Source organism: Lepisma saccharinum, chromosome 7 (genome assembly GCF_977018435.1).
Source record: "Lepisma saccharinum chromosome 7, izLepSacc3.1, whole genome shotgun sequence".
Classification (NCBI taxonomy): domain Eukaryota; kingdom Metazoa; phylum Arthropoda; class Insecta; order Zygentoma; family Lepismatidae; genus Lepisma; species Lepisma saccharinum.
The window spans coordinates 10,882,229-11,026,407 of record NC_139235.1 but is presented as its reverse complement, the minus strand read 5'-3'; the positions used below and the strand labels follow the sequence as shown (position 1 = coordinate 11,026,407).

Here is a 144,179-nt window from a genome sequence, read left to right as displayed (position 1 = left end):
TTCTCTAGGAAATACCTCATTTCTGCCATTTTTAAGATATATGTTCTTGATGTTGCAGCTATCAAATTTACTTGAATTTTTTTCCTGATTGTTGTGTCTCCCAGTCTGAAACAATACCACTACAAAATCAGGCATGTCATATTGTATGCTGGAGAATGAATTTGTAGCATCAAACTCATAATATGTACCAGTTGCGGGCTTCTGTACGCATTGATATGTATAAAATTGCAGAGGAATGTGTGGATTTTTTATTATATCTGCTTTGTATTTAAGAGCATAACTGGCCTCGTATTCAACAACAGGGATTCTTAACTCCATAGTCTGAATAATGCATTTGCCCTCATCAGGTAGGGTATTGGGCAGAGCTTCCCCTGTAGAGTTTAATGCACTGTACCTCATCAAAGCATTGTTATCATTTGCAGCTCTTCTAAATGTGATTCTTAACCCACCCTTCCACATAATATCTTTGTAATCTGAGAAGAATCCTGGCAACAGGCACATGGGGAACAGCACTGTGTGGCTCTTGGATATAATTTTTTCACCAGCCTCAAATCCACCGATTTTGTAGTATGAAGCCTCGGTTTTGGATAATTTTAGTGTGGCCAAAGCTGTGGAGGTAATGCCGGGATAATCCACTCTGTTTATAACAACGCCATGCTTTCTGACCTCAATTTCAGAGAATAGATGTGGCACAAAATTATCTACCAATCTTATATTTGAATTTGCCGGATAATCGGTACCATCGAGCTTTACAACATCAAATTTGATGTATAGATCTGCTCTGTGGGGGTGTATAAATCCATCCCCTACATCAAGATCAACCTCAATCTCTGTGTTGGGTTGATTTAAATTTGCAAATGTCCTCCTGTTTGGGGGGAATGATTGTAGCTCATAACTCTCAATATTTTCCATTTTTTTCTTGTATGTATTTTTATTTAAATATTAATCTCTATGATTGCAGTTGTTGTGGCTCCAGCAAAATCAACTAATTCTTCTTTTTCATTAGTGACCATCAATTCAATATAATCTATTCTATTATGGCACACAGGAAAATATAATGTTGGGGATGGATTGTAGATGATGGGCTCCATGAATTCAGAATTAGGTTTGAATGTTGCAATAATGCCTGTTTGTTTGTGAGTGCCTATGCCATTTGATTTGGTGATCATACCCTCTGCTACATTACAGTGAATATTTAGAGTCTCTATGGCCAAGAATTTAGGTATATTCATAGCAGTGTGTTTGATGCCTGGTTCAAGTTTTGTGTTGTTCTCAAAGCCCAACAGCTCTCCTATAGTAGCCAGATCCACTGTTTCTGTAGCAGATACAATTTCTACTCTGTGAGTGACAGAATTTTGACTTAACACTATACCTCTGGGTAATTGAGCATTTAAAGTGGACAGATTATATTGCCCTGGAGTGATGACAATTTTTTCATCCCCTACTGCAATTTTGTTGTTGTGGTGTGTAATATTGGGGATCAGGTACATGCCGTAAAATGCCCTGAGAGCTATTGTTTTGGGATATACAATGTCATCATGTAATTTAAGTTTCAATATTGAATTTTGGCTGGTGAGATGAAATACCCCCATGATGTTTCAAATACCACAAGGCTTTTTGAAAATCTTCAATTGATGGTTTATTTATTTGAGACATATATCTAAGAACAGATAAACACAAATGTCCACAATTAACATCTTTGAAATTTTGAACACGGGCATTATTGTAATAAAGATTAGCTGAATTTAAATATTTTATTAAATTTTCAGGTGGAACACCTCCAAATGAATCAAACACAAATACCTCATTTTTTAAATATTTAAGATAACAGATCCAGTGAGTGCCCTGATTTTTGTACTTATCCAAATTAACAATGCCACACTCTTTGTTGAGTGGTTGTTCTGGCAAAGAATCAGACATGAACACACCTCTAAAATGTTTGATGCCAAGTGGCTTGATTAAAGCTTCAATATCTTGGTTTGTAAGCGGCTCTTGTTTTTTTTAAACTTATTCATGGCTCTTCTAACACCCTTGCCTTTTTTCTCCATTGCCAGGTTGTGGCGCCTCTGCTCATCTAATTCTGCCCTATTCTTCTTGGCATCTATTACTGTTTTTGCTATGGCAGCTGATCCCCCCGCCAAGCTCCCCACAGCCCCGAGAGCAGCTAAGATGGCAGGGATGGTAAATATAAATCCCCCCACATGTGATTTTTTTCTTGATTGCTGAAATTTTTTTAATTGGGGGGTACTAAGTAACAATTTCATACCATGCCCCTTGGCAATACAAGAATTTTTTTTCTTGCGCTGCTTTTTGGTCAAAAGACTGTCAATAGTTTTAAGAGATTTGAGACCTGCATAAGGTATTTGATACATAACACCCTTGGCCTTCATTGTAGGTTTATTACATACATATTCACAACCCCCACCCCAGTTTTTGTTTGGTGTTCATAGCTATGGTGGTTCCCAATGCTGCTATTTTTTCACTCAAAGATGCATCTTTGCTTACAAATCTGCCAAATGCAGCCTCTTCTAATTTCTTGTCTGCAACATGTCTCTTGTCAAGATCAGAATGTGTGTTGTATGCAATATCATGGTCTCTACAAGCAGCATCTAGGGGATTAACACCAGGATCACCTCTGTTTAATCTATGATCCAATTTTGTGCCTGGACCACAATACTGATAGCCTGGAATATGTAGTTCAAATGGCAACTTGTTTATAATATCATTAACAAGGCCCCGACCCTCAGAAATATTCCAAAATTTAGGTGGTAGAGTATTAATAATTTTTATAAGATATCCAATCCCCTTAGTGTCATTCACTATAAAATTAGACAATTTGGTGCTTATCATGTCCATAATTCCAACCTTTTCATTGTAAAAATTGTGGTTCCCAGCATTTTCCTCCCCAGCTATCACCAATAACCTATCTACAAGTTTCCTGACATCATCAACCCACACAAATTCTTTAGGCAGGGTGTTGTATTGTTTGATTCCACTTCCAGTCTTGATCTGTGACCATATGGGCTTGATTAAATTGTTGTATTTTGCCCCACTGCTCGACTTGACTCTTTTTTGTGTGGGATCATTGTTCTGGTACAGAGCATCTGATTTTATTAATATTTCTTTGTAATCCTCATAATCTTGATCTGTATAGCTGCCAGGCCTTTTCCTAGTCATCAGTTCCCACAATCCAGGTGTGCCGGGGTACTTAACAAAAGCACCTTTTTCTCCAAGTCGAGATTCTGAATATACAATTATATCATCTCCCATAAATGTTACTCTGAAATTGCCAATTCTATGTATGATGCTACCATCAAGCTCTGTGTCAGCATATAAGCCAAAAACCTCATCTTTATTGTCTTTAGGTGTGGTTAAATATTTTTGAGCAAGAAGACCCAATTCAATAGGATCCTGACTAGCTTCAATTCTTCTAGGAGCAATAGGACTAGGTGTATGAATACTTGAAAGTGGGGTGAATGGATAATCTAATATGTTCCTTGCAGCTACAGGTACAAGCTCTGTGATCAAATTTTGATTCTGCTCTGTAACAGTTTTGATATTTTTACCTAATTCACTAATAGCATCAATTATGGGCCGTTCTGTTTGTTTGTGTTTTTCATAAATTCCTCGGTTCTCTGATTTCCATCCCTTAAATCTTTTTACAAGATAATCTCTTAATTTAAGATCATCAATGATTGGCCTTTTCATGGTTATTTATTTATGTTTCAATGTCTAGAAAATTGTTGATTTTATTTCTGTATTTGCCACTATTGGGCTTTCTTGTCATATCAATTGTGACAAACCCATAACTGTCCTGGTTCCAGCACTTGCTGCAAATCTTGGAAAAATCATTGTAGCTCAGGTCCCCACCTACATATTCTTCATGTATGTGTTTGAGGTTGGTATGGTCTTGATGAAACACACATATAAAATTGCTGTTGTCTCGGATCAGTTGCTTGGGTATTTTTGAAAAAGTCTGTGCCAGGTAGAAGATATCAATGTTTTTGTGTCGGCCCTGTGTAAAGAAGTTTCTAACCTTGTTTTGATTATCCAATATAATGTCATCAAACACAACAACAGAATTATCGAGACATTCATGAAGTGGCTTAACATCTGGTTCAAAAGTGACAATATCCAATCCATCATAAAGCTTCATCAGCTGCTTATATTTTAATTGTTCCAAGCTCTTAGAGAAGATATACAAGTGCCTGTTTTTCCAGTCTAACCAGTTGGGTGCCAATAAAAAATTATCAACCATTAGTGTAGTTTTACCACATGCAGATGGCCCAACAATAAGACACCTATTATTATCAGGTAGCAACTTGCCATTTCTCTTATTCTGCTGTTCAGGTTCTGGCAGCCTTTTTATAACATCCCAGGTGTTCATATTATTATTTTGTTTGCATCGATCCAGCTGTTTTCCGGATGACCCAGCCATTTGACAAGTAACTTGTTGCCTTTTCTGCGGATAATTTTTTCTATGAGATATGTGTCAGGCTGTTTAGTTTTGCTGAGCTCTTGTTCATAGAACCGGCCTTTGAGAATTTCTCCTCGGTGATCCTTTATTATATAAGTGTTAAGGGTCCCGGGTTTAACTTGAACCACTGTAAATAATTCTGTGCTCCAGTTTCTTGTAAAGCCTCTCTTGAATAGGTGCTTATATTTGCTGATTCTTACTTGATCACCCACCCTGTATTTGGCCTTTCTTGTTGTTGGCTGATATTTAGGATAATAAACAGTGCTGATCAATTTTTGCTCATCAGATGAAGTTACTTCAGAGGGTTTCATGTTGATTGTGGAATGGACCGAGTTGTTATATTTTTGTAGAAGTTCTGGATTATAATATATAATATATGAATATTAATCCATTTATAATTACCCTGCAGTGTAAATTGTTTATACATAAGATTTTTTAAGGTTCTGTTGAATCTCTCTACAATTGAGGCTTTGAGGTCACTGTAACTCGAATAATGTTTTATTGCCTGGCTTTTAATAAATTGTTGAAACACTGAATTATAAAATTCTTTGCCATTATCTGTTTGCAAATAGCGCGGGGATCTTCCACTCTGATTGATAATTGTTCTAAAAGCTTCTGTAACACATTTTCCAGTCTTGGATTTGAGTGGCACAGCCCAGGCAAATTTTGAAAATGTGTCTATTACAGTGAGTAGATACTTGTAGCCCTTGTTGATTTTGTCTAAGTTTTTCAACTGTCCACTTGCCATTTCAATCAAGTCGCTCTGCCATAAATCATCTATGCTTTTTGTAACTACTGGGAGTCTCTTAAAATTATGTCTGGCCTGTCTGTGTAATTCATCAACAATAATTTGTCTAGACATAATATGTAAACAAGAATATTGCAACTATGGGGTGTTCAGCAGCTGATACTGCAGGATTTTCTAAATATAATTTGTCCCCTATATGTATTTTAAATTCCAAAGAGCCATCATCTTCAACATAGGCTGTTTCCAACGTATTGGGGTCTGTAAAATCCTGTAACTCTACACTGGTGATTTTCACTTTGTTATCAGCATTTGTTATTGATAAGGTGGGGTAGTGGTGTGCCTGTTGTTGAAGCCAATATTTGATCTTGATTGGTCTCAATGTGCCCCCAACAAAAAATTGGTAATAAAATTGTGCAGGGGACAGCATATATATTTTGCCACCTGGTGTAAATGGAGAATCATATTCTTTGTTGGGGATGCTGTACAATTCAAGAATTACTGAATGTTTTGGATTCTCAATTATGCCTGTTATTTCCTTTTCTGCTGTGAGCAATCTGCTTGTTACAGATTCAAGGTGCTCATTGATGGTCCTAACAACATCATCATGGCCCGGCTTGATTTTTATGTCCACAGCAAGTTTTTTGTATTGCTGCACAATCTCTTGAAGCTGGGTGGCAAAAACAGACAAAGCATTTGCTTGATTGGATTCCATGGTCCCTAGCTGTTACTTGATATTAGCTACAATTTGTTGCAAATTTTCAACAATTGCCAATTTTGAATTTTGAGCTGTAAGATCATGGACCTGTCTTCTGATATCCTCAAACAGGGCATGCAGTTCATTAATATGTTGATTGGTTGGAAGAGTGGCCACTGTCTGTGTGAGATGTTTGATCTCTGCTTGGATATTTTTGATATCTTCTGATTTCAATATGCGATTCACTGCTCTCTTAATATTTTTAAGTTCCTGTGATGTGGGCAAATTTGATACTGTATTTTGTAAAAATTCAAGTGCCAATTTCACATTGTTTAATTCAGAAGCATCAGCCACATTTTGCATAGCATTTTGGAGCAGGGCTATATCTGCCTGAGAGGGTGTGGATTGTTGTAAAATTTCAAGTTTTGTTTGGATATCATCTATCAAGTGATGAAAATGAGACAGTTCAGATTCAGTGTTGAGGTTTTCAAGCTTTGTGATTTGTTGCTGGACACTAACAAGGGTATCTACAATCCCAGGCAATCGGGATTCAAGTACATTTGCCAAATCACTTTGCACTGCTGCTATTGTACCTTCAAGATGGGTTATGGAACTTTGAATTTTTCCAAAATCTTCATATGTTTCAAGTTGCAGCTTAATATTTGCAACACTCCGAGTTATTGCATTCAAAGCATCAGAAGATGGCAAATTGTTCATAAAATTTTCAAGTGTCTCAATTTTTTCTTTAACCTCGGCTATGGCATTGTTCAGAGGGTCCAGATTAGGTATTTGGAGTGACTGAATCTGTTCCTTTAGAGTGGAAATCACTAGATCAAAATCTTCTTGTGATTTTATGCTTTTGACAATTGTTTGGAGCTGTGCCTGGACATTATTTATTTGCTCTTCCAATTGTTGTTTCAATTGCTCAGAGTTGGTGGCCTGGGTCTTAAATTTGGCTTGAAGAGCTGCTACAGCTTCTTCCAAACTTTGAAAATTATCCAATGTGGCCAGGTCAGTATATTTCTGAAGCAACAATTTGAGTTCAGAATCAATTTTAAGAAGAGGGTCCATGCATTGTGATTGCAAATTTGTAATTTCTAATTGAAGACTGGCATTGAGTGTGGTTTGTAAAGCTTGTAAATCACTTCTTAATTTCTTGACTCTGACATCAAGCATCAGAATCTCATCACTGTGATCTTCATGTCTTGTATGGCCAAAAATATCATTAGGCATTTTGTTTAGTGGTTATTTATTATTGAATATCTAATTCTTAATTCTATAAAAAAGGGTATAAGTTTGTCATAAGATCCAGGGACTTCAATATATAAGCAGTCACCAGCAGAAACAGTATAAACAGTGCCAGAAATCATGTTTGAGTGCTTAATTCTGTAAATATTTCTCCCTACTGAAATTTTAACATCACCCTCAGGAGTTGTAATAAATTGCAATTGCCCACCTACAGGTAATTGGTAATGATTTAAATTATTGTTAAATATGTACAATATTTTGCCTGTTTCATCATCAATATATGTAAATATGCTGTTCAGATGAATAATTTATAAATTTATAAATAAATAATGAATGAAGTTTAGATATTATATCAGAAGAGGCTTGTGGTGTTGCAGGTCCATAATAGCCTGTTTTTTGAACCCAAATAAGTTCATAGGCATGTTTATTTATTTCAAATCATGCTTTGTAATTGGGCATTGATTGCCATTTTTCAAATCACAATGACCCCATGGTAAAGTATGTATGCCACATGATAAAATGCATCTCTTATCATCATGTGGGTCCAGAGCCACTTTTCTTACAATATTTGAAGTCAATAAGTGATCCACACTCTGAATTCTGGATTCTGATGTTCTGGTGGTGCTACATGATTTGAGGCAATTTTTGTAATCCTCAAATTCAAGCTCTTTTTCAACAGTAACTCTGCCAATGCCCTTGGCTTTTTTGACAACAGCATTACATGTTTTAAAACTATACATCTTGGCACTTAACCCAGCAAATTCCACAATAACATCACCAAGTGTCTCATCTTTTAACTTGCCAGGCACTTTTTTGTTGTGGGGTTGAATCCTTGTATGTTCACTGGTATCAAAATATTCAAGCAATTCAGGCTGTGACATATCTTGATAAACATCTTCTGTTTTAATATCAAGAACAAAACTATCCGTGTCCATGTACATCAATTTTATATTATCACCATAAAAAGGTTTCAACACATCATAATACAATTTTAACATATGTAATTTGGACAATTCCAATATCACAGCCCCTACATAAATAGGTTTATCAAACTTAATCTTTGTTTTTTCAAGTTGAAAAGTGCCATATTTTCATCATAAATTCTTCTGTAATTGAAATTAGGCTTTGCAACCAATTTTTTGCTCAGGCTGGGGTCAGTAATTATTTTAACATCGGTATGTTTTCTGACATTTTCAATTGTTTTGCCATATACAGAATTTACCATCAATTTAAACAAGGCCTTATCAAATTGGCTTTTTGCAGATGTTCGAAGCTCTGTGTTTGTATCAATGTATGGTTTCAACCATCTTGAGTGCCTGAATCTCAAAACTTTTTTAATTTTGGTCACTTGGACACCATGTTTCATCAGGAACTGGAGGTTTTTGTAATATATGACATAGCCTTGTTTTGGATCCAGTGTCATCATCAATTTCCTCTGTTTAGAGCCAGGTGAGCACTGAACCTCAGGAATTGGGGGCAGATCAGAAAATTTCTTATGTAAATCATCTGGAATTGTCAGATCAACCTCTAAGAATAAGCCATAATTACTGTCATCAAAGTTCTGAAGATCCTCAATATTGAAATCTTCGACCCATTCAAGCCCTGCATATGGCAATTTATCCATCATAGCGTGACCATAGAGGCTGTTTGCATCCACATACAATATATAATTTGATGGCCGTGCTGGATCATGATCAGGCATATATTTGTTATTTGCTCTGGCATATCTCTGAGAGCATTGCACCATGCCTCCTCTTATACTTTCCTCCTTAAACAGATACATATCTTGATCTTGGATCAGATCCAATTGCTTTTTGGTGTTTAAAAACATTGCAGCCCATGCTAGGCCCGGGGCACTGTAAAAATACACTGGGTCCAGTCCATAATTTTGCATAGAAAATTTTCTGAATGCCTGCATTATATCTGCTAAGAGGGTCACATCAAGTTTTAAATATGCCATGTGATAATCACCAAATGTCTGGCATTTGAAATTGTTCCACACCAATTGGGCATGGTGATAATCCTCATCAGTGATTCCAGATCCTCTGATTTTGCTGTAAAACTCTTCTTGTGGTGGCAAAGAACATTCATCAAATTTAGAAAAATCTGTAACATAATCATATGGATATACACCCTTCCGCCTAATTAATTTCAGGTCCTGATTTGGGAACAATGCACATGTAATTTTGAATTGATCATCAGATAATTGAGTGGTCAGTGTAGCCAGGCTAGCAGATAAAATTCTGTAAGAATCAAGAAATCTTATGTGAATAGGAACTCCATTAACTTTAATTGTTTTGCTAATAGATATATATTTTTCATCATTTTCAGCTAAAATATTTAAATTCTGCTTCTCAAACCCCTCGTACCTGATTAGATGATGGAAATCATAATTGGATGCTCCATGACAAAATATAGGGATAAATTTTGGTCTCTTGATCTTAATATTACAGCTATTACACAGTGCCTGTTTATATCGACCATCTGTATGAGAATGGTGTTTCACCTTGATATTTGTATCTGAAAATTCAGAATCACATACCGGGCATTTTTCTGCATTGTTGAAATCTTCAATCTGTTTCTCTGTTAAAGGCAACATGGGTTTTGATTTTAATAAAACATTAGATGCTATGTCATGGCACTCATTTTCTATTCTATGTGCAAATATTTTGATGGCATCTGGTCCCATGTATGAATTTTCTTTACTAACAACACCATCCTGTACAACCACATAATAAAAACTGGAAGGTTCATGTAGCTGGTATGGTGTAATTGAAGATTCTTCAGGATCTGGGCTACAAAATGCAAGAGATTTGAGGTTTGATTCAAAATCACAGACAATATATGCTGGGTGTTCCAACAAGGCTTCAAACTTTTTGAATTTGGCATTTTCACTTGGATTGGGCATCACCATATGAACAGGTTTATGGTTGCCACAATATTTCAGATGCTCAATTAACTTGTTTTTGGCAATTTCTGCATTTTTTTCCGGAACCCTCTTCACCATTTTTTGACCATCAAGTACAGTTAAACATCTTCTGCACAACTTGAATATTCTATTAGATTTGTCTAGTTGTGTTCTGACTAAAGCTTCAAGATTATGTATCAGAGTGTAATGATATGTGCCATCCCCTTCAATTAAGAGCAAATCAATCGGAATAGCAGAATCATCATCAATTGTACTGATTCTGAGAGGTTCTATCAAGCAATTGCCACGGCCAGTAGAGCAAATAAATACATTAATAGATAATTGTTTGCCATTGATATTCCTGGCCCTTTTTTCAAATTTATCAATATTCTGAACAGACATTGGATATTCTAAGCCCTTCATTGCATCATCAAAATCATGTTCATGCTGTTTATAATAACTTATTCTCTGAGGATTCCTTAAAACTGGAAACAAAGCCGCTAAAATACACCACAAAAAGCATTTCTCATCATTATTTTCAATATTAACCACGGCTTTTTTGTTTTTAATATTGGCAGGTAATGGCAGATATGTGGATCCTTGTAATGGGCTGAATTCAGAAATATTAACATATAACTTGTGTGGAGAACCGCATAGGCTCCATCCAGACTCTTTTGCTGCAAATTCAGAGTGTTTAATGTTTAATTGTTCTATCAAACTGCTTATTATTGTGTCTGAATTTGCATTTGAATATACCGGTACAGTTTCTGTTATGTGGGGCTGTGTAAATTTTGTGCCATTTGGCTTCTTATATTGTGCAAACAATTTGAGGGAGAGCTTATAAGAGCCATTTTGTACATTTAGAATTGCCTGCACATCAGGATTTATATTGTTCAAAAAATTGTTAATACCACATCTTGGCTCTGATACAAACCGATAATCCCTAAGTTGGGCATTAAAACTGCTGTGGATGGGTTCATAGCGTGGCTGCTTTGCAGGTCCAGCATTAACAGGTGCTTCATGCTTTCTTTTCAGACCAGATGTGGATGGTTGTGGGGGCAATGTTGATGACTGTACATAAGAATTACACTTATGCCATTTGTAATATGCCTTGCTTAATATTTTATGGCATCTTGGACACATTTTAGTAGTTTTTCTGCATTTCTTAGAGTCACAAATACGGCAATGCCTAGCCCAATGAGAACTAGATATATTTTTATTACACTGATTGCAATATTTTTGTTTTGGCATTTTTTGTTGTTGTTTATTATATTAGATTTCCTGGGATTCAAATCAAAATTCTGTACAAAATATCAGTTGGGTTCAGCAGTTAGTGGCTGAGCTGGTGCTTTTATACCCAAACAACAGCAGTAACTAGGTTTTGGTGATAGTTTTTGCTCTATTATGCTGATATACAACACACTTCACCAGGTTTAAAACCTCATCTCTATATCAACTAAATACAATTCAAAATTGGATTTTGAATTGTGCAATAAATATTCTGTAAGTCTCACTTGTGTTTATATTAACAGAACAAGACAAAACCAGAATTGTATTCAGGATTGCATGTTTTCATACAAAAAAGCCATATTTTTGACAAGTTTATAAACAACAATCACACAGATATAGCTTTTACATACATGGCCGAATCTGTGTGAGGGGGGGGATTCAAAATTCCTGGGATTTTCACAGAAAAACACACTATAAACAATAAGATGATATGAGAACTTGGCATTGTCTTAAGTATAGGCAAATCTGTCTGAGGGGCTTCACCCTTTTCTACACTTGAATTCAAATTCTTAAAAATTCAGAGCATATCACACCTGAAGAATTGGGGTATAGGCCCCTCTTGCCATTATTTTAAGTGCAAGCAAATCTGTCTGAGGGGCTTCACCCTTTCTACACTTGAATTCAGAATTTCTTAAAATTCAGAGCATATCACACCTGAAGAATTGGGGTATAGGCCCCTCTTGGCATTGTTTCAAGTGTAAGCAAATCGGATTGTTCAATCAAATAGCCTCGCCCTTTCTACACTTGTAAGTTGTGCTTGTTATAGCATAAATACAACTACTCAATGGGGATAGGAGCGACGCGGGCAATTTTAGAGGTATCTCTTTGCTTCCAATATGGAGCAAAATATATACGCACATTTTAAATCGTAGAATACAAAAGTGGACAGAAATATTTCATAAAATTTCCCCTTTACAAGCAGAATTTAGGAAAGGGCATAGCACCCTAGATAATATATTCATACTGCACACATTAGTACTTGGGCGAATAAAAGAGAAACGAAAAAAGTTGTACGCGTGCTTCATCGATTACGAGAAGGCGTTTGACAAAGTTCACAGGGGTATTTTGTGGGGGAAATTGCAAGAAAAAGGAATGTCGGCGCGCATGATAAGGGCGCTACAAGCCATATATGAAAAGTTACAATTTTGTGTGAGATGCGATGGCCACAGAGTATCATCATTACAACCCTCGCATAGTGGGTTAAAACAAGGATGTATCCTGTCGCCAATCTTATTCTCCCTCTTCATATATTGGGTGGCGAACGAAATACCAAGGGAGGAGGGCGCAACCCCACCTATAGGGGAACTAGAGATACCTGTACTCTTGTATGCGAACGATATAGTAATCATGTCGGAGACAATAGAGGGGCTACAAAGGGGACTAAATAGTATATACGAGGGGTGCCACAAATACAAAATGACAGTTAACATAAAAAAAAAAAAAAACTAAAATCATGGCTTTCAAAAATGGGTATACTTTCAGCAAACAAGAAAAATGGAATTACGGGGGGGGGGGGAGTAATTGAACCTGTCAAGCGTTTCACATACCTAGGAGTAACACTCTTTATGACTGGAAGTTGGACGCATCATAGACAGACAAGAAAAGGCAAAGCAAAGCTCGCAATAGACCAAGTAATACGTACTGTACAATAAGTAAAGTACCTCAAATACTGTTCTCAGTGATTCAGAGTTTGTACAAGCCAATAGTAACAGGAACCATTAACTATGGGGTGGAATGGGGGGGGGAGCACAGTCGCAAGCATTCAAACAGAATTCTACAAAAAGTGATGTGTGTAAGTAGAAGCACTGCCAATGGGACGGTTCATTGCCAAACTATTCCGGTGGCGGCGCCACCCCTGTTATGTCCCTAAATAATTTCGTTCGTCAGTTGGTTGCCCTAAGCTTTACATTGGAGGGCGATGGGATGGCTATTCAAACGTTATTTTCAATGATGGTAAGAATTTCTGTGTAAATCGATAATAAAAATGGGTTTGCATAAGTTTAAGATTATGTAACCAGTCATAAGTTTTCGAAAATTACATTCTCCTGAACCTAAGAATTAATATATTAAAGCGCAACGGCAGGGTTGCGCAAATGTGCTAAATATAGTGTCTTTATGAACAAAGAGCACTAAACCTGATGTCATTTAGATCGTCCCTAGCTGCCATGGGTTGATAATACAAAAATTTAAATATTTATACTATGTTTTGTGTTTTCTTCTGGTTGCGAGTATGTGTAATTCAACAGCAGGAGGAGGAGTCGGAAAAACTCCCAAAATTGTAAAGAAAGAATGTATTAAGTACGTAAGCGCATGATATTTATTAATATACACTATGACACTATGCCCTATCCGATAACATAATATTAACGTATGTTTTCATTGTATTAAGCAGACATTTTCCCCTCGTATTTTCGCCCTTCGTTTTTTTGGCAACAGCAATTTTAAAATTATAATTCCTGTAAATAAGAATCCCCAGTGGTTGCGAGACATGAAGCAGACGATTATGTAATAACTATTATTCTTGATAAATATTTGTATATAAAAAAAATGACCATATTTACTAGCCATGTGGAAAAGTATGACAACACGTAAAAAAAAAGAGTCAGTTATTAATAACAACTACAAAAATAAAAGTACATTCGAGCGGAATTATTATGTATTATTCCTGACTGGATTCACAAGAAACTAGCAATCAAATTGTGAAAATTACAAGTGACGTAAACAAGTGCTGTACAAATTTGAAGGCTTTTTTGAGTTCCGATATCTTTTCTGTTGTTGACGATCGTCTTTTCAAAAATCTTATTTTTACAGCACTGATTATTCAACTATCATGTTCCGACACAATTTCTGAGGATAAGTTGAAATTAAACTTGAAATTTGATGTATAAGCAGCACCTTCAGCATCAAATTCCCCATGTATTTAAATGGGAGAACAATTGCCGATCAAGAGCGTGGGGACACAACAGGGGTGCTGCCACCTACAATAGTTTGCTTTGACCAGGCCCATTGCGGGGTACTTAAAGAATTAGGTCTAAACAGAGAGTAAACAGAGAGACAGTACAAGCTCGGATGAGAGCTTTAAAGTATTGGGCTTCAGCTAGCAAGGGAGGGTAACACGACACTGAAGGCTCATTGTCTGATAATGCAAGTAAGAGAAGAAAATACACGGAATTGGGGGAGGGATATAAAAAACATGTTGAACTCTATTGGGATGGGGTAGGTGTGGAAAGCGGGAGGGAGGGTAGATACATCAATTGAAAATCAAATTAGAGAGACTTCTGGACATAGACAGACAAGAAATACTAGACGAATGTCAGACGAAGACTTCACTAAGAGATCATTTGAAATCAAGGGAATGAGGGAAAGCAAGATACATAAATTTGGTCGTAAAAAAAGAAAGGGGAGGGATAGCATGGTTTAGACTAGGGGGTTGGAAACAAGTAAAAATGAAGAATGTAACAGGTGTCCCTAGCTTGTAATACGTGTACTGTGGAACCAGCATTGTGCAATATATATATATATATATACATATTCCATTTCATATTATTCATACATATGTCAAATGAATAACCAATGTGAATCATCATGTAGTGCGTACAGCCAACGGCTCGCACAAAGATATTAAAATAAATTCAAATTCAAATTCCTTCCAAATAAACATTTTTTTACATAGGAAATACCACATGTGCCTAGGTACTACATATGTATAGTTTTATGTATGTATTGGACTTGTTCAAAACTCTGAGCTGCTCACGTATAAATTCCCACTTCTCTGAAAATGTTTTTCTACCTCTCGCGTTATTCGTTATTCACCTTACATTACCTCAGTTCTGAATATAACAATGCCAAGTTATGTGAAAAACGTCGTTTAGTGGCCTTGTGTTGAATATGGAGAATTACACTAAGCAGCGAGTCTTGGCATCTACTCGTGCAAAAAATTCAAGTAAAATACATTCAAATAAATTAATTAACCAGATTGTGTTATCCTAGCTTCCCTGCAAATGAGGATTTGATTCAAACTATTGTCAATTGTTTGTGAAGCATATATGCGCAATTAGTACAGTGGGTAACAGAAATTCATTTCTCCGGAGAAATTTTAATTGGAATATCCTTTAAAATATTTTTTGTTAAAATGGTGCAAATCGTTTTTTTTTTCATTACTTGAGAACAATTATTCACGTAACAATCGTTAGCACAAGTTCTTCTTGCGAGAATTACTTTAACTGACGATTCCCTGCAATTTGTGAATGGTTAGCGCACTTCTATATGTAAACTGGAATTCTAATATAGTATGCGTGTGCCTTGGAAGTAGAAAATGCCTATTTTAATGTCTTTTTATTTTTGGTGCCTTTTTAAGTGTCTATTTTAGTGCCCTTTCTTATTTTATAGCGGCTTTTTAAGTGCATATTTGCATAATTTTTGGTGCTTATTTACCTGCCTATTTGAGAGGTTTTTAGTGCCTATGAATCTGCACCTTAATCATCACACATCCTCATCTTCGCGATCAGCCAAGAGTGGCAGAAAAGCTAAGTAAAATAAACAAAATCAATCAATGGAAATTCGTACATTAGGCTAAAACTTAATGAAGAAGATTTCAGGCTTAGTTCTGCTCCGTCCAGTGTGTCCGATATTGAGCTACATGTGCAAGTTATACTTCTTGTAAATAGATCTGCAAATGAGATTCGATTTCCTAGAGAATAACTTGGGTGGTTGAGTGATTATGATTCTGCCTTGGAACTGTAACTTATGCGTACAAATCTTTGATAATGTTAAATATGTTTTCTGATTTTCCTGGGACAAGTTGTTTGTTTGAAAGGGTGTTCTCATAGGCGCAAGTAATAACTAAATTTGGATCAACAATATGAGATACCCGTTTACATAATCATAAATTATCTGATGTTGCCTCATGTTGAGCAAAATCTTCCCGTCCAGGTATGGAGGTGTTTAAAACTTTTGTATCAACTGAAAGAAGGCATCAACACTGTAGTGTAGGATATTTCCGTTAGGCTGCAGTACTTCATTCTAATGTTGGACTAACAGTGTTTCATATGGTATCCAATATTTGTCTATATATATATGAAAACCCATGCTATGCTGCCCCCACCATCCCGAGTTTCATTACGTTTGCTTCAAATTATTTACAGAGGTTATACTTTATACTCGCGTACTTTCGACGTGGCCTATGGCCACGTCTTGTACGCTCGCATGCGTGACCTTCGGCCACGTTGTGGTCGCAATCATGTTATAGATGGAGTTCTTCATAGATCTTAATGACTTTGAAAATGTCTGCATGTTGTATTGGATGATGGGGAACATATGTATAAGTTTGAAAAGTTTAGAAATTAACTTTATATGTGTATGGGCTCTAATAAGGTACAAATATTCAAACTATTTTTGTCTATTTTCTTCATAATGAACTGAGTAAATAATAACAGTTTCAACATAAGTAGTTGGATGTTTTGCATCAACGAATTGAATAGCGACTAAATTTAAAATGCAATATTTACGTATTTGGTTATTTTCACATTTTTGAACGTAATTGGATAATAACTGTTTTCCGTCATTCCCCTCAAATCCCTACCTTGCCTCTGTAATAAATTCTGATGCTCGTATTTTGAAATTCGAAAAGTCTAGCATAATTCCCTTACAGTAGCTTCCGGGGTGAAAATAAACTTTCTTTAAGTTCCCTAGCAACGTCCGTTTCCATGGACAACAACAGGCACGGCAAGCTCTAAGGAATTGCATGTCATTATACCCCCTAAACATTTAGTTAAAACAAGCACGATGTAGATATTTACGCATTGAGTATAACGTAATTGTATCTGGGCTGAAACTCCTTATTATGTAGATGTCACCCTTGTTTCAGACACCTTTTCGAAACCATGAGTTCATTCATCTGTGTGCTATTGATCTGTGAGAAATGTAATGTATCTCGACAATTAAGAATTGAAGGAAACAATGTGTGCGAAAGAAATGCCCGTGGCAACGGTTGCTAAGGACGTGAAAAAAGGGCATTTTCACCCTTAAGGAAGGGCTAATTGAGCGATTTCTTAATTTTCTCGGCCTTTCGGGACGATTTCATGGGGGGTCGTAATCGGGCATTTTTCGCCTCCGGGGCTTCCTTCATGGAGAACATTTATGTCAGTGAGTGAGTGAGTGGTGGGATTGGGGCTATATATATATTGGACTCGCGTACTTTCGACGTGGCCAAGGCCACGTCTTGTACGCTCGCATGCGTGACTTTCGGCCACTTTGTGGGCGTAATCATATTATAGATGGGGTAAAATGTCTGCATGTTGTATTGGATGAAGGGGAACAAGTGTATAAGTTCACTAATTTTAAAAGTTTAGAAAGTAACTTTGTGTGTATGGGCTCTAATAAGGCACAAATATTCAAAGCATTATTGTATATTTTCTTAATAATAAACTGAGTAAGTAATAACCGTTTCAAGATTATTAGTTGGATGTCTTGCATAAACGAATTCAATAGCGACACTAAATTGGAAATGCAATATTTACGTCTTTTGTCATTTTCACATTTTTAAACGTAATTGGAAAATTATTGTCTTCCTTTATTTCCCTCAAATTTCTACCTTGCCTCTGTAATAAATTCTGACGCTTGAAATTTGAAATACGAAAAGTCTAGCAAAATTCACTTACAGTAGTTTTCAGGGTGAAAATAAACTTTCTTTAAGTTCCCTAGCAACATCCGTTTCCATGGTGAACAACAAGCACCGCAAACTCTCTAAGTAATTGTATGTTATTATACCTCTAAACATTTAATTAAAACAACCACGATGTAGATATTTTCGTATTGAGTTTACCAATATATACGTAAGTAATTGTGTCTGGGCTGAAACTCCCTATGTAGATGTCACCCTTGTTTGAGGCACCTTTTTGAACCAGGAGTTGATTCATCTGTGTGATCTGTGAGAAATATAATGTAGCTGGACAATTAAGAATTGAAGGAAACAATGTGTGCTGCAAAAAATGCCCGTGGCAACGGTTGCTAAGGACGTGAGAAAAGGGCATTTTCACCCTTAAGGAAGGGCCGATTGAGCGATTTTTGAATTTTCTCGACCTTTTGGGACAATTTCATGGGGGGTCGTAATCGTGCATTTTTCGCCTCCGGGGCTTCCTTCATGGAGAACATTTATGTCAGTGAGTGAGTGAGTGGTGGGATTGGGGCTTTATATATATTGGATTAACATGTGATTCTATAGCGGCAGTAACTCCTGCCAAAAGAAATAAATAAACGGCATAATAATTATTTTTGGAAACATTAAATAAAGTGTAGGCTAGGCCTATCCATCCAAAGACAAGTTATTGTTAAAATATGCCATTATATTAAATTTTAATTTCAATGTGTGAAATGCGAGAAATTTCTCTATTTTCAAGTAAAATCATAATTGTATTTGCCATTTTACCGTTGCCGTTTTTCCCCTTGCCATTTTCAATTTGCCACTTTTTCCGTTACCATTATTTTCTTTGCCATTTTTACCATTCCACCAGTTTCATGCCCAATTGTTTGTAAGTTATGAAAAAAAAACAATTTTCACCCTTAAAATAAATTGTGGATGTTCCCAATAAAATTTATCTGAAGAGATGAACTTGCGTTACACATTGTGCTGATTGCGCACATTACACCAATACGTGAGCTGTTAATCTGTGTATGGCATTAAATTCTAGAATAAATAGCATCGTTTGACTTATGCAACAGAAAGGCACTACACTAAGTTTTTCACATAGCTTAGCATTGTTCTATTCAGAGCTGAGGTAATGTTAGAGGGTTCGCCTCAGTCTGCATTGTTCACCATTTATTCTTGTTTCCTAATAACGCGATAGGTAGAAAAACATATTCAGAGGAGCCGGAAATCACGTACAGAGGATCTGAGAGTTTTGAATAAGGTCATTATGTAAAACTGTATATGTGTATAGCTATGGGATAGAATATTTATTTGTACGTAATTTAGCACAAGCTTGGCAGAAAATTACTTTTCTGTCAATGGCGCCGATCTCCGTGGGGAAGTGGTTAGCACAGCATGGCTACGATACCAGGGGTCCTATGTTCGAATCCTGGCCTGGGCATGGATGTTCTTCGTGAGTGTTCCTTCATAAATTTCATTATATCATCCCTCATCCGAATCCTCGCGATTAGCCAAAAGTGGAAGAAAAGCGACGCTCAATAACAAAAATCGAATTTTCAGTCGATGGTTAAACAAACTTTTGCAGAAATCCATTTTTAAATCAATACACATTTGGCAGTCTTGTACTTTTGGCATTTTTAAACACATGAACATGATATCTCCACTGATAACTGTCTACTTCCTTTCACACACACACAACAAAGCAAATGAGTACTGATTGACTGCTACAAGATTTCAGGTAGAAAAGAGAAAGGGTGGTTAGGCGGTAGGCGTCGTTATGTCCACGGTGATGGAGTCACCAACAGGTCCAGTTTGCTTACCCCGATTGAGGCTTTTGGTCAGTTCAGTTCAACGTCAATGTATGCTTACATTCTTCAACGTAGGCGAATAACAAAGCTGAAGTAAGCAAAAATTGCAGAATAGGCATTTTAGGCACGATTGAGCAAAATATGCACTAACCTACCAAATAGGCACTATAAAAATGCGTTTTTGGACTAGAAACACCTTGAAACGGAACTTAAAGCATTAAAGCCTATGTTTTACTACGATGGAATGAAAGAGGCAAATACCCAAAAATCAGCAAGCTATTGATAACATGTACACATCTAAGTTGTCGGACCACTTCATCATCTTCACAAAGATGTTGAACTTGATCTCATCTCACTACATCAAAATTACTGGAATTCCATAGAAAAGGAAGAGTTGCCCCGCAGGTGTTCAAAGCCAAAACCCCTACCCCCCTCCCCCCCATCCTGAGTTGTAAATGGGACAGTTTCGATATGCAGAAATACATTCATTTTTGGAAACCCTGATGGTAATCTCACAGTAGGAACAGGAGCATTTAGCATAGCTTGATGAATGAAGACAGCGTGGAAATGAAAATATGTGTACTGGGTGGAAGTTTTTGAAAAGAAAAAATAAATGGGACAGAACGACAATCAAAGTACAAGTATAATAGTACTGTGTTATAATTTTAAATATGTCAGTCAATTTCTACAATTATTTTCATGGATAAATGTATCATGGGGTTCCCTTTGGCAACTCCCCGATATTGTAGTGCCCATGCTGTCGCTTTTAAATCCAAGGATCTCCGGATTCCACTTCTAGCAGAGACACAATTTGCTTACCCCACTGGCGCAGGCGGAGGAGGGGGGAAAAGGGGCTATAACCCCTTCTCGAAACTTTTTGACAACAAAAAATTCTAAAGAAGTTGGGAAAACTTTCCTTTAAATCACCCTTCAATAACAATTTTTTTCTTTGAGTTACTTCTAAAACGAGAGTTTAAAATAATGATTGGAGCTGCTATGTCATGAAAAAGGAAATACAACATTGAGGTATCACCGAAATTGATTTACGGTGATATAGGCTATTCTATGATCCGAGCAAATTTAATCTCACTCTGATCACGGTTGGATTCATGGCACTGAACCGATGTATACATTCAGGTGTAAATGGTACAATTTCGATTGAAATCTCATAATCTTTGAGTGAGGTAGAAATGTGTTTTGGATTTTATTTCTAGATGCGAAAATATTTTACTGATGCACACACATGCTTTCGTTTACATTAAAAGATCACCTGACATCTCAACACACATTCACAATTATCTAATTGCCGTGTATGTGCATTTAATAAGACTACTTGCAAAAATAAATGTAAGTCTTCAAACCAGCTATTCATATTGTCCACCAAAAATTAAAAAAAAAATATTTTCGAACGTATGGTTTTCCTCTATATCCTGAACTACCGTCCTCCTACGGCGAATCAATCGTTTTCAACATTTCAAGCAGGAGTAACAATGTCAATTTCTTGTTGTGCTCTGAGACAGGCCCGTAGCTAGAATTGATCTCCAGGGGGAGCTCATGGGTTGTCAGGGAGGCTTTGTAATCTAAGTCCATTTTTCAAAAGTTTAACAGTGCTAAATGAGGGTAAATTATTTATGTGTGTTTGGTGGTAGGGGGGTCATTAAGTTTATATAAAATTTAGAAATATCACACAAATAGTACATTTTTCTACAGGTATCTTATAAAACATCTCTTGAAGTATTAATTGTTATTGACATCATCCCTTATTACATACTACACACTACTTTTGATGATCCAGATATCATACAAAAAAATGCACAATATTCAATCATAGTGCCTACATACATTCCACCACCAGCTGAAGGAATAAAACTTCCTTTCGTTACCAAAACTTAGGAACTGTTGAGTTTTGATGAAGATATGGAAGGAATGTGGATAATGACGTCAAAGTCACAGATTTCTGTCTAAACGGGAGACCGAAACAGGGGCAGCAAATGTACGGATAAAGAATATCATCTGTGAAAGAACATTCTATAGTCTAGAAAATCTTCTAAATACTTGCCGCTACTTCCACTTCAGCTCATAAATAAGATAAAGTTTATGTTCTGTTAATTTATCCTTCACCAAGTTGTGAGCAAAATAATATCTGCTGTCTACAATTTCACTACTCAATACAAACAAATTATACAATAGTTTTACCTAATGACCGGGTGCTAACGACAATGCAAAGGGGGCTGACGGCGATGCCGGGGGTGGGGTCAGTCCCCCTGGCCCCTGCCTGGCTACGGACCTGCTCTGAGAACTGAAGGATTTCGGTTTTACGTACACAATGATAGCACTTTCAGTGCTTCTACAGCGTCATAATGGATACCAAATTCCATTATAAATAACTACTTTGTCAAATAATTCACCAATCTTTCAAACTTGCACCTCTCACGAGTCGATCGGGGAACACATGTACTTAATTTTTTTAAGAGGCAACAAATCGCTACAAAACTCAACAAGCTCTCAAACACGATTAAACGAAGAGGCGACCCAGCATGCGTAAAAAACACAGCCACTTTTTACTATTCAATAGAACTTATATGGCATCTAAATGAGACACAGCTAGGGGCGGCAACTTTTCAAAAAGATCGAGTGGCCTCAAGCACTTGAATTACTCTGTATACGTTTACAAATATCATATAAATCCTTCCTTCTAAGTATTATGATTTTAATTAGTGTTGACCACGAGACGAGACTTTGGCCTGTCTCGTCTCGTGGAAATGCTGTGAAATGCTGTCTCGTCTCGAAAATATTCGTTTGTCAAAGGGACACATGATCAATCTCGTCTCGTCTCGAATTTTTAAAAACCTGCCCCGTCTCGTCCCGTGGGCAACACTAATTTTAATACCCACTAACAATGTTTCCAGTGCCGGATCTACAAGCCGCAAAACCCCGCAGTGCGGGGGACGCCTGAGACAAGCCTTTACGAGGCCCTCAGCCATTGGCATAGTAGAGGGTTCGTATATGTGTATGTAAAAAATAAAAGTAGTTAAGGGAGAGCGGGGTCAATTGTAACACGGGGCAAATGTAACAATCGCTACTGTGCTGCTCTCGTGAGGTATTTTTTAAAACTATTCAAACCTGTAGAAAGGAGACGTCAGTTGGGAGTGACTCATGTGGTGGTGGTACTTACGTAGCGATTGTTCCGGCTATTATTGGGAGTTTTTCAAATTTTCAACACGTAAGTAAAAACATAAGGTTCCTTTTTATTGTTTAATAGTGATTTCGCGATGTCGTCTGATCAAGGTTTGTATATATCATCGCAATACACAATATTTGATGCATTTGTTAAGATAGTTGTGATCAATTTCTGGTGTCGGGGTTAGTAGCTGCAAGCCAGCAAACAATATGGCGTCAGGATGGGGCAAATGTAACAAATGTAACCGGGGCAGTTGTAACACTGTTACAATTGCCCCTTATGCATTTCTTATGAAAAATATTCACTTGCATTGTAATAAAAGACATTGTTCAACCATCCTGAATTATTACATTCTGTATGTTTCAGAATGGTGAGAGACAGAAAAAGAAATACCGAATGAAGCCCTTCACAAGATAAGATGGAAGAAGCTGCAAAGTTAGTTTTGGAAAGCAATGTTTCCATAAGTTAATGAAACAGGACAATCAAGTAACTTGGAAGAAACTAGTTGTACCCAGAACAAAGAGCAATGCAACCCTTGCAATGAACCTCTTCCGTCCACCTCAACAGCTGTTTCTCCGGCTGACATTCGACTTCTGCCTCATGGAGAACTTAAAGAATCAGCACCTCGAAGGAGAAGAAAGAAAAGTGCTATATGGACAGATACACCTGAAAATGAACTACTTATGGCACAGCAAAGATCGAGACAAGAAAACAGCAAAGGGAAAAAGAGGCTGTTCGACAGAAGTGATAGTCGTCAATCAAAAAAGAAGAGAACTGCAAGCAAAAGCTCAAGAAGGTGTCAGGAAAGTAGCTCTGAAGGCGACGAATGTTTTTGTTTAATTTGCCTTGAGAAGTTGTCCAATAGTGCATGTCAATGGGTGCAGTGCTTAACTTGTGACAACTGGTCACATGTGAAATGCACCAAAGGAGACAGCTTTTACATTTGTCATAACTGTCAGTCAGAATGATCAGATATATCTTTGTTAGAAGCAGTGTTTGGGTGGTATGGTTCGATTAGCCTACTTATTAACGAAAACACAGTTAGCTAATTTTTAATCATTGTGTAAGGCTACATGTTATTTCCAGCAAAAAAGTGAATTGTATTTCTGGTAAATGTTAGTATGTTACATTTGCCCCCGAGCAAGGGTCAATTGTAACATTTGCCACACATTTTTAAAACATTAATTATGATTAGCATATTATATATGGCGGGATCGTGACTGCATAATATCAGTAACAACATATTGTAGTGTTTCCATGCCGATTTTCACGCCGCAAAGATAAATAGTATCATAGAAAATGCATCATTTGTCAAAATTGTTACAATTGACCCCGCTCTCCCCTACTCAGAGGTACAGGAACTAATACTGTATGCAGTTAAATGTAAAGTTAAAGTTCCCTGTGCATAAATAGCACCGTGCCAAAAGGCACATTTAGGGTATATGGGCCCCTCATGTTTTCGATGTCGGCCATCTTGGAGGTGATGTGATCAGCACCACGCTGCTGCCGCCCTTACCCCCCCCCCCCGGTACCATTTGATTTGACGCTGGGTGGGCCCTAGAGCCGCTTTATGTGGGGACAAAGCCGGAAAACTTCCGACCTCAGATCACCCACCCCGGGTTTTCCGCGTGGCAGTCAGACTAGAATCAAATCAGGTTAGAATTTCATGAGAAATGCAGTGGTGAAGGTCTCTTCAGCCTATCTTTAATCAGGAAAAAGTTACAACTGGATGATTGTAACAAATGTATCATTTCCCAGGTGTGAGAAATCAGTCTCATATGTATATCACATCACCACCTTCCCTTTTAAATATTTTGAGTTGAATTCAATATAGCGGCCACCAATATGGCGGATGTCCGCTTGGAACATACCCCTAAGCCTAACCTGTTTCTATCCTGACCAATTGTACCCAGCCTAACTCTTATACTTTTTGTAGGAGGTGTTAAGGGACTCTTGAATCACCCTCTACGCCCTTATATGTGACTTTCTCAACACGAGATCAAGAATTACACACATACATTCTATATGTATATATACATATTATATATATGTATGTATGTATGTGTGTGTGTGCGCGTGCATGCATGTGTGTGTGTGTGTAAAGGTAGGTAGGTAGAGGAGCATTTAGTAATATTTTGCGGGGGGGGGCAAGATTTGTAGATCCGGCACTGAATGTATCCTAACTTTTCTGATATCTATTATTTACTGATTTCAATAATCACTCCACCAGGAATCACGCCAAAAAATATGATAATAGTAATAAAAGCACGTCAAATTATTGAGTGGACTAGGGCTCCGCTGGCCCATATAAGTTGGCGGCACTGTAAACAGCCAGCATAAATTACGAATATTTTTTTGTTTGTAACTATGGGGCTGTAAACTGAATTAAACTGTACTGGAACACTTTAAGTACGATATATTTAATAATATAATTTACATATCCAGTGAATTGGAAATAAAGATCCTTGGATAAGATGTGTCATGCATAACAAGGTTTGATTGTTGAAGACAGAGAGATGGATCCCTCCTATCCCCCCTTCAAATCGCACCCTGCATTAAAATCAGAGGCGCAACCACGAATTAATGACTGGGTAAGTACCAGGATAAACGTATTAACAACAATACTACTACTAATAATAATGCATTATTGCTATTATTATTATTACTAGTAGTAGTAATACTACTATAACTTGACAAGTTTAAAAACAAGACGTTGCAATCCATTGTTTGCGCACCTCGCATCACATTTCCCCACCCCATTGTCTGCGGCGACTTTAGTTCGCAGTGTTGCAAACCTGGAGGGAGAGGAATCGTCTGAGAATTTTCAACGAAATTTGAATGTGAAAGGCATGAATTAGTATCCCCTCACCTACGCTACCTATTGATTACGCTAAATTCTAAATACATTTTGATATTTTCCCTTTAAACCTTAAATGAATTAAGTTATATTAGGGAAGAATCTTCAATTTTTTTCACGTGTTCACAACATTTAATCCATTTCTGTACAGAATATTCACTAAATAATTTTCCCAGCAATTCTTTCTTTGCGTCCAGTGAATCCGAAATGATTTCCCTTGCCTTACCCTTGATCCCCCCCCCCCCCAACACACAAGTTCAATGGGATATAAGTCTGCGTGGTAAGGCGGAAGTCGTATTATGGTGTGCCCCGCGTTTCTCAATTTCGTGTCAATCGAATACTGTTTCACATAAGGTACACTTTGAATTTTTAAGTACAATTGCCTTTTGTTAATTGTTCACAATGCTTTCACTCTATTCTCCACATCAATTTCAGTTTCGTTTGCAGGTTTGTCTGTCGCTGAGAGCCACTGTACCATGAAAATCGTCATATTTGTTTTAGCTTAATTTTGCTGAGCTGGCACCACTGGTACTCTCAACTCCAGACCAGTGAGTAGAAGAGTGGTGGGGAGGATGACGTAATAGGAAGTGCTCCGCAGCGATCTGCGCATATCGGGACTTAACTTGTCAGGCTATAGTAGTAGTAGTAGCAGCAGCAGCAGTACGAAGGACGCACTATGGCATCTTAATGCTAAGCCTTGTCTACAAAGACAAAGTAAACTGTCCTTGCCCCCCCTCCCCACTTTTCCCAACCAATCGCCGCTATTGATTTCAAATGCATTGGTTGGTTACTTATTCTGCAAACTCATAGAGGTAACACAACTAACGAATAGTGCGGGAATGTTAATAACAAAAAAGATGCTAGAGAACGAAGTTGGATATGTTCAATTTCATAGGAAATAATGAACCTTCCTCCCCTCGGAAGTTGCTTGGAATATTCCCCGGCTTCAAAATACTTAATTTTTTTTTTATAGAGCATCATATTTTTTAATAACTGTGAAAATATTCCTCTACACTAAAATTCTAAGTGAGAGTATTGTGGGTTTTTGAGTTGGTGTTTTAAGTCCACTTTAGGCACAGTAAGGCTAATCGGGACTGGACCTACCACCTACGGTTCAAAGTGGGATCCGAACCACTGTGCCATGTGCCTCCACCTAGAGGGAGATAAAGTATTGTGGGGGAGGGGGCGATTTTGTTAGCACGCGCTCGACATGGAGCGTACCTAAGGTAACAATGTATTACACAGCAGATGGCAAAGCAAAATACTAATTAAAACAAATATGTGACAAATATTAAAAATAAAAAAGTGTTGGAGCTATTGACGGCGCCAAAGAAAAGTCAGAAGAGAAACGCGGAGACTGCAGTGATATTTTAAGGGAAGCAGTCACGTTATTATACCCTTACATTTATATACAATATACAAAAGCTCTGCTTTCAGATCTCGCACATAGCCTTTTTCACAAAAATGGGCAATCCCGCTAAAGGTACCGGGTTCGATCCCCGGGAACTTTTCTAACGTTGGAAGCGGCCCCGGCGCCCACCCAGCGTCGAATAACATGGGTACCTGGTGGAAACCCTTGGGGGGGGGGGGGAAGGCGGTCAGGGTCGTGGTGCTGATCACATCACCCCCACTCACGATCGGATCAAGAAAGTGTGGGGCGTTACCCCCACACCCCCTATACGCCTTCATGGCGTGGTGCTAAGCACAGGGGAACACTTTACCTTTTTTACCCGCATTATTTACGTTAATGTTGTCTATTCGTTTATTTACGCAATTATCAACGGGAAAGATGTGATATTTTATATCTCTTCCTTTAGTTTTCTGATAATAGTTTGCACAGCTTTTCATAGCATTTAGGCATGAATTCAGTTGACAAGAACATAAGAATCTCTTTTGAAAACATCCAGCAAAAGTAAATCTAACTCCCCATCATGGGCAGCGCGGAGAGAACAAAATAGGAGTTCCTCCGGAAGACGATTTTTCGAAAACTATTGGACGCATTTGAATCAATTTCGTGATAAATTGATTAGAAAGGATGAATCTTAACAGTAAAAGTTGTAACTTTTCCCCTGCTACTATGTTTTAGAAGATATTCTATGTCAAATATCTCAATATTTGCATAAAGAACCAGCTTTCTCCGTGCCCAGCTTTTCAGCGATGACGTAATGTATCCACGGACAACTGCGCATACGATCTGCGCCGCCGAACGAGCACCCCAGGAGAAAACTAAAAAGAAACAACCCAAGGAAAACAAGCGTGTGCTGATTAATTGTTGACAACAGTTGTAATCCATTTTTGTGTTATTACGTTTAACCAAATAAGTAACGAGGAAAGAGAAAAACCGGACCATAGTATGAAAACATTATGTTCGGCAATAAGGGAGAAGGAGCAAATTCTCAAGGTGAGTCGTTAAAGTATTTTTTGATTTGGTTATTTCACTTCGCTTTTCTGCCACTTCTGGCTAATTGCGAAGATGAGAATGAGTAGGGTTAGCAGACGTCCCCTTTTACCCAGACATGTCCTCTTTTTCGGTTCCTAAAAATGGTCCGGGCGTGTTTTTAGGAAATTGGGGAAATGTCCTCTTTGGGGGGGAGGGGGGGTTATAGGCAACTGCTTCAACTTCAAGGATTCGTAGTTTTTGTTTGCAATTTTATCATGCTACGAATGCAATGTTAACATGGTTCGATTTCGATTTACTTCTTTTAACACATTCTGTGGAGTTTTGGAGATTGCTTAAGATTTTGTTCAATATATGCTTTCGTAGTTAGGTTAAGCAGGCCAGGTTTGGTTCTCTTAGCATTAAAATAAAGTCCCTAAATGCATTTTACTAAGGTTCCGATTTACTTCTACATTGATTCCCGCTAGTCTACGAGGCCCAAGTTTCTTTTGTTTTATTGCGATTTCATCATGCTACCAATGCAATTTGGGGCCCAAGTTCCGGTAAATTTCTCGTATCGGACAAACGGCTGAAATTTGCTAGTTCATTTAATTTGAATATTCGTACTTACGTATTCTGCATTGAGAAACATCACAGACGTACTTAAGGTGGCATTTCACTTATTTCACGGAAATAAGTTCTATTTGCGACATATAAAGTAAGTTTCCTTCGTTTCTTTTTGCCTTCGGTAACACGCAATATGGCGGTCACAGTTTCACTACTGTACTCGGCATGCAGTGTTTCCACACTACTGCACCAAAAATGCCTACGTAGCTCCACAAACCATTGATGCATAGCTCCACGAACCATTCATACATAGCCCCATGAACCATTTCCAGTAAGGTTAGGTTAGGTAGGGTCACGTATAGGTTACAATAATTAAAAATTGGTTTCGAAAAAAATATGCATAGCCCCACACACCATTCTCGCATAGCCCCATGAACCATTGACACATAGCCCCACAAACCATTTGCGGAAACATACCTTCTTCAGTTACAAAAACACGTGTTTGGAAACACTGACCAGGATTACGTCATCACACACAGGCTACATCCACCTGGAAGTAAATGGATGCAAGAGCTTTCGTGCATCGGTCACGCATTTATATCTAAAAATAGATGATTTACCTGCAAAATTCAATGAACGGTGCGAGAAAACACTTCCCCGAACTTCCACAAGTATAAAGAAACTGCATTCGGTAAGTAATTTCTCCTGTAAATTTGAAGAAATCCGTTTGTCCGATACGAGAAATTTACCAATATTAATTTTTCTTTGTATTTATGCTAATGGAACCTAACCTAACCTCATAGGCATTCCTTGTCTAACGTCAATATTCAAGGTAGCATGATTGTTGTGCATAAAGGAAGACCATTAACGAATTGCGAAAGAAAGATGGTTCCGAATTGCTGTGTATGGACAATGACCTTGGTAAATCGCAAGGTTATTTTATAAGTTCTACACATAAATGTACAATTTTAACAAGTGATTGCCAAATATGAACTACAGATACGTCATCAGGACAACGAAATTAGTAGGTAGGCGAAATTTTATACAAATTGGAGAGTGGTCCGGTATTGTAAACTCATGATAATATATGCTTTTGTGGTTAGGTTAGGAAGGTTAGGTTTGGTTCCCTTAGCATTAAAATAAAGCCCCTAAATGCATTCTGCTAAGGTTCCGATTTACTTCTACATTCATTCCCACGCTTCTACAATATTTACTGTCACTTGTCGACAGAGAATATCTTGTCCATGAGAAGTGCGCAAGGTAATTTTCATGTTGTTTTTTCAACATTAAATAACTTTTTCGAGTCCAAACAGTGCTCATTACTTTAAGGAAGATTCAAATTTCGGGTGACAATGATTTCCAAAATTCTACGATAATTAGTCTTTGTGCTAGTAGAAATCATAAAACAATTGGAACCGTTACCCAAAATCTTAAGTAATCGCTGAAACTCCACAGCATGTGTTAACAGAAGTAAATCAAAATCTAATATGTTAAAATTGCAGGCCCAAGTTCTCTTTGTTTTATTGTGATTTCATCATGCTACGAATGTAATTTTAACACTGTTCGATTTCGATTTACGTCTGTTAACACGTACTACGGAGTTTTAGCGATTACTTAAGATTTTGTTCAATGTATGCTCTCGTAGTTCGGTTAGGCAGGCCAGATTTGGTTCTCTTAGCATTAAAATAAAGTCCCAAAATGCATTTTACTAAGGTTCCGAATTACTTCTACATTAATTCCCACTAGTTTACGATAAGTCCAGTCGCTTATCAAAGGAAAATACGGTATGAATGAAGAATATAGCGAATGTCTCTAATTATGTTAATATTTGGTATTTTAACTAAATTTGGCCTTCTAATCACAAATCTGTTGTTAAAATGCTGCGGACACGTGTAAAAATTCACGGGTAGCCACACGAACTATGCATGGGTAGTCCCACAAACTATTGATAGATAGCCCCAAAAACCATTCACGGACCCCACGGACCATTTCCTGCAAGGTTAGGTTCGGTTAGGTTAGGCAAGTATAGTTAAAATTTTGTTCAATGTATGTTTCGTAGTTAGGTTAGGCATTAAAATAAAGTCCCTAAATGCCTTCTACTAAGGTTCCAATTTACTTCTACATTAATTCCCACTAGTCTACGATAGTTACAGTTGCTTATCAAAGGAAAATACATTGTCCATTGGAAGCGCGCATGCTTGCGTAAGGTAAATTTTAAGTTTTTTTTTTTTTCAATATAACTTTTTTAAATCCAGTGACCATTACTTTAAGAAAGGTTCAAATTTCATGTGACAATAATTTCCAAAAATCTATGATAACACTGATTAACAAAAAAAAAATTTCGGCGGAAATTTTGCTATCCAACATGCGTTCTAAGACAATTGAAACATGCTGATTCAAAATATGCAAACCATTTGTTTGTAACACCCACCATTCTTGAGATATACGACATCAACCATTTATATATATTTAACATTGTATCAAGGCAAACAACTCACAGACATAGGTTTCACGAGTACTATTGAACATGGCTTTAGCTAAGAAAATTGTGCAAATGCATCACATGACACACATACTATATAGTAACATCTAGTTGAAGGTATAATACACATATAAAATACATACATATAGAAAATACTTCCTTAATTTAAGGTGTGATTGGTTTGAATTTCTTGGCTGTAGAGTTGCGTTTGTGCTGAGCATTTGCCATGTCACGATGAAGCGTCCAACAGTAGTCAGCCTACATTGCTGCACTCCATCGACACTGATAGCGTGATTCCATCACCGAGATGTCCTGATGAAAATGTTCACCATGTTCGTCGCTGACTGAACCTAGGTTCTTGAAGAAGAAGTCAAGATGTGAGTCGAGGAGATTAATTTTGAGGGACATGTTGCAACCCAGCTGTCTTCTTTACGCACTAACGCACTTCTGCACAACATTCACATAGTCAGCAGATTTATAATTTCCAAGGAAATTGGCTACGACTGAATGCCACCCATGCGTCTCTTTCAGTGCCACCCAGTAAGTCCTGGAAGTGGTTGTCAGCAATGATATTCCTTATTTGTGGACCTATGAACACACCTCCTTTCACTTTCGCATAACTCAACTCCGGAAATTTGTTGCACAGGTACCGAAAAGCATCTGAGTCATTGTCTAGTGCCTTCACGAAATTCTTCATGAGTCCCAGCTTCAAATGAAGTGGTGGCATGATAACTTTTTAATGCTCAACCAACGGCACACGAAGGACATTTTTACTTCATGACTGCATTCTATCTCTGATCGGCCAATTCTTCTTTATGTAGTGGTGCTTCCTATCTCTGCTATCCCACTCGCAGATGAAGCAGCAGTACTTCTTCGCCTTCCTTACCCAACCAAGTAAGTTGTGTGCACATGTCAAACATATCAATTGTAGTGCCCACGACTTACTACTATCTACCTTCGAATCAAAGTATAGTTCATATGCTTTCTTCAGAAACGGTCTAAAAGTCTTCCGATGGAATGGATTTCTGTTAGATAGCTGCACACGTAGCAAAACAGATCTGGTGAATTTATGCAACCTCTGGATGCCATTATCCACTGTCACTCAAAATAAAAAATAAACAAATGAAAGTATAGTAATGCGATCTCCAAAATATTTTGATGTATTACAAGGTAGAATCAAAAAGTAAGGTAACAAGTTCTTTTTCCACAGAAACCTTTATGTCGTGGTTGCCTAAACTGTGACAGGGTATACATGACACTGCACACTAACATTCCACATAGTCACCATATTTGTCTAAGCACGTGTTCCAGCGGGTGACCAATGCATCAATGCCACGAGTGAAGAAATCAGTGTCAAGGCTGTCCAACCAGGTTTTCACTGCATCCTGTGCCTCTTGCACTGTGTTGAAGCATCGTCCTCGAAGATGCTTCTTCATTGGTCCGAACAGATGGAAATCGCTGGGTGCAAGATCAGGGCTGTATGCGGGGTGTTCCAAAACCTCCCAGTGGAAACGTGTGACATGGTCACGGGTGAGCTGTGCTGTGTGAGGTCGAGCGTTGTTGTGCAACAACAATACACCCTCCCTGAGTGCTCCAGGTCGTTTCCGACGTATGGCCTCTCTCAATCTGTCCAATGTCTAGCAGTAGGTCACAGCATTGACAGTGGTACCACGTGGAAGGAATTCCAGGTGAATCACACCCAAGGTGGTCCCAAAAGATCGTGGCCATTGTTTTCCTTGCACATGTTACTGTTTTAAACTTTTTGGATGGGGGCGATGATGGATGTTTCCACATCATGGAGGAACGTTTGGATTCCGGTGTCCACAATGGCACAGGTGTCTCATCACCCGTAATGATGCGATACAGAAATGACGACCCTTCTTGTTGATAACGGATCAGGTGGTTCAGACTCATGCCCATTCGTCTGCCTTTGTCATAATCAGTGAGATTTCTTGGTACCCAATGTGCACACACTTTGCGGTAGCCAAGCGTGTTATGCACAATACTGTGCACAGAACCATACGAAATGTTCAGTGCATCTGCAATGTGTGACAGTGTGATTCGCCTATCCTCCCTAATCATTCCCTCCACCTGACAAATGTTCTGGTCGGTAGCTGAAGTTGACGGTCTGCCACTTCGCTGATCATCATTAATGTCAGTCCTACCATTTTCAAACTCCTTACACCAACACCACACTTGTTTCCTGGATAACACGTTGTTTCCATACATCTCCACAAGTTCCCGATGGATCTCGGCTGGTTTCTTCCCCTTCGCATGCAAAAACCTGATCACACTTCGCACTTCCACATTTGACCATGTTTCCAGTAACCCTGCCATCTTCGAACTGCGATTCTCTGCAACTGTGTCACCGTGCTGCTCTCTAGCGGTCACCAGGGATACTATCCACCAATACCTACAACACACAAAAAAAAAAACAGTTACTAGCATATCGTTGTACATTTTCAGGGCACTTGTTACCTTACTTTTTGATTCTACCTTGTACATTAAGTATAACTGTTTTCACAAAAGACGAAAAAAATTTCGGTGTTGCACGAAATATAACTAAAAACGACGAAATTTTTTTGGGGAACGGTATTCCATGAAAAATAAAATTTTGTCGATATCTTCAAAATCTGACGTGATAGAGCAAAACGGTTTTCAGATTTGAAATCAGCATGAAAAACTGCATTAGAAAATGTAAACATCATGTCAGATATCTACAGCTTGTTTATCAGTGTAATTAGTCTTTCTGCTAGGAAAATTTGAAAAACATCATAAAATAATCGGAATGGTTAACCCAACAATAGATGAACAAGGTTGTTTCATAATCAAGAAATATACATTTTCTGCTGTGTGACTGCAGCTTGAAAGGTGTCAGGTGGCACACAAATGACACTGCAAACACATGCACATTTGTGTCCTATAGCACTTTTCTTTCACAGTGTTTTAAAATGAAATGTTGGTGTTTGCACACACACATAAACATTACAATTCCAACATCTTTAAACCTACCATTCCTAACCTAACAAGAATTCAAAAGTAATATCAGCCCTGCAATGAAGCTCAGGTAAGAAACTCCCCTGTACAAATGATGACCACCGCTCACCCAGTAGAATTGAAACCTTCTACCAGGTGATTTCCAATACATTTCCCATTTTTCTGCAAAAGCATGATGCAGCAAACCAATAACATTTCATAAAGAACACTCCAAATAGTAATGCATAATACATAATTTCTCAAATGGACTTGGACCTTGTAAAGGTAACAGTTTCAAATTATCATAAATTTTATAGGAAATTTTGTTGAGTACCGAAAATGGTTCTGGACATTACAGCAGCAGTCTGTATCCAAGTTGACAGTAAACAAATGGCTGCTTACAAAGAAATATATATACTGTAACTGCCCAGGATTTTCGAAGTTGGTGTTGGGAGTTAGTTATATATAGCTACTAATTTTTTTCATGCCATTGGTAGTATATGGAAGGGGAAAAATATGCAGTTAGTAATTAATAATGTAATTGTAAATTATGTGCAATATAATTTGCCTACCATTTCTTTTGCCATTGGGTGTACTTATAGAGTCAATTTTCTCTACTAAAATCTGTTACAGTTTGGTCCATAAAAAATATTCCCACCCAAAGGTTTTATTGAAAGCACATGAGAATGAAAACTAACCTAATTTAACCAATGATTTTGAAGTTTACTAACAGAGAACTAACTAAATTTTCTTGTATGTACACATTGCTTGCATTGTATAATTATTTTGTTGTAGATTTTCCTTCATTACATAGAATCTCCAATTGTTAATTAGCTAGGTGTGGATATCATACTCTACATCAGATATGTAGATGATGCGCTAATTATTGCTAAAAATGAGAACACCATTATGGACGTATTTGAATTGTTAAATGAATCACATCGTCGCATAAAATTCACTTGCGAACCCATGAATAACAATGTAATTTCTTTCCTTGATCTGAAAATTAAGACAACTGACACAACAATTCAAACATTAGTCCATAGGAAAAAATGAACACTGGAAAAATACATCCATGCTAATTCAGAACATTCTCGTATAACAATGAATAATATATTTTCATTTTTTTTCCTGAGAGCACGTAGACTTATGTTCTAATAATAAGGATATCAAAAATGAAGAAGAAAGGCTTTTTATAGCAAAAGAAAATTGCTTTCACACCAACAGAATAAACCAAATCAAAAAACAAATTGCAAGAAAACTAAAGGAAAAGAGAAATATAGACAAAGACAAAAAATCTGTTGAAAATAAATTTGTGTGCATTCCATTCCACAAGGGATTCTCACATAAAATTGCCAAAATTTATAGAAGATTTAATTTCAAAATTGTTTTTAGATCTATTTTCCTGTAGTTTACGGTTATTACAAGCATAAGAAAACAGTTTTTCTTTGTGAGGTTTCAGGAGAACACACGCTCCTTTCATCAGACATTTATTTTCATTTTGACTGAAGATACAGTTATAACAATGGTTAGTAATTTTTTAAACAAAAATAATCCCTTATATAATGGGTGTTGTCAATGTTACATTGTTGTAATATAGCAACTTAACTGTGAAAAAAGCAGTCTGTTTTATTTCAGATTTTTTTAAAATTATGAATCCCAAATATCATCAGGTAATTCAAATTCATAATTGTTTTCACAAAGTCTCTTGATGTTTTCTGTTACACACTAACAGAATAAACCAAATCAAAAAACAAGTTGCAAGAAAACTAAAGGAAAAGAGAAATACAGACAAAGATTAAAAATCTGTTGAAAATAAATTTGTGTGCATTCCATTCCACAAGGGATTCTCACATAAAATTGCAAACTTTTTTAGAAGTTTTAATTTCAAAATTGTTTTTAAATCACCAAGAAGTTTGGAATGTACATTTAATGAATTCAAAATGAGAAACTCTCTACCAGATGTGGAAACCACAGGAATATATAATATAAGTTGTTCATGTTCAAATGATTATGTGGGACAAACAGCAAGGAAAATGGCAATAAGATGGCACGAACACGATTTGGACATTATAAATCTAAACCCAAGAACAGGTTTTTCAACTCATATCATCGAAGAGAAGCATTTGATTAAAAAGAGAATGGTTTTAAAAAGATTGACGGGAAACATAGACTTGAATGTCTGGGAAGCTTCGTTCATTGCAGAAGAACAGTGGAATGAATTAAATAATAAAAATTGTAACATGGATCCAGTGTGGAGTTTTCTTTTTCACAAATGGAGTAAGCCACCATCTTTAAAATTTAATGTAACAGAAAACATCAAGAAACTTTGCGAAAACAATGATGACTTTGAATTACCTGATGATATTTGGGATTCATAATTTTAAATAAGAAATAATGTGATCAATTTTTTTTTATCTGAAATAAAAATAAAACAGACTGCTTCTTTTCACAGTTAGGTTGCTATATTACAACAATGTAACATTGACAACATCCATTATATAATGGATTCTTTTTTATAAAAAATTGCTAACCATTGTTATAACTGTATCTTTAGTCAAAATATAAATAAATGTCTGATGAAGGGAGCGTGTGTTCTCCTGAAATGTCACAACGAAAAACGGTTTTCTTATGCTTGTAATAACCCTAAACTGCAAGAAAATACTATAACTATACTGTGTCTTGGGAATCGTGCAGCAAGACCATGCTGTAGTGAAGGGGAGAAAGCGAGTGCAGAGCAAAGCAGTGCACGCTGATGCAAACGGATGGTAGCTGCAGCCACATTTCCCCCTCCATGCCCTTGCTTCCACTCTCATACGTTTATTAGTCAAGTCAGTACTTGTCCAGATGCATGTACACATGGAAGAAAATTACTCTGAGGTGTTTAAATAAAATTGTTTAGCTGAAATAGAAAGAAGCACAACCATCTACAACGTATACGTAATAAAATACAATTCAGTTCTTGTGTATGTATGATGTAATTCACATCGATTATTTGTGTGAAAGGTTGTCAATTACAGACATTCTTATATACAGTCACCAGTTAATTGATACTTGTTTCTAAAATAAATAATATTGGCGATCCTATGACATTGAAACAGCTTTACATTGAAATATCTGAAGAAATAAATAAATTTTGCAAGTGGGGATATTTTTTTGGACCAAACTGTATTATACCTAGAACGGCAATGTTCCCTGTGATAAATGTATGAAAATTGAACCATATTATGATGAGATTGTGAGATGTACAGGTGTGTGGGATCCCGAAATTCCTGTCCCGATCCCAACTTTGGAAAATGATTTCCTGACTTTTTGGGGTCTCAAACAGTCAGGAAATTTCAAGTACAGTAGAGCGTCGATTATCCGAAGTAATTGGGGGACATGGGTGTTCGGAAAACTGGTTTGTTCGGATAATCGAACTGTACATGTTTATTTGCCAAAAAGAAGTACTGTACAGTAAATTTATTCATAAAAACAGGCATCTCTTTAAGTATTACAAAGTAACGTACAAAGGCAACTTTAGTAGGAATATATAGTATGTGGTACAGTTTATTAAACAAAAATATGTACATATTACATACGCATGGATGATGGACGGTAGGGTGGGAGAGTAACAGGTGCGAGCGAGTACACAATTCGGTTAAGCGGTCGTTCGGTTGACCGACGTTCGGATAATCGACGCTCTACTGTAGTTATTTTAAAAGTGGTCAATTCTAGAAGTTTCCTGCAATGTAAGAGTCTGACATTTCTTTGAAGTTGTTAGTTTTTATTCCAGAAGTGCAGAAAATAATCACTTAAGGGAAAATGCTGTCAGGCATTCGAGATTTCCACAGCATCGGGAATTTTTTAACATTTCCCATCCCGGAAATTTCCAGACTGGTCAGGAAATTCCAAATTTTTCCCATACCGATCAAATGTGCCGAAGGTAAAAGTTTTGACATTTGAAAATATATAAGTGATATACAATGAAAAAGATTTTTATCATATATTTTTTTATATTGCATTTTACTATTATTAGTGTTTGTGCATTTAATTCACATTTTCCTTGTGTTTCTCACAGATGATCGGGGAGCAGAAGTTGCAGAAGACCCAGGAAATTCTTCTCTTTTGCGAAGGGTATGAACATTTTTTTTTCTTCTTTCTACCTTAATAACAGTGGATATTTAAGTGAGGAGGTCATCTATTGGCTGTCTGGAGGTATGAAACTTCACTATTCACAGTCATGATATCAAAGTATGGCCATTTCTCCATGGATTTGTCAAGCAATTATATTTATATACTACTTACTATTTCTGTTTTGGTAGAAATTGAGGTTGACTACCAAACTTCTGGCATACTGCGCCATTGCTCTACGAACTGAGTTACCCAACCAGCCATAATTTTTTTTAAATGTCTACTTAGTACATGCCAAATCAGGAGGTAACATACTGTTCCACACTTGGATACACTATGCAGTGCAACAAAGAGACACGTACAGTACACACCTACATGCATAGAGTAATGCATAAAATGCAAGTGTACAGTCCATGAGACCAAGATATGATATAGATGACATATCGTCGGTCCAATGACATAACGACTTATCTCATTTTTTCCAACTTTTCAGGAGAAGCAAAAAACGTTTTCGCACACACTTTCGTAGATGTTTGTGAGAAAACTATTTACCCCATAACAAATTTTGTTTTATCATTAAATTGTATTATGTTTCTGCTGTAAAATAGTGTGGTTGAATGTTACATGTGTTGCGTTACGTGCTTGAAATTTCATAATTTCTTGACATACGTCGGTATGTCAGATCAAAATAATTACTCACACAGAAATATCTTTGAGATACGCCATGCAAATTAGTATCAAGTTACAGCTTCATGATTTGAGAAATTTTCTTTTTTAGTCAAAATGTGAGCAAAACTATATAATATTTATAATTTTATTGTTCATGACGCTTTTTTTTTCAAAGTGAATGTTTTTTTTATTTTGAAGTTCTTTAGATTTACATGCTTTAAGTGCGTGTACAAATTACAAAACTCTTCACCACAAGTACAATTAAAAAGCTATACATGCAAAATTACTACATAACAATAGTACAACATTAGGAGATAATTTGACTACATTACATAAACATCAATAAAACATTTTTGTGGAATAGAATGGAGAACAGATTCAGTGATTCAAATTTGCGTAAAAGTTTTTGCAGTCACTGTCTAGAACAACGGGAAAAGGACCTTCACACATTGACAATAAATCTGCATATTTCTCTTGCGCTATTTTCACAGATTCTTTGTTCAATGGAGGTGGCATTCTCGCAGCTACGTATATCTTTAGTATTATATCTCTTTACTACGATTTTTGCGGTATTCTCTTGCAGTAAACTTGTTTTTATGTAGATAGTATCTGGGTTCTTGCTCTGCAATCGTAGTTCACGAATATCTTTCCAACTGAACTTAATACCATCATCGGTCTTCTTAAGCTGGAAAAGCCTCAGATCTTCAGCAATTGCCTTAAAATTCAGAAAATCTTCCATCTGCATTCTGTGGACGATGTAAGGATGGTTTCTTCGGGCCAGTTTTATGATAGGTGCAAGCTGAGAAGGGACAAATATCTCTCCAACTTTCTGTAACTATCTGGAGATTGCACTGTGCGCAGAGTCTCCCTCGTTTTGCCCATGATGAGGCTCAAAAAAATCTGAGCACAATTTATTTTATATTCTCTGCTTTTAGCATTACATGCATAAGCGCAGCCACCACAATCCTATTCTTGTTTTGGCCAACACAACTGTCAGAATATAAATGAACTGTGTTCTTCTTTTCTCGGTCCACTTTCATTAGATACTGGTAAATACACGTTGCTATTTCACATGATCCACGCTTGCTGATTCCTTCATGCCACAAGAAACAATGACAATTTTTCGTGTTCAGTTCATAGACAGTGAAGCTGTAGTTAGCCAGACGTCTATTGTAGTACACGGATGAGTGGTTCGACATAGGCAAGTGAATAACTTGTTGCAGATCAAAAACAGCAGAACAGGTCGCTGTAGTCTTACTTATTGCTTTCAATTCTCTCACTTTACTTTTCTCTGCAACGTGCTGCTTAAATTTATCTTCTAGCTTCATACTTCATACTCAGATTTTTCTTCCCTCCTTTTCTAGAAGCTCTAGTCGAGCCTTCTTTTGGTGATCCGTCGACATCATAACTTTCAGGATTTGTTGCAATGTGGTCTCTAGTGATGGTATTGCTATCACATACTAAAGAATTGTTATCCTGCACTTTGTTTACCACACATTTTGAATTGTCAATAACGCCCCTTTCTTGTGTAATGTACAGTCATTATCTTTGAACGAAATAATCCCAGCAAAGCAGGATGTGACATCTGGAACACGAGGAGAAGACCTCATCCTTGCATCCTCTTGCTTCACAATGTTGCGATTTTCCTGGCAAATAATCTGGATCATCCGGGTCACTGACATCTTAAAGAAATTCACTTTCGGCATCAAAGTCACTCTCGTCCTGTTCTTGTGTAGGGGATGATACATCGTCCTTCTTCTTCAGCAGATAAGGCAGAGGTACATCTTCGTCAGATGATACGGCAGATTCTTCATTCAATGTTTCTATGACAGTCCCTTTGTACCACTTCCTTTCTGAAGGCCAGTAAAAGTTTACAGATATCCCGGCTTTGATGTTATTTTTCCTCTTTTCGATCACGTGTAGTTCTCTTGATGGAACAATATTTCTTGAGCTATCTTCCCAGAGCACTAAGGCGTCCATCTTATTCCTACGGTTGCTGATCTCAAAATGATCGGGACAAGTTGAAAGCTTTGAGAGTATTTTGACAACGTTGCATATTGCCTAACAGAGTTTACAAACAATGCTTAATATACAGCTTTGATCCTTCTTTGAAAAACCGTGCCGCTAATGTTAAATTGTGCTATTTCCGACATCAACAAAATGTATCTAATAATTCATTTTACCTCTTTCTTTCATTATACTTTGTTAGACCGTTTAGCTATTCTTAAGATTGTAACCGCTGATTTGTAAACACTGAATATACATTTCTGCATTGCTTTATTTTCCTCTTTGTGAGTGTATTGGCCCCAATTGTTGCATTTTTCTGCTGTAAGCAAAAAGAGATACGCCAACCTGCGAAACAGTTTAGGATTTACTTTATCTGACATAACGACGGAACTCAAGATACGCCGCTATGTCATACCAAATTTTTTAACAAATTGAGATACGCAAAATCAAAAAATATTCATAACTTCCTTATTAATTGGATTTGAGTTACGCCGATTTGCCAGGTGATGCAGGACACCAGTATGATCACAACGATATTAATAACTCAATTTTTTAAAAAAAATGAGATACGTCGTTATGTCATTGGACCGACGATATGTGTGTGTACAATTTTGCCATGTTGAAAAGTTGACAACTCTTTCTGGCATGAGATGAAGTGTCTGCTTCAATGCATTTTTCACTCCAATGAAGCTTTGTGAAAAGTATTAAAGTTTCAAGTTAACTATAATATAGGGTGCCCCTCGCAAATAACCAAAATACAGAATACTTGATTCTGTCACAGGGGCATGTGCACTCCTCAAGAATGTGAAGATTCACATCCCAGTGAACATACAAAGTTCAAGCAACATAAAATAGAAAAATCAAACAAATTAAATAATAATAAAAGTAATAAGGTTGTATGTTCCCTACACCTCCAAAATACAGGGTGCGGCAACGTAACTTCCTTCTTTGAAATGCTCGCCATGCAGCCTGTAGAGGTTGTAGCGAGGCGGGAGTGGTCTCATTTGATAGGCGCGAGTCTAAAGTTTCGTTTACATCCCAGTCAGTCACCATCATGCGTTGGAACAGTGAGGAGCGGGCATTTGCCGCCGAGGCCTACTTTACGAACGGATGTTCTGTTATTGCATCCCAGTGCACCTTCCGAAAGTGCTTTCATGTAGCCCCGTTGGGCTGTGTCCCGGATGGGAAATCAATTGTTACCTGGGTCACTACGTTCAGACAAACCGCAACAAGACTAAGAACAGGAGCCGCTCGGCCCATCCGATCACGTGAGAACATTGAGGCAGTGAGAGCTTCAATCTTGCGATCACCACTGCGTTCTGCTGCAAACATGCGTCTGCCCTTGCACTTTCCGATCGTTCAGTGCGGCGCATTCTGCACGATGACCTTCATTATCATCCCTATAAGTTGGCGATTGCGCAGGAACTCTCCAAATGCAACTTCACTTCTCGGCGGGACACATGTGAGGCATTTCCCGAAAACGTTCCAGAGGATGCGATTGTGTTTTTCAGTGATGAAGCCCATTTTCACCTTAGTGGATACGTCAACAAGCAGAACATGCGCTACTGGGCTGACACCAATCCCGAGAATTGCATCAACAGCCTTTGCATTCACCTAAAGTCACAGTGTGGTGTGCAATTTCCTCCGCTGCGATTGTTGGTCCCTGATTTTTTGAAGAAAATGAGGTCACAGTGACAGTGAATTCAGACTGGTATGTGAATATGTTGGAGGAATTTGTCTTTTCCACAACTGGATGAATTGGGTTTAGGGGACATTTGGTTCCAACAGGACGGAACAATGGCCCACACTGTAAGGTCATCGATGGCTGTTTTGCGGGAACACTTCCCGGACCGCCTCATCTCGATCAGGGGCGATTTGGAGTGGCCAGCCTGCTCCCCCAATTTAGACCCTTGCAATTTTTTAATTTTTTTAAAAAAAAATTCCACATTTATGTTACCCGTCCAAGGACCCTCCAAGACCTGAAGACCAACATCCGTCAAGAAATTGCCAACATTCCCTCTGATATGCTGGTTCAGGTCATAAAGAATGCCAGAAATCGGCTTCTTCAGTGTATGGACAATGGGGGGCATCACCTCGCTGATATGATTTTCAAAACTGTGTGAAACATAACTTTAGATATGTACCTACAGTGTAAAAAAAAACATTAAACAATTCTAATTCATCACACGGGTTTTATTGCGTTCTGAAATAAGGAAGTTATGTTGCCGCACCCTTTATAAGAGAGTATAGTACTTCATGAAACTTTTTTTGGAAACCTTGTTCTGAAGAATATGCTTTGCGTAACTACAAAATGTGTTCTTGCTAAACAAGCTGCATGGCAAGAAAACATTATGTTTTGTGTGTGTTTGTATGCTAGCTTAGAGCAGTATAACACATGATATGTCCTTTCTTCAAAGAAAACATCCTGGTTTCGGTTCCCGGTGGATTCACATAGAGGTTCGGATCCCACTTTAAACTGTAGGTCCAGTCCTGATTAGCCTTACTGTGTATAAAGTGGATTTAAAACAACAAAACCCAAAGAAAACAGTCTAGATCCACCTATGCTATGTTCTGTAAATATATGATCTTGGTAATGGCTAGTAGTGTACGCAGGATTTCATCAAGGGTGGTTATTTCGAAAACTTTCTACAAATTCACATTGCCATTGTTTTATTATACTTTAATTCATGAAAAATAATCTTAATTAATTAATAATACTTACAATTAATTAATTAGTTTAATTACTACTAACAATACTACTAATGCAGCTGCTGTTACTACTTTATCACTACTATTATTAAGTAGTAGAGATCTACATAAATGTATTTATGAAAGCAATAGAACAAAATGACATTTTCTTTGTTCCTTTGTTACGAAATAATTGTCTAGCCAACGACTCAACAGTTATTTGTATATTGTAGGTGAGACATTTTAAGTGTGAAGAAAATCCATAAAAACAAGCAAATATATTAAATTTATTGAAATAATCAAAATATGAATTTCATTTTAAAGGAGTCACGGTTGTCTAGTCTGACAACCTCGTGTGAGATCCGGGTTCGATTCCCAGAATTGGTTGGAATTTATCCAGCCTTGTCTCCACACCCAGCTCATATCAATGGGTAACTGAGATCAACCCTGTGGGGTAAAGGCTGCCGGAGCATGGTGCTGATCACCACCTGCAAAATGGCCGAGATTGAGAATGTGTGGGGCCCACCATACTACTACGTGTGCCTTCATGGCACAATGCTGTATGCACAGGGAAATTTACATTACCTTTACCTATGGAACTCACCCAGGATGATGATGAAACGCGAGAATACATGTTGCTAAATTCCACTGAGTCTTATGTTTTCGTTCAAAAGTAAGTTTATACACATTGCAACACATTTATCACTTCAAGGTGATTCACAAAACACTTCTTCAACATTATTTAATGATGTGGATGGAGACTCACCATCACTTGAGAGTTCACAAGGGGATGCGAAATCAGTACCAGGAAAAACGTTGGCAATAAGGTCGGCATGCTGTAACAAAGCAAGGAATTTTCACAATTCTCGTGAGAGTCATTGCACTACTTTTTGCAAAACAATTGCAAAATTGAACTTTGCTGCCGCTTAGATTGTGTTTGGAATGTTGTGCTTTTCTCCATGCTGCATGGGAATAATAATTCAAATTATTAGTATTATTACTATTATTTCTGTCATAGATCTTTGACTGTGATAAATTAGCCATTTTTATTTTTTTCTACAGCATTTTCCATAATATTTCAAAAGCTGAAGGGAGGGTTTAAACCCGGTAACCCCCCTGTGTATGCATCTGGTAATGACAGTACAGAATGGAGTCCTTTGTTTCCATTTTGCAAACTTCTTAATTGCATAATCAGGAACTGCGATCATATCAAATTTTGGGAAACTTTGCATCTTATGTAACCAGTACCTGATGGTGCAAAGAAAATTGCAAAATGTTTGATACAAAGTGTTTTAATCTCTGTACTCTGTATAACACATTTATGTGTAAATAAGTCAAAATATCCCATTGCATTCTCTGATTAATTATAAAATTATAATAGGAGATTTTTTATTTTGTTCCATTTAAATATTTTCAATGGATTAGGGCCTCCCCGATGGCACAGTGGTAGCCTTGTGGCCTTGTAATCAAGGGGTCCCGGGTTCGATAGTGGTTTGGATCCCACTTTAAACTGTAGGTCCAGTCCCGATTAGCCTTACTGTGCATAAAGTGGACTTAAAACACAAAATCAATCAATCAATGGATTAATTAGGGAAGTAATTATTTTGTGCAGAAATATTAGGCTTCTTCCAATGTCAGTTTCTTTTTCTTATTTTCAGATTTTAATGGGGACATTTAGTCAGCGTCTGGGTCTTAAAGAGAATCAAACTCAATCTCAAGACGAAATTGAATTTGTGCCAGTAAAATGTTCAGTCACAGCCAAGAAGGAGTTTTTGGCCGAGGACTGTGGAAATCTCGTGCCAACGTACGATGTGAAGCCTTGTCCTGTGAAATCCGAAGTCAGTTTTTGTGAAAGTGTAAAAGATAGTGTGGTGCATGACAGAAAATCCAAATGTGATCTTTTGGAAGACACAAAAGATGACATTTCCTTGACGTTGAATTGTGATGAAACTTTAAAGATTGACGAGGAGGAATTTTGTGGTGAATTACTTGACGAGACTGAAGTTGAAAATTGTGATATAATAGAAACTGAAGACAATTGTGTAGGTGCAGGCATCACGGAGGTTGCCACGGAAGCATCACCTTTAGTGCCTTCTTCGATTTCAAGGTTAGTATACAGGGCATTTGATTAGTCCCTTTGGGATATTGGAATTCGGTAACTCAGGGGTCATTTCGCCAACAGGGATGAGAGCATGTCAGTGAACAAAATAGTAAATATCGAAGTTTTTAATCTACCTTACAAATTTTCGTTATGCTCTCCCTTGGTGACTCAACAGATGTCGATCCTGTAATCTTGCTCTTAGTTTGTTCATTTTTGCAACACACAAACAGCCACTTTCCTCAAATTTTATCTTCCAGTATCTTATTGTTTTGTCCGTTGGTGGTTCTGTACAATACATGATTCATAAAACCACGTTGTACTGTAACAATTTACTCGATTTAGCAAATTGCAGGACACAAAAAGGTTTCTCTTCACCTTAAAATGTTATGTTTGCACACTACTGCCTCCTAGTGGAGAAAATTGTAAATAAGCCATGGCATATATCACAAAATAAAAGTTGTACATTTCCCCCTACTTGTTGGCATGGGTTTGCTACTGCATGACCAAACTTCAAAATCCCGGAGGGACATTTTGTATTTTGAAACTGAATACAGTTGATCCTGGATTTGGCATTTTCAATGACTTGTGGCTGAAAAATATAAAATCTATGGTCCACTGTATTATTGTAATGACAATATAGCATGCACCATTTTGTTATTTATCACACTGCTTCTTTCAAGAATATAAGTGGATATTAGGTGACATATAAGGAATATATTAAAGTTTACAATCTGGGTTGGGGGAATACCCACCTGTAAATTAACACTTGATACCTTGCAGAGATATAACATGTTGCGGTCGGGTAGTTGCACCGTTTTCTGATGGTATGTAAGGTTTTCCAGCATTTGACGCAATTTTGACTTTTAGAACATACTGTAGCTCTGAGAATATTCTGGAGATTTATGGTTGAAATGGTTGAAGTTTAAAGCCTGTCATTAGTAATTTTAGTGTTGTCTTGGTTATATGATGTAATTGGAGGTGAGGGAAAACTTGAACATTTACATTTTACAGTTTTTTAAGAAATAATTTTAACAATGTGACACTTCTTTCTTTTCATTCGAGAATGGAAATTGTTTTGAAAGAAAGTCCTTCCTTGGACACAAATGACACCCACACTCGGTTATTTCATGGACAAGAGTTAGAGATAGAAGGTTTAGGGATTGTGACCTAGAGAGTGACAATGACTGTTTGAATACTTGGAAGTTTCTGCCTTTGTCACTGGAGCTCTGTTCACTGACTTGCACATATTGCTTCTTCTTAGGGATGTGCCGAAGCCGATTACAGATGTATGAAAATCGGTCGAAATTGACACATCGGCAACGGTATCGGAATCGGCAAAAATCTGATATTTAAACCGGTACAGATTATACTAGAGTTTTTACCTTCTAATAAGTTTTATATTCTAGTTTTGTAAGATTTATTGAAAATTTGGTTATGATTCGTCATTATTGTAGAGTTTTTGTAATAAAATTATTGCAAACTCATTCAGAGGATCAACCTAACTATAAATCGGAAATAAAACAGTACATTGCTGAACCAGGATCTGCTGTTGTATTGGAAATTCAAAAATGAATATTCAAACCTGAAGCAAGTCCTGAGAAAATACTTGGGCATACCTGCTGCACCAGTATTCACTGATTGAGTGTTCGGTGTTGCTGAACAGATTTGAGATAAGAGAAGAAGTAGGTTACTTCCTGAAGTGCTTCCAAATCTCGTGTTTCTGAAGTTGAATCTGGCAGAACAGGAATTAATTTAGCATTTCAAAGAACTGCTTGTGTACTAATGTTTAATCTCTTGAGAATCCATGTTCTTCTTAAAGGTTCACATAACATTTTGTAGATGCAAATGTACATTCGCATCTCTTGAGAATATATATGCATATACATATGATATGCAATAGAAATGTACATAGCAAATTTATTTTTGTCACGCTGAAAATAACATCCCATTTCTGTTGAATAATCTTATGTATCGGAATCGGTTAAATATCGGCATCGGTATCGGTTCCAAAAATTATCGGTGAGTACATCGGCATCGGTAAATTTTAAGCTTCGTCACATCCCTACTTCTTCTGAAAGCAATGGGTCACATTTAGGTCTCTTAGGATCAAGCCCATAAATGTTTTAAATACCTGATTACATAATATCTGACCTCAAGCATTAAACCCCCTTCATACTTCGCATGAAAATCCGTGAAAATTTGAGTCAGAGTCTGACCTAAATACAAAACACCTACTCACATAAGCTACATTTCAAAACATAATTTCTTTGGTAAACGATACTTAGTGAACCTTTTAAATGTACTATTTAGTTTATCCAAGTTTCGAACTTACTCGCACAATTGTTTTCCGTATTCTAAAGTACTTCCTAGTACTCCCATATAACTTGTGAAAAATCATTAAACATTCGGAACCGTTACCCAGGATCGGTGTTCTGTTTTTGACACCCAAGGATCTCGGTGAAAAGGTACTTCGGGCCTTCTTATTTCAAAACCACCTTTCTTTCTACATGGAATCGATTTTTTTTGCATTGCTTACTGGAAATTCAACAGAGATGCTGATTTAGTGTGACACTTCAGTTTTGTCTGTGTGTTTGATTCAGCTGCATGCTTTTCCTGGGTTCTCTCTGAGAACAAGTAAGTACAAGATTCGTAGGTAACCTCTCAGGTAAGGATTTTAGTTAAGGCAATTATTCTCTGTGTACATTGAAGGATGCAAAAGAGCCATGTGTTCCCATGCATTGGAGTCAATCTTAATTAATTATTCATTCCCATTGTCACAAAGGGTTATTGAAGGGGGAGCTTACATTGGATATGGATTCAGAGGGGTGTTGTAAAGATTACATACCTCTTGGAATTAGCACAGTGATATACAAGCTTGTCTTTGAACTGAGCCAACCTCTGTGGTGGAGTGGCTATCACAGCATGCTACTATGCCAGCAGTCCCAGGATCAACTCCTGGCCTCTGCATTGGTATTATTTCATCATATCAGTACTCACCTTCATTGTCACAGTTAGCCAAAAGTGGTGGAAAAGTCAAATCTTTGACCTGTAATAGAAGGTGAAAAATGTTCATCATAACTTGTTTAAGGGCAACAATTTTCTCAGCTTCAGTGTTGTTTGATGAACTAACAAGTCTTTTAATTCATTGCTGCAGAACAGTGAATTCGAGAGGACTTGGTATGTTCTCTAAACACTGAGAGGCATTTGTTCTTTCATCCAAGGCAGTTTGACATCTACCTCCTGAAAGGATGGATGGGAAGTTTATGAATTGACAAACATGCCCCTGTCATGGGGATTTCAGATATCTATGGCAGCCTCAAGTTTGTCATTATCGGCAACTACAAGAGACCCATTAGGTATGTAGGCAAGTCCAACCAGGTGACATGTTCATACACATTGTACAAGTGATCGCAGAAATTGTCTGCAAAACTTTTTTTTTACTTACTTATGTAGCAGTGGGGGTTTTCAGGGGGGTGAGGGGGAATTCCCCCCTCTGGATACTTATGTCCCCCTCTCTGCTTGATAAATTTTATCCCTGGAGGGAATGATATTGGGGGGGGACAACAAATTATTGGCAATTTAGTTACTTTTCCCCACTTTGCCATTGAATTGCAACACTTTTCACTCAGACAATTGAAATTCCATTTGACGAACGCAGGTGTAGCCTCCAGCACTGCTCTATTCCTGGAACTGTCAAAAAAGTGGCCAGGCTTGAAGACCACCTCCCCTCTTCCCTTTTCCTTGTCCACGGAATTTGGCAGAAAAATGCCACCACAATGAATGTGAAAGCTACAAATGAGTTTTCACGTAACTCGAACTTGTCACCACAGAACATCTGTAACAGTTGGGCTGAAAAGTTCGTAGGCTAACATAGTAAAAAATATTTTTTTGACAAAATTCGATTTTATTATTCAATATAGTTGCCTTCGAGGGCGATACAACGATTATAGCGGTCATACAATTTTTCGATGCCATTTTTATAGTACGATTTCTCTTTAGCCTCAAAATAGGCCTCAGTTTCGGAGATTACCTATTCATCAGTGCTAAATTTCTTTCCAGCGAGCATTCTTTTAAGGTCTGCAAACAGGAAAAAGTCACTGGGGGCCAGATCTGGAGAATATGGTGGATGGGGAAGCAATTCGTAGTCTTAATTCATATAATTTTGCCATCGTTTTCATTGATTTGTGACACGGTGCATTGTCTTGATGAAACAGCACTTTTTTCTTCTTCAAATGGGGTCGTTTTTTCGTGATTTCATTCTTTAAACGCTCCAACAACGCTATGCAATAATCGCTGTTGATGGTCTGGCCCTTTTTGAGGTAATCGATGAATATAATACCATGCGCATCCCAGAATACTGATGCCATAACCTTGCCAGCCAACTGTTGCATCTTTCCACGCTTTGGATTCGGTTCATCACGTGCAGTCCACTCGGCTGACTGTCGATTGGACTCTGGAGTGTAGTTATGGAGCCATGTTTCATCCATTGTAATATATCGACGGAAAAATTTGTGTTTATTACGGTTGAATATCGCTAAACATTGCTCCGAATCATCAAAACGTTGTTGCTTTTGATCGATTGTGAGCACGTGCGGCACCCATTTTGCACACAGCTTTCGCATGTTCAAATATTCATGCACAATATGTCCAACACGTTCCTTTGATATTTTTAAAGTCTCAGCTATCTCGATCAACTTCACTTTACGATCATTTAAAATTATTTTGTGGACTTTTTTTATGTTTTCGTCGGTAACAGCCTCTTTGGGGCATCCACTGCGTGCATCGTCTTCGATGCTCATTTCGCCTCGTTTAAATTTAGCAAACCACTTCTCAACGGTTGATTTTCCTGGTGCAGAGTCCGAATAATGTTTATCAAGCCAAGCCTTGGCTTCAACAGTAATTTTTTTCGCCAAAAAGCAATGCTTTATTAACACACGAAATTCTTTTTTATCCATTTTTTCACAATAACAAAAGCTGCTTCACTCACAATGCTATATCTCACGAACTAATTATCCGGCAGCTGTGAAATTTATACACGTATCTTTTGAAGGTTAGTACTAAGTAAAAATCACATGGATTTAATTCTAGTAACGCCATCTATGAGTCAGCCTACGAACTTTTCAGCCCAACTGTTATTTGTATGAGTGGAACAATAGTGCACGCAGATAGCCTACACATGAGTGTGATAGCCCATTATGAAGTCATTTTTTAAGGAATTTTTTGTATTATTATTATTTAGAACAATGAGCTAGATTTATTTGTGAAGCCAGAATGTTATTGAAAGAAGTGAGTATTACAAGTACCAGACACTGCAATATCAGGAATCTGCCTTCAAAACAAATGAAATCTGATAAAGGTGGTGCCAAGGATTATCTATTACAGGATGGGACGCTGAGCATATTCTCATTGACTTGTGGGAACTCTTTTCTAAGGCCTTATAAACCACAGACTATTCATACCCAGGACCAATAGAGCCATCTGGCGGGGGAAGATAACTACTCACTCGAACAGTGAGGAACTATCGATTAATACACATATCTATGTTTGAGCTGTATACATGGAAAGGAAATCAACTTTTTTCATTGGAATGTAATAAATTTAAAAAAGGAATAATTAAAATTGTGGATTGTCCAAAGGAAATATCTAGAAAATATTCTAATTTCTTATACATTTACTAAATGTATATGATATTGGGTCATTTTCTGGTTTTCATAAAATTCAAGACAAGAAACAACATTTTAATTCTTACACTAAAAAAATCTTACTCAGTATCTTCATTATTGTAATTGATTTCAGGATTTTTCTGTTATTTACCTTGGAGTTTAATGATTGCAATCCACGTGATATGCAATGAGATGAACAATAATAGAACCGAAATATCTCCCCCTTGCACTAAAATAACAAACTACCCATAACGCAGCACATTTACCAAAGAAGAAATATTGTACTTTGGAGTTGCAATGAAAATTCATCGTATGCAAATATAGAGGAAGAATTATCCACATAATGTCAAACTGTAAGAATTTGTAACGTTGTAAGGTTGACTATATATGTTTTTTTTTATTTGATTCATCAACATTGACCTTGCACATTTTCTTCTTACTGGCATTAATTAAAAATAATTTACTATTCCAAAATGTTGTAAATATGTCTAGGTTTTCCTTTAAAATAATAACTATTCAAGAATGCAGCCAAAACTCATTTGTTGGATACAGAAAGATTTATTTTCCAACTAAACTTAAATTTAATTACACAAATTTAAATTACACACACACATAAAATATGTAGAGTTTCTACCTTTGCTTAGAACAATCAAACTCAACCTGTGTGCTTCGAGATGTCTTAGAGGATTGTATTTAATCAATATAGAAGGTAAACAATGCATGTAAAGTTTTGTAATGTGATATCTACGTTAAACACGAATACCCAATTCCTAGCCTATTCTATACTATGCTTGACGTAAGTCATAAAACTCATATTTCACAGCACCATGCTTAATCACAAAACCAATCACCACCGCATTCCTAAACATTCCAGGAATAGCATAAGGGAAATCACGGAAGCTTTAAAATTCTCCACAATGAACCTAAATTTTGGTTCAGAAAGTAAAATATAGCCACACTAAATCGAAATGTACTTATAACAAAAAACTTGATCCATGATGCGTTACCATAGGTTAGTCAATAACCAACTTTGAGAAAAGTGAAATGTGTCACAATCTTCCATGAAAGTGTAAAATCTTTACAACAGCTTCATTTAAAGTTTCAAGTGCTTGAATATGTACGGCGTAACGCAGTACTACATAAATTTAATACAAATATACTTTATAATGTACATCCCTAGAATTTATATGATCGTTTTATGAGTTAGCCTCTGAATCATGGACTAATGGCAACCTTGACAGGGCAGATCCCATTAATTGTTTATCAGTTTATGGCTTTTAGTTTTCGTCGAAGCGGTTAGATGGCGCTAGCAACTTCCGTCTCCAACGGAAATGTTGTATAGCAACTTCCGTATCGTCTTAGTGATCTCCACGTTCGCCATGGCTTATGGCGCTGGGTTATCCTCATATATATATATATATATATATATATATATATATATATATATATATATATATATATATATACCACGTGAGGCACCTAAAAGTACCACCTGAAATAGCAAAGAAACCAGAAACAGTAGCGATGTGAGGTTTGCGGGAAACAATAATATCAAATGGGGCTCGTAAATCGGAGGTATGGGGTGGGTCGAAAAATATCGACAAATGGGGCATCTGGAGCAAAGTCATATTTTTTTTAAATGGAACGATATACAATAACATGCATAATATAAAAGAGCACACGCAGAGAAACACAACGCCGTTGGTCTCATGCATCTACTGCACATACGAAGGAAGATATGGCCATGTGAAAATATGTAAACAAACTAACAAGTGGCCCACTTGACCGTCAGTACCACGGCATGTAAGACTTCTCAGGTGCCTGACAGAACTGCCTTTACGCAGAGCAAGTTTTGATAGCAGGTCCACGAGAACATGTTAGTTCATGGCAAGCAGTCGTAGTGGTAAGAGCGAAGATTATGGTGTTCACAAACATAGAAAAAGCGGACATGATCCTGATTTATGGGGAATGCCGAAAGAATGCCTCAGAAGCCTACCGTGTGTACGCAGAGAGATATCCGGACAGACGACAGCCATCTCGACGTCTGTTTGGTAAGTTATTTATTAAATTAAGAGACACCGGAAGTGTAACACCACGAGCACGTGTGCGGAACAAGCCAACTACAGGTGAGGCAGGTGCAACAAATGTTCTCGCCGCTGTTGCTGTGAATCTGCACGTTAGCTCCCGTGAAATTGCCAGGGATGCTTGGATGAGTCAGCGAAGTGTATTGCGCATTCTGCACACACACAAGTTTCACCCATATCATATCTCCCTCCATCAGGAACTTCACGGGAATGATTTTGTGGACCGTGTTCGGTTTTGCACATGGATGTTACGACACGACACACCCGATTTGTCACGTATCCTCTTCACTGACGAGGCAACTTTTACCAATCATGGAAATGTCAACCTAAGGAACATGCACTATTGGTCGGTGACAAATCCACATTGGCTTCGCCAAGTGGAACGCCAGCGCCCATGGAGTGTGAACGTGTGGTGTGGTATAGTGGGTGAACATCTCATTGGCCCTTTTTTTATACAAGGGACACTGAATGCTGACAGATACATACAGTTTTTACAACATGAACTGCCTGTACTATTGGAGGACATACCACTTCAGACAAGGAGGGAAATGTGGTACCAACATGACGGGTGCCCAGCTCACAGTGCAAGACGTGCTACAGCATGTGTGGAAAATACATTTCCAAATCGTTGGATTGGACGTGGAGAGCTTGTCAAATGGCCGGCTCGTTCCCCAGATTTGACACCGTTAGACTTTTTCCTGTGGGGAAAGCTGAAGGACATTGTCTACCGGGATGTGCCAACAACTCCAGAGGATATGCAACACCGCATTACTCCAGCCTGTAGGGACATTCCCTACGAGATGCTACATTCTGTGCAACGATCTTTGCGTGGGCGCCTCGTTGCCTGTATCGCAGCTGACGGCCACCACTTTGAACACACACTTTGACAGGTTTTCGCTTCTTACGCAGGGGTTCTTCGACATACTGTCATGGTCATTTTCATTATGCTGTAACACTGTCAAATACATGGTGCTGACCATGTCTACTGTATTTTTTCTTCCTTTAACACGTTCTGTCTTCATCTTGTCCAATGGCTTCCGACATCTCATACTTGTACATGCCGTGGTACTGACGGTGAAGTGGGCCACTTGTTAGTTTGTTTACATATTTTCACATGGCCATCCATATCTTCGTTCCTATGTGCAGTAGATGCATGAGACCAACGGCGTTGTGTTTCTCTGCGTGTGTTCTTTTATATTATGCATGTTATTGTATATCGTTCCATTTAAAAAAATTGACTTTGCTCCAGATGCCCCATTTGTCGATATTTTTCGACCCACCCCATACCTCCGATTTACGAGCCCCATTTGATATTATTGTTTCCCGCAAACCTCACATCGCTACTGTTTCTGGTTTCTTCGCTATTTCAGGTGGTACTTTTAGGTGCCTCACGTGGCATATGTGTGTGTGTGTGTGTGTGTGTGTGTTTGTAAAAGTAATATCTGATGCTGTCTCTAGACAGTCCGTAGAATCTCTCCCTCCCCATTGGAAATTTCTTAATTACCACCCTGGGTGTTTCTTAGGGTATTCCCCAAAACATGACGATCAAAAGTTCGTAGCGTGAAACTGCAGGGCTCTCAAAACGATCACGCAACAACTCTACCAACTTGTGCCGAGTCAAAAGTTGGTGAACTGATAGCTGGGTAACAAAATGTGTCAAGAGAGGAAAAGTGACTGGGTTCACACCCTACAAATTATGTCATCCTGTGTTTGCAACCCTGTTTGGTAGAATACCACTCAGTGTAGAGTGAGGAGGCATGGTACTCTCATGCAGGTGCCACCTGGATTCAAGGTAAGAAAAAATAATTCGATTTATTTATAATTTTTTTCTGCAAAGAAGCATACACTGTATATACAAGACATGGTTTTGTTTTTTACATTCACTGTTTTTACCTCAGAAGGTAAAAATAACAAGTGTAATTCTTTGTGTCACCTAATATTTGTACCTTCTTTTCAACTTCAAAGTCCTGATCTTCTTTATTGGGGGGAAGGGGTGGAAGCAAAAAATATTTCCTGAAATCTTGTTTTTACTTCTGAGTACTAACACCTGTTCATTTTATGAACATGGTCGATCTTATAGCCCATTATGTACTGAGTGAGGTATGTTATTAGTATTAGAACAGCGGCAGGGGTAAAAGTGACTCGTGCTTTCGTTTTTATTTAGCAACAACTAGTTTTTCTTACTTTGTCCTCGAAAGTTAGTGACTTCTCATAAAGTTTTGTCCTTTTGACAAAGATATATTGAAATCCACAAAATATGTATTTTTTCTGTGACATTGCATATGATACCCCTAGAACAGTGTGAAGGGTCAGTTCAATAACTTTTAAATTTCATTTAGTTGCATTGTCTGGTCGTGTACAAGTTCCCACTTGCCACAGTTTACATTCACTTAATCATTAACCTTTAGCCGGGCAACCAGTGTCTATCAGACATTATATTTTTTATAACATTCTCCAAATTATACTTCTGCGACTGGAATTTTTTGCAGGAATTTTTTGACTTTCTTTAGCTCTGTCTTTATTAGTCTTTCAGAACGTTTGACTTGATTGGAGTAAGAATGTCAGGTGTGAAAAATTATTTTCCATTTCACTTAGATAAATGGGCAAGCAGTGTGTTGGACACATTGTATAATTTACATGTAAAGCTGTGTTCCAAACTTTTTGTTTTTTGTTGTCTGTTTTGTTTATCAAATTTGCTTTAATGTTTCGAAGCAGATGCAAAGTTTTCCTGCTTCTAAGTTCATATAAAAGAAGGAGATGTCACTTGTGTCCTTATGGGAAAAGTTGTACATAGAAACAGTGTGAAACAGTACAATGCACCATAGGTAAACACAATTTTTTTTAAATGTTTGTGTCAATCATGCAGATAGTTATTGCAGCATTATTTTCATTCTAAGATATACAGACATGTAAACAAAAGTTATAATATTACTTGAATATGTATTAACAAATGTTTAGTGAATAAATAATTAAAAAATTGAGTAATTAACAAGACACCAGTTAACCTTAATATTAAAGCTAAAAAAAGAGTGTATCTTCCATTAGAGCAGTAAAACAATTGCCTTATACTACATTACACCTTAATGTATTTTATATCCTATGGCTAAGAGGAAATGGCAATGATGATGATGATGGATTCAATGATTATTAGGTTAAGGATCATGTTACTCTCTTATTTCCAAAGCGAAAAAACATTAAAATCTTTCAATAGAAGGAAAAGATCCACTCAAATAACGCAGTGTCTGATAGATACGGATACGTTAAAAAAATACTTTGCCCAGACAAGGTTAAGTAGTGTTCTTACCGGGAAGGTGCATTCGATCATGTCGCCTCAAGTAGTTAGTTGCCATATTAGGCACAGTGCACTGTGATGTCAAGGGTCTGTGAGTGTCTCCTCATCAATTTCATAATAATATTACTCATCCTCATCTTCACAATTAGTTAAAAGTGGCAGAAAAGCAAAGTAACATATACTAGATCAATTAATCAATCAAGTAGGTGGATCTTGTGACAAGGTGTTAAGTATTTTGGAGTGTTCAGATGTTGAATCTGATTTGGATAACAATTTTCACTCTCAAACGAATGAGTATGAAAATTCTTATGTGAGTGGGGAAGAGTTTAAAGAAACTAGTGCTGACCTATCTCAGTTTTCATCGTTACTTATATCAGATCCTTCACCATTCTAGTGTTAATTTCAGAGATCTTTTTTTTTTTTTTCATATTGTTTTGCTACATGCAAGTCATGCTTTCTTACATTCAAAGATCAGTTTTTCCTAGGAAAGTATGTCATATCTTGAAAAGGTAACAGGATTATACAAAATATTATGTTTGTATTTGAGATATGCTTCTGTTGGTTTGTCGGACTTGAGCAATTCGTTTCAAGAAAATAGGATGGAAATGTTACCAAGGTTGTGTTTTGATGTTACATATTTCTTATTTTTGGAATGGTTTTAGTGCATATATTTTTGGATTTTAATACATATACATCCATCAGTGTAGCAACACAGTATGCTTGAATGGGACTGGTAAATAGGGTAAAATAGAGCAGAAAAGCAACCAAGGTGGAAATTTTGACAGGCAATATAGTCTGTACCCACTTTAATATTGATATTTGTGAATATTACTGCTGTGGGCTGATGGTGCACATGTGTGCCAGGTTTGTTGATTTTTTGGTTAGACATGGGATTAATGGTAACCCTCCGTACACCCACTAGAAACTTGAAAATTTTTAGTGGGTTGGGAAGATTCTTTATATGAACGTTTCTCATCTTTAGTGTGCGGAGATGCATTATAAGTAAATAATTAGCAGTTTTATGTTGTATAATTTATGATGTCACACATGAGGAATGTCTACATTGTTAGGTTAGACCTTTTAAGTTTGGTTCTCTTAGCATAAGTATCAGTGAGGTGAACGTCGCAAGTGGAAAGTGTGTTACTAAACATGTTGTCATGTTCTTCTACAATATTTCAAATTTACAATTCCTTCAATGGGGAGCCTCCCATGTTTATTCTTGAGTTGCAGGCAGAAGGTTTAGTGGCCAAGAACAAGAAATGTGTAAAGTGGAGCAGATGTTACTTTTAAAAATTTACATGTTTTTCTTTTTCGTTCATGGATAACGAAAACTGATTACAATAAAAAATGGTGAAAGTGATAATTTACCATTTTTGTTACGTTAGGACAGTTTCTTTTCATGGTGATAGTAATTACGTGATATCTGCCGTTGATTTTTTGCATGTATGATTGAAAATTTCTTCAAATAAGTGACGAAAGGGGTCGGGGATGTGAAGGATTGGACGTGCCGTGGTCACATTTCGAGGATTAATATCTCGCTTATTTGTGGTTCCGGCATGTTTAAATAACTTTCAGGCACCTTAAAGGATCAAAATGTGCAGATTGGAAAGAAAAAAGTTTGAATTTTTCGAGGATGTACGGTCGGTCACCAGTCCCGTGGACACCATTTTGAGATATTCAAACATGCTTTATGCACCGTGTTGTGTGTTTGTAATGTTTAAGAAAACTGAAAAATCCTTAGTGTAGTTTTTCCCAAAGTCTGTGCCGTGGCACCGTAGCTGGCTTACAGGGACGCCGTGAATCCATCTGTATTATTATCAGCTCAGCCCGACTATTTAGCTGTAGCCTAGACTCCACCGTGCCTAGTAGTCTGGGTAGACAGATTTGCTTTGGTGGCATGAAGACAAAAATAAATGAGATTGCAGGAGAGGACAGGGTGCAAGAGAGGATTACAGTTTTCACCCGAGTATATAATGCACGTGCATGTATTGTATAATGTACAGCCTGTTTTTTTTATTTGGAAAAGCAACAATTATATCTAATATCTCGTATACAATGTGCCGTACAATTCAGGTTCAAAAAATAGCTTTCTTAGTCATAGATCGTAAAGCTGTTGCTATGGTGATCAAGAGCAAATGACACCATACCTATTCAATAATGAGTCATCTGTCACTATGTGAACCAAGAGGAGAATATTGTATTGCATATACAATGAGACACCAAACCACGACACCTCTCCCCTCTCCCTCCATTGTGTTTAGCTTCCCAGAACTTTCATTTCTGTAACCACTTCTTGCTTATTCTGTAGTAGAAGAAAGTAAGATCAAAATTATGTTATGAATTTGCAGTGCTCAGGAAGTTATATTCTATTATTTCTTGCTCAACAAATGCCACTCTCGCCTCCCACAACACATCCTGTGTAATGGGAGGTGCATACATGAATCCTGCTAGAATGGTGTGGTGTTGTGAAATGCTCCGTTACAAGGTGAAAAATCATGGAAAACTATAATTTCATTTTTATAGTGTTTTTTTTTTTTTAATATTATTACTAAAGTAATTTGTATGTTGATATACGCATGCCACACGCAGTGAAAACATGCAAGATTTTAATTTTGGCTCTTTGAATTATTCTGTGGATAATACACCACAGTTTTTGGGGGCAAAAATTGAGGGAAAAAAGGTGCACATTATGCATGATTACATATAGTACTCTTGTGGCCAAGGCTCTAGCTTTTCAGAATTAGCATGGTTGACACTGACACTCTAAAGCGCCGCGTACATGCAACAGTTGGACCCTGAATAGTTGTGAGCATTCAGTGCACTGTTCCTTCATTGTATGATGACTGGTGAAAGCAGGATTTTAGATGTTTCCTATAAGTGATTTTAAGGGAGATTTCACACCGAAGCAACAAGCAGCATTCAACATGTGCTGCTTGAAGGTTTCACCAACTGAACACAGGCTTGTGCAAAAGGGTGCCCCCCCCCCTCCTTTTCCCATTGTGGGTGCATTGTGAAGAAATACAAAAGGACAAAGAGCTGTTCATCAAGGAAGTGATGGTATATGTATGGAAAGGAAGCAAGTTAGGGCTGAGTGAACTTACATGCAGTCTGCAGAAATGCCGCACGACAGTTTTGTGGAGTCTAATGATCCTGGAAATTATGCAAAATCCAAACTGTCATTTTATTTTGCAACAATTTTGCAGGAAAAAACTATATTTTGTGAGTACATAATATCTATATTAATATTTTGATGCAATTCTTGAATTCTAAAGCAAATTCCTTGTTAAATTGATGCATAAAATTTACGCACCAATATTGTTCAATATGTTGAAAAAATTTTAATTATTGAATTTTTCAAGTATCGGTAAGAGTATCTGTTGAAAGTTTATGATTTGTAAAACAATAATAATAATGAAAGGTAAGATATAAATGTTTTTGACTTTAGAGCAGAAATCTTACTCTACCGCCTAGCTTGGGAGGATGCTTTACCCGGTTTGCGGAAAGGTGGGAGAATGCTTGCATCGATGAACATTTATAAAATGCAGTGGATGGGAGATGCCTATATGCAAATTATCCTCCTCATGGTGCCATATTGTGAAACATTGCTGTTGATTGGCTTGTTTCAAAGCGACATGTACCCGGTGGAGGCACATGGCACAGTTGTTCAGATCCCACTTTAAAACTGTAGGTCTAGTCCCAATTAACCTTCCTGTGCATAAAGTGGACTTAAAGCAACAAATCAATCAATCAAAGCAACATGTGTCACGTGTTGCTCCAATCTCAAAATTTTAACTCTGGCTAAGTCAGACTTGATAGTGCCTGGGCCACAGTAAAAGTATCATCTTCCTTGGCATGCTGTTCTCGTATTAAAATTTGCCTTCACACCAACAAAGCATGTCTGTCTGCCGAGACAACTAGGCAAGGTGGAGCCTCGGCTACACTGAATAATCCTCCCAGGAATTCTGTTTTCTTTCCTGCTTTTTGCTACGATTTCTCATCATGAATCCTTCCCAAAAAAACTGCTGACATTTGACCACGTACCAAAGCACACTACCCTAACGCCAGAGACATAAATATAATATAAATTATAACACAGCATGAATATATTCTTTTTTTCTTAACTTTATGGATAACATTAATATGAACATATGGGCAATTCCATTGTGACAGGTGTGATATTCAGACAAATTTACATTCATTCTTTAATTATTTTCTCAGCATCTTCAAATATGTAACTATCAATTCATGTAATTTCATTTTTCTTGATGAAAGTTATTTAATTTCAGAATATTTCTCCCCCATCTTCACTTTCAGCTACAGAAAATACAATTTTTCTAATTGTGATGGGTGTGACACTTTTGAGAATTGACTTTATGACCTTTCTCAGTCTTTCAGAAAGTTGTGAAATATATGGGTTCATTGAAACAATTTTATTTTATTTTCACAGCAAACTTTACTCGACATTTAGATGCTTTTAGTTTCTAAAAATCTCACTACATACTTTTGTATAAACAATTTTTGCATGTGACAAATTTTGTGACTGGTGTGATATTATGCACATGTAGTATTATGGAACAATTCAAGTCTTGTAATCAAGGGGTCCTGGGTTCGATACCCGGTGGAGGCACATAGTAATTTGGATTCCACTTGAAACTGTAGGTCCAGTCCCGATTAGCCTTCCTGTGCATAAAGCGGACTTAAAACACCAAATCAATCAATCAAAGCAAAGGCTATGAAAATTATCATAAATAGATAGATTCTTTGAATGAAGGTTTGTTTCAGAACTGAAGTAGTATACTTCAGAGCTCCATATATAGAAACAATACGTGAGACAATTAGAATGAGACTAGAATTAACTTAGTTTTCTTATGGTAAAATACTTTACCATTATGAAACTAAATTAAGTAGGAACACCATACATAAAGTCCTACTTCTACTATAAAAAGTAGAAGGTTTGAAACAATATTAATAGCCATGAAATTAATGTTTGCATTAATAATTCCAAATCCTGCATAGTTTTCCCTTTAATTTCATGTACTTTAAGTGATTCTTTCAAAGAAAATAAATTAACCTTGTTTGTCCAATTTCACATGGAATGGCTCATATGTAGATATGTGTATATTGTAGAGTTGGAAGTGGTCGAAAAAAAAACTCCTTTTTTGGAGGGGAAAAAACGTGGCTTTTTTAGTTGGGCTTTTTTAACAAAAGTGTCTCAAATCAATGACAATACTGCAGTAGGCCATATTTTTCCTCTTCCATGGTTTTCGTTTATCTCCCTACTGTAAAATAGACACTCATTTCAAAATATAAAATACAATTTACAATATGAAATTCGTAGCTAGACATAAACAGTGTTTTCAAAAAAGCTGGCTTTTTTGATTGGGCGGTTCTTTCTGAGTGTTATCTTCATATTTCGGTAGGCTTATTGAATATATCTATGTAGCTAGTATAAACATATTCACACAACTAGAGTAGTTTTGTATGTGTTTTTAATAGAACCTAATAGTATGATTAGTATGATACGATTTTCAATATTGAATATGTTATACGAACATATACATGAAGCAAAAAAGAAAATACTGCTCTACCTTTTGAAAATTTAGTTTCAAATATCTGTACATCAAATTTTGTGTTCAGTAAAATATGTATATTTGTGTTCTGGCTTTTCAATAATGTATAATTTGGTTAAATGGCTGCTAAACCTTGTCACACTGCAACTAGTGATGTATTTTGGATGCTTGTTGCAAAATTCTCAACCTTTGTGAGGCCACAGCCCAGTAATTTTATTTCTTACAAGTCGATGCCCTGATCCCAACAATTCCCCTCATAAATACATTTCTGATCTTTAAAGTTTATATGAAAATTAATGTTCACCCTTAATTAATATTAATATGCACCCAGGGGTTGACGACTAATTTAAATCTAATTTTATGGGCCTCCACAATGGCGCAGTGGTATTGTCGTCACCTTGTAATCCAGGAATCCCGGGTTTGATACCCAGTGGAGGTACAAGTGGTTCGGATCCCACGTTAAACTGTAGGTCCAGTCCCGATTAGCCTTACTGTGCACAAAGTGGACTTAAAACACCAAATCAACCAACCAATTAAATCAAATCTAATGTTATATTTGACAGCAAGTATAATTTAAATTAGTCTTCAACCCCTGGATGCAATGGACCTTTTCCGGCCCGGCGGTTGAACAACACTGTCACTAATACTGAAGCAGAAGCGGTGGACTGGACCTACAGATTGAAATGAGATCCGAAGCACTCTGACCGCTGGGGATTGAACCTCAGACCCCTTCTTATTACAAGGCAACAGCATTACTTTATTCCACTCCTAAGACCCATTCATAATTATAAAAGGAACCTTCAAAAAAAAAAAAAAAAAAAAAAAGGCCTTTTTCCAACAACAGTACTTGCAATTTGTACTCTGTGATTTACAGCCAAAAATAAATCTTAATCTCTGATGAAGTAGCTAAGTCAGTCGAAGCAACACATGACAGTGGGGGTGTCACATTGAAGCGGCAAGTGACATGGGCCCTTTCAGTCTGCAAGCAAGCATCCACCACACATGCACAAACAAGACCGAGGTGACATGATGCGCACCCTTGAAGGAGCTTTCAGACTGAAGTCACAAATGACAAGTGACACAGTCTCCTTCTGTATAAAGCAAAATGTTCACCATGCACCAAAAGCAACAGACCGAAGCGACACGATGCACGCCTTTGAGAAAACAGTATAGTCCAAGCAACATTCAAGTGACATGTTTAGCTCATTGTCGCACTTCAGTTCAAATAGTGAATTTATTACTGAGGGTCTACATACAAGTGACACATGTCAATTGTTGCTTCGGTCTGAAAGTTCCCTCAGAAAACGGTACAGGCCAAGTGACAAGAGACACTTGCAGCTTATGTTGCTTCATTTTGAAAGGTTGCATTTACTTCTAAAGGTTGGGGGGTGTAAGGGGTGACCTTCCACGTAGGCGCCCAAAAGTCAACCTCACTTCCACATAGTGCACCCTGGACCAAAGACTAACGAGGCTCTGGCGACTGGCCCCATGGCCAGTATAATTTTGTTTGTGTTGTCCTGTGTTTTGTCCTTATTTGTGCTGAGTGTTCTTTGCAGCCTCGGCTTTTAACAACAGTCAGAACATTTTAATCTTTTATGATTTTAATTAAGCAACGTTAGAGTTGTTACGTGTAACGGTAAGGGGCTGGACCCCGTATAGTGTGACGGGTGCAAAATAACCTTAGTGCTGACGCACCCAAAAATTTTAAAATCAAATCAAATCACTTCTAAAGGTTGGTTTCCAAGAACCACATGTCGCTTCCGTCTCAAAGCTCCATTAAACAGGATATATTGAAAAGTGATGCTGAGCAAAATCTAGAAAAGCTCTACTCGGCATCACTTTAATATACACTCGTTCACGTAATGTGTATACTTATGCATTTGTGCTGTGAACAGTAAAGATTTTTAATTGTTCCGAAACCGAATATTTTGATATTAACATTTTCATATTTTACAAGGTGTACAACTTTGCTTCCGCCGTGTTTCCCCAAAAATATGACGCTGTAATGAAAAACATTGCTTACCCAGGCATTATTCAAAGTATTGTCCATCGCTGGCCACTACTTTCTCCCATCTTTCGGGCAGCGTACGAATGCCGCGTCTAAAAAATTGTTCATCTTTGGAGGCGATCCACGAATCGATCCACTTTTTGACTTCTTCATAAGACCGGAAGTGTTGGTCAGCCACTTCATGAGCCATTGATCTCAGAGGGAGCGATGTCTGGAGAATAAGGCGGGTGGGGTAGGACGTCCCATCTTAATGTTTCCAAGTACGTTTTCACCACTTTGGCAACGTGGGGTCGTGCGTTGTCATGCTGCAAAATCACTTTGTCGTGCCTCTCGCTGTATTGCGGCCGTTTGTCCTTCAATGCTCGGCTCAAATGCATTAATTGCGTTCGATAACGAGCACCTGTGATTGTTTCACTTGGTTTTAACAGCTCATATTACACGACGCCGAGCTGGTCCCACCAAATGCAGAGCATGATCTTGGAGCCATGAATATTCGGTTTGGCCGTCGACGTGGAAGCATGGCCGGGATATCCCCATGATTTTTTGCATTTTGTGTTATCGTAATGAACCCATTTTTCGTCCCCGGTCACAATCCGATGCAGAAATCCCTTCCGTTTTTGCCTCTGAAGCAACTGTTCACAAACACACAAACGTCTCTTGGTTTCAGCTCATACGGGACCCAAGTTCCTTCTTTCTGAATCATACCCATGGCTTTCAGACGTTTTGAAATGGCTTGCTGTGTCACTCCCAATGATCGTGCCAATTCTTCTTGAGTTTGATGCGAGTCTTCACTCAGCAATGTCTCCAATTCTGCATCTTCAAAAACTTTCTGTCCTCCACCACTATGCCGGTCTTCGACGTTAAAGTCACCGTTCTTGAAGCATTGAAACCACTCACGACAGGTTCTCTCACTTATAGCGTCCTCACCATACGTAGTGGAGAGCACTCGATGAGCCTCAGCCGCAGTTTTCTTCATATTGAAACAAGAAAGTAGAACCTCCCGCAAATGGCGAGAATTTGGCTCGTACACTGACAATTACAATCGCGAACAACATCACGATGCACACACCACTCGACTAATGTTTGAAAGGGGTTCTCCTGACAGAGGTCCAAGCTAACTGCGTGACGTCTGCGATCTGCTTCTTTCAACCGCTACTTCCTGTTGTTGCCACCTGTCGGAAAACGGCAGAAGCAAAGTTGTACACCTTGTATGACATCAACATTTAAATTGAGACACAAACATGTAAGAGGTTGTTTTAAGTACATTTCATGGTCAGATGTGCTCATCAGGACTACACATTTAGTTTTAATTCTAGCTTACCCATGATCAACAAGAAACTTGCATATCAGGGGGCGACTCACAGGCCCACACTTTTTTATCACTAGAATTCAAGAAACCATTTTATTATTGAATCACTGCTTCCTTTGCTCATTATATATGTGCAATTATTTATTAATTATAATAATTATAAAAATTACTATAGTTAATAAAAAATAATAACCAATTAATGCCTGAGTGTCCCATGTATTTTATCATTCACTAAGGGCTGTTTTTTCAATGTTCAGTTAAGGTTCATGTTAGCACGTAACTGGAAGTTAGTGAAAATTTCTGTTTTTCAATGTACAGTTAGCTCGTAACTGGAACTCTGGTGGCGATTATCTTTACTGGTGCTTCTTCTTGCAGTTACCAGCCTAACTGGAAGTTACGAGGCAACATGGAAGCCTCGTGCAGCTATCAAAGTTCCACACTCGCAACTTCAGTGTCAGATTAAACAAGATATGATTCATAAAACTTTTAAATTGGTACAGAAAAAGACTCGTTTTGTTTGGCAGAACTTAACCAACATCCATGCAAATATGGAAATTAAGCAGCGTAGTTGCTAGAATTTGCTTGGTAAAGTTGTGTTAGAGAATTTGTGGCCAGGATATCCGGTGTACTTGGCGGGACAATCTCCAATCGGTAATTTGGTGTAGTGGTTAGCGGCACCACCTTTCGGAGCGTGTTGTGTTTTGTAATACGAGTCCGAGTCCTGGTCCAGGGTATTTTTTTTTTTTTGTCAATTATTTATTACGTGTGTTGCATTTAATTCACGCTTTATTGTTGAATGATCTTCTCGGATAAATATTAGAGTAAATTTTAAAATTATTTTTACTCGTACCTTCATATCTTTTTAAGTTTAGAAAGCATACTTCGATCCCCGGCCGGTTCAAATCCGGGAACTTTTCTAACGATGGAAGCGGCCCCGGCGCCCACCCAGCGTCGAATAACATGGGTACCTGGGGGAAACCCTGGGGGGTAAAGGCGGTCAGGGGCGTGATGCTGATCACATCACCCCCACTCACGACCAGGATCAAGAAAGTGTGGGGCGTTACCCCCACACCCCCTATACGCCTTCATGGCGTGGTGCTATGCACAGGGGAGCACACTTACTATTAACATCATGTTTTTTTCGCTCAACAACATGCATAGAGATGTACAAAGCATGCAGTCAAATGTTCAATATTTACATATTAATAATAATAATAATAATAATAATAATAATAGTGTTTGTATCAACAAACCGTTATTATTAATGTCTCGGCTTTCGAGTTCTTCACGCTTCTTCTACAAGAAAGTATCTGCGCTTGCACCTCATAACATCATTTCCCCCACGTGGAATTAGCCTTTATTAGAAGAAAACCAAATTTGTAGTGCTGTCTTTCGTTAATTTATTTCGTAAGCATACAAAATGGATGCGCAGCCATGGTTCCTATCGTTTCACAATGTAATAACATGCTTTCGAGAATGGCGTGCTTGTAGTTCTATATTTAAACGCCAGGCTGTGTGCCAGTCGACGCGGTTTGAAATTATACTAACAGATGGTGCGCAGATCGATTTCCTGTAATTTCCGTGCTTCAGAATTGACAACACACTGTTTCGGAGAACGAACCATGGTTTAGTTAACTGGCAATTACTTTCACATTGAAAAACCCGGTGCTGGTTAAGACTGGCTGTTATCTCCAACTGGCAATTAGTTAACAGAAAGATTAACAGGACATTGAAAAACTGGCTCTAAAACTCGCACAATCCATAATATTTTTTATTAATGTTTTTATGTTTGTAGAGGTGCAATTTATTAAATATAATAATTACAATAATTATCATCATTACCAACTAATTGTACACTGTCACTGGCATGAGTGTCTCGAATGAGATGCATTTAAAGATGGCGCCTGATAAGCCCACAAAGTACATTTTGCCTCCTATTTACATTACATTTATGTTTTTTATGAACAAAAGTAATACAGAAATATTGGGAACAATGTAGTTTATTTTCAAACATTTGAAAAATCTTAAAAGTAGATGTGGTGGGCTTGCAAGTCCCCTCTCCCCTCGGTAAGCTAGGGTTAAAATTGTATCTGAACCACTATACAATATGTGTCCACTGGGATTGGCCAATATCTGTCTCTTGGCTGCTGCATCATGTATTTTTTTTTAGCTAGTTGTAAAATATGTCACTACAAACCTGTAAATTCATAACAGTAACTTCAAGTGAAATAGGTTAGCTGTAATTGGTAAAAAGCCAAAATTTCAGGTTTTTTTTTTAAAAAAAAAGCCAGCTTTTTATCAGAATAAAACCATCCATTCAAAAAAGCTGGCTTTTTTGCAACTCTAGTATTTTGCAATGAGGAAAGGTTATGGATTTGAAGTAAAAAGAGTATGATAAGAGATGAGACATGTTAGCTGAGGAGGTTACAGACAACAATTTAGTCCAGAATATCTGAGTGGACACCATCATTTTCATAACATTTTATGCACCTCCAGGTATGGTGTGAAGTTGTGCGAATGATCAGGCAAATGCATGCTGAACAGCTTCTTTCAGTTCTTTAACGTGTGCCGGCAATCAAATAATGGACTGGTGCTCTATTTTGCTGGAACCAGACGTGAGAATATCTTAATGAAGTGTCTCGTAACAGATGGATTGGACGTGGGTCTCCACAGTTACCAGCACCTCTGAAATGGCCTCCCAGAAGTCCCGATCTTTCGTCGTGTGATAATGCTTTGTGGAGTTATGTCAAACAGCAAATTGCTGGCACACATTACCACACAACTAATGAACTGAAAGAAGCCGTCCGGCATGCATTTGCCCCAATCATTCGCACAATGCCGTAGAATTTCACACCGTACCTGGATGTGCAGAATTCTCTGTTATGAAAATGATTGTGTCCCCACAGACATTCTGGACTAAATTGTTGTCTGTTACCTCCTCAGCTAACATGTCTCATCTCTTATCATACTCTATTTACTTCAGATCCATAACCTTCCCTCGTCACAAAATACATAAGGGTTAATGGGACTTTTGGCTCACCCTGTAAGGATCGGGCAGATTAGTCAGTACTCTATAGGCATATCGGTATCTTGGTTTATTGGTACAATTGGTGATAATTTTACCAAACCAGTATATCTATAAATATCTTATGATTTAGTGCAATATTGTGCCATTTTGATACAATTTTTATGGATAGAAACGCATAATTTTCCTACTGTATTTTTCTTTTAAAGTAAATGTGCAGCTTATTTTGCATTCAATCTGGAAATGTACATTTATTAAGAAGGTCAATGAATCATTTGTAATTTTATATGGGATTGATATCGGTCAAAATTTCATATTGGCCCATACCTACTGCATTGTAAATAGAAAGTTGCAAGTTTCATAATTTTGAAACAAATCTTTTGTCATATTACAGCGTATATGAAGATAGGAATTGTGAAAAATCTGTGCCGGTGTTGTGTGGCGAGAAGCAGCACAGTGAATGTTCGGCCAAACATCTTTTTATCCAGAAGGACCATCAGGCAGAGAATGAATCCAGTTACAATCTGTATGTTTGTTCAATTTGTAATGAACACTTTAATAAAGATGAGCTAATCAATCATAAAAATTGCCACACAGAAGGGACCTTATCTTGCTCACATTGTGGCCTAGCTCATACTTCTGATCACATCTGTGAAAATGATTCATCAAATCAATCACCAGTTTCTACTCAGGGATACAGCCTTGATCACTTCTTGATACCTGCTACAAAAGCATCACGTGTAAGTTCCAAATCAAGTGATGTATTAATACCAGTTTTTGAACAAGTTAGGATATTAAAAAAGAACACGAAAAATACATATTTGTGTTCAATTTGTGACAAAAGATTTAACCAGCAACATAAATACAGAGATCACATGAACATACACTATGGGATCAAACCATACACTTGCATATTTTGCAATAAATCCTTTGCATACAAAAGTTATTTTAGCAGTCATATGTATGGTCACCTAGGGCTCAAACCTTACAAGTGTTCAGTTTGTTGTAAAAGCTATTCTTGTGTTTCTACTCTGAAAACTCACCAGGTAAGACGCCATGACATAAAACAGCTTCAGTGCACTCTTTGTAATAAACGATATGCACGAGAGGAACAGCTGAAGTTGCATATAAAAAATCATGATAAATCTTAACTATGTGGAAGGTGGGGTAAAACATTTTGTTACAAAAATAGTCTTGCCAGACATCAGAAGATTCACTCTTGTTCAGTGATTTAGTTTATTTTACTTCGCGTTTTGTGCCTCTTGGCTAATTTGCGAAGATGGGGATGAGCGATGAGATGATGAAATTGATGAATGGACATTCACAGACAACCAAGCCCGAGTGGGATTCGAATCCGGGACCCTTGGCGTCGCAGAGCGATGTGCTAACCACTCTGCCACAGGACCCGGCTCACTCTTGTTCAGAGATCACATGTATTTGAAATTTGCAATAAATCGTATAACTTTTTGTTTGAGCTTGACAGACACACAATAGTTTGTCGTGAAGTGCACCATGCAGGGTATGTGAAACGAGAAAAGAAACATCTTTGCACCGTATGTAAAAGAAAATTTTGAAATGCACCAAAATTGAAAGAACATATTAAAAGTGGTTCATGCTAAGGAGAAACCATACATTTGTGAAATGTGTGGTAATGCATTTGACTACAAAGGTAACTTTTTGCATCATTTACATTCTGGTCTGAAACCTTATGTATGTGAAATATGCAATAAGTCATTCCTTACTTCTCATATCCTTTCTGCACACTTACGAACACGTCATGAAATAAAACCTTACAAATGTTCAAACTGTGATGAACTTTTTTTTTTTGTTTCAAGCGCACTTCAGAAACGCATGAAATGTCATAGCGATTGTGTAAATGTGGAAAACAAAGTAACATAAAATCCAGTGTGATCTAAATATTGTTATTTAAAAAAAAAAAAGCTACTTGTAATGTATTAATTTTTGTTTTGTGTATAATATAACAGATTTAATTTGGTCAAAATAAAAATGTTAAAATAAAATCTGAGATAACAGTGCGCTCATTTTACCCATGAAATCATAACGTTAATTCATTATTTTCTTCTTTTGCATGTTAGAAATGTTACAGTGATTGGTACAAGGGATGACAAAGGGGTGATGTAATTCATGTTTTCAAATTATGCCACGGTAGGGTATTTATTTCGGATGGGTGACAAGTGCGTAATGGATTTTGGTGTTTTAGGTCCACTTTATGCACAGTAAGGCTAGTCGGGACTGGACCTATAGTTTAAAGTGGGATCCGAACCACTATGTGCCTCCACCGGGTGCCGAACCCGGGACCACTTGATTACAAACTGACAACACTACCACTAAGTTGCATAATGGAGTGTGTGATTATGCAGTATTGTGATGGTTAAATACAAGAGTAAATGGGGAACAATGTAAGATTTTCCTCACCCTCTAAATAACTTTGAAAAACACCTCATATCCTCCTGTCTACAGATGTAGCAAAGGAGGTGTAAGCTGGTGGTAAGTTTAACCTTTACCTGTAGGGTACCTGCCACTTGTCTAATTCAATATACATCTTCAATATATTACTGCGTTGTTTATTCTCTAATTGTGAATACATCTTCAATGTCACATTTGTCGTGGTTTTTTCCGTGTAACACAACCACCATCAAACCCTGTGCTCTTCTAACCAAAACTCCGATAAGTGTTGTCATGCACACCAACAAAAACCAGCATTTGGAATTTGCATATACTAAGAAGGTTTTCTACTTGTTCTTACAATACAAGTAAAATATATAAAATGCATCAAATTCATAAAAATTGAAATAAAATGCAAAATATCTTTTAAGATTTTGAGGTGTTGCCTTTAAGAATAGTACAGTTCAGACATGCAGGATGGTCTCTCGTGTTCTCCAGTTTTCTTTTGGAAATACAGCCGTTTGAAAAGTGGCAAGAAGCAGGTTGTTCTTAACTTTTATGTGATGTTGTGTCGTTGGTATCCTGAGAAACCAGTGAAGTTGGTGTCCAAGTGTATAGTTGTGTGTCTGCATCTTGTGTTTTTGATGTGGTGAAAGGATTAGCGGTCGACGTTAAATCACCTCTTGGGGCACGTTGAGTTCATTTTTGGGAAGCAAATTTGCCAGATGGCATTCATTGACAGGGATGTTATTGTTGCCAGCGGCGAAAATGCCTCAAAAAGGAACTGCTGAATCAAGGTAAGAAAATACATTACTTGCAAGAGACATGCGTAAATAATTTGCTTTTTATCATCTTGTTTTCCAGTGCATGAGAAACAGAAAGAAAAATAAACAATCTCTTTTTATTCCTCGGCTTATCTTGTTTTAGCTTCTTCTAAAACAGGTGGTATATTTGTTGCACAAAGGAAAAAACAAAACCCTGTATGTCAACAATGTTGGACAATAATTTAATGGAAGGGGCAGAAACAAAACTAAAAGGCGTCAATTTACTGAAACAATTCTCCGGCTCTCTTGTTAGTCTTTTTTTGGCACTGTCATACTGAGAGAGGAGGGGGAAGAGGGATCTGTGAAACTTTTGGCATAGAAAAATATGTTCATTCTTCAACAACAACACGTATTGAATGACTTCTTGAAACTTTATTGTACTTTAATGTGTAGATGTATACTTTCATGTTACGTAAAATTAATGGTCGGGTGAAGTGCAAGTGATATGATGGCCGAACCATTCAGGAACAACTGACGTGGAGTGATATGTTACTCGAAGTGAGACGGTTTGTTTACAGAGGGTCATAAGGTTCGTGATTCCAACTAGACATGATGGAGCCTTGATCGCCAATTAATAATATGTTTTCTTTTCTGCTTTGTGCTATGATTGCTCATAGTAACACCTTCCCAAAAAGAACTGACATTTGACCACATAGCCAAAATACACTACCCTAATGACAGAGACATTGCTATGTATATTGTACCAAGTACAGTGGTTAATAGTCCAAACAGCACAACATGAAATGTATTCTTCTTTTTTCTTAACTTCCTGGATAACATTAATATGAAGGTTGTTAAAGGTTCATATAACCACTTTTTATAGATGCAAAATAATATTTTTATTTTAAGTATTTTATTTTATTTTTGCTGTGATGTTTCATCCTGGTTTTCCAGAACTTTCTCAATCCAAAATAACCACACATAAAACACACAACCTTACACGAAGCGTACAGTGACTAGCCATGTAAGGTTTTGTTCTTTGTGTGTGTGGTTATCATGGCTTGATAAAGTTCTGGAAAACTAGGACAAAATATCACAGGAAAAAAAATAACTTAAAATAACAACATACTAATTTACAACATTAATATGAATGTTTGTGTGTGTGTATGTATATATATATATAGTATTGCATTGTATACATATATATATTGTGTATGGTGTATACACAGTGCTTTTCACGGTCGAGTTGTCCATAGAGTGGTGGCTAGTGTGCCAGTCAGTGTGAGTTCTTCTGCCAGCATTTAGACCCACATCTGTACACTGACTTTGGCATTGGTTCAGTATCCATTCTGCTGGTGTCCAGTTTGCACTTGTTTGTGAAGTGTTAAGCCACTAACAAGTGTTTTACATTGTTTTATTTTTCATATTAGCAATGCTTTCCTGCAGTGCCATGCTTTGTGTATAACTTAAAAGACAATTTTTTATGTATGACTCTTACGTCAATACGAATTCTTGTAGGAAGTTAGAAGGCACTTTGCATCAGAATTCCCAGATGTCCCTGTTCCACACAGAGACAGTGTTTGAAAACTTGTGAACAAATTTCAGGAAACAGGGCCTGTTCTTGATAAGAAGCAAATGGTGAAATGGCGTGTGCTTAATGAGGAGAAACTAGACGATGTTGGAGCATTATTGCCTTGCGCAAGCAACATCTGCATGGCGAGCTACCAAGCTTTTAAACTTGAAGCCATACATTAGAATAATTGAAAGAAAATATCAGGATAGAAGTTGACAATTTCGGAAGAGAAGCTGATATGTGTAAGTGAAAATTTCCTAACAGGATGCTGTAAATGTGTGAATGCAGTAGAACATTTCCAATGTCTCTTGTAACAAGCTACATGCTCATGATAATTGGAGCCCCAGACATGGCCTTCCCACGATTAAATAATATAAGATTTTGATTTTGTAACTGTCAATGTAATTGTACGTGCTTATTTCATTTCATAATAGCGATTCCAGTTAGGTGGATGTTGCATCCAGTTTGCCAGCAGATGCATTCTTACTGCCCGGCATGCTAGGCACCATTCCACAGACAACTCGACTGTGAAAAGCATTGTCTATACAATATATGTTTATAGATAGATAGATAGATTATAGATTGAAAGTTGCATATTTTGTACTTACTTTTAATTCAAGTCTTTTGTGATGTTTTAGGGTATATGAAGTTTGGAATTCTGAAGATTCTTTGCCTGCGTTGTGTGCTGAGAAGCAGCATAGTGACTACTCAGCCAACCCTCTTTCTATTCAAAAGGACATCTTGCGTCAGCCAGAGAATGAATCCAGTCAAAATCCATATGTTAGTTCACTTTGTAATGAACAGTTTACTGATAAAAATGAACTCATAAATCACAAAAGTTGCCACACGGAACTCGCCTTATATTGCTTGCGTTGTGGCGTAGCTCATACTTCTGAGCACGTGTGTGAAAATGATTCATCAAATCTGACTGTTTCTACTCAGGGATCCAGCCATGATGATTTCTTGGTACCTAATACAGAAACACCATATGTAAGTTTCAAATCAAATGATGTATTAATACCAGCTCCTGAACAAGCCAAAATATTAAAAAAGAATGCGAAAAAGATATATTCATGTTCAGTTTGTGGCAAAACTTTTATCCAGGAACAAGTTCTCAGAGAACACATGCACAAGCACTATGGAATCAAACCATATACTTGCTCATTTTGTAATAAATCCTTTACATACAAAAGTTCTCTTAGATGCCATATGCATAGACACCAAGGGCAAAAACCTTACAAGTGTTCAGTTTGTTCTAAAAGCTTTTCTTTCAGTTATACTCTCAAAACTCACCAGGTAAGACACCTCGAGTCAAAACCCCATGGGTGCTCTTTTTGTAATAAACAATATGCACAAAAGTGGGAGCTGAAGATGCATATTAAAAATCATGATAGTGAAAAATCTTACTTATGTGTGACGTGTAATAAAGCATTTTATAACATAAAGTGTCTTGCCCAACATCAGAGGAATATTCATTCTGTTCAGAAACCACACGTGTGTGAAATTTGCAATAAATCTTTTGAACTTTTGCCTCAACTTACCAGACACACAAAAATTTGTCGTGAAGTGCACCAGGCAGGATATGTGAAACAAGAAAAAAACCATCTCTGTACTCTGTGTAAGAGAAAATATCCAAAGGAGTCAAAATTGGAAGAACATATTAAAATATTTCATGCTAAAGAGAAACCATACGTTTGCGAAATATGTGGTAAAACATTTGGCTACAAACCGAGCTTTTTACTTCATTTGAAGAGACATTCTGGATTGAAACCTCATGTATGTGAAATTTGCAATAAGTCATTTGTTTCTTCTAATTTACTTTCCATACACTTACGGGATAGTCATGAAATTAAACCTTACAAATGTTCAATATGTGATGAAAGTTTTTTTATTGCAAGCTCACTTAAGAAACACATGAAAAGTCATAGCGATTGTATTATCCTGGAAAAAAAGGCAACAGAAAATGCAATGTGATGTAGATATTATTTGTAAAGAAATATTTTTGATACTTGTAATGTATTAATTATTAATTAGTATGGTGGAAATAAAGTGCTAAAATAAACTATTGTATATAACGTCATTTTCTTTTTACACCTTGAAATCAAAATATTAATTCATTCATTATTTTATCTTTTTGAGTCATTGTGGTTAGCGCAGCATGCTACACTGCCAGGGGTCCTAGGTTCGAATCCCAGCTTAGACGTTACTGTTTATTAGGAGTGTCCCTCCATCAATTTTACTCATCTTCGTCTTCGTAATTAACGAAAAATGGGAGAAAAAGCAAAACAAACAAAATCAATCAAGCAGTTTCTTTTTTAGGGTTAGAAACATAACAGTTATTAGCCGTAGGAAGACAAGAGACTGATGTATTTTGTGTTTTCAAATTATGCCAGTGTAGGGCATATATAGTAGATATACAGGCAGTGGTCCTTGAAACAAACTCCTGGAATGCAGACACTAACCTTTATTAGTATGGTGTTGGGCTGCCTTTCGCAGCCAGAGACGCAACCACAAATTTTTGTTTGGAGGGGGCAAGTACCAGGATAAACATACAAATAATAATAATAATGCTAATAATAAATAATAATAATTTTAATAATAATAATAATATTATAACATTATTATTGTTATTATTATTGATTTGCTATATGTTACTTCACTTTCGTCCCTCTCGGCGAGAAGAAGTTATTCTTACCCGCATGCGTATAGGACACAGCCGTCTAACACATGGTCACCTGCTCCAAGAGCTGGACCCTCCGTTGTGTCGTGCTTGTAATGTTATTTTAGGCATCAGACACATTCTCGTTGTAATTTTTACAAATTACAGCTAACCTATTTCACTTGAAGTTACTGTTATGAATTTACAGGTTTGTAGTGACATATTTTACAACTAGCTAAAAAAAAAGTACATGATGTAGCAGCCAAGAGACAGATATTGGCCAATCCCAGTCGACACATATTGCATAGTGGTTCAGATTTAGATACAATTTTAACTCTAGCTTACCGAGAGGTTGCAGGCCCTCCACCTCTATTTTTTAGATTTTCCACTGTTTGAAAATAAATAACATTGTTCCCTAGGATGGTCCCAATATTTATATATTACTTTTTTCATAAAAACATAAATGTAATGTAATGAGGAGGCAAAATGAACTTGGTGGGCTTATCAGGTGCCATCTTGCCACTCTCATGCCAGTGACAGTGTACAATGGGTTGGTAATGATGGTAATTATTTTAATTATTATAATTAATAAACAACTGTACTTCTACAAATAAAAAAGCATTAATAAAAAAAATATTATGGATTTTTTTTTAGTTTTAGTGAATGATAAAATATATGACACACACTCATGCAATAATTGGTTATTATTTTTTATTAATGAAAGTAATTTTTGCAATTATTATAATTAATAAATAACTGCACATATATAATCAGCAAGGGAAGCAGTGATTCAGTAATAAAATGTTTTCTTGAATTTTAGTGATATAAAATAGTGTGGTCCTGTGAGCTGCCCCCCGGTATGTAAATTTTGTGTAAGGCACGGGCAAGCTAGATAGGGTTAAAACTAAAAGTGTAGTCCTGATGAGCACATCTGACCATGAAATTTACTTAAAACAAGCTTTTACATGTTTGTGTCTCAATTTAAATGTTGATGTCATAAAATATTAAACAAATGTTAATATCAAATGTTCGATGCTTCGGGACAATTAAAATTCTTTACTGTTCACAACACATAAGCAGATGTATACGTATTACGTGAATGTGTGTATACAGGGTGTCTCAAAAGTAATAGCGCAAACTTACACAGGTGAAAGTACACGATAACAGAAGCAAAAAAGTCTCAGTAAACATGGGTCTGCAAACGAGCCGTTTTTGACATAATCACGAATGTGTGATTACAAGCCGCCACTGACTTCATTGTTTGTAAATGTCATCCTAGTTGGTAAAATGCTAATAATGTGTGTGAATATGTGTGGTACAAGCTGTCACTAACTTCAGTGTTTGTAAACGTTATCCTAGTTGGTAAAATACCAATAATACAGTATGAAAAATCAGGAGATCTCATTGCTTTTATTGAACATTGTACTTACTTTAACAAGGAATACAGCACTACTTAGTATGTTCTACGTTACAATTACTGTACACTCGTACCTGTTAAAGAGGTGTTCAAAGTGTCGTCTTTCCATCTGGAGGCGATTCCGCATTGAGTTTCGAATTCTTTCGAACACCCCTGGATCATTTCGGAATTGGTCATAAGCATGTACAATTCTCTGTTCCAGTTCTTCAACCATGTCAACGGGAGTGTTGTAAACTACGCTTTTAAGGTAACCCCAGACACAAAGGTCCAAAGGATTTAGATCCAGTGACCTTAGAGGCCACAGTATAGGCCCGCCTCGACCTATCTATCTTTGATGGTATCTGCGTGTTAGATGTCATCTCTCAGCAGCAGCAAAATGTGCCGGTGCTCCATCATGCATGTACCACACACTCTGATGTGGATCAAGGAGAACATCCTCAAGCAATCCTGGAAGATCATGCCGTAAAAACCGAAGGTACCTCAGTCCATTGAGTCTTCTTGGAAGAATGTGTGGTGGTCCAATGAGATGATCACCTAGTACCCCTAACCACACATTCAATGAGAAACATTGCTCATGTGGTTCCTCATGAACAGCATGTGGGTTTATTACACTCCAAACATGAGAATTATGAAAATTAAAAATACCATCGGGTGTGAACCCTGCTTCGTCTGTAAATAAAATGTTACTTGCAAAATCCACTGACAAAACGTCACCCTAGGAACACAATTCGTATCACTGCGACACTGAACTCGATGTAAAATTCTCCATACGCTATTCACCTCGTCGAGGTTCCTGGAGAGTGTTCTACTGCTTCCAACATCATGTCCTCAACTTCAGGCGTAATGCGTGCAGGTCTACCTGCTCTCCTACCATGTTCGAAAATCCCATGTTCTTTGAGGCGCTGATGTACCCTACTAAATGTGCGACTCTCAGGGTGCCTTTGAGCAGGGTATTTTTCTTGGTACAAGCATGCAGCCTCCCGTGCATTGCCGTTAGCCAAACCATACACAAAATGCATATCCGCATACTCTTCGTTGCTGTAAGGTTCCATTTTCACTACGCAGTCCAGTACAACTGACATGACTCCCACAGTACAATTAAACTGATTGTATCCATACAATGTCACCTCTCGGAAATGTTCTATTTGATTGCAATGCCACCTCTCGGAAATGTTCTGTTTGATTACAACGCCACCTCTCAAAAATGTTCTGTTTGATTACAACGCCACCTCTCGGAAATGTTCTGTTTTGTAAACAAAGAGCAAACAATCAATTGCATTGTACCAACTAGGATGATGTTTACAAACAATGAAGTCAGTGGCGGCTTGTAATCACACATTCTTGATTATCTCTAAAACGGCTCGTTTGCAGACCTTTATGCTTCTATTATCGTGTACTTTCACCTGTGTCAGTTTGTGCTATTATGTATGAGACACCTTGTATATCCTGTTTAATGGAGCTTTGAGAAGGCAGCAACATGTTGCTCTTGTAAACCAAACGTTAGAAGTAAATGCAACCTTTCGAACTGAAGCAACATAAGCAGCAAGTGTCACTTGTCACTTGGCCTGTACAGTTTTCTCAGTGAACTTTCAGACCAAAGTGACAAGTGACGCTTGGAAGCAGACCCTCAGTAATCCATTCAACCTTTTGAACCGAAGTGTGACAACGAGCTAAACATGTCACTTGCATGTTGCTCAGACTCTACTGTTTTCTCAATGGCGTACATCATGCCGCTTCTGTCCGTTATTCTTGTATGCACGGTGAATGTTTTGCTTTATACTGAAGGAGACTGTGTTGCTTGTCATCTTTGACTTCAGTCTGAAAGCTCCTTCAATGGCGTGCATCATTTCGCCTCAGTCTTGTTTGTGCATGCTTGGTGGATGCTTGCTTACAGACTGAAGTGGCCCATGTTAGAGTGCAACACACATATCTTTGCCGTTGCGCAGATAACAATTTTCGTTTCGTCTCCCTCTCTCTCTTACCATCATGTGTTCTACGTTGCTCGCCAACCTTCGCCATTGTTGCCATATTGTCATTCCATTCCTGGACACACTCGTGCAAACATCATTGAAAACAATTGAATAGCGCTCCAGCTCGCGGTTCACACCGTTCGGCAGGGACAGTAATGTGGCAATATAGCATGACGAAGTGGTTACTTCTTTTATGCAGTGCATGTTCATTGGCTAGCTAGTAACTAGTGTTGCCAACTGTAATAATGAAGCACTATTTCTGTCACGGAAGGAGAAAGACAGGTAAAGTGACGGTGAGTTTTGTTGGATTCGAAGCACCATATTTTTATTTTATACTAAGTATTTGACCGGTTTGACGTTGTGTGCGTGTATTGCGTGTGTGTATGTGAAAGTGTGTGTTTGTTAATGAACGTTAAATTCCATAATGCCTCTAGTTCTGTCAAAGTTGAAATCAAAAACCTTGCATTGCCAAGCTCGGGGAAATTCTAAGCAAAGTGCACAAGTTCATGAAGGAGGAAGCCAGTCAAGGTGTTAGCATTCCAATAAAGAATTTTGGCAAGAGAGCAGCGGCTGCGACTGGAGTTCCTGAACGAACAATCAGGGCTATCATGAACGAAAGACAAACTCTTGAGATGTCAGAAAAAAGAGCTGTGCAGCTTATCGTCTAGTGGCAGTATATGTACTTGTCATTGTTGAAGCCGGCATCATTTGTAAATGTACAACAAAGGCAACCGACTGTCTCCAATCACGGAGAGGCAATAATACTGCTTGAGGAGGAGTGTTGTGGTCCAATTGTCGCAGTTTAACACTTTCTCATGTTATTAGTTCTCAAAGCAGTGGTAGTGTCGGTCGTGTATTATCTGTCGTTGCAGTTCCGTACAAGTGTAGACTGGTTTTGGGAGTGAACAGTTAGAATGCCACCAGTGCATTAATGCAATGGAAAATAATAAAGTGTTTATTTTGTTTGAAATCACCCAAATAAGGAATCGCTATGAAGAAGTCTTATTTGCAGCATTTTTGGTAAGTTTACCTGTTAGTCCATATTTAGCGAATTTTTAGTCCATATGTATATAGCTACATACAAAGCCACTTGTTTGTACATATTAATCCTGGTCCTGGTATAATGCTGACGTTTAAAACTCAATGTTAGATAGACCTGAATTCTCTAATTTTCTTGTTGTACGTAACAGCTGTGCATCGGCGCACTGCAGCGATTTTTCTATCTGCTCCATTAGCAACACTGCTTCTTGAGTTGTGTCGCGCATTGTACGGCAGAAATATATGTGTTGGGCTGTACTTGTCACTTTAATGTGACACCCTCCACTGTCATGTGTTGCTTCAGTCTGAATGTTCTCTATACTTAACAAGATTGTTTGCTACTTCATCAGAGATTAAGATTTAATTTAGCCTGTAAATCACAGAGAACAGATTGCAAGTACTGCTGTTGGAAAAAGATCGGCTGTTTGATAAATGAAAGGGCCTCTGAAGTGGAATAAAATAATGCTGTTGCCTTGTAATAAGAAGGGGTCTGAGGTTCAATCCTCAGTGGAGGCAGAGTGCATCACATCTCATTTCAAACTGTAGGTCCAGTCCAGATTTCTTAAATAGATTTTTTTTGCCATTTGAGGCCAATCTTTTTGCTTCTGCTTCAGTTGTAGTGCCAGTGTCTCAACCGCCGAGCTTCAAAAGGTCTGTTGCACCCAGGAGTTGAAGACTAATTTAAATCTTATTTTGTATTTGACAGCAAGTCTATACATAATTGAACTATGATTATGCCATAGTTGATATATTAATATTAATTGAGGATGCATATTAATTTCCATATAAACTTTAAAGTTCAGAAATGTATTTATGAGTGAAATTGCTGGGATTAGGACTTGTAAGAAATAAATTTACTGGGCTTTGGTCTCACAATGGTTGTGAACCACTGCAACAAGCAGCCAAAATACGTCACTACTTGCTCCGTGATCAGGTTTAGTGGCCATTTAACCAAATTATTCATGATGTACTGGAAAGGCAGAATACAACTATATTTTACTGAACACAAAATTTAATGTAGAGAGATTTGATACTAGATTTTCAAAAGGTAGAGCAGTATTTTCTTTTTTGCTTCATGTACGTGTTCGTATAACAAATTCAAACTTTGTAAATCAAATCATACTATTAGGTTGTATTAAAAACTCATACAAAACTACTCTAGTTATGTGAATATGTTTATACTACATAGATATATTTAAAAAGCCTACCAAAATATGAAGATAACACTCAGAAAGGACCACCCATTCAAAAAAGCCAGCTTTTTTGAAAACACTGTTTATGTCTAGCTATGAATTTCATATTGTAAATTGTGTTTTATATTTAGAAATGAGTGTATTTTACAGTAGGGAGATAAACTAAAACCATGGAACAGGAAAATGCTACCAACTCCTGTATTTTCATTGATTTGAGACACTTTTGAAAAAAAAGCTGAAAAAAGTGCAACCAAAAAAGCAGTTGTTTTTTTTTCCGACCACTTCTTCCCATAGTCTACAGATTACACTGCTGCTTGTGCTAACTTAACCCTTTACCACAAGTGTATACGCTATACATATGATTGGTCGATGATGTCATGTCACATGTTTGTAACTACTAGGAATATTAACTTATATAGTGCATGTCATAAAGAAGCATTATGGTTGTGCTACAACTATGTACTTTCTACTTCCAGCCATGTTTGAGCCCAGTTTCTGTTTACTGTTATAACAGTCTCACGGATCCTCACACTATGATTGTTTTTACAATTATCAATTTATGTTAGAGACCTTTCTATTAAAATATTGGATTTTTTAATAATAATAATGCATTTTACAACATTGATGATGTTGCAAACTTAATGTCTTTCATTTTTGGAATAAAATCTTATAATTATGAAATAGTATGAATTTCTGTTATCACATTTTATCTTTCAAATATCTGTGAAACTACATGCTAAATGGAAGTTGTTTATTTTTGTAAGAGGAGTAAAAATATTAAACAAAAAATTAAGGTTTCCAGTTAAAAAAAAATTTAGAACTTCAAATAACCTTCAAAATGGCCACCTATTAAAATGGCATTCTATTTCCCCTTAAAGCCAATTAACTTTTCTTTGAAACACTTCTTTGGAAAACACTTTGTTTCTAAGATATTACAAGTTAATCAATAATGTTGTACCCTGTATATATAAACACAGGAATAGAATGAGGAAAAGAGCCGGAAGGGCAGATAAACAAAAAAAAATGAAGAGGGTACAGTAACCACTTACCAAACATGGAAATACAGCATTGATATTTCATGTCCTGGCCAAATGTTCACATACATATATGTATATATACATGTATATAAAAATGGATAGTTGCCTATTTCTTCATTAATTTTAATACAACTCTTTGTCGTATTCCAGGGAATATGAAGTTTGGAATTCCAAAAAATCTGTGTCAGTTCTGTGTGCAGAGAGGCAGCATAGTGACTCTTCTGCAGACCCTCTTTTTATCGAAAAGGACATCTTGCAACAGTCCACTATAAATCCGTATGTTTGTTTACTTTGTAATAATCGCTTTACTCATAAAAGTAAGCTTGTAAATCATAAAAACTGCCGCACAGATGTCAACTCATCTGACTTGTATTCTGGTGTAGCACCTACTCGTAAGCATCTGTGCAAAGAGGATTCATCAAATCATTTAGTAGTTCCTATACAAGGAACCAGTCATTTCTCGATACCTAATCCAAACGGATCGTATGTATGCTCCAAATATAACGATGTATTAATACCAGATTTGTATCAAGCCAAAATATTAGAAAAGCATGTGAGAAAGAAATTTTCATGTTCAATTTGTAACAGTAGCTTTACCTCTAGAGAGTCCCATGCAAGACACATGAATGCACACTATGGAATCAAGCCATTTATTTGTGCATTTTGTAATAAATCCTTTCGAATTAAACTTTCCCTTAGATATCATATATATACTCACCTTGGTATAAAAGTTTTTAAGTGTTCAGTCTGCGATGAAAACTTTTCTTCAATGTATGTTTTAAGAACTCACCAGAAAAAACATCTTGAGTTAAAATCCCGTTGCACGTTTTGCAATAGAGAATATACACTTCAGAAACTGGAAAAACACATGAACACCCACAAAAGACATTATTTATGTGGGACATGTGGTAAATCATTTTCTTACAAGCATTATCTTGCCAAACATGTGAAGATACATTCTGTCCATAGACCACATACATGCACAACATGCAACAAATCATTCAAACTTTTGCTTCAGCTTAAAAGACACACAAGAGTTTGTCATGAAGTGCAACAGACAGCACATGTGAAAATAAAGAAAACCCATCTATGCTTTTTGTGCAAAGGAAAATTTGCAAGGAGATCATATTTAAGAGAACACATTAAAAAGATTCATACTAAAGTGAAACCTCACATTTGCAAAATATGTAGTAAAACATTTGGCTACAAAGATACCTTTTTACTTCACATGAAGAGACATTCTGGGATAAAACCTTATGAATGTGAAATATGCAATAAGTCATTTTTCTGTTCTGGCATACTTTCCACACACTTACGGAATATTCATAAAACGAAACCTTACAAATGTTCACATTGTGATGAAAGTTTTTATATTTCACGCACACTTAAGAAACATATGAAATGTCATTGGTAGAGTCACATAAACATGAAGAAAAGGTAACACAAAATGCAATGTAATGTAATTATTTTTATTTGTAACAAATATTCCTGACAGTACTAATGTGTTAAGTTTTGATTTGTGTGTAATAATAAAATATTTTGTATGCTGAAAATAAAATGTTAAAGTAAACTGTTTTAGTTAAGAGTACATACTTTTTACCCACGAAATCAAAACATTAATTCATTATTTTTTTCCCCCCAAATGTTCGAAATGTTTCAGTGATTGTCAAATTTGGGCAGGTCATATATTTGAGGGGGGAAGGGAGAAGCAGTTGTGAAATGGACAGTGGTCGAAAGTAGCTAGCTACTGTAGCTAGCTGTAGCAGTAGCGAAGCTACAAAATTCCTGTAGTTGTAGCGAAAATTTCGCTACAGCTACATTTCTTCTCTGCATTTTGAGGGAAATTTTGAATGTGGCAACAGCGTCAAAAAGAATTCGACAGTAACGCTTAATTTTGTAGGATGTTCATAAAGGCAAAGTCTATTATGTACATAGAAATATGGATAATCTAGATTATAAAAATCTTGATCGTAAATTATAGATACTGGCTTAATTTATTTCATTAGTATCTGAATAATTCTAATATCCAGAATACTAACTGACAAATATGAATATATTCGGGCTAACAGCTATGTTTCTTGAGCTGCATCACTATTTTGAGGAGAATTGTGCCTCGTTTGTGGCACCACTGGAAAACAAATGCCTCGTTTGTGCCACCCCCGGGACGAATCCTGTGGATATCCCTAGTGGAAGAGGCAGCAAAATGTCGTCAATTACTGTATAAAACACAACTTGTAGTGCAAAAACAAGCGATCCATTTTCCACTAGAATGACAGCAGTATTGCCAGCAATCAATGGATCAGTATGTTAACTGAATTGACATTTGTCAGGATATAGGATTTCACCAGCTAGAAATTATTGTTACAAGAACGAAAGACATACACTTTCTGGAATTATAATTATTTTTGTCATAATATTTGCTTACAAATTTTCAAATTACAATGTGTTTAGAACAGTCTGATTTACACATCAGTTTCCTCAATATATTTCTGTTTTCGCTTTTCTGTTACTTTCGCTAATCATGACAATGAAGATGAATGTTTTATATAGTAATTATCTTATCTAGAGTCACTTTCTGCCTCTTTTGGCTAATTGTGAGAATGAGGAAGAATGATGAACGACGATTAGCAGCGTTGGGAATGGAGGAGCAGGAGGATCCCATCCCATCCTCCAGGCGTCTTTCCCAGTTTTTGTTTGAGTCCACTTTATGCACAGATAAGCTAATCAAGACTGGTTCCGAACCACTGTGACTCAACTCAATATTTATTCTCAAGGAAAATATGTTGATATATAAATGTAAATAATTCACCAAATTTTATTTGTGTATAATTGTAATCATTAATTTTGTGTCATCCTAATTGCAATACTCATATATCAAATTTGAATTGATCTACCATTTATATAGATACGCTATTCTCAAACACTATTAAAAATAAGTAGCTGAAGTAACACTTCTATCAAAATTACCGATTGACTGGAATCGTGATAATAAATAACAGTATCTATCTTTCAGTAAGTTCAACTATCACACTAGGGTATTCTTTGAAATATCCATGTGGTTGTTTTAAGTTTTTTAATGCAAAAGTAGCGAAGTAGCAAGTAGCAAACAGGAGTAGCGTAGCGAGCTACTTTTTGGAAGCTGTAGCTGTAGCAAAGCTACTTTTTGAAAGCTGTAGCTGTAGCAAAGCTACTTTTTGGAAGCTGTAGCAAAGCTACTTTTTGAAAGCTCTAGCTGTAGCAAAGCTACTTTTTGGAAGCTGTAGCAAAGCTACTTTTTGAAAGCTTTAGCTGTAGCAAAGCTACTTTTTGAAAGCTTTAGCTGTAGCAAAGCTACTTTTTGGAAGCTGTAGCAAAGCTACTTTTTGGAAGCTGTAGCAAAGCTACTTTTTGGAAGCTGTAGCAAAGCTACTTTTTGGAAGCTTTAGCTGTAGCAAAGCTACTTTTTGGAAGCTGTAACAAGGCTACTTTTTGGAAGCTGTAGCAAAGCTACTTTTAAAATGTAGCATTCTGATCACTGGAAATGGAGTGTACAAGTAGGCAGTATTGTGTGGTTAAACACAAAGAGTTTAAGATCATTACAGACCAGCCATGGTCTGCCATGGTCATGGTAAGGGTTCACTTATGGCCATTGTGCTTGGAACAGTGTATTATTTTCCTCACCCTCAAATCCTAGAAATAGCTTTGAAAAGCACTTCATACTCTCCTTCCCCTGCATGCAATCAAACGAGGTGCAAAATGTGCTAAATTTTCATTACTTCCTGTGCTCTACAGATTGTTCACTTCTTCTGCTGGTAAAGTCATCCTGTACCATGAGGGAATCTGCCGCTTGTCTAATCTAATATACATCTTTACTTTCTTACTTGTCTTGGTTTTTTGTTTGTAACACTCCCACCATTGACACCTCTTCTCTTCTAACCAAAACCCAAATTTGAATGTTGCATGCACATGTTTGGTGGTTTTATGTTTAACTGCACTTTATGTAACCCTGGTCAGCTGTCCTCTCGAAGTCTAGGGGTTTCTAACAGCCAACCAATTCCCAAACCACCAGTACACTTTGTGACTAGAGGCACATATTTTTGGCAAATAAAAGAGCAACATTTCGGTACAAAAATCAAGTCAATTTTGGGTTCAAAAGCGGTAAATAAAATAAAATTTTGCTATTATAGCGGTGAAAAAGCGGTATATAAAATTACATTTTAGTTTTAAAAATGTGAATATAATCCCAAATTTGATTTAAAAACTGCACTTACTACACAAAATAAGCATATCCCTTCTAATAGCACATTTATGTTCTTACCAGAATATTAAGTTTATTCCAGTATAAATGGGTCCATTTTTGCTTCTCAAATATTTACAGCAGAATTAATCAATATTCCGTGAATTGCATAACTCTCAGGATAATTCTGACTTCAGAAAGTGTTGCGTCGGTTAAAAAACTCTAAATTTCGTATTTAAGAGTCTTATTTCGCATTTTGCAGTTCATTTCGCATTATTTCGTGACAAAACAGGGTGGGAAAATGCACCTCACACCTTTCAGACACATGAGAAATTAACATTACAATGTGTTATTTTACATTTCGTGTTTTCGTCAAAAACGAAATATGCATGCCTCTATCTATGACCTACAAGGCTCACTCAATGATGCCTCAGGGAGATATCTTTATGTACAATTTTATTTACACACCTCCCCTTCTCCGTACATACATCATTCCATTACACCTCAAGTAAAAATTGCTCCAGGTTACCTTCTGCTCCATTACATAAGAATGCAATTTTCCGGACTTCGCTCTTTGAGCACACTATTTACCATATCATTAACCCACTCTTGCAGTTTATCAAGCAAGAGTCCCTATGCAGTCCTCTCATTAAGTGCTGTACATGTATGTCAAGCTATGAGCACACTATTTACTATAGTGCTAACCCACCTGCACAGTTTATCGTGCAGAAGCCCCTACATGCAGTGCTCAATCTCCATGTATGCATCTCTGTCAATCCGTCTGAGTCTGTCCTTCTGGCTCTTGTGTATGTCAGTCCATCTGTCTCTCGAATGAGTCTGAACCCGGTATTTATATGAGGGAATGCTGAAAAGTTTGTAGCCCGACATAGAAGGAATGCACTTGGAATGATGAAACTTCATAGTTACTCAACATACTCCCCTCGAAGCTCAATGCACTTTCTGGCCCAGTGCTCCAACTTTTGCAAACCACTTATAAAACAATTCTGAAGTTTGCGCCTCGCACCAATGCTCTGTGGCAGTAATCACCTCCTGATCTGAGGTAAAATGGCATCCCTTCAGGTGTTTTTTGAGCTGAGGAAACAGAAAGTAGTCCATTGGAGCAGAGTCCTGTAAGGTGTTGCACATTTTCTCGTGGATCATCTTCAGAGACTTGCTCTGGAGGAACAGAAACTTCATCACAGCCCTGCACTCCATGTTTGTAAATTTCGCTTGCTGAGCAGACATGATAAACCTGAAAAAACAAGAATGCCCGTTAATTATACAATGCCTTTTGGTATATGTACATACAAAGATACGTACTTTCAAGACATAATGACCTTCCTCTAAACAGTTTGGGAACTCGGTCGGGCTATGGACTTTTCAGCATCCCTTGTACAACCGTCAAACCTGGTCCACCCCCAACCACCTGGGTGTAGGCTCTTTTGTTACTTTTTAAACAAGGCTTGACCCAGGTGGGCCCAGTCAAGTTTTCCCCAAGCGAGTTTTTTTCAGAAAAACCCACCTTGAAAAAAAAACCAGTCAAGAAGTGGATTTTTCAGAAAGTGTTTGTTGTAAATTATTGCTTTAAATACTTGTGAGGGTCTACAATTATCAAAAGTTTTTGAAAAATTTTAAAGAAATGGCTTAGCAGAGCTTATAATACTAAAAATAATGAATGTAGTGTAAGCCAGTGGGTTTTTTCAGGCTATGGGGAAATCTAAAAATAAAGTATACAAAGACAATCCGCACACCATCCGTGAGTTAAAAGAGAGGATTGTACGAGAAATCGGAAGATGAACTTGCACTTGTAAATGCCAATTTCCTTCGGAGATGCCAGGAATATGTTGCAGCAGAGGGACATCATTTTCAACACCTGTTGTAGTCAAGGTTAGTACACAATATGGAAACTGTAATTTTAATAGTCGACTCTAGCGACTGCCACAGACCCGTTCACCAGGAAAGACAAGCTCTGATGCCGGGCCGCTTGCCACCGAGTCTCGTAGCTAATGTCAGGGAATGCTCTGTATATGTCCCAGCACCACATGGCAGCAATGACTATGCTTTTCTTCAAAACTACCACTATATCTTGCAATGGTATAATAAATTGAAAGTTACATATTCCATAATTAATTTCAATTCAAATTTTTGTCATATTACAGGGTGTTTGAAAAATCTGTGTCAGTTCTGTGTGCAGAGAAGAAGCATAGTGACCCTTCAGCAGACCCTCTTTTTTATCCAAAAGGACCTCTTGCAACAGTCCAGTACAAATTCGTATGTTTGTCTACTTTGTAATAAACACTTTGGTCATAAAATTGAGCTTGTAAAACATAAAAACTGCCACACAAATGTTGACTCATCTGACTTGCATTCTGGTGTAGCACATACTCGTAAGCATCTGTGCAAAAAGGGATCATCAAATAATTTAGTTGTTTCTACTCAAGGAACCAGTCATTTCTTGATACCTAACACAAACACATCGAATGTATGCTCCAAATATAATGATGTATTAATACCAGATGTTAATCAAGCCAGAATATTAAAAAAGCATGTGAGAAAGAAATTTTCATGTTCAATTTGTAACAGTAGCTTTACCTCTAGAGAGTCCCATACAAGACACATGAATGCACACAATGGAATCAAGCCATTTATTTGTGCATTTTGTAATAAATCGTTTCGAGTTAAAAATTCCCTTAGATATCATATATATATATACTCACCTTGATCTAAAAGTTTTTAAGTGTTCAGTTTGCGATGAAAACTTTTCTTCAAATTATCTTTTCAGAACTCACCAGAGGAAATATCTTGAGTTAAAATTCTGTTGCACTTTTGAAGAAGCTTATTTATGCGAGACGTGTGTGGTAGGTCATTTTGTCACAAATGTCATCTTGCCAAACATGTGGAGAAACATTCTGCCCAGAGACCACACATATGTACAATGTGCAACAAATCATTTGAAGTTTTGCTACAACTTGAAAGACACACAAGAGTTTGTCATGAAGTGCAACAGACAGCATGTGTGAAAATAAAGAAAACCCATCTATGCTCTATGTGTAAAGGAAAATTTTCAAGGGAATCACAACTAAAAGGACACGTGTACATACTAAAGTGAAACGACACGTTTGCAAAATATGTGGTAAAACATTTGGCTACAAAAATAGGTTTTTACTTCACATGAAGAGACATTCTGGGATAAAACCTTATGTATGTGAGTAAGTCGTTTCTCCTTTCTAGTTTACTTACCCGGCACTTACGGGATAGTCATGAAATTAAACCTTACAAATGTTTGTATTGTGATGAAAGTTTTTATTTTTATTTTATACACACTTAAGCAACACTTGAAATATCATTTCAGTCACATAAACATGAAAACAATATAGCACAAAATGCAATGTAATGTAATTATTATTTGTAACAATATTCCTAACAGAGCAATGTATTTAGTTTTGATTTGTGTGTAATAAAATATTTTGTATGCTGGAAATAAAATGTTAAAGTAAACTGTTTTAGATAAGAGTACATACTTTTTACCCACAAAATCAAAACGTTAATTCATTATTTTCTTTTTTCGAGTGTTCGAAATGTAACAGTGATTGTCAAATTTGGGCTGGTCATATATTTTAGGGGCAGTTTTGAAATGGGGTGTGCGAGTAGGCAGTATTGTGTGGTTAAACACGGGAGTTAAGGAGAACATTACTGACCGACCATGGCATAGGTGTCTATTGGTTGCTACTCAGTCTGAAATAATGTAGTATTTTTACCCTCCAAAATGCTAGACATAGCTTTGAAAAAACACTTCATACCCTCCTGTCCTTTTCCTGGATGCAACCATGCAAAATGGTGCAAAATGTGCTAAATTTTCATTACTTCCTGTGCTCTACAGATTCACACTGCTTCTGCTGGTACCCTGTACCCTGAGGAAACCTGCCATTTGTCTAATCTAATATACAGGGTGTATCATAAATAATAGCGCAAACTGACAAGTGTTGAAAGTACACGATAATAGAAGCAAGAAAGTCTAAGTAAACATGGGTCCACAAACGAGCCGTTTTCAAGATAATTGCAAATGTGTGGTTACAAGTTGCCACTGACTTCATTGTTTGTAACTGTCGTCCTAGTTGGTAAAATGCTAAGAATGTGTGTGAATGTGTGGTTAGAAGCCATCACTGATTACATTTTGTAAACACAGAGTGCTTTTCTCCTTGCTCGTTCTAAGGTTTGCTCTTTTTATCAATCCTGTTTGATTCCAACGCCACCTCTCGGAAATGTTCTGTATTGTAAACAGAGAGTAAACCTTGTAAGGTGCAAGGAGTAAAGCACTCGGTGTTTACAAAATGCAATCATTGACAGCTTCTAACCACACATTCACATACATTATTAGCATACCAACTAGGATGACGTTTACAAACAATGAAGTCAGTGGCAGCTTGTAACCACACATTCGCAATTATCTCAAAAACGGCTCGTTTACAGACCCATGTTTACTAAGCCTTTTTTGCTTCTATTATCATGTACTTTTGTGACGTGCCTGCGGCTCGAAAACTCAAAATTGAATCGTTCATGTGACGTACTCAACGTGTGCCAGTACACACTATGGGAGTTTCGGGCCTTGATGAACGGGTATGCTAAATGAAACTAATACACTAGGATTAATCCCATTTAGATGAACACTGAAATTATTTTAATTCAGCTCACAATTTCAATGTAACCCATTACTCCGGTAGCGCTGGTCGCCGTGTTCGTTAACGTACAGAATTACGTAACAATAGGCATACTAAGCAAGAAAGTAAAATTTGCAATATTGTAAACATTAACGGATGAACTGAAACTGGGTCTTAAGAAAAGTTACCCAAGAGAGTAACAGTGAACATAACCCTTTCCCTGACCTAATTACTAACTCAACTGTCAAAATTTCTGGGCATTATTCATACTTAAGTGACCAGCACAAAATGAACTCCATCCTGAAAAGCAACATTTACATTAATTGACATATGTATATTCATAAAATACAAAGGGAGCCTTTGTTTTATAAATGTCAACACAATGAAATGAGATATTAATATATTTTATTATTACTCCCTGTGACAAAATAACAAACGAAAATGTGATACAATGAATCAGCTGTTTTAGGCTGTCATCTCAAGACCTGATAATCCGGCACAATTAATTCGACAAAATCTATCAGTAACTTTTATCGATATTATTAAAGAAATTCAAAAACAGAACTTTGTTTATTTCTCGCTGAACTCTACATTAATTATTTAGTCTGTAGTAGTTCGTGTATTCAATATTGAAACACTACTACAAAAGTTCAATTTTCGTACTTACAACAGGCATAATTTTTTCTACATGCAGCACAATGTATTACCCTTGTTCAACTCACAAAACTCTAACAGCATAGTAATAATAAGAATTGTGTGCATTAAGCAGAATATTCAACGATATTTACTTTTAACAATTTACAGTTTGCAATTGCTGATCAGTTGAATTTTTATGCCAATATGGCTACCCCACGCGCTGCTTTCCCGCTCAAACTAACGGTGCGATGCATACTGATTAATGGCCATACACGATGCACACGAATGCTAGCATATTTTGCGAAGTGGAAAACTTTAATGCAGATATTCCTACAGACGTCTGGGTGCACTAAATAAATGAAGTTTGGTACTTACAATCAATGCCCGAACCACGATCCGTAGATCACTTGCACAACAAAGTCATCAAATATCGGCTGTATCCTTACTTGGTGAACCGATATTCTTTGCGTTGCATGTTTACTGAACCTTTATGAATCATTTGCGACATGTGGATTGCATGGCAAATTCCCAGATGTTCGGATATTCCTTGATATTCTTTTCCGATCAAACCTTACGAGCTCTCCATCTTCCTTTTCCGGTCGAACGAACCAACTGAATCGATCTTTTACCCGTTCGTCAACAAACGAGTCCGCTCTTCGATTCGCCGTAATAAGTTCAATGTTTCGAACTCCGCTGCTTCAAATTCACTCGTTAAGTTCGAGTTTTCACTTAAATCCATTTATTAGAATATCACATTACTCACATAATTAACACCACCTTTTTTCTGTCCAGAATCGGCCCGGAAACTGTAATCCCGTATGGTATGGGAACCGATTACATGAATCATTCCTTTAACCGTTCCTTACACTGTTGCCTTTTCATGTACAAGTTTTTAACTACAAAGTTCACCAGTAGAATGATAAGCGTAGTGTGGCAGTTCTGATGAAATTTACCAAAAGTAAACGTGAATTATTGAAGTACACTAAAATAAATACATACAAATATGTTCATTATAACATTTCTTGTTATAATTGGCGCCCAACAAGAGGCTGAACCCAAACAATATACAACTACCTGTACAACTTACACACAACATATCAACTCACACTATCACATGTAAGTATAGAACACAGAACATTTACATTTGTACAAACAACTTATTTCTATAATGACCATTCGTTTAATATTATTTACATTCACCCTATCTTAAAGTGTGGTTATTACAATAGTTCCTACAGAAGGATAGAAGTTGAATTCGTACTGGTCACCCCATAAATGTGCCCTTGAACTGGTATTGACTTAAGATTGAACTCCACGGTTTGCGTGCCGTCTCGCCGCAAGGTTATGTCCACTTGACCAATCAGTCCGCCGCTGACACTAGCCTACTTAGACCACACAACCGCAGAAGCCATCTTGTCAACTTTTCATCGACACCTGACATCACCTGTTCAACTACTTTGTACGAGACTAAAGATCAAGCTCGACGCAAATTCCTGTTGCTGTCATCCTGGCACAAAATAAGATCAATATTCGAGCCTGATTCTACTGAAAAGTACTTCCAACATACCACCTTATATGCGTTGAAGCGTAACTGTCTCAAACTTGCCATAAATTCCCTAAAACACCAATCCCACCATGGACTAAAGCCAATAATTGCTTTGAGCAAACAATCAACATGCATATTCTTCATTTAAGAATCGCCAAGCGAGATAGAAACAATAGGAAGTATTCTTTTGTTCTGGCCCGCCGCGAAATAGTACCAACTTGACAAATCTGCCCGCCGCAGGCACTACTCACTTGACTCACAAAGGAAATTAAACTACCTATGTTCATTTTTCTCATTGACGTTCTGAACCCTGACCACAGAATTTTCCTGACTCACAGGAATCCATTAATTTCTGAAGCAACTCCTCTATTCCAATCAGAGATGCATCCGTCTGGATGTAGAACTTTTTTTCGAAATCTGGAAAATTGAGAGTGACCTCTTGGACCACCAATGACTTTAAGCGTTTAAAAGCCTCCTCAGCCTCTGCGGTCCACTGCCACTTCGTCTTCAACTTTAACAGAGCATACATGGGATGTGCTATGAGAGCATAGTTCGGTATATATTTTGCCAACCAATTGAAACAACCCAAGATTTTTTGTAGTTGTTTCAAATTCTCTGGTTTACGCAAGTTAACAATGCTTTCTACATATGACGGATCTTTTGTGAAACCCCGTGTGGAAATGACGTGTCCCAAAAACTTGAACTCTTTTACCGCAAACCTACACTTCTCCAGCTTTAACGTGAAACCTGCACGCCCCAGCCTATCTAAAACCAATTTCACATGCTTTAGATGTGATTCAAAATCCTTAGACTTTATGATGATGTCATCCACGTACACCACCACAAAGTCCAAGAAGGAACCCAACACTCTATTCATAACATCTACAAACACCGCAGTACCGTTCACAGAACCAAATACCACCCTTTTGAACTGATACAATATACCCTCGAAAGCAAACGCTGTGAACTTGCGACTGTCAACATGCAAAGGCACCTGCCAATATGCGTTCCCCAAATCGAGCGAAGTAAAGAACTTACAGCCCAGAAATGACGTCAAGGGCTCGTTAACTATCATAGGCGTAAGTTGCATTGGTCTCACGTGCTGATTTACTCTTTTCAAATCGACACACAGACGAATCCCTCCATGAGGTTTTGGGACTACTAACAAAGGCGATCTATGTTCTGAATCAGACAGTTCGATTATTCCCCATGCTAGCATTTGATTCAATTGTTCCCTTACCCTATCCCTGTATGCGTAAGGAATGGGATAATTCTTCGCGACGATTGGTGCATCAGTATCTAGTTCCATACGATGTACATATTCTTTGCACAAACCCGGAGTGTCAGAAAAGATGTGTTCAAAAACGCTTAACATTTCTTTGAATCTTAACTTAGAATCACCTTCCAAACTTATCAATTCTTCAATCTCAAGCTCGAAATTTAAATGCTCAACTGCGGCAGTACCAAGTTTCGAAGAAACGTTAGTTATCGTCATTTCCGGTTCAATGGTGTCCACGTCTTTAAGAGGAGTAAATTTCAAAAAGGTTCTACCGTTAGGAGTACTGTAGAAAAATGCATCCTCATCAAAATTAAGTTCCCCTTGTATCCCGTAAATTACATCTAAACCCAACAAAACTGGTATATTTAAATTCTTAACCACAACAAATTGTACATAATAATCATAACCCCCCAAATTGATCATTAACTTAACAATCCCTTCAACAGATTTTGATTTTGTACCCGAATAATCTATTAATTTAATGTTGGAAGCCGATTCCAACCTTGGCCTAGAGATCAAGGATGAAATTGATTTCCACGCTTCGAATTCAAGCAGGCTCACCTCAGCGCCACTATCACAGAGGGCGTCATAAGGTTGGCTTAAAATAGTTATCCTGATCAAAGCTGATGCATGTCGCTGAGAATCAGCATTAATTGGTATTCCTAAACTAATTGAATCGTCGATATCACTCCCTTCACCAACCTCATTAATATGTACAAAAAATATAGCAGGATGTTTTATCTTGCCCTCACCCCCTGCCCAATGGTAAGAGCTCCTCTCCGGTTTTCCGAACTTGGATATTCCCTTGATGGCTCGTCCAGCGCATGGATCTCAGCCTCAACTATGATTTGAGAACCAGGTTCAGAAGCCCCTTGACCTATCCTTCTTAAAATTCCCCTTTTCCTAAGAAAATTCAGAACCAGAGACATTCCTTCTCCATTCCAATGTATTCGATCAACTCTTCCCCGCGAAGGATTTCCCAAATATTCTTCATACACTTCATATCGAATTTCACCCGAGCTATCAAAAAACAAAGAAGAGATATCGTGTACTTTGACACCTCTTGCATCATGAAACGAGACTATGCAATCATTAATCCCTTTCCATTTGTGCCAGACATTGGAATTTTTGTTACGCATTATACGTGCTAAGGGAGGTAGGGTCAACCAATTGATCTCCTTAGTCCTTCCTTTCAACAATTCCAGCGTCTCCGACATGTTGCGCTTTATAGTTTCTTCCGTCTGAAAGTTAAGTATATCATTTTTACCTATCATAATTATCACAGAGTCAGCCAACTTTGAGCACGACTTTAACCTGCCGTTCAATTGCTCGGTAGTTTGACCACTGACTGTTAATCCTATCCTACGATTTCCTTGTTCATCGAAATTGAGCTGACAATTACCAAACTTTTGTGCTACTCTGAGTAACATACTGTCTCCGATTAATTGTTTCCCTTCTAACAACGGTTTAATAGCATTCGTCTGTTGATGCACTTCCATACTACTCTGAGGTGACGCAGACGCAACCCTATTGACTGGAGGTTTATTCAAGCCCGAACCCACATCACCTCCTACGATGTGAGTTGATTTCCGTTTCCCAACGAGGAATCTTCGGCTGAATCTCTATTGTACTGAAAACGTCGTTTCGATTTGGGACTGAAATTTGTGTTCTTTCTAACGCTAGTGGGTGAAGTCTTTAAAGTCTGTGCCCTTGGTTTACCCTCCACCTCAGCACCCTGAGACGCGGCGATCGTGATTTTGTTTACCCCAGCTTTAAAGCTTTTGCCCTTTTGAAGCGGAGCTAGATCTCGCTTCACGGGTAAATCCCTTAATGATTCAAAATTTTCTATAGCATGCGTGGCATCTGCAAATGACGAGATGTCCTGCATTACGAAGTGCTCCCTCAATTTATATGGCAAAAGTGAACCTAATTGAGCAACAATATGAGCTTCTTCCACCTTAGGTTGTATTGAACGTAGCAACTTGAAGTTCTTAGAAAAATACTGTAACACACTTTCCTCAGATGTTTTCTGGTAAGGAGAGTTCAATATTTTGGCAAGACAAGTACTACGCCATCTAGAACTTTCGTAATGGCTTATGAATTCCAATTTAAATGCATCATAAGAAACCAACTGAGCCTTTCTCTCTGAAAACCAGAGCTTCGCACTTTCAGTCAATAGTTTAGGAACATATTTAATGTAATGCACTTGATCAATTCCATATAACTCCAAAAGTTCCTCTACCTTTTCCAGGAATTCAGTTGGAGTTACATTCGTGATCAAGCCATTGAATTTCGGGAACTTTACTAAATCCTGAGGCTTTATGCTATATGCTTTCACAGGAGCAACACCACGAACAGCATTAAAATCAGATTGTTCCTTCTTCCCTTCAATCACTCCCTTTAGATCGTCAACTTTTTCCCCATCCCCACACAGTTTAGATTTTCTGTGCCTGGTTTTTAGATAACCCTTCTTTCTTATCGCTGAATTAACTCTCCCATATTTCTCAGCATCAGTCGATGACTCTGCACTAGAAACACAATAGCCCGCAAATGGTTTCCGCATTATACCTGACTTGACATTCCCTGCATCCGAATTGTCTGTGGAAGTGGCCTTATCCAAACGACCCACCCCAGTGATTTCAGTTACCAAGGGATCGACACTTTTACCCTTAACCTGTTTTTCTACACTATTCTGCATTCCAAATACCTTACGAGGACTCCCCTGCTCCCAACTGGCCATAGCCTTGCTAACCCTATCCATGGAATTCTCGAGAGACTTTAGCGTTACCATAACTTCTGGCGGCAGAGTATTCATAACCAAAGTTTCAGACCCTAGGTGCTGAGAAGAAACATGCACAACCGGTTGAGAGGATGATAGAGACTCCCTCTTTACCACTGCCACTTCACTATCACTGATCGCTTTTCCTAATTGATAATCCTTAGGAACTCGATTGGAGTCCTGACTTCTACCTGCAATCTTACCCAACACCTTTTCTACAATTTGCCCTTCCAACGATCTAATGTGACTATCATTATCAGTTTTTATTTGTTCCAACGATTTCTGCACACCCTGTACTTCCGAATCTAACCTACGTGCCAATTCATCATACTTCCTATCTAACCCTTCAGCTCTATTCATGCATTCTAATCTGTATTGAGATACTGTCAAAGTGAGATCTTGAAGACCCTCACTTGTTTTGACCACATCTTGTTGCAAGTCTAAGATACATTTGCTGGTATCACTGAGGTCTGACTGAAGTTTTCCCACCAACCTACTAGTGTGTGCAGTAAGTTCAGACTTCAGCAATTGGTTGCTGTCATTTAATTCTGACTTCAGTAATTGGTTGCTGTCATTTAATTCTGACTTCAGTAATTGGTTGCTGTCATTTAATTCTGACTTCAGCAACTCAATACTTGTTTTTGACGCTTGGAACCGTTGGTCATTCCTTTCATCACTCTTAGTCCAGTAAAAGTAGGCAAAATGTCATCAAAGAATGGAAAAAATTCCAACAGAGATAAAAATTGGTAGATATCACTGGCATGGTATTTCAAACAACATACTAAAAGTCCCCGACAATCCGAGTTGTGCTCTGTCCGCCATATTGGAAAATGGCGGATGAACGGTGACGTTTGATCATAATTGCTTTATTAACTAAAAATGGTGAAGACTGAGTCGAAAATGTGTTCAGACATAAATTAAAGAAAATAAAATTTCCAATAACTGTAAGAAGATAATTTTTTGTGAATTAACCAACCTATCTAATAATGTTAAAAATAAATTTAACCAATATAATCCAATAATGTAAAAAATAAATTTAACTCTGTGGAAACTTTTCCCATTATTTTGTAATCAAATTTTCCTGGTGTTGATTGAAGTTGTACACTTTTATTTCGCGACTTGTAACGAATAATATATATTACTGACCAAGCTTCTTCCAATCCGCTTCCCCTCATCATGTATTCTATCGCTCCCATGTACGACATAAGCATGAGGAATCCACCTAGACGAAGGACAACTGACAACATATCTCCGTTGTCTAGAGAAGCCGCAACAATTTCAGAGGCTTTCAGATATAGAGGTTGGTCGAAAGTAACTATACATGTCTTTTGACCATGTTTCATGTATTCTTCAACTGCGAACATAAGGGATGGGTATATGGCATCTGGACTTGTCGGCAGCAGCTTTATAAATGGTAATGTACTTATTTCAGAAATGTGATATTCCTTGCTACCTTCAGTGGCAAGCTCCATATAAATACTCCAACTTGGACTTGGTGACAAGGTAAGGTGATTTCCACACATCTATACAAAATCAAGAAGTGATGAAACATGCACTGATGGTGGTACCTGTTTGGTGTATTCAATTTCTTTAATCTTGATTTTCTCCAGGCCACGGACAGCAGGCACAACGTATGTTCGTAATGGAACATTACCAAATTTGGCAAGGTAACATTCTGGTCGTTGCTTCTTCAATCGAACAATTTATTTTCTGGGATGAACAGATCTTGCAGGAGTAGTGCACATAATGCCCCCCGTATTGTGGAAAGTTCCTAGTCCGTCCAAGGCCCGAACATTGACGTCTGCATTATCAAAAACAAACTGATTCAATAATTCCTTGTCAACAACAATTTCCTTATCACTTAACATTGCAGAACTAAGATACAATACGGCTTCATTGTAGGATGCACATAAACTCATGCTTGATAACATATCAATAATATTTCTTGAACCAAGATATCTATGTGGATGAACTGCAAGTCCAATCTGAATCATTGAATTGAATGACCGTGGTCTTACTGCTGATATAATAGCATGCTCAATACACGCACATTTTCTTTTGATGGAGTCTTCATTTCCTTTTATTCGTTTCATAATCACACCCTCTGTAAAGACCCTTAATGTCTCTGGAACCATATCATCAGCTGTCTTCAAGCATTAATGTGGATTTGGATACATATCTTTAGCATATGTTTCAGATCGTATATCTTCCCGAATTATTGCGGCAGCAGTTCTAACAATTCTAAGTCTTTTGTTCTTTGGATCTTCTTCTTTCTGTGTGTACCAACTTTTGGATAATATTTTATATCCTGTACTGTAGTGGTTTGCCCTTTACGTGTTTTATTATCATGTCTTCTCCATAGTGATTACATAGGTGTTTCTTAAGAGTTGTTTCTGAGACATCAGTATCTTGTGGAAGATATTCCTTCATCTTCATCATAAGTTGATTCATCGAGTACTCACACTCATCGTTATCATTATCAAGGTAGCAGCATAACTGCAGAAATGCGATAGAAATACACTCATCTTCAGGCCTACCACGTTTTCCTGATGTAGGTGAGGATGTGTAAAATTTAGTGAAACAAGGATGGTGATACCTAGCCTCAACTGCAACTAGATCAATAACGGTATGCATTTGATCAAGCACTGTCCTTCCCCAATCATCATTCCTCTTGATGGCAGCTTCAATGATTTGCTCCTTGAATGTTAAGGATCGAACTTCAAATATTTTAACTCGTCTGTTCACATTTTTGTTTTTCATTTCTGCTTGAAAATCACAAACTTCACTGCAAGACAAGCAATCACATTTGAAGTAAAATATATGTACTGCTGATCGAAGGAGTATTGAATTTTGTGGTGAACAATTACTTGCAGCAGTAATACTACTCTCACGAGTATAGTCTGTACGGCACTTAATATGTAACCTCACATTCGTCTCATTTTCCAATTTCTCAAATATTCCATCTTTTCGACGTAAACTGCTGCTCTTTATAGCATTTAAGCCTTTTATCACAACCACAGTGTCACCTTGACTCAACGTTTGTTCACAAATAATATAATATTGGGTTATATCCATTGTTGCCTTGCCAAAAAGGTTATTCAGTTTGTTTTCTGATGATCAGATCCATTACATCGAAGTTCCACAACGGGCAGCACCCTTAAAGAAATTACATATATTATTAACAGTGAAATGGTAGGTTAAATCACAAAAATTTATCTTCTTACAGTTATTGGAAATTTTATTTTCTTTAATTTATGTCTGAACACATTTTCGGCTCAGTCTTCACCATTTTTAGTTAATAAAGCAATCATGATCAAACGTCACCGTTCATCCGCCATTTTCCAATATGGCGGACAGAGCACAACTCGGATTGTCGGGGACTTTTAGTATGTTGTTTGAAATACCATACTGGTGATATCTACCAATTTTTATCTCTGTTGGAATTTTTTCCATTCTTTTTTCTAATTTGCCTGGACTATCTGTTTGATGAACGCGAACAACGATTCCAACGTCACAGGTTCGTTTTCCGTTCCCATATTTTTTTTTTTTTTTTTTTTTTTTTTGCCCAAAAATTAAAATAAAAATTTGCTTAATGCCTATAAAACTTTAAACACTGACGTCTCGTAATCTTAATGTGACGTGCCTGCGGCTCGAAAACTCAAAATTGAATCGTTCATGTGACGTACTCAACGTGTGCCAGTACACACTATGGGAGTTTCGGGCCTTGATGAACGGGTATGCTAAATGAAACTAATACACTAGGATTAATCCCATTTAGATGAACACTGAAATTATTTTAATTCAGCTCACAATTTCAATGTAACCCATTACTCCGGTAGCGCTGGTCGCCGTGTTCGTTAACGTACAGAATTACGTAACAATAGGCATACTAAGCAAGAAAGTAAAATTTGCAATATTGTAAACATTAACGGATGAACTGAAACTGGGTCTTAAGAAAAGTTACCCAAGAGAGTAACAGTGAACATAACCCTTTCCCTGACCTAATTACTAACTCAACTGTCAAAATTTCTGGGCATTATTCATACTTAAGTGACCAGCACAAAATGAACTCCATCCTGAAAAGCAACATTTACATTAATTGACATATGTATATTCATAAAATACAAAGGGAGCCTTTGTTTTATAAATGTCAACACAATGAAATGAGATATTAATATATTTTATTATTACTCCCTGTGACAAAATAACAAACGAAAATGTGATACAATGAATCAGCTGTTTTAGGCTGTCATCTCAAGACCTGATAATCCGGCACAATTAATTCGACAAAATCTATCAGTAACTTTTATCGATATTATTAAAGAAATTCAAAAACAGAACTTTGTTTATTTCTCGCTGAACTCTACATTAATTATTTAGTCTGTAGTAGTTCGTGTATTCAATATTGAAACACTACTACAAAAGTTCAATTTTCGTACTTACAACAGGCATAATTTTTTCTACATGCAGCACAATGTATTACCCTTGTTCAACTCACAAAACTCTAACAGCATAGTAATAATAAGAATTGTGTGCATTAAGCAGAATATTCAACGATATTTACTTTTAACAATTTACAGTTTGCAATTGCTGATCAGTTGAATTTTTATGCCAATATGGCTACCCCACGCGCTGCTTTCCCGCTCAAACTAACGGTGCGATGCATACTGATTAATGGCCATACACGATGCACACGAATGCTAGCATATTTTGCGAAGTGGAAAACTTTAATGCAGATATTCCTACAGACGTCTGGGTGCACTTAATAAATGAAGTTTGGTACTTACAATCAATGCCCGAACCACGATCCGTAGATCACTTGCACAACAAAGTCATCAAATATCGGCTGTATCCTTACTTGGTGAACCGATATTCTTTGCGTTGCATGTTTACTGAACCTTTATGAATCATTTGCGACATGTGGATTGCATGGCAAATTCCCAGATGTTCGGATATTCCTTGATATTCTTTTCCGATCAAACCTTACGAGCTCTCCATCTTCCTTTTCCGGTCGAACGAACCAACTGAATCGATCTTTTACCCGTTCGTCAACAAACGAGTCCGCTCTTCGATTCGCCGTAATAAGTTCAATGTTTCGAACTCCGCTGCTTCAAATTCACTCGTTAAGTTCGAGTTTTCACTTAAATCCATTTATTAGAATATCACATTACTCACATAATTAACACCACCTTTTTTCTGTCCAGAATCGGCCCGGAAACTGTAATCCCGTATGGTATGGGAACCGATTACATGAATCATTCCTTTAACCGTTCCTTACACTGTTGCCTTTTCATGTACAAGTTTTTAACTACAAAGTTCACCAGTAGAATGATAAGCGTAGTGTGGCAGTTCTGATGAAATTTACCAAAAGTAAACGTGAATTATTGAAGTACACTAAAATAAATACATACAAATATGTTCATTATAACATTTCTTGTTATACTTTCAACTGTGTCAGTTTGTGCTATCTTTAGTTTCATATTTGTATTGGTTTTTGCTTGTAACACTGCCACCATTAATACCTCTGCTCTTCTAACCAAAACTCAGATTTGAATGTTGCATGCACACGAACAGAACCACCAGTGGGTATTTGCACATAAAAAGAGGCTTTCCATTTGATGTTTAAAATACCATAAAATACACAGTGTCCCAAAAAATAATTGACAACTTTTAAAAAATGCACAACTTGTAATTGACATAGAGGAATATACGTTGTTGCAGGTGATTCACCAACGCCTAAAGGGTTTTTTGTTTGTTAGGTATTGAATAAGATGGTGCACACACTGAGGTTTAAAGGTGAGACATGTCCTAGACAGGACATTTCCATCACATTGAATCGGAAGAGATGGTCCAATTGCCTCGCCTCCTAGACACCCTGACTTTACACCCCTGGACTTCTTTTTGTGTGGGCTATGTCAAAGACACAGTGCACAGCACTCCTGTTAACGATCTTGATTATTTGAAGGCCGGAATAAGAGTTGCCATTGTCACAGTTGATAGGGATATGCTTGGAGGATATAAACAGAGTTGGGATTTCGATTAGATGTTGTACATGCCACCAGAGGTGAGCATGTTGAAGTGGCATGGTATGTCTCTGTGTCAATTGCAAGTTGTGCTGTATGCCATCAAAGTTGTAAATTACCTTTAGGGACACCCTGTATATAAAATGCATAAATTTGAAAAATAAAAATACATAAATAAATGATTAAAATATATAACAATGAGATATGACTTAGTCTTCATAATCTGATCTGATTTTCTTCCGTTCATCTGATAATATATTTTGCAAATGCTACAATGATGCTAGGTAGATCTACGAGGTATATCTTATTGCTAAATAGTGCTGTGGTCACCTTCAAAGTACTCCCCTTGGGAAGCTATACACCAATGCCAGTGCCTACTCCATCCTTCAAAGCAATTTTATAACTCTGTTTCTGGAATGGTATTCAGAGCTGCCATCGTATTAGCCTTAGTGTCCTCAATGTCATCAAAATGTCTTCCTTTCAAAAGTTGTTTGATCTTCAGGTAAAAAAAGAAGTCATTGGGGCAAGGTCAAGTGAGTATGGCAGGTGGTCTACCAAAGTTATTTGTTTCCTGGCCAAAAACTCCCGTACAGATGGTGTCGTGATGCATGAGCCATGAGTTGTTGGTGAAAAGTTCCGATCGTTTGCATCTCACTTTTTCACTCAACCTTTTGCAGCACTCTGGGGGTCAGTGATGATATTTTCCGCACAGTTTCCCTATCAATGTTCACTTGGTCTGCTATGGATCTCATGGTCAATCGCCGATTTGCATGCACAATTTAATGAAGTTTGGCAATGTTTTTGTCTGTTCGGCTCGTTACTGGCTGTCCTACCCTTTCTTCTTCAGTCACTTGTTTCCTTCCCTCAGAAAACCATTTAATCCATTTGTACACTGCTGTTTTCTTGATGGCATTCTTGCCGTACACTTGCACTAACATTTCCCATATTCACTCCCACTCTTGCCCAGTTTCACCAGAAATTTGATGTTTGTTTATTGCTTTAATTCTAGCTCAGCCATTTTCACGACAGCATGCATACACAAGACAAACAACAATGCACGCCACTCAGCAGAAATCCCCCACGTGTCAACCCGAACACTGCTGTGAGACACTGTAATACAAAGGTTACAAAATCTTACAGAGCTGCTTGTATAGTGCTGCCTTCAGTGCTAAACGGTGGCGATTTTGCAGTTTAAATTGTCAGACCTTGTATATTATAATACTAAATATCTAAAATTCTAAATCACTGTATACAACCAGGATTTATTGTTCTACTTATATTTTATGTAACCACCTGCCATTATAAAATGAATGAAGCATTGTGCAGTTTGCAGGCTTGTGTGTGCGTGTGATTTGTGTGTGTGTGTGAGAGAGAGAGCTCAGATCTTGCTTGAAATTCTCCTCTGCATTTGCCACCCCTCTTTTTCCTTGGGGCTTGTTTAGATTACAGATTTTCACTCAACTGTTTTCCATATCAACCTTTATCTTGAATGTAATTTCATATTTATGGTTTCTATATGTGGTATTCATTTTCTAACCTTGGTCCACATGTACAGGTCAACAGCAATGATGATGTGACATTTTTATTTTTCGCTAGACTAGCTGTGTTGAATAGAGTGAGAATGGTGATGTTAAATAAGAGCAGTTCATTATTGTGCAAGAGCTTCGTAGTTTTACAAAAATTATTACACCCAACAAGTAATAACTGGCATAAACACATTTTCTTTATCTGAATTACGTGTATTTCAAGAATGTGTATTTGTTTCAGTGTTTTTGTATAACTTTAACACAATACAGGGTAGGGCAGAAACAAGTAGATGACATAAATTTGCCATACATGATGAAGGTTGTGCGAATTACTCACAAGTTTAATATATATATAATATTAACTTATGTTTTGCAAGTATCGAGGTAACTCCTGCGACGTTCGGGACGAAACTGCTCCCTTCCTCAGCCTGCTCACGTTTAGGTTATGTATAAATCATAACCACGTCGAACTCTCCATAGGTTCAGGATATAGGATTGCTAAAAGGTGTATGGTTAAAAAACAGTAAAAATCTAAAACCCATTACAGGTACACGTCAAACTACCATGCCATTTCCCAATTAGAAACTGCTCTTTGTAACGTTAAAACTTTAAAACTGTGAATAGCCACAGTCCGTGTACGCTGCAATGAACTATCAAGCCACGATTCGGTGATGCAAATTGTGTCATAGTCAAAATCACCAGCAAAAGCCAAGGTTAAAATCTTGTAGGAATTTGTTATTTATACTTCTGGCATTATGGTAATATATGTTAAACACTGCACTGTCATTCACTACCGAACCTGGGTTAAGCAACACATCACCTGATAGCGATATATCACAGAGTAAGTGCCTAAAGGATGCACGTCTCCCATCACTGGGACTGGAACACGGGGAACTGTTGTTCGCGAAGGCAGCGTGGTGACTCGCGTTGCAGACAAAAGCTGGCAAGAAAATGTTTCTTCTCGCAGCACACTTCCAGAGCAGCACATCAGTCATTTTTGTCTCGTTCCTTGACGGTTTGCACGCCATAGCCCTGATCAGCAAGGGTTGGACCGTTACGAGGACAAAAAACCATATGTATACAGTCTTTGTTACGGAGCTCACTTTTCGCTGCTTGCACACCGCCGCCTTCTTGATCCATCCTTGATCCTGTAGTGTTGGTCTGAAGAGCATTGAGTGTCGTTTGCTGTGGATCATTCTTTAGGAACAATGACTCCACTGCTGTAATCAGTGTGTTTTTGAACGACATTTTCACATCGGAAAAAAATGGAGACCATGAGGTTTATTTCTGACAATAGACACAGTAGTCCTGAATTGTGATATGATATGATATGATTTATTTCCATCCACTTGATCATATAAGTACAAATAGCACTATGATATGGGATAGGTCAAATACATGTATAATTTTGAGTACAAAGGAATTAACACATACTTATGCATATTAAAAAGTATATAAGAGTATAGAATAACATAAAAAAATAGAAGAAAAATTGTATAATCCAATTCAATATTGTTTGGTGTGTCGGAACTGTGGCATTCCTTCAGATGTCAAAATGTTGAAAAATACGCTGCGTTTCAGTAGCGGAGTCATTGTTTCTAAAGAACGTTCCACGGCATACACTCAAAGTTCTTCAGACCATTGCTACATGACAACTGAAGGCTTTAAACCACTCTATTCAGGAATGTGTGTTTCACCATTCCACCTACAAGAATGTCAGTAGGGCATCTTTACAAGGGGATTCATTTCTCCTTTAATTCACCTCTTAGTCACTTTTCCCAACATGTCTCACGCTTGGATACCAGCAGCATAGAAAGTTTTCTCAGCATACCAGAACCTTCATCAGATCGTTGTTTCACCTCTTCATCACTGCTGAAATGTTGGCCTACAAGGAATCCTTTCACCTTTTTGTGGAAGGATGGGATATATGTATTCAGTGATCAGTAAACCCATTGAGGATGGATGGGTTATATACATCGTAGCACCACGTGACACCAATGAACATGCTATTTCTTAAAAACTACACATGATACTAGAAGCAAAATTCCAGATTTGTTTCTGTAAACTGGCAACATTAGCACTCTTACACATTTTGTTATTTTTGTCCCCAAGAAATATCAGATGGAAACACACACCAGCACTGCCAGATGGGAGAAAACGGAACGACTGCCACCTGGGAACAAACAAAGAAGTGGTTCACTACCATCTCTGTCCAAGATGCCGTAACCTCAGGGAATGAAGGCAGTGAGCCTTTGAAATTAATCAGAGAAACTATCAAATTAGCAATGTGGAAACATAAAAATTCTCATACACAATACTAAAATCATGTTTACCACATTCATCATGAGGTATTGGTTTGTTTTCAACGAAACTTTGCATGGTTGTAGTAATGTACCACAGCTATATACTGCATTGTTTTTATTCTCTTTGGTCTGTTATGGTGGCCGCATGAGTAAGCTGAATACCATTTTTGTAAAAATTATATTTTCTTCTTCTTCCCATAATATTCAGTATTGGGAGGCACAATACATAAATTTTACTTCCACTAAAAACCCTGTCATTCTGAAAAAAAACTCAAATCAATTTCATATCTCTATGATAATATTAGAGATTAGCAAGTTAAGTAAGTTATTTTTTGTAACTTCACAGCAAGTTTGAAAAGTGTGCCCTTGTAAAATCCTCATCTGCTAGAAGAGTCTAGAAACATGTGCAAGGCTCTGGCTACTAAAGGTTCAGCAACTCCCAGCTTAGTTCCTGTAGTGTACAAATCATTTGGTGGGCAATATGCAGGCATGCATTTGTCTTGCAGAAATCTGTTTTGGTACTCAAGGTGCACTTGCTTGGGGCCAGACTTGAAGCATCCATATACAGAGCTAGCGTCAGTTGAGGTTTGAACTCTGATGCTCGCATGGGTGTGTTCTAACTCATGTTATAATCAGGGTCTTAAAATAAAACCCAAAAATACATTATTTTGGACAAAGGTAACTTTTCGCTCATACTATTCATTTGAGCTAAGAACAATCCTTACCCTAGCAGCATTTTCTTCTGTGTATTTTTTACCCAGCATTCGTTGTCACGTTATGGCAGAAAATACCCTTATTGTCTTCCCTTTGTAATTTTTTCTCAACTTTATCTTTGCATAATGAAATAAAAATATTGAAACTGAATAAAATTATGTTTATCATTGAAGATGATATTATTTACATGCTCTGAAACAATTAAAATTCGGTCTGAAGAAGCAATTCTTCTGGGTACTTTTTTAACCTTACCCTGCAAGGGTTACAATGGCGAAAAAACAACTTGAAAACAGAACAAATATGTCAATCAAAATTTCATCAAAACATACCATGAATATGTGAATGCAGTTGCCACCACTTTGAACAATTCTTATAACACAGATTAGTGCTTGTTAGGCAATATAAATATAATTGTATGCATGCTAAAGATATGTGCGTAAAAATAAACGGGATATTACAGATGCCTGCATCTGCACCATACCTTGCCAACTACAGTAACGTGTTTTCTCGGCCCCCAACCCATATTGAACACACTCTACATACACATATCCTGAAATGTTGTAATTCAATAGAAGTTACATGTATTTCATAATTAATTTTAATTCAAATCTTTGTCATATTCCAGGGTATATGAAGTTTGGAATTCTGAAAAATCTGTGCCAATGTTGTGTGTCGAGAAACAGCATACTGACCGTTCAGCAGACCCTCTTTTTATCCAGAAGGACACCTTGCAGCTGGCAGAGATCCAATGCAGTAAAAATCTGTATATTTGTTCACTTTGTAATAAACACTTTGCTTATAAAAATGATTTCATATATCATAAAAATTGTGGCACAGAAGTTAACTTATCTTGCGTGTTTTGTGGCGTAGCACATGCTTCTAAGCAGATGTGTAAAAAGGATTCGTCAATTCAAACATCAGTTTCTACTCAAGGAACCAGCCATCATCAGATCCCGAAACCCAGTACAAAAGCATCAAGTGTATGCTCCAAATCAAATAGTGCATTATTACCAAATTTTGATCAACCAACAGTGATCGAAAAGCATGGAAAGAAAGTATTTTCATGCTCAATTTGTAACAAAAGTTTAAATAGCAAACATTCTTACATAAAACACATGCATGCACACTATGGAATCAAACCATATGTATGCAAATTTTGTAATAAATCCTTTGTAAGGTATGATTCTCTTAAATATCATATGTATAGTCACTAAGGTGTAAAACAGTATAAATGTTTAGTGTGTGATAAAAGCTTTGCTTATAATTCTGCTTTGAAAACTCACCAGAAAAGTCACCTCGAGTTAAAACCTCATTCCTGCATTTCTTGTAATAAAAGATATACACATAGGTGGCAACTGAATATGCATATGAATAGTCATAGTAACGAAAAATCTTTTAAATGTGAGACATGTGGCAAAATACTGGCTAACAAAGATTCTCTTGTCAGACATGCAAAGACCCATTCTGCTCATAGACCACATACATGTGCAATATGCAAGAAATCTTTTGAACTTTTGCTTCAGCTTAACAGGCACACAAGAATTTGTCATGAAACAACTTACGTGGAGAAAGATAAAAAGTATATCTGCAACATCTGTAAGAAAGCATTTACGTCCAAAACAACTTTAGAAGATCATATTAATGGTATCCATGCTAAAGAGAAAGCATACATTTGCGAAATATGTGGGAAAACATATCCCTACAGAAATAGCCTTGCTATACATTTGAAAATTCACTCTGGACAGAAACCTCATGTATGTGAAATATGCAATAAATCATTTGTTACTTTTAATGTACTTAGCAGACACTTAAGGAGTAGTCATGAAACAAAACCTTACAAATGTTCAAATTGTGATGAAAGTTTCTTCATGTTAAACACACTTAAGAAACACATGAAATGTCATAACAAGTGTCCACGTTTGGAAAAAACCGTAACTCCAAAAACATTATAATATATATTATATTGTTTGTAAAATATATTCCAAGTACTTGTGATACATTAAATTGTATTTTGTATGTAATAATAAAGGTGGTGGAAATAAAATGTTGCAATAAACTGTTTTACAAAGACTACATTATTTTTACCAACGAAATCAATACATTAATTAATTATTTTCTATTTTCGTTGTTTGAGTGTTAGAAATACAAGTTGTAACAATGCTTGATACAATGGGATGGCAAAAAATAACTGATTTAGAGTTTTCGAATTAAGCCAATGTTGTGTGTGGAATAATTGTAAAATTGAAGGTGTTGGTAATAAATATCGAGATGGTTGAACATCAAACTTAAAGGGGAAAGTTTCTAAGTGCCTGTGGTCATACGAGAGTGCACATAGCAGACTTGATCAGAATAAGTAGGGTTTTTCTTCACTTACTCCTACTGGTGGATGCAACCAACTAAATTCCAAGATATGCCGAATTGTCATTTCTTGCCCCAATCTACTGATTTAAACTGCTGCTGTTTGTAAATTTATCCTCCACCCCAAAGGTACCTGTCCTGATGTTTCACTGTTCACTTTATGCACAGATAGACTAACTTGCAACTTGTCTAATTTTACAATATATATATATATTGAGACCCTGAAAAAAAATTTCCTCTCCTGTAGAATATGCCAGAGTTCAAGGTCAGACTGTCGATTTTTCATGAAAAGTGAGACATGAGTAAGTTTGAAGTGAAAGCAACAACATCCCAAACTTGTGTTTTGATATAATGTTAATATAAGACTGTTGGCTTATACATAAATAAACATATTCATTGATATGGGGCATTGTTGCTTTATATTGTTAAGCAACAACAAAGAGCATCCAAAATGCAGGGTTTTTTTTCTTCATGTTTTCGGCCCTTAATATCTTGGTTAAGCAACAGTACCTCAAATATTTGTTTCCCGGGTATTGGAGCTCACTATTAGGACAACCTACATGATATAGCACATTACTTGAATATTGATGCTGTTAGCAGACATAACCCTTTAAATACTAAAGAATTGCAAAATGTGCAACTTTAGAATTAGACCAGTGGCATGGCGTGGATTTTTAAAAGTGTTACCGGTTATCAGTAGGACATTTAAGGGAGACTTGGGCGCCTCCCCACCTCATGCCCCCCCCCCCCCATGTCTTCCAAGTAGTTCATATAATATTAATCTGGTACGTATACAATTCAATACTAGATTTTGGTAAAGTTATTAATCAGGAAAAAAAATGTTGACATAAGGACTAAAGTGAAATCGCAAACATTGGTTGTTGACACAATAATACGTAATTTGATACTTACAGAAACATCGAAGGCTATTTATAGAGCAGATCAATCCGACTTTGAAAATAGTTATGATGCTGGGATCCCGGGTTCGAAACCTAGCTTGGGCATGGGCGTTTGTGATGTCTATTCATCAATTTAATCATATCATCACTCATCCCCATCTTCGCAAATTAGCCAAAAGTGGCACAAGCGAAGCAAAATCAATCAAATCCAATAAAAAAACTTCTATGATGCTGTCATAAAGAGAAGTTTTTCATTTGAATTTGAATTTTTGGGTGCATTATGGTCATGGTCCATGTTATCCACATCTGAATTCGACACTTTTTTTTTTCACCCGAAAATAGAGTACATGGCTAACAAAAGAGTTTCGACAACTGCACACATCCACATAACCACGGATAGTCGTTATACCACGAAACATTGAAATGTCGGTCATATCCAGCAGACGACTTGGTTTTTAAATCGTTCAAAATAGGCTTTGGCCTCCCTTTCGCCACAATTTCGATTTTTTCTTCAAAATAACGAACCGAAAGATTGCTTCAAAATATCTTCTATCGCACGATTACACACACTGTCCAGATAGGATGAACCCGCCACCTCGGAACTCGGAGCAAGCTTCATTAATTAATTGACAATGCCCGAAAACAACATAAAGACGAAAGACACCAGTCGCAAAACTCCCACTGCACAGTCCCTCCCACAAACCGTTCTTTACTTTTGTAACACGTGAAGCACCCTCCTTGCCCCCTCCCCTCTCAGCATCGGCCCTTCCCCAATATTTCCTTGGGAACCTGCAAGAAGTCCAGTTCTACTAATGTTGCCATCTTAGTTCTTTTGAAACCAGATTTGCCCAAATCGCGAAACTTTTCGTTTCAAATAAGACGTATGTAGAGTAGATGTAGTCTTCATCTGTTTCCTAACTACTCCCACTCCCATGTTTCGCTAAATCCACTGAAATCTCATTTCTGACACCACTACTATTTCGTATATTTTACGTCCTTTGCTACCTTTAAGGCTTTCGCTTTGTAGGATAATCATGACGATGAGGATGCATGGTGAATTATTGAAATAAAATTATTATTTCTTTGTGTATGTAATTATTAATTTTTATAAATTATAAGTAAAATAATAACAACGAACATTGAAATAACCATTTCTTGCTGAGGATTCGAACCTGCGACACCTGACACTTCAGAGCATGCTAAGATAACAATTGGGAAATTATGCTTGTAAGTATTGTTTTCACCCAAAAACAGTTCTACCACCTCAAAAACATTGCTTCAATCCGAAATTATTGTATTCCTGCGACAACGTATGTCAATCTCAATCAGTATTATCAACAATTATCACAAATTCCTGTAACCGAAATAATATTATGTGTGTAATATAGAATTTTAGATTGACATTTTTAGAAGGACAGCGGACCCCTTGACCATACCTATCCCTCTACTCTCCTTCTCGCCCATGATGTCAAAGAAGGACAAAGAGAACTTTCATAATCGCTGATATTTAGTGTAAATACAAAATATCACTTGGTAGTTTGCTTTTGCCCCAGTGTGATTTGATTTTTTAAAATTTTGATTTGGCGATTTAAGTCAACTTCATGAACAGTAATTCTAATCAGGACAGTTTAAAGTTGGATCCGAACCACTTGTGCCTCCACTGGGTATCGAACCTGGAATCCCTTGATTATAAGGCGGCGATGCTACCACTGCGCCATCGTTCCCCAGTTTGACTGGACACCTTCAGAGTAAGATAGACCCGATTAGGCGACTTAGCTCTTTTCTGTCAATTGAATATGGCAACACTGGTATGTTTCCGGTAAGGATCACCGGCAACTGCGCCGGCTAAACAGTCATGCCAAAAACCCGCCTCCTCCTCCCGCGGTCAGTCTTTGCCGCAACGCGAAGTCTTCCTTGCGTGGGCTTAGGGCCCTTTCCTCATGTTGCCTGTGGAGGGTACCGGATCAGTCCTCCTCTTCGCTTTTGCCGGTGTCAGAAAAACTGTCAGTCTGAAATGTTTACTTTACGACAATATTACCAGTTTATGTACGTAATAATATTTTAAGACGGGTTCTTCAATTCTTTATATTTTGGTGTTACCTGCGGTAACAGCGGCTACATGCATGCCACGCCTCTGAATTAGACATATCTCAAAAGAGCATCAAGCAAAAAATAAGTATGCCATCTTGTAGGTAAATATATGTACTACCACATGGAAATGAAAAAAAAACATTGGGACCTCATCTCATTTTCGAGAAAAAGATGTGAAAATGTTAAGAAATGTCAATGTAAATTATCACAATGTGGAACAGCCCTTTCTCCTCCTTTTCTTTGTTCTAAATGGAACAGTTCATGTCTTGATAAGTTGTGGGACAGTTTTCGTTTTTTTCATTCTTTCATGGATAGCATAGTGGTAACATTGCCTCCTCGTAATCAATAGTGTCCCGGGTTTGATGCAAGGTTGATGTACAAGTTGTTCGGAACCCACTTTAAGCTGCAAGTCCCCAGTCCCGATTAGCCTTCCTGTGCATGAAGTAGGCTTAAAAACAAAGCTCTACCAAGATCTATATACAGTGGTGTATGATGGACTTTCGAAAGGGGTGGAAACAGCTAGAACGGTATATTGCCTACTTGTACATAAAATATGAAATATATCACTTGCTCTTTTGGGTCACCTTCATTGACACTTAAGGAGTAGTCATAATGTAAAACATTACAAATGTTCAAATTATAATGAAAGTTTTATTTTCTTTCAACCACTCCTTGGCAACACATAAAATGCTGTAGTTTGTATTCTGTTATTTATAATGCATCTTCTTTATTTCACATTTGTGGAGGCAAGAAAACACAAAACTCAGAGTCCAGTGATGTGCGGTGACATCGACACTTGCGGTAACAATCAGTGGCGTGCCCAAGGGAGGTTGGTGTTGGTCATAACCCCCTCCCCTTTAGGACCCAGTATTCGTAAAAAAGAACGTGGAAGAGAGGACAAAATTGCAAAACGAGGAAGGACTACTAAATAAAAGTACACGTAAGTCCCAACCCCTTTCGAAAATCCAAAAGAAGTTGATTTGACTATTAAGCCAGAGATCCCGGGTTCGAAATCCGACCTGGGCATGGGTGTTATTTCTGTTTGTCCCTTCATCAATTTTATCGTTACATTTTCACGATTAGCCAAAATTATTGGAAAAGCGAAGTAAAACAAACCAAATCAAACAATCAATCAATGATTTAATTTGATTTTTATAACTTACCGTCGCTGACACATTTGGTTAACTGCGAAACTGATACAATACAATTAATGAAGAGACAAACACAAATAACAGCCATGTTGAGGTGGGTTCGAACCCCGAACTCCTGGTGTCATAGCATGCAGTGATAACCACTCCCCCGTGGTTGGTTGATTTGGGGTTTTAAGTCCACTTTATGCACATAAAGGCTAATCGGAACTGGACCTAGAGTTTAAAGTGTGCCTCCACTGGGTACTGATCCGGGACGACTTGCACTCCCCCATGGAGGTCGGCTGACAAAAAAGATGAGTGGAAAGCTCTAACTATTCGGATACGTGGGTATCGGTAAAGCAAACTGCATTTTTCCTCAGTGGTAAATTTCAATTGGATATGTTTCCCCCCCCCCCCCCAAAAAATTGCATTGCTTGATTTCCCTAATTTCTCCATCTCACGATATTGTTACTGAAGGATCCGAGCTCGAGCCCTGGCCTGTGCATGAGTGTTTCTTCTTTGTAACCACTTTTCATCCCTTTAATTTAATCAACGTTCTTCGCTATGGCAGAAGTTAGAACAAGTGATGGAAGGTGGCAAAAATTCAATATATTAGAGGGGTTTTTGTAGTTTCTTCGATAATATTCATTTGGTTTTCTGAGTTCTGGGATACATTTTTCATTCCAAATTATTTCATTATTCACTGCAGAGTACAACACATAGGAACAAGAATGAGCACTCGTCATGGATTTGAATCCCAGCCTGAATTGTTCTTTGTGAGGTCCCTTCATCAATTTCATCATATCATCATCCTCATTTTCGCGATAACCAAATGTGGCAGAAAAGCGAAGTACAATAAACCAAACCAACATCAACAATTAAAATGCTCGTTATCTTGCCAAAATTAATACATCCGTATTTATGACTGTTTAGCTTACACATTTTTTTCTGTTAGAGCCCAAAATATTAGTATATTTAAATAAAACACCACTAAAATGAGAGTGAGAGAGAGTGTGAGTAAATATTTGTTATTTAATCATTATATATTCCATATTAAAAAAAAAGAAGCCATAAAATTTTTGTCTGCACATAATACAAGTATGTTCCCATTTCATCAACAAATAAAACTACATCCCATATTATACATACATATTGTACAACATGTAAAAAGTTGTATAAATACAGAGAACAAGTACAGCAGAAAATTTTTCCCTCAGTTCTTTAGAGGATTTACAAAGGAATCTAAGGGAAACCAATCCCCTATCTGTCCTATAGGAGATAGACTGGAGGACCTGATAGCATGGGCTTTCATCCATAGGAGGGGGGGCGAGGGGCAAGGGAGGTAGAGGCAGAAATCTTCCCTTTCCCTTCGGGCGGCTGTCTCTACCTGGAACTGGTGAGGCAGAGGAAAAGCCAGCTAGGGTATCCAGCCTTGCCAGCTGATGACTTCGAGGGATGAGAAGCGCATGGAAAAAAAGTGTTGCATATGAACTGTGGCTTCAAGACAATAAATATTGTGATTTGAAAATAGAGATGTGAGATTGATTGATCTATCTCTGCTAGACTAGGTACTCCTCAGTGCACGTCAATCTCAGATTCCACTTTTCTTGGATAGTTCTTATCAACTACACCACCTTTCCCCAGCATCACATCCAGTGCTTGTTAACTATCGTCATTCTACATCTGGCAACTCTGCACTCTTATAGATTGAGAATATAGTCAGACTGCAAAATATTAAGTGCTTCTTTTAACTAGTGAATGTTCCCTGTTTCCTTATTTTAGTAAAATTATGTACACCTTGGTTCTCATTTCTTTTAATATTCTTGTATTTTTAAATTAAGAAAACTCTCTAAAATTATATATGCACCATCCCTTCCACACACATTCATGTATGTGTATATCCTGTAATGTTCTAATGCGATAGAAGTTACATGTTTCATAATTAATTTTAATTCAAATCTGTGTCATATTCCAGGGTATGTGAAGTTTGGAATTCTGGAAAACCTGTGCCAGTGTTGTGTGCTGAAAAGCAGCATAGTGACTCTTCAGCAGATCTCGTAAATCATAAACATTGTGACACAAAAGTTAACTTATCTTGTGTGCTTTGTGGCATAGCACAGGCTTCTAAGCAGTTGTGTGAAAAGGATTCATCAGACCAATCTGCAGTTACTACTCAAGGATCCAGGCATGATATAATCTCGGAACCTAGTACAAAAACGTCACATGTATGCTCCAAATCAAATAGTGCATTATTACCAAATTTTGATCAACCGACAGTGATCGAAAAACATGGGAAGAAATTATTTTCATGCTCAATTTGTAACAAATGTTACACCCACAAACACTCTTACACAAAACACATGCATGCACACTATGGATTTAAACCACATGTATGCACATTTTGTAATAAATCCTTTGTAAGAAAACATTCTCTCAAATATCATATGTATAGTCACAAAGGTGTAAAACAGTATAAATGTTTAGTGTGTGATAAAAGTTTTGCTTTTAGTTCTGCTTTGAAAACTCACCAGAAAATACACCTCAAGTTAAAACCTTATTACTGCATTCTTTGTAATAAAAGATATACGTATGAGTGGCAACTGAATACGCATATGAATATTCACAGTAATGAAAAATCTTATAAATGTGGGACATGTGGCAAAATATTTGCGTACAAACATTCTATTGTCAGACATGCAAAGAGCCATTCTGTTCAGAGACCACATACGTGTCAAATATGCAAGAAATCTTTTGAACTTTTGCTTCAGCTTACCAAACACACAAGGGTTTGTCATGAAGTGCACCAGACAACTCATGTTGAGAAAGTCAAAAAGCATATCTGCAACATCTGTAAGAAAGCATTTACATCCAAAACAATTTTAGAAAAGCATGTGAAAGGTATTCATGATAAAGAGAAAGCATACATTTGTGAAATATGTGGCAAAACATATCCCTACAAAAGTACTTTTGTTATACATTTGAAGATTCACTCTGGACAGAAACCTCATGTATGTGAAATATGCAAGAAGTCATTTGTTACTTTTAATGTCTTTTCCAAACATTTAAGGAGTAGTCATGAATTGAAGCCTTACAAATGTTCAAATTGTGATGAAAGTTTTTTCATGTTAAACACTCTTAAGAAACACATGAAATATCATAACAAGTGCCTACATTTGGAAAAGAATGTAACTCTAAATACAGTTTAATGTAATTAATGTTATATATACAATTTTTTCCAAATATATGTGATACATTAAGTTGTATGTTGTATGTAAAAATAAAGATGGTGGAAAAAAAAATGTTGCAATAAACTGTTTTAGATAAGAATATATTATTTTTACCAACGAAATCAAAACCTTAATTAATTATTTTCTATTGTTGTTTGACTGTTAGAAATATTTGTAACAGTGCTTGATACCATGGATGGCAAATAAATAAGTGATATAGAGTTTTCAAATTATGCCCGGGTAAGGTGTGGAATAGTTGTGATATTGAAGGTGTTGGTAATAAATACTTATGTGGTTAATGGTCAAAGTTAATGGGGAAAGTTACAAGGGTTGATCAAATGAAAAGGTACAAAACGACACTGTCGGTGTAAATGAATACTTTATTCAAAGTATCCTCCATAGGCCTGAGCACATTGATCCCATTGATGAACGAGCCGAATGATTCCTTTTTTCCAGAATTCCTTTGGCCGTGACGCAACCCAGTCCTTCACAGCATCCTTGAGTTCATCGTCCGAGGTGAAGCGCTTTCCTTTGAGATGCTTTTTCATGGGACCAAACACATGGAAGTCACAGGGGGATAAGTCCGGACTGTAGGGCGGATGGTCTAGCTGCTCCCACTTGAACCTGGCCAGTTCCGCGTGTGTGACCCTGGAGACGTGTGGACGTGCATTCTCACGGAGCAGAACCACACCCTCCGTGAGCACCCCCGGTCGTTCGTCTTCCCCGTAAACGTTCACCATCCGGCGATGAATATCGGCCGGTTTAACACCTTCCGCTGTCAGAAAACGGATAACGCCTCGCTGCTCCTCAACAGTCGAATTTGCCAATGTTAACGCCATCCTGTCCAAACATGCACTGCCGCGTCACTTGGACGGCACTCTGTATCGGAGCCTCTGCTCTCTCCTGCGCATGCGCGTTCCTTTGCATGCTCCGATGCCGCATGGCGACTCTAATCGCACCCCTACATATCACGCTACGTTCTCCCATCGCGGCATCGGTATTATATAAACTATTACGTTGTTACGACGTTTCGTACCTTTTCATTTGATCAACCCTTGTACTAAGTGCCCGTGATCAGACAAGAGTGCATTTATAGCCTACTTCCTCAGAATAAGTAGGGTTTTTCTTCACTTACTCCTCATACCCTCCTACCAGTGGATGGAACCAACTAAATTCCAAGATATACTGAATTGTCATTGCTTGCCCCAATCTACTGATTTAAACTGCTGCTGCTTGTAAATTTACCCTCCACCCCAAAGGTATCTGCCCTGATGTTTCACTTTCTTTTTAAGTTCACTTTATGCATAGATAGGCTAACTTGCAACTTGTCTAATTTTACAATATATACATATATAAATCTTGAAGATCGCGCTTGTGGTGTTTTTTTCCCTGTAAGACTTCTGTCACTTTCAGACACAGGAATTTAGCCATTGGCTTTTGTGTGTGTCTGTCAGATTAAACATTACATCAGTAAGAAGTTATGAACTGTGGAAGGTAAAAAATTTTGAGCGTCTAAAGGTTCGGACAGATGACGCTAGATAGTATACAGAATTGTCAGCATCTTCACTTGAGCGAATAATACTCGAACAGGCAAAAATATTGGTATGTGCTCGTAGCCTAGTAGTTCACATTTAACTGTAATGTGCCTTTGGTAGTGGGCTGTCAAATATGGACCATAAAGTAAAAGATGCATATCTATGTTTAAATGTAGTGTAATCTATCTTACCAATACAAAGCGATATATGAGTGGGCGACTCAATACAAAGCGAGATAGAGCGGTCCCATGCAGTACTCTAATCTCCACATATTACAATAAATCTTTTGCACATAAGTATTCTTTTAGATGTCATGTATATGTGGACATCTAAATGTAAAACCTTGCAAGTGTTCAGTGTGTGATATAAGTTTCCCACCATCAGAGAATAGACCTTGCAGCAAAACGTCCATCAATGCACCACATGTAATCAAAGTTAGAGCAAATGCATGTGAGAAAACATATTAAAATAAGCATGAACATGCATTACTGTATTTTGAAATTCGAAAAATAATGAGTTATTTGTTTAGTCATATTTTTTGTTTGTCTTGATTTTTTTTATATGTTGAAGTAGTACATGAGAAATTAAAATAATGTATTTTTGAGACCCTGAAAAAAATTTCTCTCTCCTGTAGAATATGTCAAAGTTCAAGGTCAGACCGTCCATTTTTCATGAAAATTGAGACATGAGTAAGTTTGGAGTGCTGTATCTTTGGAAAGCGACAACACCCCAAACTTGTATTTTGATATAACGTTAATAAGACTGTTGGCTTATATACATTCAATATTTTTTATGGAGCATTGTTGCTTTCCATTGTTAAGCGGCAACAAAGATGGTCTAAAATGCAGGGTTTTTTTCTTTCATGTTTTCGGCCCTTAATATCTTGGTTAAACAACAGTACCGCAAAGTTTTTTTTACTGGGTATTGAAGCTCACAATTAGGACAAACTACCTAATCTAGCACATTACTTGGATATTGATGCTGTTAGGAGATATAACCCTTTAAATACTCAAAAATTGTGAAATTGTGAAACTTTTGAATTAGGCTTATCTCAAAACTGCATCAAGCAAGAGATAAACTAAGTATACCATCCTGTAGGTGAATATATGTACTAACACATGGAAATGAAGAAAACATTGAGGCCATGCCATTTTTGAGAAAAAAATCACTTCTTCCCCTATCACAAAGTGTTTAACTTTCTTTCATGGATAGCATAGTGGTAAAGTCGCCTTATTGTAATCAAGGGGTCCTGGGTTTGATGCAATGTTGAGGTACAAGTTGTTCAGATCCCACTTTAAGCTGCAAGACCCGAGTCCTGATTAGTCTTTCTGTGCATAAAGTAGGCTTAAAAACAAAGCTCTGTATACAGTGGTGCATGAAGTACTTTTGAAAGGCTTAATGGAACATTCCCCGTGGTTAATGGCTGTAGTCAACTTACCTTTTTCTTTCCTGATTATTCGTGTTCAGGATGGCCATATGATTTACTTTTGCGCAAAACATTTGGCCAAGTGGAAGGAAAATATTACATTTCAAGATTTTCATTTCCCGTAAGTATGGACTTAATGGCTTCACCTTTTGTGGAATACTTGTACCTTTCATCATCAAGTTCTGTCAGTCGGGAGAACTGATCACTTTATGAAGGCTAGTCACCACCACAATTCAAAGATAATCAACCACATCTGGAGTACCCCATTATGCCTACAAGCTGAAGCACTCGAAAATATAAATTTGTGTCTGATATTTTAAAATTTCTTTAAAACAATTGCCATAATGTTGAAAAAAAAAAAAAGCATGTTGGTTATTTTCGGTAACAATATTCAAGATGATGGAAATATCCTAAGCCTGCTTTTCCTGTGCCTACTTGAAATTAATTGCTTGATATTATGTTATTTTATATCGCTTTTCTGCCACTTTTGGCTGACCATGACGATGAGGATGGGCGATGATGATATGAAATTGATGAAGTGACACCCACAAGGAACAATCATCCTCGGACTGGGATTCGAACACTTGACCCTTGGCAGTGTGACTTTCTGTGGTAAACACTGCACCATGGAGGTCTGCTCTTAGGCCTACCTGAATTTAAATTGGTTTATTGTGGGAATTTTGCACACAAAGCACAGTGCTACATGTACAGACTATTACAAGAAAGTTATGTTTTATTTGCTACAAAAAAAATCAGAATCATTTACAAGCATACACTTATCGCAATATAGACAGCGGTTTGCCTAAAGGGGGAGAGGGGGCTTGCTGGGGATAATATCCCCCATGTGGTCTAGTAAATAGAATGTTAAATGCAGGAAAAGATGGCAAAGAGACAGCTGGCTACTAAAAGAATGTATATGTCTCCCCATCGGAAGTCCTTCATACACCACTGTATATAGAGCTTGGTAGAGCTTTGTTTTTAAACCTACTTTATGCACAGGAAGGCTAATTGGGACTGGGGACTTGCAGCTTAAATTGGGATCCGAACAACTTGTACCTCAACCTTGCATTAAACTCGGGATCCCTTGATTACGAGGAGGCGACGTTACCACTATGCAATCCATGAAAGAATAAAAAATGAAAACTATCGCACAACTTGTCAAGACATGGACTGTTTCATTTGGAACAAAGAAAGGGTGGAGAAAGGGCTGTTCCACTTTGTGATAGGGGAAGAAGTGTGATAATTTACATTGACATTTCTTAACATTTTCATTTTTTTTCTGGGCCTCCCCGATGGTGCAGTGGTAGCATCCTCGCCTTGTATTCAAGGGGTCCCGGGTTTGATACCCGGTGGACGTAGGGTGACCAGAGACATACATTAAAAAAAGAGGACAGAACATGGCGAAAAAGGAGGACACTGCAAAAAATGGCTACATTTGCCATTACTCATAATTTAATCAATATACAAAAATCTTACAACATTTTGCTAACAGATGCGATTAGCCAAAAGTAGCAAAAAAGCGAAGTAAAATAAACCAAATCAATCAACCGAAAAGAAACTTCGCAGACTACATGTGTTATAAACTGAAGTGCTAATACAGTATAACTGTGTGTTGTAAGAAGAAAATTTAAATAAGTTCACATCCATTGCTTATTTTAATGACTTTTTCTAATTTTAGGGTGCCTTTTAAGTGCCTATTTTAGTGCCTTTCCTTATTTTATGGTGCTTTTAAGTGCCTATTTTCATCATTTTGGCCTATTTGACTGCCTATTTCAGATGTTTTTAGTGCCTTAAATACACTAATACTACTAATGACTCAGTCGGGAAAGTGATCGTATTGATCTCCCAGATGCTAGGTGAGAATTGCTCAAATTAACGTGCACCAAATGAAGCATTCTGTATTCAGCACATTTGCTATGGTCGATGCAATACTCTATCCAAAAAAAGGAGGACATTTACCGATTTTTAAAAAATCTGCCCGGATGCCGGACAGATACCTAAAAAGGATGACATCTCTGGATAAAAGAGGACGTCTGGTCACCCTAGGTGGAGGCACATAGTGGTTCGGATTCCACTTTAAACTGTAGGTCCAGTCCCGATTACCCTTACTGTGCATGAATTGGACTTAAAACACCAACTCAATCCAATCATTTTTTTTTAAAAAAAATGGGATGAGGCCCAAATATTTTTTTCATTTCCATATGTTAGTACATATATTCACCTACAAGATGACATACTTAGTTTATTTTTGTGTGATGTTCTTTTAAGATAAGCCTAATTCTAAAGTTGCACATTTTGCAATTTTTGAGTATTTAAAGGGTGCTAACAGCATCAATATCCCAGTAATGTCCTATATCAGATAGCTTGTCCTAATAGTGAGCTTCGATACCCAGTAAACAGATCTTTCAGGTACTGTTGCTTAACCAAGACATTAAGGGCCGAAAACAGGAAGAAAGAAAGAAAAATGCATTTTGGTCCCTCATTGTTGCCTTGGAACACATGAAATGCTGTAGTTTGTATTTTCTTATTTATAATGTGGCTTCTTTATTTCGCATTTGCGGAGGCAAGAAACCATTACTGAACCTCCACACAAAACTCCGATTCCACTTTTCCTGGATATTTCTTATTCATCAACTACAAATCTACTCAAGGATCCAGCCATGATCAGATCTCGGAACCTATTACAAAAACATCACATGTATGCTTCAATCAAATAGTGCATTATTACCAAATTTTTATCAACCCATAAAGATTCAAAAGCATGGAAAGAAAGTATTTTGGTGTTTAATTTGTAAGAAAAGTTACACCCACAAACACACTACAAAACACACGCATGCACACTATGGAATCAAACTATTTATATGCACATTTTGTAAGTAAAGATTCTCTTAAACATCATATATGTAGTCACCAAGGTGCAAAAACCTTTAAGTGTACAGTTTGTGATAGAAGCTATTCTTTTTATTCTAGTATGAAAAGACACCAGAAAGAACATCTCGAGATAAAACCTCATTGTTGCACTTCTTGTAATAAAAGATATACACACAGGTGGCAACTGAAAATGCATATGAATATTCGTAGTAATGAAAAATCTTATGAATGTGAGACATGTGGCAGAGCATTTGCTTTCCAAAGAAGTCTTGTCAGCCATATAAAGAGCTGTTGTGTTCAGAGACCACATACATGTAAAATATGCAAGAAATCTTTTGAACTTTTGCTTCAGCTTAACAGGCACACAAGAATTTGTCATGAGATCCAGCAGACAACTTACGTGGAGAAAGACAAGAAATATATCTGCAACATCTGTACGAAAGCATTTAGGTCCAAAAACATTTTAGAAACGCATGTGAAAGGCATTCATGCTAAAGAGTAAGCATACATTTGTGAAGAAAGTATATTACCAATACGTAGCAATATATGAAAATGAATAAATGATTATTGGCTGAAACTCCTACGGCCGATTTTTACACATGTGTTTCTATGATTATTGTCACATCGAAATTATATTTGATTCTATACACTCAAGCATGCTACACTCGAGTGTTATTTAATTGATCCCGAAGCCTATCATCTCACCTTCACGCATATAGAACCACTCATATCTCATCTGACAATCCCTATTGAATCACATGTAGAGATACACTACAATCACCATGGCAGACATGAGAATTATAAAGAATTGTGGCCTAAGTTGACTTTTAAATACACTGACGGTTCAAAATCCAATGATGGAGTTTGTTGTGCATTTTATGTTCCATCGTACAATGAAATTCAAAAATTTACATTACCACAAGATATGTGAATATTTTCGACTGAGTGGTATGCTATATGTCAAGCACTCCTCTACGTTTTAGAACTAAGAATTACCCACTCCCTAATCCTCACTGATGCATTGAGCATCTTGCAGGCTTTGTCAAGAACAGGTAGTGCCACTTACAAGTTAACAACATATGAATACTTGATTTTCTGCACAATGCAGCTTCTTCGACAAAAAGGACAGAAAGTGGTTTTCACTTATATTCGTGTGCATAGTAATCAAAATAAATACCATGACATAGTAGATGCAAATGCAGAGAAAGCGAGAACCGAGGACTATGTGACACCTCTTCGATTACCTTACCCAGAGTAAAATATAAGTTACAAAAACAGTGGGAGGAGTGGTGCAAAATAGAGCTACAAAATACCACATCCTATAAGTGGCATGCTCAAGTCAGAAATCATAGACCTTGGTATCAAAACATGAATCTACCTCGGGCAGTGGTTATTTTTATATTAAGCATGCATACAGGCCATGTATTAATAAATCAACTTTTGACTTGTTTAAAGATTGTGCCATCAACTTCCTGTCAATGTGGAGAAGCTAATCAAACACTCAACCATCTTGTATTTTTTAAATGTCCCTTAAGACAACAACACTGAGACTCTTTATATAAAAACTTACAACATGCACAGGTTCCATTTCCGATATCCTTATCTACATTAATATCTGAACCTCGTTCTGCAGTTATTTGGATTTTTTATAGTTTCGCTAGAAAACATAGGTTTGCAATCTAGACAGCCATGGTGACCCTCACGACAATTTAAACCCACAAGGCATTGCAAAGTTGTTAAATCATAAGAACAGAATGGACTACAACAGTGAATAAGTATTCAACAACAGTTTGGAACATATATAATAGTACCTGAACTCGGCAATTTTGGCTAGATATCGCAAACACAGTGTGAGAAAAAAAAAAAGAGAGAGAGAAAGACTTGAACGAGTATGATCAAGTGAAAGTGGTCCCTTGTAGTACTCTACTTTGCACATGTTGCAATAAATCCTTGGCACAGAAGTATTCTTTTAGATGTCATATGTATGTAGGCAGCTAGATGTTAAATCTTACAAGCATTCAATGTGTGAAAAAAGTTTCGCACTACCAGACAATAGACCTGCACCACATGTAATAAAAGTTTTGTGTTTCATTCGGTTCGGAGACTACATGTATGTAAAATATGCAATATATAATTTACTCTTGTGGGTCAGCTTTGTTGACATCTAAAGAGTAGTCATAAAGTACACAAAATATTACAAATGTTCAAATTCTAATGAAAGTTTACTTTCTTTCAATCAATTCTTGGAAACATATGGAATGCCATAGTTCCTATTGTGTTATTTTACAGCACTTTCATCCATTCACAATGAAATTGATGAAGTGAAATTCACAAAGATTACCTCGAAATTGAGAAGTTTGGTGGCGAGATCAAGAGTTGATCACTTAAAGTCATTGGCCACTGAACCAGCAGAATACATAGGTTGCTATTTATGTATCCGGAACTGGCAACACTAATGTTGCTAGGTAACATCTAATATATCCATCGTAAAGTTGGACATTTCTATAGTAAATGTACCCAGAACATTGTGCTTATGGATACTTTTTTTGTTTGATACAGGGACTTGAAAATTTCATTGGAGGCCAACAATGGAATTAACTCGAGAACATTTTCGAGCAATGATTTTCTATGACTTTCAACGTGGATTATCTCAACAACAGTGCATCGATCAACTTACTTCAACTTTTGGCGATAAAGCACCATCTAAAAGCACTGTATATCACTGGTTTAGTGAATTCAATCATGGCCATCGTTCGGTCACGGACGAATCTAAAGAAGGCCGTCCAAAATCGGTTGTTGTGCCAGAAAACATTGATGCTGTGCGAGAACTGATAATGCAAGATCGTCATGTGACATATCGTGAGATTGAGGCATCCCTGGGCATTAGTATGACTAGCATACGTAAGTGATTGCATGAACATTTAGCCGTGAAGAAGATTTGTAATATAATTAAGACTTGTTTCGTCTGAGGAAGACCCTGATACAGGGTTGAAACGTTACCTGTTAAGTGTTTTTTATCATAATAAACTGCCTTGGTCAGCAACTTAGTGTTTGATTTGTTTGCGTTTGATCCCGCATAATTTGACAATCGCTCAAAATAAGGCTTGTGTCGATTGGTGCAAACAAATACTCACAAAATACAATCGTGGTGCTTCAAAAGCCGTGTATAACATCTACACAGGTGACGAATCTTGGATCTATGTTTATGAGCCCGAAAGCAAACAGCAGTCGATGGTGTGGATGTTCCAAGATGAGCCCAACCCAACAAAAGTTGTTCGTGCAAGAAGCACTTCGAAGCATGTGGTCGCCTGTGTTTTTTTGGGGAAAATGGACATGTGGCTACAGTGCCACTAGAGAATCGTAGAACCATCAATTCTGAATGGTACACAACCATTTGTTTGCCAGAAGTCATTGGGGAAATCAGAAAAAACAACCAGCGACACAGGATCATTCTTCACCATGACAACGCGAGTTGTCACACATCGGTCCAAACAACTCAGTATTTGACCGGTGAAAACATTGAATTGATGGGTCATCAGCCATATAGCCCTGATTTAGCACCAAATGATTTCTATTTGTTCCCGTACGTGAAGAATAAGCTACGTGGTCAACGATTTTCGATGCCAGAAGAAGTGATTAATGCGTTCAAAATGCATGTTTTTGAGATACCTCAATTGGAATGGACAAAGTGCTATGAGAATTGGTTCAAACGTATGCAAAAGTGCATCGATCATCATGGAGAATATTTTGAAAAACAATAAAACCATTTTCAATGATACACATTTTTTTTTTGTTTGTTATTCCGGATACATAAATAGCAACCCTTGAATCATAGTTATCAGAATAGTTGAATAGGCTTACTAACCATGAAACTATTGCAAATATCTAGAATAAACTGAAACAATCCACACCAAGAATCACTTGAATGTTCTAGAAGAAATTCTGAAAAGATGAAATTTTTCATATTTTGGAACATCATAGCAGTTCTTCTAAAGGAGAGGAAATTTTGAAAATAGCATTGCTGGTGTCAGTCAAAGGCCCAGGTGAGCCTAAGTAAAACCCTCATATCCTTCTCATAGATGCAGAGCAGGGGGTAAGATCTGCCTAAATTTCATCACCTCTCTCTCCACCGCATGAATTCATGACAACCCTAAAACTCTTCACCCCAACTCAAGGAATCTGTTATTCTCCAATTTTATATACATCCTCATTATTTCACATTTGTGGAGGCAAGAAACTATTATTCCTCCTCCACACAAGCTCAGATTCCACTTTTCTTAGATATCTGTTCTTCATCAACTACACCACCTCCCCCCCCCCCCCATCATATACAGTGCTTGTAAACTATCGCCATTCTACATCTGACAACACTGCACTCTTGTAAAGTTTGAATATAGCCAGATTGCAAAATATCAAATTATTATTTTTAACTAGTAAATGTTCCTTGTATCCTTATTTTTTTTAAAAAATTATGTACACTTTGTTTCTCATTTCTTTTAACATTCTTGTATTTTTAGATGAAGAAAACTCTAAAATTATATATTGGGAATTCCATGTGAAAGTGACCTTGAACCCCAATTTTTTAAATTAAATTCAGTGCTGTATCTTTATTCTATCTTGTGAGTGAGCAATGAAAAATTTACATTTGCATAAGAATTCAAGTATTGTCCATAATAAAGTTAGAAGGTAGTATGAATTTTACATATTGTTCATTTATTTTAATTGTTTGATTTACCTTAGTTTTCTATTGTGTCTCACCCATGACACCAAGAAACAATTGATTTCTCCTCTAACTGTGATATTTCCCCCCTCAACTCTACTAGAATATTCAAAGGTCAATTATGTTCTCTCTTTGTCTTAAATAATTTATTTTTCATAATTTGACAATTCACAGAAATTAAGATAAATTTCTTATAAAATGAAGAAGCAGTGTTTCATCTGTCCCACCCATGACACAAAAATATTCCACTTATAGCCACAAATCTGGGATAGTATTTTAAGGGTAGTTATGTTTAATCAACAGTGTTTAGTTTCATATTTCATTGCACAGAAATGTTGCTTAACTATCTGTTGAATAGTTACGTTCATATCAAAAATGTAGTCTGTGTGCCCCACCTGCAACAATGGAATGTCTCATATACACCACCATACATACTCCATATGAATATCCTATAATGTTTTTAATGTTATAGAAGCTACATATTTCATAATTAGTTTTAATTCAAATCTTTGTCATATTCCAGGGTATATGAAATCTGGAAATCTGAAGAACCTCTGGCAGTGTTGTGTGCCGAGAAGCAGCTTAGTGACTCTTCAGCAGATATCATAAATCATGAACACTGTGACACAGAAGGTAACTTATGTTCTGTTCTTTGTGACATAGAACAGGCTTCTAAGCAGTTGTGTGAAAAGGATTCATCAAACAACCAATCAGAAGTTTCTACTCAAGGATCCAGCCATGATCAGATCTCAGAACCTAGTACAAAAATGTCACATGTATGCTCCAAATCAAATAGTGCATTATTACCAAATTTTGATGAACCCATAAGGATTGAAAAGCATGGGAAAAAAGTATTTTGGTGTTCAATTTGTAGCAGAAGTTATAACCACAAACAATTCTATGTAACACACATGCAAGCACACTATGGAATTAAACCACATACATGCACACTTTGTAATAAATCCTTTGCAACTCGAAATATACTTAAACATCATATGTATATTCACCAAGGTGTAAAACCGTATAAATGCTTAGTTTGTGGTAACAGCTATTCTTTTTATTCTACTTTCAAAAGTCACCAGAAAAAACACCTCAAGTTAAAACCTCATTACTGCATTTTTTGTAATAAAAGATATACACATAGGTGGCAACTGACTACACACATGAATATTCATAATAATGAAAAATATTATGAATGTGAGACATGTGGCAAAGTATTTGCTTTCAAATATAACCTTGCCAGTCACATAAAGAGCCATTCTGTTCAGAGGCTACATACATGTGAAATATGCAAGAAATCTTTTGAAGTTTTGGTTGAGCTTACCAGACACACAAGGGTTTGTCATGAAGTGCACCAGACAACTGACGTTGAGAAAGTCAAAAAGCATATTTGCACCATGTGTAAGAAAGATTTTATATCCAAAATAACTTTAAAACTGCATGTTGAAAGAGTTCATGCTAAAGAGAAGACGTACATTTGTGAAATATGTGGCAAAGCATATGCCTACAGATATAGCCTTATTTTACATTTGAAGAAGCACTCTGGACAGAAACCTCATGTATGTGAAATATGCAGTATGTCATTTTTTACTGTTAGTAAACTTTCCATACACTTAAGAAGTAGTCATGAATTGAAACCTTATAAATGTTCAAATTGTGATGAAAGTTTTTACATTTTAAACAGTCTTAAGAAACACATGAAATGTCATAACAGTCACCTACGCTTGGAATAACGTTAACACAAAATGGACTACAATGTAATTAATGTTATTTCTAAAATCCATTCCAAATACTTGTAATGTGTTGTATTTTGTATGGTGGAAATAAACAAAAAAACAACTTTTAGATAGGCGTACATTTTTTTGACCCGTGAAATCAAGGCATTAATACTTTCTACCATGGTAGTTAGCACTGTTAATAAACTTCAAAATTGTCAATTTCATCATGGTGGTCATTGTTGCTCAATGCATTGTTTCCTCAAATACGAAACATTTTTGTATGGAGTGCTGGTTTGAGTTTTTCACTTTGAGACCTTCCGTCTGATATTACAAATGAACTTGTGAATATTGTTGTTTCCGTACATTTACTTGGGTCCCTTTTGTTATCATGCTTTTATTGAACTGTGTGTGGAAACAGAGATTATTGATGACTGAGTGTTAGGAGAGTGTGTTTTGTTATTTAGTCAATGCCTTATGTTCTCATTTATCCCCAATGCCTTGTGAACTACTGTGCAGAGAAGTCAGGATTTTGTGTGGTAACTTGTCATATGTAGGTGTTTAGTCAGGGTGTCTACTAGTCTGAAAACCTGGAAAAGTCAGGGAATTTATTTTTTCTAGAAATGTCAGGGAAATGTACTCTTCTTCTGGAAAAATCAATGTTTTTTACGAGTGTAGAAAAAGTAGGTTTTTTGAACAAAGAAAGTGACTACAAATAACTTCTAAATTTGTTCACTTTGATATACTATCACTCAGATAGTAACCGCTGTTACCGCAGGTAACAACAAAATATGAAGAATTGAAAAACCTGTCTTAAAATATTATTACATACATAAACTGGTAATATTCTCGTAAAGTAAATATTGCAGACTGACATTTTTTCTGACACCAGCAAAAGCGAAGAGATAACTGTTCCGGTACCCTCCTGAGGCAACATGAGGAAAGGACCCTGAGCCCACGCAAGGAAGACTTCGCATCCCGGCAAAGACTGTTACGGCAGGAGGAGGAAGCAGGTTATTGCCATGTCTAGCCGCCACAGTTGCTGGTGATCCTTATCGGATACAGACCAGTCTTGCCATATTCAATTGACAGAAGAGAGCTAAGTTGCCTAATCAAGTCTATCTTACTCTGAGGTCCACTCACACTGAGGAAAAGCAAACTACCAAGTTATATTTTGTATTTACACTAAATATCAGCGATTACGAAAGTCCTCTTTGTCCTTTTTCGACATCATGGGCGAGAAGGAGAGTAGAGGGATGGGGATGGTCAAGGGGTCCGCTGTCCTTCTAAACATGTCAACCTAAAAATTCTATATTTCACACATATAATATTATTTTGGTTACAGGAATTTGTGATAATTGTTGACAGGGGCGATTGAGATTGACATACGGTGTCGCAGGAATGTGATAATTTTGGATTGAAGCAATGCTTTTGAGGTAGCATCACTGTTTTTGTGTGAAAACATTACTTAGAAGCATAATTTCCCGATTGTTAATTTAGCATGCTCTGACGTGTCACAGGTTTGAATCCTCAGCAAGCAATGGTTATTTCAATGTTTCTTGTTATTCTTTTACTTACATAATTATAAAAATTAATAATTGCATACACAAAAATAATAATAATTTTATTTCAATAATTCACCATGCATCCTCATAGTCATGATTACGATTATCCGATAAAGCGAAAGCCTTAAAGGTAGCAAGGAACGTAAAATATACGAAATAGAAGTGCTGTCAGAAATGAGATTTCTGTGGAATTAGCGAAACATGGGAGTGGGAGTAGTTAGGAGACAGATGAAGACTGAATCTACTCTACATACATCTTATTTGAAATGAAAAGTTCACAATTTGGGCAAATCTGGTTTCAAAAGAACTTGGATGGCAACAGTAGTAGAACTGGACTTCTTGCAGTGTAAGGTGCCGAAGGAAATATTGGCTATTGGGAAAGCGCCGATGCTGAGAGGGGAGGGGGCAAGGAGGGTGCTTCACATGTTACAAAAGTAAACAAGGTTGGTGGGAGTTTTGTGTGTGGTGTCTTTCGTCCTTGTTGTTTTCGGGCATTGTCAGTTAATTAACAAGCGATGTTAATTACTTCGATGTTTCAGTAAGTATCAAATTACGTATTTTTTTATTAGTCTCATGTTTATTGTGTCAACAACCAATGTTTGCGATTTCACTTCAGTGCTTATGCCAACATTTTTTTCCTGAATAATAACTTTACCAAAATCTAGTATTGAATTGCAGTCGTACCAGAATAATATTATAGGAACTACTTTGCAAGACATGGGGGGAGGTATGAGGTGGGAAGGCACCCAAGTCTTACGGCTCCTTCTTCTTTAAATGTCTTACTGATAACCGGTAACACTTTTAAACATCCCACGCCACGCCACTGCTATCACTTAATATGTTACTAGTAGTTAAGCATTTTATATTAAATAACTAGAAAAGGAGGTCATGTTTATACCTCTTTATTATGTAGAAATCTACTACAATAAGTTGTCATTGGTATTTGCCACAATCTTGTTGCAATTTTGAGGGATGCTTGGATGATAATTGTTATACATTTTTAGAAAACGAGATACATTTTCTTTTGTTAATAGTCAATAGGTCACAAGTGTCACATTAACCCATTACTTGTGTTGGATCTACATATAGACTCTCCAAAAATGGTATTTTTTTGCAGAGCATCTATGTATAGACAATATTTCAAAATTAACGGTTGATGTATTGTGACAAGTAATTTTTATAGCTATCACTTTATCATGCTTTTTTTAGACTTTTTAAGCAAACAATCCATGTTAATGATTTGTCGGTTCCTGATTTTTTTTTTTTTTAATGAGTGTTTTCCTGTGTTTTACAAGTATGGTATGTCTGACTAAAGCTGTATTGGATGATAAGAGGCCTCTTCAAATCTTCTCACTTTGTTTTGAGTGATGAACTACTCAAGACAAAATAAACTATTTTAATTCAAAAATCATAAGTGTCTTTGAAATTCATGCACCTACCAAAATGGCAAGAATGGGAGAAAAATATACTCCATGGATCACAGATAATGTAAACTAGTGATGAAACTCAGGGATAATGCCTTATGTAGATTTAAATGAACAAATAACCCACATAACTGGCTACATTACAAGGATCTCCATAACTTCACAACATCAATTACAAGGCAGGAAAAGAAAGCATATTTCACATTCCATGTAAACAGCAGAAATATGAACACACGTGGTACCTGGCAAAAACTAAAAGATTTAGGTATTGTTGATAAAACTACAAATAATGTTGATGCCCTTCCATCTAATCCTTAGGGATGCAGATGTTATAAACAACCATTTTGTTAGTGTAACACAAAATCTCAATTTTTCTGAAACACTTATCCAAAAAGAGTACAATTACTTCATGACAAACAAGAATGAGAACACCACAGATTTATGTTTCACAAAACAATAACAGAAGCTGACATATATAAGGCAATACATAGTATACACTCAAATGCAGCTGGAGCTGATAAAATCACACTTAAAATGTTAAAGTTATCGCTTCCCTTTGTACTGCCTGCATTAACACAAATCATCAATTTCTCTGTCTGTACTGGAGAATTTCCCTCCATATGGAAGGAAGCTCACGTAATCCCACTAGCAAAGAAGAAGAATATTCAAAGTCTTGATGACCTTATACCAATAAGCTTGCTGCCTGTTGTCTCCAAAATTATTGAAAAAGTAGTGTGTCAGCAACTTATCAAATTTGTTGATGCAAACAATATATTACCAGAATTACAGTCAGGTTTTCGCAGTAAACATAGTACAGACACTGCACTCACAACAGTAGTAGATGACTTCCTTCATTTCATGGATTAACGGAGTGCAGTCATACTAGTCCTCCTACACCTCAGCAAAGCCTTCGATAGTGTATGGCATGATCTACTTTTAGCTAAACTCAGATATTATAACTTCAGCCCATTAACAATCAAGTGGTTCAACTTGTATCTTACAGACAGACACCAGAAAGAACAAATGCCTGGCACTCCACTATCATTTTCAAAATCTGTGCCAATAAAAACTGGGGTGCCTCAGGGATCAATATTGAGGCCATTATTGTTTACTTTATACACAGCAGACTTATCGAAAGCAATACAAACATGTACATATCATCTCTATGCTGATGATACACAGATATACGTACCTACCAATCCAATTTCAGTTAGACGTGATGCTGTGGTCCTCAACGATGAATTGGAAAGAATTTCCACTTGGTGTGATTCCAATGGACTGATATTAAACCCCAACAAATCCACATACATGTTACTGGAGAACAGACAATCAATTACGAACGAAAAGTATAACAACATGGTCTTGAAAATGCATGGGACATGCATACCACATAAAACAACATCTAAAAACCTGGGTTTGGTAATGGATAGTTCTCTTACTTGAACAGAACACATCAATGAACTGTGTAGAAAGTCATTCTACATTCTCAGAAATGTATATAGGTCTCAAAATTATCAAACTGAAAAAGTTGAACTGAAGCTCGTTGAGCTCTTATTGTGGTCACTCTTTCATTACTGTGATGTAGTTTATGGCCCTGGGATCTCAATCAGAGATAAAAGGAAAATTCAGCTGATTCAAAATTCTTGTATACGATTTGCATTGAACATAAGAAAATATGAACATATCCTGCCTCATTTGAACACAAAGAAAATATTAACAATGGACAGAAGAAGGCATCTGCACAATATCACTTTTGTAAACAAAATTTTAAAAGTAAGTAAACCAGATTATCTATTCAGAAAATTTAAACTAGGCACTCAAATACACTCACACTCCACGCGAGGGCATAACAAACTTTTTTTACATGTCATTACAGTACCGCCTCCTTCAAATCATCATTCTCGGTAAATGCAGTTTCAACCTGGAATAAATTGCCCATAACAAGAACTAACTAATCAACACCCCATGTTCTTAAATCCAAAGCAAAGGACTATCTACTATGTAAACAGTTAGAATCTAGAAGCACACATGAATAAATATACATCCCACAATAGATTAATGTCAATGTAAGAACTTAGTATTACTTCATGTCAAATATTTCTCTTGTGTGTGCCTATATATATATATATAGGGTGTTGCAAAATACCTGTTACAACGCTTGGGAGGTGATTCGACAAGTAAAAGCAAGGAAAAAATGCCATGTGAAAAAATGTTGAAATCGGCACCATTTGCGAGTGACGGGCATGCGAAAATCGCCTCTCACCATGTGTAAAGCACAATATCTCAAGAAGGAAGAAAGATATCAATGTCGGATTAAAAGAATACAAAGAAAGTCGTGCCTGACAAATACAATGGTGCAGCAATTGAGGACCAGTGTATATTGTGCAAGGGGACTCTCAAAGAAAGTGGGACATCCCCTGATGGAAAATATAGGAAATTTACTACTATTTTCTACAAAATGTTGAGATCGGAATGTAGGCAGTAAAAAATGATGATGTATGTCCACATGGTTAGTGGGTTTTGTTATGCGATAAGAACAGTAAGAAATGTAGTAAATCTAGAAGCAGCAAAAACACTATACTATGGCATCATTCACTCTGTATTACGGTACGGCATCATTTTCTGGGGGAACATGAACAAAAGCATTACATTATTCAGACTACAAAAAAGAGCTGTTAGAATTCTGGCAAATGCTCCAACAGATGCACCATGCAAACCATTATTTCAAGAATTACAGATATTGCCAGTTCCATGCATATACTTATACGAAATCCTAACAGGCATGAAAATTTGTCAAAATACACATGCAGCAAATAAGGACTACCACACCTACAACATGAAGGGAAAAAATGACCTACATATGGAATTTCACAATACCACATTCTACCAAAAAGGGGTAACATATAATGCTATACCCTTATTTAACATGCTACCAAATGCATTCAAAAACATAGTCATTGCCAGTATACAAGTTACATCTAAAAAGATTCCTAAAGGTACATTGTTTTTACACAGTGCAAGAGCACATTGACACCGTAAGTGGCAGGAATAACAACAATAATGTAACAAAGTAGAACTGCCCTATCATTATTTTTTTTATTTTTTTTCCTTTGCTGTTCGATTCCATTTATCTAGATGAAAGTATAGGTGACTAGTTAATGCTCAATATATGTTTGTGTGTGTATATATATATATATGTGTACATAATGTCATAGCAGATGAAGTGAACATTGAATATACGTAGATAACAAATTATTAGCCAATTTGTCTCAAGAAAAAAACATTGAGCATGCATTTATTCTCCTTTATTTATATGATATCTTGTATCTCATACTATCTATTGTATTTTATATTATATTATGCCTATAATTTTATAGATGTATTCTAAATGTACATGTACAATGTGACAATTCCAAACTTTTGTAAAGTTGAATGGATGCTAATAAATCAATCAATCAGTCTCACTACTGCTGGAACACCATCCCACACCTGGGAAATAGGAAAATAACTGCAAATCTCCTGTTGTACATGGTTCACATTGCAGTACAAAGAAGAAAAGAAACCAATTTGTCGCATGTCCCACGACTGCTGGGACACCATCCCAAATGGAAAAAAATACGGGAAAATCATAAAAAAATGTTTTCAATCCCTTAATGTTGACACACTACTTTGCAGTATGAAAAATGTTAAACAATGGCCACATGTCGTCAGGCTGTACATACTACAAGAGAGCTCCCCAAAGAAAGTGGGTAATCCTCAAAGGAATGAAGATGGAGAATGGCGAGAAAATGCACACAATGGCATATAAAATTTCTAGGCACAGCACATCTTGAAAGGATTCCATTGAGAAGCGCACAACCTCCGCACATGCAGATCGATGGTATGAAGTACAGCAATTTCAAGCATCTTCACTTGCACCTTTCACTAAAAGACACTATGCGGTGCTGATAGGGGCTCACAAACACCAGTATACTCAGAGACTTTGTTGAAAATGTCCGCCATTGACTTCAAGACAAAGATGGCATCGGCGAAGCACTGATTGTCTGGTACGTGCAAATGCCTCTGGCATGTCACCAATTGTCCCAGCAGTGGCACTAACATGAGCAACGAGGTCCTCAGCACTTTCCACAGGGATTTCATACACGGGCCTTTTCATTTCTCCCCACACAAAGAAATCCAGTGGTGTGAAGTCGGGGGAACGAAGTGGTGGCCACGGTAAAGGTCCACCTCTGCCAATCGAACAATCGCCGAAAATATCGTTGAGAAAGGCCCTGGCTCCCCGGTCGAAATGTGCGGGGGTGCCGTTGTGTTGAAAACAGATATGTTGTCTACCTGCCAGTGGCACGTTTTCCAAAAGTTCAGGTAATACGTCATGTAGAAACACCCGATAATTCCCACCACACAAAGTAGAGAGCAAAATGTACGGGCCTATCAAGTGGTCACCTACTACGCCACACCACACATTCACTGCGAACTTATTTTGATGATGGAGCACAATGATTGCATGCAGATTGTCCATATCCCAGATGTGGCTGTTGTGGCTATTAAACATGCCATCCATGGTGAACATTGCCTCATCAGTCCACAAAACTATTGTTGGAAAATCTGGAATGGCAAGAGTTTGTTGCACGTACCATTGGCAGAAATGCAAGTATAGAGGAAAGTCCGTGGGCAGTATGTGGTGCACCTTATGCAATTTGTATGGGTGCAATCCCTCCTCCTGAAGAATGCGGAACACATTGCTATGGTGGGTTTGTTGCGTACGAGCAATGACACGTGTGCTGGTGCCAGGACGGTCTCGTATTGCATCCAACATGTCCTCTTCAAATTTCACAGTGCCTACAGTGTCCACAATCCTGTCTACGGGGTAGTAGAGATCCAGTTTCACGCAATCAAGCATCAAATCTTTGAAAGAGTGAATGTGCTGGTAACTGCCTATTGGGAAAACGTTTGTGATACGGCTGTTTCAGTTTACCTCTCCATAAATGAGATGCATATCAGCAAGCTCGTGGGTAGAGTACTCCGCCATCGTCCTGTTCAAGAACTGCCCAGCAAAGGGAGCACTTTCCCTCCGAGTGACTGATCACAATTACCGTGATTGGCACCCACATAATGTCGCACAGGTGTCCACGCAGTTTTTGCAAACCGAGAAAGAACACTGGAATACGTACTCTACATACAATATTCCTTGGTGCAATTCAACCACACACGCACACACCAAACTAAACTCCACGCTGCGACACGCAGAACAGACAGGAAGAACAACGGTCGACTACACTCTACATAGTATCCACCAATGCTAATATGTAACAGGTGACCTACACTCCCAGCGCCTCTAGTGGGGCTTTCTATATCAATTAGCTGAAATCAATCTCAGCGTAATCTGACGGCATAGCGTCATTTTCGGGTGAATATCCTATTTTCCGAGTGTGGGACGGTGTCCCAGCAGTAGTGTGACATGTGGACATACATCGTCATTTTTTACTGCCTACATTCCGATCTCAACGTTATGTAGAAAATAGTAGTAATTTTCCTATATTTTCCATCAGTGCATGTCCCACTTTCTTTGAGAGTCCACTTGCACAATTTACACTGGGCCTCAATTGCTGCACCATTGTATTTGTCAGGCATGACTTTCTTTGTATTCTTTTAATCCGACATTGATATCTTTCTTCCTTCTTGAGTTATTGTGCTTTACACATGGTGTGAGGCGATTTTCTCACGTCTGTCACTCGCAAACGGTGCCGATTTTGACATTTTTTCACATGGCATTTTTTCCTTGTTTTTACTTGTCGAATCACCTCCCAAGTGTTGTAACAGGTATTTTGCAACACCCTGTATATATACTTAATATTGTATTTAATGAGTGTATTTAAAATTTAGTTTTATGTGTATACATATACTCATTAATTGTATCTTTACAGTTCTTATTTGTTTTAAAATTGTCCATGTTTTTCTTCATCTTTCTTACTTATTTAGTATTATTTTCATCATTATTTTTGTCTTGTTTCTTTTTTCTTATTATTGATATATATACCGTTTGTAACTGTATACTGTATTCTGACAAGGGTTAGGTGGGAGAACAGCGTAGGCTGAACCTCACCCGCTCAATAAAGATATATTATTATTATCCCATTGTGTTTCACACAAACCTCTGTGCAACTCAACAAGGCAAGCCCTTGCAAACTTCAGACATTGATGAATTTCAAGTGTTTCTGGGAATAAACATTTTTATGTGCACAAAACGTATGTCTAGCTACTGTCATTACTGGTCAACAAAACCGGACTGGCATGACTATTGTATTTCATCCCTTATTGGTGTGAGTAGGTTTGATTGTCTGTTGGCTCCTATACATTTCAAGGACAACTCTATTCAGCCAGGGCATAGCGATCCAGAATTTGCTTTCGACTTCATGTTTGCTAGTTGGTGCAAAATGTATTTCTATTTCATAAATTCAAATTCAAATTCTTTATTTGCGTGGGCAAGGTTCAGCCTGAGGCTGTTCTGCCACCTAACCCATGTCATTGATTACATTTAAATTTACATTTCTTATGCATATGTTATTACAGTATTAATACATTGTACAATAAATTGTATGATTTAGTTACAAAATTATTGATAAAATAATTGTAATAAATGTATGAATAAAATTATACAAAAATTGTAAAAAGACAACAATATAAAAATAAAATAAAATGAATAAAATAAATTTAAAAAAAGATGTATAGGTTATTCCTTTCTATAGTAAACCTGAGGGTTTGGGGGGGGGGGTGGATGAGACTCTAACAGACATCCTCCTCGCCCTTCTTTTTGCTGGACTGCCACTAATCTTCAGTAATAACTGATTTTTCAGAACAAGTGTGTCAAAATACAATCAGTGTATTGTGACTGTGATCTAAAGCCCAAAAATGGCAGCAGTATTTTCATTTCTATTAAAATGATATTTTGAAATTATTAACAGTATTTTAGTACAATAATATAAACAAGAGAAAAATAGGAATTTAAATATTCAGTTGTCATTTTTTAATTATGATATGACTTTAACTGTAGTTTGGATTGGACCATAATTTGGTAGCACAGATATGCATTGAAATGTAATGTAGAGAAAATGTATCATAGTGGGAATTTAATGCATTAATTAAACAAAAAATGTATAGTAATATGCAGACGTTACTCCTTGGGCAAAATATGTGGTGCTGCATAATCTGTTACCAGAATTTAAACATGAAAGAACTTGTTGAGCCAGTCTTCTTACCAGAAGTTAGCATTTTTGAAGAAATCAGAATTCCAAAAAATGTATAACTCTCATACTATCAGTTACCGGAATTGGAGTGTAGGATGTTGAGAATACAAGTGAAGTTCAGATGGTAGTATGCTTCATTATGGATAGATGGAGAAAACAGTTATGTAGCTTATTCTATGCTAGGTATGGAAGGTTGAAAACTGATAGGATGACCAGACACATACATTCAAAAAAATAGGGCAGAGGATGGCAAAAAAGGAGGACAAAGTCATAAAAAAGAAAACACCACAAAACATGGCAACACATTTGCCATTACTCATAATTTAATCAATATAAAAAAATCATATCAACCCTTTGCTCACAGATACTTTTCAGCTGATCTCTTTCAATAACTTCCTCTTACCTTTAAGCAAAGAAAGCAATCTCCTAATCTGTTATTTAAGAAATGACCAAGAATATCTAGAATTTGAAACACAGAATTTTACTCCTTTTCAAATTCTTGGTGTAGAATGAAATATCCCCACAGGTGAGTGCAAATGTAAAAAGTAAGATTCGTTTTAACTTATTGTCAGATACCCTTTCTGGTTTTCATATTTTCGTTTTGCTTTTAGGTTTTAACAAACAAACTTGGCATTGGTGGAGAAGATAGTTGCTTTCCTGTACATAGCGATTTACACAATATGCTCCCTTGTACAAAAAGTACCAAAGTCAATTGTTCTTTCTGTAGATCCTTTTTTATTACAATTTGTTTCGAAAGTTACGAAGAGTTGTCCTACATATTTATATTTCCTACAATAATTTGCGATGTGAAAAGTAATTAATAGTTGACAAAATTGGTTTTGTAAATATGTGCACATTACTGTGTCTTTTTTGAGTTTATAAATTTGATACAAATTTTGATTTGAGAAACTTATGTCCTTAAAATTTTGTTGAATACAGTAGAGCATCGATTATGCGAAACAATTCGGGACTGGGGGGTGTTCGAATAACTGATCATTTGCGAAATAAGTTGTACCAGTGTCATAGGAGCAATATAAAACAAAGAAACCGTGATATTAAACACAAAACTGTATATATTTTTATCACACGTCTTACAAATACACACCTTACATAAAGTAGTACAGTAAAGTAGACCTACAATTTAGGAAAAGAAGTCCAAAATTGTATTTTGCTTCAGCTTTCGCTGCAGCACCACTTGAAATTGCTTGGATACTCGATTATTATTAATATTACATATTCTCTGATACTACATATTATCTACATATATCCTTTGATAACACATATTTGGGTACATATTTTATCAATTATTGTTACATATTTATATGTATATTTTGTACTTTGATATTACATGAAGTGCCAATGGAAATGATACTAGGAGCAGGAGTGATTGGTGTGCAGTGGCTGTACAGTGTGTTGAAAACAGTGTGGCAAGAGAGAAAAGTGCCAAGAGATTGGACAAAAGGACTAGTAGTTCCCAGATTCAAGAAGGATGACAGAAAGGAATGTAAAAACTACAGAGGAATAACACTTATGTGGCACTCAGCAAAGGTGTATGAGAAAATATTAGAGAAAAGAATAAGGGAAGTAACAGAGCTGAACATGAGAGAGGAACAGTATGGATTTAGAAGAGGCAGATCAACAGTAGATGTGGTATTCACCATTAGGCAAATGGAGGAAAGGAAAGGCACTATGAGTATGGAAATTATTTGATTATGGCATTCCTAGATGTAGAAAAGGCATACAATAGCATGGACAGAACAAAGATTTGGAAGAGAAAAGAGTCAAGGAAGAGATAGCGTGCAAAGTGTAGAGGACATTCAAGGCCAACCAGAGCTGTGGGAAAAATGGAGTGGTTCAGTGTAAGTAATGGACTAAAGCAGGGAAGTGCTCTTTTCCCAATGCTCTTCATAATTACAATGGATGCAATTAACGAAGAGATGGGGAAGAAAATAGGAGAGGAAGAGATGAAGGCCCAGGCCTGTAGCCAGACAGGAGCCAGCCCCCCCCCTCCCCCGGAACTGCTATCAGCCCCCCCCCCTGACCTCAGGTAAAACTATTTTGTATGATTTGTGCAGTGAAGAGTGAAAATGTAGACAGCTCACAACTTTTAAGAATAAATCCACAGAACATAAACAGCAGCTATTACATTCACTCATCTTGTTTATGAGCAGAAGTGTAAGTAGCTGCAAGTATTTAAAATATTATCTGGGCTTTGTAAGTTCTTTCATAGGGGAGCTTCTTTATCTGCACCTTGACTGTCCCGTTTAGACAGAAATCTGTGACTTCGATGGGATCATGTAACTTCCCTTCAGATCTGCATCAAAGGTCAACAGCTACCAAGTTTTTGGAAAGAAAGGGAGTTTCATTGCTTCCGCCAGGGGGTGGAATGTACTGTAGGCACTGTGATTGAATATTGTGCGTTTTTTTTTTGTGTGTGTGGTATAAATATATGTATCATCTAAAGTAGTACGGAGTGTGTAATGGATGAGTTCAGTACGAGTCAATTAACACTCAAGATATGTTTTAAAAGATGCAGAAAAATGTAGTTTTTGTATGATATTTATAAATTTTATATAACTTGATGACCCCCCTCCCCACACACACATAAATTACCTTTATGTAATATTGTTATTTTTTTAAAGAAATATGGACTTGGTTTACAAAGCCCCCCTGATAACCCGTGAGCCCCTCCTGGAGATCAATTCTAGCTACGGGCCTGTGAAGGCCCTGTTGTTTGTTGATGACTTAGTAATATGGAGAAACAGGGAATAAGAAGTACAGAGACAGCTTGATACTTGGAATGCGGAAATCAGAAGAGCAGGAATGAAATTTGGTGCAGAAAAGAGCGAGGTGCTAATAACAACAAGAAACAGAGCCAGAAATGAACCAAGAATAAAGATGGACACGGAAGAGTTGAGGGTAGTGGAGAGCTTCAAATATCTAGGAAGCATAATTAAGAGAAGTGGAAGAATAGACGAGAAGGTAAACAGAAGAGGACAAATGGGTAATGGACTATATCAAAGCATTCAAAGATTAATATGGAAAAGGGATGTACCTATGAAATGGAAGAAGGTAATATATAACACATACTATGTGCTGATAATTATGTACAGAGCAGAGACTTGGACAGTGAGAGAGAGAGAGACAAAAGAAAGATGCAGGCAGTGGGGTTGAAATTTTTAAGGAGTATATTGGGGAAGACTAGAAGGGATAGAATAAGGAATGAGGAGATCCATGAAACAGTGGGTGTGGTGAAGCTTCAGGACAGGATAGATCAGACACAGATGAAATGGTTCGGACACATGAAGAGGATGGATGCAGAAAGACTACCAGTAAGAGCTTACCATGCACAAGGAGTGGGAATAAGGCCAAGATGTCGGTGGAAAGAGCCGATAGCGGAGAGTGTTAGGAGAAGAGGACAAGATTTGAACACCGTGGAAAGAGAGGAG

The 144,179-nt window shown here is 37.2% G+C and overlaps 1 protein-coding gene across 8 annotated transcripts; it reads left to right on the top strand.

The window, feature by feature from the left end:
• Positions 1-28,066: 28,066 nt before the first annotated feature.
• LOC145989729 (uncharacterized) lies at positions 28,067-130,605 on the top strand. 8 transcript variants are annotated; one of them, XM_083124999.1, is made up of 5 exons: positions 28,067-28,258; positions 38,320-38,375; positions 45,395-45,843; positions 82,996-83,121; positions 109,151-109,858. In XM_083124999.1, the coding sequence occupies exons 1-5, from the start codon at positions 28,222-28,224 to the stop codon at positions 109,737-109,739; spliced, it is 1,257 nt and encodes a 418-aa protein (XP_082981125.1). In that variant the 5' UTR covers positions 28,067-28,221; the 3' UTR covers positions 109,740-109,858. The 8 variants fall into 8 exon arrangements, with proteins under 8 accessions (XP_082981125.1, XP_082981127.1, XP_082981129.1 ...); XM_083125001.1 differs by lacking the exon at positions 109,151-109,858 and adding an exon at positions 89,844-90,484; XM_083125003.1 differs by lacking the exon at positions 109,151-109,858 and adding an exon at positions 88,766-88,902.
• The last annotated feature ends 13,574 nt before the right edge of the window (positions 130,606-144,179 follow it).

What these genes read in the sequence shown, in the direction of transcription:
- LOC145989729 (XM_083124996.1), top strand. Translation starts at nt 28,222, where the DNA reads ATGTTCGGCAATAAGGGAGAAGGAGCAAATTCTCAAG. An exon ending in AGAAGGAGCAAATTCTCAAG is followed by an intron (nt 28,259 to 38,319) that starts GTGAGTCGTTAA and finishes TGTTTCTCACAG; the next exon opens with ATGATCGGGGAGCAGAAGTT. An exon ending in GTGCCTTCTTCGATTTCAAG is followed by an intron (nt 45,844 to 82,995) that starts GTTAGTATACAG and finishes GTCGTATTCCAG; the next exon opens with GGAATATGAAGTTTGGAATT.